This window comes from Musca vetustissima, unplaced genomic scaffold (genome assembly GCF_032173495.1).
Source record: "Musca vetustissima isolate MV318-11 ecotype Yass unplaced genomic scaffold, APGP_CSIRO_Mvet_v1 utg17332, whole genome shotgun sequence".
Taxonomy (NCBI): domain Eukaryota; kingdom Metazoa; phylum Arthropoda; class Insecta; order Diptera; family Muscidae; genus Musca; species Musca vetustissima.
In genome coordinates, this window is record NW_026878628.1 from 46,473 (window position 1) to 190,651 (window position 144,179).

Here is a 144,179-nt window from a genome sequence, read left to right on the forward strand (position 1 = left end):
TCTTCATTTTAAGATTTTTGAGAATCTTAGCTCAAAGCTTCAAAAATAATATATGATAGATTTCCAGAAGAATAGAACGAGTTCTGAATGAAGAAACTCAGACCCTATTTTTTATAGTTCTCTATAAATCCTCTATTTCAAATCACTGTGAATCCGCACACTATGCAACAAAAGCTACAACAATAACATGACCGAGCGAACTAACGAACGAATGGAAAAAAATCGCTGCATAAACCGTAAAGGAAACTTTACATATTTCCTTTGTTTTTGCAATTCAGCTGACATTTATGACTCGCGTACTTTCGTATGTGGCGCGTATGCAAAAAAACAAGACATAACAGGCACACACACACACATACAAAGTGTAACAATGTACACACACACATACAATGGATGTTCTGGTTAATGTTTGTGTGTATGTCCTTAAATGGAAAACCACGACATGTTTCTTTGGTTGTATGACATATATGCATATTAAATACACACACACACAAACTTGCATACACCACACACACACACACACACACGCAATCACTATGTCATACCGTGGCTGCTTGCAAATTTTGCATGGATTTATGAATCAATATGCAGCAACGTATCTATTTCGTTTGGTTTTGTGAATTATAGCCTATTGAAATCAAAGGATTCAAGTGGCGACATTTAAGTACTTTTACATTTCATTGAACTGATTTCATTTCATAGTTGGTGTATTTTTTTCTCTTCTTCTTGTATTTCGATTCGTTTTTGGTTTACTAGCGTATTCGTATTTGTTTTTGTTGCCTTGTGTCTGTTACAAAGTCCTTTACATGCATGTTAGAAGTTGAAGTAGGCTATGCTTTGGTTTATTTGAAAAATATAAATCAAAAATCAGCTAAAAGAAATTCTTAGGAGGGGAATCGAGATTCTAAAAAAATAATATCATATTGAAATATTCAAACATGTTTTAGTTTATTAAAATATGGAAATGTTATTGAAATCCATATCTGGTCATAGTATAACTGGAATTTCAAATATTGTAATGCATTTGTATTTGTTTAAATCAAACAATATTTTTTTAAGAAATTAGTGATTCACTCGAATTCATTTTTCGATTTTTCCTAAATCTCTTATGAAATTTATATAAATTTGCAGACACTGATATTGGACCACTAGGCTAGGATCTTGCACACACAAAAATTAAAAGCGAGCAGAATGCCACCTTCAACATATTAAACATTTGGCGAAAAGGACAATTTTATGTCTAAATGTTCTTTCACTCTACAAGAACACGGAATGCGATTTCGGCAGATGCTCGTTCTCTAAGAAGTACACCCGAATTTAAGTGTATCTAAAAGGAAGTTCCCAACCACTCCTTGAGCTATCAATGTCACATTTTTGTGGATAATATTGAAAAGAGTTATTGTTACATAGGAGATTTACCAAATAAGTGGACCTACACAAAAACACATCATTTTTTTGTACATGGAAGTGACACCTAAATGATACCTATTATATACCAATGGGAGTTGAAAATATCGATGTAAGGATACACATTATTTTTTGGAGATATTGAGTTGTGAGTTGAACATATTAAAAATCCTTAAGTGATTATTTATACTGTGTTGATGGCTCAGAACGTTAAGTGGTCTGGCAACATTTGTGTTGCTCCGAGGACCTAAGTTCGAGCCCTAGCCGTGCTCAGCTGAATATTGAAAATTGGCTGATTTAAAATAGTGTTATGAATTCATCCAAGGAGAATCCAAAAGTTAATTTTTATACCCTTCACCACACTGTGGACAGGGTATTATGTCTTTGTGCATATGTTTATATCAGGCAAAAGGAAACGAGATAGACACATGGCTCCTTTTAGAATATGCATAGAATCACATTCTAAATCGAATTATGTGTGTCCTTCCGTCTGTCCATATTAAATTGTAAAAAAGTACAAGTCGAATTTATGATCCGAATTTGATGGAATTTGGCGCTGCTCATTTATTTGGCCCAAGGACAAACCCTATTGAAATTGGGAAATATCGGTTCAGATTTAGATTTATATATTTTCGTCAGATTTAAATTAAGTGGTGCACCAAAGTCCCTATATATCTTTTGATTTGCACGAAATTTGGAATAGAGCACTGACTCAGGTCTGGAATGATGTGTGCAAAGTTTCGTGGAAATCGGTCCAGATTTATATATAGCTCCCACATATATATTCGCCCGATTGATATTTGCTTTAAGGGGACCCCCCATTCTCGGGGTCAAAGATTTTCTTGACATAATTCGAATCTACACTAATTAATGAATGCCCCTACAAAATTTCAAGTGAAAATCTCAAGAACTCTTGAAGATATAGCCGATTTATTGTGTCAGCATCAAGTGACGGCTGAAGGGCTTCTCAAACTTAAAACGCGTTTTTCTCTAAACATTTTTTTGTGAATGGCGGGCACGATAACTCGAAAACTAATAACCCAATCGATTTCAAATTTTTACACGTTTCTCTGCGAGTGTATAGCTATCGTATGAACTATGATAAAGCCAATCGGTGAAGATCTTCCTTATTTTTTACCTTGGTTTTTGCTAAAAAATCGGCGATTTTCCAAAAATATTGTTTCAAAGGTCCACCATTTTGTTAATTTTAGAGCGAAGTCAAAAATCTTAGTTCATACGAGAGCCAGATATGTACTCTTTCTAACACCGTTGGAATTTTCGGATTCCGATGTTCCAGTGAGGAGTTATCATGCCCGCCATCAAAAATAAGGACTTTTCTTTAATTACAAAGGAGGTGAGGAGTTATCATGCCCGCCATCAAAAATAAGGACTTTTCTTTAATTACAAAAAAAAACAACAACAAAACAATAACAATTTTTTTTGTAAAGTATTTTTATTCTCTTTTAAATCTTCAATTATATATGTGCAAAGTTACAAACCTTAACAAGCATTGGTATTGATTTACCAGCCCATTGAAAATCTTGAAAAATTAAATTCAAGAATGGGGGGGTTCCCTTAAATCGATTTACATAATTTTTTCCCATTGTAACAAATGAATGTCATTTTTATGGATTGGTCTAAGTCGGTTCACATTTAGATATATGGCATATTAATGGCCCTTCTGTTAGTATGCATCTGTTTAGTATAACCATAGTGGTGAAGGGTATTATATAGTCGGCCCAGACCGACTTTACTACTTTCCCTACTGTTTTTTTTTTTAATATTTAAAGTCTTATGATCATGATCTGTGAAATATATTTTTATTGACCTCAGGATGGTCTGTCGATTTTTTTTATTAAACCCATTCAGATTTAGTTATATCTCTCATAAACAGTTTCGAGTTTTTTCGATGCACCCAAAGCTTGTCCGATTGTGAATATCTTTGCTTTGCAACTTTAAAGTTCATTAAGAAAAAGTTGTTTATCTTTTCATGCGGCTATTGCTGGTTATCTTTGAGATATCTCATATCTTCAGTCAAACCGAATGAGGAATATTTTTGTATAGCATACCTTCCTTCTATATCGACTCTATATGCGTTTATTTTTTTCTTGAACCGTAAATTAACTACCACAAGTAGATAGGACCCACAAAGACAAGAAATTAATGTTCGTTTGTTTTCATTATGCCTCTCAACTTTTTGCATTTATATCTACATACAAACACTAGAAAATTTCAATTATATTGTACATCATTAGCCCTACGACCAAAAACCGGTTTAAAGGAATTACAGCGCTATATTTGGATGGGTAGAAATTTAACTCGGTTATTGGTACATTTGGTTATTCACCGTAGAGTTAAAATATATCTCATTGTGCTTAACACCGTACCATAATTTATGCTTGGGAGTCAGATCCGGATTGCTAAATCCTTATATACGGATTTTCATAGTATAAACCCAATTTTTGAACCGGTATTAATCATGCGTTAAAAATTATATGATTTCTTTTGATATCTAACAACATTGTCATTAAGATTATGGTTCCACCTAATAATTAATGACACATTTAATAATTATTTTTTCCTTGCTTTAATATTTTCAATTAATTTAATTATATCATAATTATGATATTTCACTTAATATCTAATTACCATAACAAGTGTTGCCTTCTCCTTCTTCTTTCTGACATTCAACAAATGTTACCTCATTTCATATGTGAAATGAACAACACACATCAATACATAAATATAAATACAATGTCAAGTATGAATTTTTATATTAAATCGGTATACACGAAAAAATTATACAATGAACAACAACAACAACAGCAGCAAAACAAAATTACCACACTTTCTTTTCCTGCCCTTTTAATTATTAATTACAACGGTAGACATGTGTCTTCGACATGAATATATATGTACATATGTATTAAAGTCTATATGTATGTATATAGCTGATAATCGTAGTACTTCAATTTTTTTGGGTTCTTCTCCTATATTCGTATACTTTTATTATAATTACATGAGCCATGAGTTCATATGAGTGGTTGGTTGGTTGGTTATATTCATTAATGCATATTCATTTGTTTGCATGTTGTTGTTGTTGCTCTTGTAGTTATGTGGAGAAGGAAAATAAATATATATGTTAATGGGTGTGTGTGTGTGCGTGTATGTTGTTTGCCAACCATTCAATTTACATTTATTAACACTAGAACGCCGAAGGCTGTCATTTTGACCGCTTTCCAATTTCAAGTACAAAATCAACTGTGCATTTAATGACACTTTTTTTTAAATATGGTGACTTTTTGTACCTCATAGAATTACGTTTATTATAAAAAATTCACTAAATTTAAAAAAAGTGTCATTAAATGCACAGTTGCTTTTGTACTTGAAATTGGAAAGCGGTCAAAATGACTGCCTTCGGCGTTCTAGTGTTAAGCTACGTCTATGTCTATATTTAAGTCGCGACGAAGACGACAACAACAAGGAAAATGAAGACGACGACGATGTTGTCGATATATTAATTCCTGTTTGTTTTTACAAATTTCTTATAATTCGTATTCGTTCAAATGTACACACATATATACATCCATAAAATTACCCATGGCACATACATAAGCATGAAAATGGAGAAATTTTATTTCTTTTTTTGCTGAAGAAAAGAAACGAAAAGAAAACAACACCATTATTATTGATGCTGATGCTGCTCAAATCCTTAGCCTTAAATAATTAGCACTATTCTGTACAAGAGCTATTTTTGTTCTCATACTCCCACCATCACCCCACCATCACCCCCCAAACACCGCCACAACATCAAGAAGAAACTTTAATCTTCACGTACAGGGTGTCAGTTAAGGGTTGATTATATTTTCAATTATTTTCTATGACATAAATGTAATTTTCATTAGGCATTACATTAAGAGGGCTTGTCTTTTTCGGTATACATACATGCATATGTAATTAGGTAAATAATTATCATAATTAACGGTGGGCGAGGTACTCTTCGAGGGTGCCTTAAATTTTTTTTTTTTAAATTATTGAGAGATTAGGGCTGGTAGGAGGGGGAAGAAGTACTTCTGAATTAATTAATACATTATCAAGTGGAATTTTTATTATCAGAATTTTTAGTGATATTTTTTATTCTTTGGTGGATTTTCATACAACCCAACATCTTCTGAATTCTTTGGTTTTTAAACAAAAAATCGATAAAAATGTATCCATGTTTCAGACAAAAGCTTTTATTGATATTTAAAAGCTTTTGACTGAATTTTCTTTTCTTACATCGAAATTGGGTTCATATATTTGTAGATTGGTTCCACCGATAAAAAAATCCCAGTAGGTTTTAGATATTCTAAAGGGCTTATCTACATTTATGTCTTATTAGAGTTAAAGGAGGGTGTAGAGCCAGAAGGTTGAATTTTATAAAAAATATTTTTTGTCAATATTCAACAGAGATGGAAGGGTGAATGTTAAAAAAATAGTTTTAATTATACAACATCGCTAAAAGTGCGGATTTTTAATGGATATGTTTTAGTACCTGGAGAGCCCGAAGCACGGATTTTTATTGAATATTGTTTTAATATCTATCAGATCCAGAAACGTGAATTAGTTTAAAAATTACTAGCCAGAAGCATCAATTATTCAAAGAAAATATTTTAAAGAATACCTAGTTAGAAGCATGATTGATTTTATAGACTACCTTGCGAGAAGCATGGATCGTGTAAGAATCGTGAATTTGTTGATGTTGATGTTATAAAATTCGCATATATATTTTCCAAATTATTTTGATATATACTGCAAATGCAATATATCAATATGATATGACAAATGAACAAATATGTTAAGCAAAAAGACGAATATTTAATGAAAATTGTTTAAAAAAATTGCTTAGAATTTTAAAAAATATATTTAGAAGAACTGTTATTGCCATAAAGGTGGATTTTTTACCGAAAACGTTGGATAGGCTATAAACGAGGATTTTTAAGAATACCGTTTGAAGTAGTGAGAAGATTGAAGTTAATGAGCTCTCGATAATTTATTTCAATAAAATGATTTTTATACCCTTCACCACACTGTGGTACAGGGTATTATGTATTTGTGCATATGTTTGTAACAGGCAAAAATAATCGAGATAGACCCATGGTCCCTTTTGAGAATATGCATAGAATCACTTTCTAAGTCGATGTCCGTCCGTCCGTCCGTCTGTCTGTCCATGTTAAATTGTAAACAAAGTACAGGTCGCATTTATGATCCGAATTGGATGAAATTTGGCATAGGTCACTTATTCGGCCCAAGGACGAACCCTATTGAAATTGGGAAAAATCGGTTCAGATTTAGATATAGCTCCCATATATATATTTAACCGATTTAATGTAAACGGTCCCTATATATCTTTCGATTTGGACGAAATTTGGTACAGCCTAATCATTTAGGTCTAGAATGATGTCTGCCAAGTTTCGTGAACATCGGTCCAGATTTAGATATAGCTCCCATATATAGTTTCGTCCGATTTCATGTAAATGGTGCCCCAAAGTCCCTATATATCTTTCGATTTGCACGAAATTTGGCATAACGTACTGAATTGAGCCTAGAATGATGTCTGCCAACTTTCGAGAAAATCGGTCCAAATTTAGATATAGCTCCCATATATAGTTTCGTCCGATTTCATGTAAATGGTGCCCCAAAGTCCCTACATATCCTTGATTTGCACGAAATTCGGCATAACGTACTGAATTGAGCCTAGAATGATGTCTGCCAACTTTCGAGAAAATCGGTCCAACTTTAGATATAGCTCCCATATATAGTTTAGTCCGATTTCAAGTAAATGGTGCCCCAAAGTCCCTACATATCTTTCGATTTGCACGAAATTTGGCATAACGTACTGAATTGAGCCTAGAATGATGTCTGCCAAGTTTCGTGAAAATCGGTCCAGATTTAGATATAGCTCCCATATATAGTATCGTCCGATTTCATGTAAATGGTGCACCAAAGTCCCTGAATATCCTTCGATTTGCACGAAATTTGGCATAACGTATTGAATTAAGTCTAGAATGATGTCTGCCAACTTTCGAGAAAATCGGTCGAAATTTAGATATAGCTCCCATATATAGTTTCGTCCGATTTCATGTAAATGGTGCACCAAAGTCTCTATATATCTTTCGATTTGCACGAAATTTGGCATAACGTACTTAATTTAGCCTAGAATGATGTCTGCCAAGTTTCATGAAAATCGGTCCTGATGTAGATATATCTCTCATATATAGTTTCGTCCGATTTTATGTAAATGGTGCCCAAAGTCCCTATATATCTTCCTATTTGCACGAAATTTGGTACAGCCTAATTATTTAGGTCTAGAATGATGTCTGCCAAGTTTCGTGAGAATCGGTACAGATTTAGATATAGCTCCCATATATAGTATCGTCCGATTTCATGTAAATGGTGCACCAAAGTCCCTGAATATCCTTCGATTTGCACGAAATTTGGCATAACGTATTGAATTAAGTCTAGAATGATGTCTGCCAACTTTCGAGAAAATCGGTCGAAATTTAGATATAGCTCTCATATATAGTTTCGTCCGATTTATTGTAAATGGTGCACCAAAGTGCCTATATGTCCTTCGATTTGCACGAAATTTCGCATAACGTACTGACTTGAGCCTAGAGTGATGTCTGCCTTGTTTTGTGAAAATCGGTCCAGATTTAGATATAGCTCCCTTTTATTATAGATTGATTTTAAGTAATTGACGCACCAAAGAACCAATAGGAACAAAACGTTCTGAAATTAGTATAACCTAACCTGTGACAAGTTTGTTTGAAATCGCTTAATATTTGGTTAGAGCTTCCAAATATATATTTCCGCCCGATTTCTAGTAAATTGGACATCAAACTCCTCATGTTAGTCAGATTGACATCAAATTTTGCACATCGTACAAAATTGAGCATAGAATAACGTAGTTGCGTTTTCTAGAAGTACAGACATAGTCCAACGGATGACCTATTTATATTTGTTTGAAGTCGATTTACACACTTTATGGACAAATCTAGGTAGATTCACATTTAGATAAATACCACATATTTTATTTCATCTAATTTCATGCTAATAGTCCTGTTTAATATACCCATAGTGGTGAAGGGTATCATATAGTCGGCCCCGTCCGGCTTTACTACTTTCCTTACTGGTTGATTTTGCATATAATTCGAAAATATTTTCGAAAATAAATTTTGGAATATATCATTGATTTCCAGGACTTAAAATTAAAAAAGTCATCACGATGCTGTAATGCTCCCTTACTAGGTTAATATCGGAAAAATGTGCGAATTCAATTCTTTATCGTTGACCAACAATTTTTCATTTTAGGTAACATGTCAGGAATGTACGGCGGATCAACTATAAATTCCTCATTTTGACATGTATATTAGCCGATGGTTTAAGATGCTATATGAGAGCTCGCTTTGGTGATTCGTTTTCTATTGCTTTGGTTTTTGAATTTCTCCGATGTCTTCAGGCCAACAAACTGCGGTGAACCACTTAGAACTGACCGCCCACTGTTCCTTAAGCGGACCGTCATTTGGTTCGCATTTCTTGTTCCACGAACAGCTATTTTTGGCTCGTCTTCAAATACCCATAAAAAATGTCAAACTTTCCTTTGAAGTGTCTCATGGAACCAGGCAGCATATATTGGGGCCTACGTTAAAGCTTGCTGATATATCATCAAAGCGTAAGGAGTGTTTCTAGGCTAACAAAAGAATGTCAAACATTCCTTAGAAGTGTCTCATGGAACCAGGCATGCCTACGCTTGATGTATATGATTGTTTTGATATTCGTTTAAGGGGACCCCCCCATTCTCGGGGTCAAAATTTTTGTTGATATAATTCGAATCTACACTGATTAAAAAATGTCTCTACAAAATTTCAAGTGAAAATCTCAATAACTCTTGAAGATATAGCCGATTTATTGTGTCAGCGTCAAGTGACGGCTGAAGGGCTTCTCAAACTTTAAACGCGTTTTTCTCTAAATATTTTTTTGCGAATGGCGGGCACGATAACTCAAAAACTAATAATCCAATCGGTTCCAAATTTTGCAACGTTTCTCTGGGAGTGTATAGCTCTCGTATGAACTAGGATAAAGCCAATCGGTGAAGATCTTCCTTATTTTTTAACTTGGGTTTTGGTAAAAAATCGGCGATTTTCCAAAATTATTTTTTCAAAGGTCCGCAATTTTGTTAATTTTAGAGCAAAGTCAATAATCCTAGTTCATACGAGAGCCAGACATGTACTCTTTCTAACACCGTTGGAATTTTCGGATTCCGATGTTCCAGTGAGGAGTTATCATGCCCGCCATCAAAAATAAGGACTTTTCTTTAATTACAAAAAACAACAACAAAATTTTTTTGTAAATTATTTTTCTTCTCTTTTAAATCTTCAAATATATATGTGCAAAGTTACAAACCTTAACAAGCATTGGTATTGATTTACCAGCCCATTGAAAATCTTGAAAAATTAAAATCGAGAATGGGTGGGGTTCCCTTAAATAGGAACCACCTTAATATCCTAATATGCTTCTTAATTATATGTCTACTGCAGCAAATCTCAAATTCCCAATTGAAAACTACTAGAAACCACATTCATTCAATTCAACATTATTTCCGTTGGCCATGAGATTCCTTTCACATAAGTCATATTATTAATATTCGTTTTATCTTCATATAAATATTATGTTACTATTTGCTATATTATTTATTCTAGAATAGAATAAATTTGTATTGGGCCAACTACAAACAAACAGGCAATAGAGCAAATTATTATGAAAGTTTTCCTAATGAGAAAAATGTGCAAATGTTTATGTGTGTATGTATATACATATATTTCTGTATTTGTTTGTGATGCTAAAAATACTAATTCTATTTCAGTTCATTTCTATGTATTGTTTATGTCTTTAATAAAATTCCTTTTTTCTTGTTTTCTTTGCAGAACAATTTCATATTTTTGTCGGTGATCTAAGTTCAGAAATCGAAACTCAACAGCTGCGTGAAGCATTTACACCATTTGGAGAAATATCGTAAGTATTCAATTTGTAATTAATTCCATGTGATTCTGATGATGATGATTGGATTTGATGTGAAATTAAAGATTTGGGGGGATTACAGACATGGAAAATTGAATAGATGTTTAAGAGAAGGAACAGTTATAGAGAAATAAACATTTTTTCAATCCAGAAATTTATACATTTATTTATCTCCCCTTTATCAATAGTCCTTTTCTTAATTATGAAATATTTCCTTTTTGTATTTCATAAATTTCCGTTTTGTTACACCTAACCTGTCTAACCTGTAACGGTAATATCTAACACAAACATTCATCCTTCCGGTAGTACTTGTATTTGAGGGCAACGATAGCAAGGATAGGTTTTTGTCCCTAATAGACCTAAGGGAAAATTTGTTTCACAACTTTTCTGCAAAAAAGCAAAGGAAATTGAATCTGTGTAAAACCCTTTCAACAAATTAAAGTTCTTTACACAACAACATAACGATAAACACACATATATACCCATTTCGACAAATATCTAAGGAAACCTCTATGGCCAACACACGCACACACATTCATGTTAATAAATTCTTCACCACAGCATCCTGTAAAAACAACCTTTTCATGTATTTAATTCAAATGTTGAAAATAAATAAAGCGTGAATAGAGACACCATTGATGGCAGGCAGGCTCGTTGCCTGTAAGGCAGGGAGGCTTTCAGGATGGTAGACAGTTAGACAATTCAGTTGCCGGCATTATCATAATCAACACCTTCGTTAACACCACCATCCTCGCCACAATGCCATCAACCGAAATGATGAAAACTTTGAAGACGTTGTAAAATTATACAACAAATCCTTATAAAGAGATAACCAGAGAAATGCTAAGACAAAAACACACATACATACGTATTCACATATAAGCACACATTTTGATTAACATATCCATGGCCTGGATGGAAATCGAGGAGGATTTGTAAAAAAAAGAATGGCAATATCTAAGGGCCTTCTGAAGGCATTAGAAAGAAAGTCAATATAGAAATGATAGGGAAAGGACCAAAGACGGACAGGACCGACTATATGATACACTAGTTCGGGCATATTCCAGAGATGATCTGGATGAGAGCTATCGAAATCTGAATCGATTTTAAATAAACTTCATAAATGTTATTATAGGTCCAATTTGGTACGCTATGCTAAATTTCATTTCAATCGAACAGGCATTGGGCTTATGGTGCTCCATTTACATAAAATCGGGTGCAGCATTTACATATTTACAAAAAATATGGTAACTATTCCAAATTAGAATAGAACTTAACACACATAATTCTAGGCTCGACTCGGCTCGCTGTGCAAAATTTCATTGAAAAGGAGCGAACGTAGGGTATTTGGGGTATTATGGATATAAAATCGGAAGGTATTATATATGGGAACTGTATTTGATCCTATTTCAAAATCTTGCTGAACTAAATGTCATATCGATAAGCTTCCTTTGAATAACAGCACCCCTAATATGGCCCCATCTGTAACCTTTAAACAAACTTTTATAAAAAAGTGTAGATGTGTGTGTGTGTTTATGAATATAAAATATCATAACATTCCATTTGAATATTGTTTTGTTGATTAGAAAAAAATCTATTCACATGTAAAATTGTTACACATTTTTATCGTTTCCTTTCCCCTCCCCTCTTGCTCACAAAACGATGAAGTCGTTATCACAGCATCAGCAATAGTAGTAATTTTAAAGAATATTTTGAAGGCACTTTTTGGGTCTATAAAAATGGATTTTTAAAAAAATATTTTGAAGCCAGTATCTAGGCACATAAGCTTAAATTTTTAAATAATTTTTTTAAGTCTATATCCAGACCCATAAGTGTAAATTCTTAAAGACTATTTTAAAGCCTCTATCTAGGTCTATAAGCATGGATTTTTAAAAAATATTTCGAACCCTGTATCTAGGCCCATAAGAGTGATTTTTTTAAGATTTTTTTGAAGCCGATATCAAAACCCTTTAAAGAACATTTTGAAATTCCCTAAGTGTGGATTTTGAAACAAATTTTTTAAGCCTATGTTCAGACCAATGAAAGTGAATTTTCAAGAACGTTTTGAAACCTGTATCTAGACCAGTGTTGCCAAAACTTCGTTGAGGAAAAATGCTAAGTTTTGTTGAAAAAAATGCTAGAAAGTGCTAAAAAATGTAAAAAAGTGCCAGAAAAAAGTGCTAAAAATTTCTAGAACAATATTGTTAAAATTTAATAATGAAATATTAATCAGAAACCCCATTTATTCTTAACGGTTATTCGTTGTCGATTTAATTATGTCCGTCCGATTGAGGTCGCAATATTTAAGACAGAACTTTGGAATTTTGCACATACGTTCGTACTACTCCTATGAGATTTGATATTGGAAGTGGAATATATCGGTCGTTTTTGGGTACACCATACCATAATATTAGTTTTTTTAAGCTTTTAGGCGCATTTTTCAACCTAAATTGCTGTATATTTGTATATTGTGTTCTACCTGGATATATAGTCTTCTTACTAGAACTTATCAATATTGATCCACTCTTAAGGGTAGCCCCCATCAATTGCATTGGTTTTAATTTGATTGTTTAAATTTTATTGAGTAAAAAATCTCCTTATCAAAAATTATTAATATGGGTCCATATTTAGGGGTAGCCCCCAGAAAGCGGCACCTTCCCCATTATTCGACATTTTGGGGACGTCGGACACGCAACCGAATTTACAAAATGTTTTCTAGTTTTTGTTTTGATGGGGTTTGAAGTCTTCCTACTAAAATATAAATACTAATAATCGTCATTTTTTGAGATTAATATGGCAATTCAACTGTATGGCAACTCAACCACCATATGATCAAAATAAAAATAGAAAATATAGAACACGGAAGAATCAACAAATATGAGGAATATCTGAGCAAAATGTATAACTCCTGGAAATCCGAAATGTTCAAAAAAATGCAATTTGAATAACCTCATTTCATCTTCACTGAAATTAATGTTTATCCACGCTGCACACACTTTGTCTTCCAGGACTTTCATTACTCTCCACAATATGTTACACATTGATGTGCGACCAACACTTATATTTAAATTATTTGCCACTACCCCTTGAAACCCACCAACAGCTAGAAATCTTAAGGTAGCTGCTAACTGTAGTCTTTCGGGAATGTTGCCCTTGCGTATGAAAGGACCAACTTTTCTCAAAATATCCATTAATGCTTCTTTATTTATCCTAAAAAAGAATACGAAACTATAAACATTATTTGTAGCTTTAGAGCCATGGAGTAATGATCACAAATACTTACGCAGATTCGGGCATATCCGTTGGGTCCGATGCGTCCCTAAGGCGACGTCATTCCAGTACCATTAGTCTTTTTCTGGTAAAAACCAGACAATTAATAAGCCAGCTGGCATTTTTTCCTTATTTTGTTGTTAAACTAATAGCAAATTCCAATGAAACATATTTTTTTTATTGAACACAGTTTGTAACATATTGAACAAAGCTATGCTTTCGAGCCGCACTTTTGCTCGAAATTGAGCACTCCATTTTGCACAACATGGGAATGTAAAAGATATTGGAATTCAAAAACTCTCGGAACGTCTCACATGGGCGTTTATTTGGTTTTTCATTTTCCCAAATAAACAATCTACCAAGTACCCGACCATTTTTTAAGAAATTTGGAATGCACGGCGCATGCTGGATAGCATTGGAAAATTAAATTCATCGCGTAAAACATAGCGAAAATTCAATGCGTCAATATTAAATCGAAAAACGGGATTTTTTGGATTGAAACCAAAATTTTGTAAAAAAAATCCTAAGAAATTAAAAAATGCTAAAAAAAGTGCTAGGTGCTAGATCAATTTTTTTGGTGCTAAACGAGTTCAAAAAGTGCTAAATCTAGCACTAAAAGTGCTAAATTGGCAACACTGATCTAGACCCACAAGCTATGATTTTTAATGAATATTTTGAGACATGTATCTAGGCCCATAAGCATGGATTTATAAATAAAAATTTGAGCAGAAAACTATGTTCATAAGCAATGAACTTTTAATATACACACCAATATCTAGGGCCATAGGCGTGAATTTCTAAAGTAATAATTTCACACCAATAACTAGTCCCATAAAAGAATATTTCCAAGCCTATGTTATGGGTCTATAACTATGCTTAGGATTTTTTGAGAATATTTTGATGCCCTTAATGGAGATGTTTAAAGAATATTTTCAAGCCTCTAACTAGGCTTATAAGGGTGGATTCTTAAAGAATATTTTCAAGCCACTAATTAGGCCTATAAGCGTGACTTTTTAAAGAAAGTTTTCAAGCTTCTAACTAGGCTTATAAGCGTCGATTTTTAAAGAATATTTTCAAGCCTCTAACTAGGCTTAAAAGCGGGGATTTTAAAAGAATATTTTCAAGCCTCTAACTAGGCTTATAAGCGTTGATTTTTAAAGAATATATTCAAGCCTCTAACTAGGCTTATAAGCGTAGATTTTATAAGAATATTTTGAAGTCTACATATAGACCCATAACTAGGCTTATAAGCGTGGATTTTTAAAGAATATATTCAAGCCTCTAACTAGGCTTATAAGTGTGGATTTTTAAAGAATATTTTCAAGCCTCTAACTAGGCTTATAAGCGTGAATTTTTAAAGAACATTTTCAAACCTTATAATAATTGTCACTATAATTCTCCCACAAATAAACGTAAACTCTCCTTAAATCTTTACAATAATGTAAATAATTACATCCTTACATTTTTTCCATCTCCCTCAATTATTTACCCGGATTTTGTTCTCATCTTTAACAAAATATCCTCTGTGTTTATTTGTTCTGGCCATGTTAATATCCTCCGCCCTAAGTCTCTGTAATACATTACTAACGACAACTTAATTCCAGTGCTAAAACTAGAAAATGTTACTGTGAAAAATCTCATTGAAAATCGTCTTAACATTTTCCGGGCTGTCTGAATGTATAATTTAGCGCATTTCCGCCTCATGACACTCGAATGACAAACACACAAAGTCTTTTAGATAACAATCTACGTAATAGGCGCAGTATAAACATAGCGAATGAGATAGTTGTATATATGTCATCAATGTCATATATATCATCATCTTCGTCATCATCGATTAAAACCACCAAGATGTGAAAATACAGCATGAAGAAGATGAAGTCGTAGTGGAAACAGATGTAATGTTCTTATGAATATTTCATAACAAATGTGACACATTAAGCCTATTTGTGTGGTTTTGTTATTGTTGTTGTTGCCGTTATGTGGTTAAATACTATTTTGTGGAATTTTAAATGTTATGACATTTGAAAAATATATAAAAAAATTATTTATAGAAAGAGGAAAAAAACGTGGATGTAATTTTGATTAAAAATAATATAGAAAGAAAAAAAAAATTACATGAAATTCTGCAAGGACAGTTATTGCGGGAGCCAATTCACAGAATATTTTCTAGCCTATTTTAGGCCATAAGCGAAAGTTTCAGCTCACAATAAATCAAAACTCGTGGATACTGAAATATATATTTTTTTAATTCGACTTTCATTCATCAATTCTGATTTCTTATAGAGCTTTTCCAAGCCAGGCCAAATTCTGGGCATATGTGCATATTACGGAATTTTAGAGGCATATTTCTGCATCTTAGCCCAAATTTTTGGATTTAAAAGCTCGTTTATTTTTATGGAATATTTAACAACCTATTTTGGGCTTTTATACGGGGGCAAATATACTTGAATATTTATGCATATAAGCGTGGATTTTAAAGAATATGTTCAAGCCTCTAGCTAGGCTTGTAAGCTTGGATTTTAAAAGAATATTTTCAAGCCTCTAACTAGGCTTATAAACGTGGATTTTTAAAGAATATTTTCAAGGACTATCAGAGCAAAATGCGTGGATTTTTTGAAGGATATTTTTCTAGCACTACCACAGCTATAAGCGTGGATTTTTAAAGAATATTTTCAAGCCTCTAACTAGGTTTATAAGCGTGGATTTTTAAAGAATATTTTAAAGCTTCTAACTAGTTATATAATCGTCGATTTTTTAAACAATATATATAAAGAATAATAAAGAATATATAAACGAATACATTCAAGCCCATAACTAGGCTCATAAGCTTGGATCTTTAAAGAATATTTCGAAGCCTATTGATAGGCTCATTAGCGTGGATTTTTAAAGAATATTTCGAAGCCTATTGATAGGCTCATAAGCGTGGATTTTTAAAGAATATTTCGAAGTCTATTGATAGGCTCATAAGCGTGGATTTTTAAAGAATATTTCGAAGCCTATTGATAGCGTGGATTTTTAAAGAATATTTCGAAGCCTATTGATAGCGTGGATTTTTAAAGAATATTTCGAAGCCTATTGATAGCGTGGATTTTTAAAGAATATTTCGAAGCCTATTGATAGGCTGATTAGCGTGGATTTTTAAAGAATATTTCGAAGCCTAATGATAGGCTCATTAGCGTGGATTTTTAAAGAATATTTCGAAGCCTATTGATAGACTCTTTAGTGTGGATTTTTAACGAATATTTCGAAGCCTATGTGTGGATATTTAAATAATATTTTGCAGCCTATAGAAGAATTTAGCGTGAATATTAAAATAATATGTGCATTATTCAAGCCTCTATTAAAGTCCATAAGTGTTTTATTCTTTCAAAGAAAATCCAGGCCCAATTAAAGTTAAGTGAACAAATTTATATAAATAAATTCAAATCCTTTATAAAAGAAACCTATCCTTACTTTATTTGATATCTTTTCCTACTTTGTGCATTTATTCGCATTGAAAAATAACATTCCAATTTAATATGTACTTTTGAGGATTCATTTAGGCACCTAGAATACCCAGGCATTTGGCATTTGTATTCTAATCAGGTTTATCTGTTTTTTGTCTTCAATCTGTGACGTTGATGAAGATGTTATTTTGCTTCATTTTGGCGGCTTTGAAGATTCTTTTTTTCATCATTTGTACATTTTCACTGAGATGATTGAATGAAACGATGGCAGGAATATTTTAAGAATTATTTTTTGCAGGCTCCATTATTTAGACTTCGTTACATAGACATTTGCGAATGTTGGTTAAATTAATTTATTTTGGTGGTTTTGGAAAAATGCTTTGTATATCAAATGCTCTCGATGTTTATTTTCGAGCAGGAGGGTTCAACTATATTGGAAAAAGAAAAAAGAAGCCTACATCAACTCCCCTACTTTTTACGTTTTATTCAAAATTTGCTGAAAAATAGATTTAAGAAAAAAATACCTAGACTATACCATCATAGTATTCTTATTCTTGAACTTAGTATTCTAATTAATAATATTTTTTTCGTTGTTCAGGAAATGTAAACTCGACAGCTTTGATTTATATTTTGAAATGATTCTAAAACCCCCAACCTCTCCGAATATAAAGGCGCGTGTGAATATTTTATTTTTATAGAAAATAGAAAGAAAAGTACATGGCGAACAAAATCTGCGACCAAAATCTACATTCCAATTCTTGGCTTTCGTCATAGCAATAAGCCCTTCCTAAAGAAGAAAAAACGAACACAAATTCGAAACCCAGCAGATGAAAAACAAATTCATACCATAGAAATTCAGCAGCAAATCTTTCTGCTTAAAGTATACTTGTGGTTAATGTTCTTTTTGGGTTTTTATTTTGAAACTCTTACCCCTCCATTCACCATCATTTGAAAGCGTCTTCTTTCTTCATGATTTGTTGTTAAGCATTTGTAAGATTTGAGTGTAAATTGAAACTGAAGTGAAAATAAGCTCGAAAATTACGAGGCCAAACAAAATGGATAAATCTATGAGATGACGGCACAGTGGGATTTTTTTTTTTTTTTTTTTTTTGAAGAATTTTTTTTAAGAAAATGTAACCTTTAGATTAGAGCGTAGATGTTTTGGATGGATTTTTAAAAAGTATTTCGAATCCTATATGGAGAACTCTAAGCGTCGATTTTTAAAGAATATTTCGTGAACCATAAGAGTAGATTTTTGAAGAGTATTTTTAAATAATATGGAGCCTATATGGAGAACCATAAGCGTGGATTTTTAAAGAATGATTTTTTCAAGGACTACGGGAACCATAAGCGTGGATTTTAAAGAATATGTTAAAGCGTATATGGAGAACCATAAGCCTGGATTTTTAAAGAATATTTTAAAGCCTATATGGAGAACCATAAGCGTGGAATTTTTAAAGAATATTTTAACGCCTATATGGAGAACCATAAGCGTGGATTCTTAAAGAATATTTTAAAGCCTATATGGAGAACCATAAGCGTTGATTTTTAACATATATTTCAAAGCCTATATGGTGAACCATAAGAGAGGATTTTTAAAGAATATTTTAACGCCTATATGGAGAACCATAAAAGTGTATTCTTAAGGAATATTTTAAAGTCTATATGGAGAGCCATAAGCATGGATTTTTAAAGAATATTTTAAAGCCTATATGGAGAACCATAAACGTGGATTTTTAAAGAATATTTTAAAGCCTATATGGAGAACAATAAGCGTGGATTTTTAAAGAATATTTTAAAGCCTATATGGAGAACCATAAGCGTGGATTTTTAAAGAATATTTTAAAGCCTATATGAAGCACCATAAGCGTGGATTTTTAAAGAATATTTTAAAGCCTATATGGAGAACCATAAGCGTGGATTTTTAAAGAAAATGTTAAAGCCTACATGGATAACCATAAGCGTGGATTTTTAAAGAATATTTTAAAACCTATATGTAGAACAATAAGCGTGGAATTTTAAAAAATATTTTAAAGCATATATGGAGAACCATAAGCGTGGATTTTTAAAAAAAAATATTTTAAAGCATATATGGAGAACCATAAGCGTGGATTTTTAAAAAATATTTTAAAGCCTGTAAGGAGAACCATAAGCATGGATTTTTAAAGAATATTTTAGGGCCTAATGAATTTCCAATATAGGTACACCACATTTTTGGTACCTTGAAAGTCTTAACCGAATTTTCTAACCAAGAAGTCTGAAATTTTACGTTTCGGGTTTATGTATGGCGACCGACATCTGTGAAAACCACTAGAAACACATTTCCAAGTTTCGACACATAAAGTTACCACACCATTTTTGTATTTGGAACATCTTAACCGCATTTTCCTACAGAAATGGCTGCAATTAGGCATTGCGGGTTTTTGCAGGACAAAAACTTCCTCGCGGAATTCTTTCGGTTTGAGATCGTATGGCTGGACTTTAAACGGCTGCCATATAAATGACCAGACTTTATTTCGGTATTTTGAAAATTGTAAACCCATGGCCTTCCCGAATTAGCTGAAATTTGGATTTATGATGCCCGAAGAAAGAATAACTTCTACCTAGAAATTCTTCATTTTTATATACTTCACCACACTGTGGTACAGGGTATTATGTCTTTGTGCATATGTTTGTAACAGGCAAAAGGAATCGAGATAGACCCATGGTTCTTTTTGAGAATATGCATAGAATCACTTTCTGAGTCGATTTATGCATGTCCGTCCGTCTGTTGATGTTAAATTGTAAACAAAGTACACGTCATTTATAATCCGATTTGGATGAAATTTGGCACAGCTCACTTATTTGGTCCAAGGACGAACCCTATTGAAATTGGGAAAAATCGGTTCAGATTTAGATATAGCTCCCATATATATTTTCGTCCGATTTAAGGTAAATGGTGCACCAAAGTCTCTATATATCATTTTCGATTTGCACGAAATTTGGTATAGCCTACTGAATTATGGTCAAAGTAATGAATAGAATGATGTATGCCAAGTTTCGTGAAAATCGGTTCAGATTTAAATATAGCTCCCATATATATTTTCGTCCAATTTAAGGTAAATTGTGTACCAAATTCCTTAATATCTTTCGGTTTGCACGAAATTTTGCACAGCGTAATGAATTAGGTCCAGAATGACGTGTGTTAAGTTTTCTGAAATCGGTTCAGATTTAGATATAGATTCTATATCTGACCAAATGAAAAAATTAGTATAGGTTGCGAATGACATGTTTATGGATCCAATTTCATTTTGATGATCCTTTTAAAATGCGACGTCTGTTAGGATTCATCTGTTGTATATACCCAAAGTGGTGAAGGGTATCATATAGTCGGCCCCGTCCGACTTTACTATTTTCCTTACTGGTTTCTAACTGAGTGTCTAAGCGAATATTTTTCAGATTTATGCAAATATTCCAACCAGCCTATATATGCGTAAATTTCTAAAGAATATTCCGAATTGTTTTTGAATTTACCCTCTCCCAATCCCTTGTGCACTTAGCAAGAAAAAAAAAACTTTTCAAATAAAATGTTCAACAAGGTCAGATTTCTAATTTTAAAATTTATTTACATTTTTGTTGTCGTTGTTGATGTTGTTGTTGTTTTTTGTTTGATGCAGTCAGTCAGTCCGTCAGTTAGTTCAGTAGCAGTGTCGAATTTACCATCGTGACAGTGCCTGTGTCGTTATACCTTGGTAAATATGTAAATCTTTTTGTTTTTTTTTTGCGTACTACCGTTTCTTGTCCTCTCGTTACGTCCTGCCCTGCCGCCATGATGGCATGGCATTTTGGTTCTATTCACTGGCCTGTTTGAGGTTAGTAAAAATGTAAAAAATTCCTTTTGACAGCAGCCCATGAGTAAAGTAGAACATGAATTTTAAATTAGAACAGGTGGCATAAAGACTTTACGATTTGTGTGAGTGTGTAGGTTTGTATTTTATATTATTTTCCAGTTTTGTTCTGGGATGTTTTCATTTCATTCATTGTGCGGTGGTGGGCTATGGTTTTTATTTTTCTTTCTTTTGGCTAAGGTTTTATTTTGCTCGTCTTGTGTTTTTACAATCTCAACCCCAATCTGATGGCTAGAGATTGAGGGGTGTACATTTTTTTCTCGATTTTTTTTTCTTCTGCTGCTGCTGCTTAGTTTTGTGTTGGGAATCAGACTTGTTCGTTCGTTTGTTTTTTATTTTTTTTTATTTCTAACTTGGGACAATGTATAACAAGCCACAAGGTTTCACACGACTGCAAATGCAATGGGCGTATTTGAAGTTTAGTTAAGACATTTTACTGTTGATTTCCATTGGAAATTCAACTCCTCCCATTCATTACCTTACCTTGCCTTGCCGCTAACAAACATTTACAGGGTAACGTACCAAAAAAAATATTAAAAATTTACATAAATATTTTAAAGAATTTTTGTTGTTGTTGTTGCTTCTTCATAATATTTACATTTCAGTGGTTCGGTGGCTCGAGCAGAAAAAATCCACATAATAAAGATATTTTGTTTTTAGAATTATAATCTACAGCTTAATTTAAATAAATTATGATAGCACAATACAATAAGACGGACCCCAGAAGGGACAACAAAAGAACAGCTGCGTCTATAAGGGAAAAATAGACAATACAAACCAATGAAAAAAAAAATCCAAAGAAAAATATTTTTAAAGTTTATTTAGAAGAAAAGCATATCATTTTGGAGAATTGTGTTATTTTGTGAAATGTATATTTGTAGAGATATGAATATTTGTGTTTCTTTTTAAATGAAGGATGGGGGGTATATTTTGTAATAAACAATAGCTTTATGTAATGTCCATAACTGTCATAGTATGGCATATTTATAAACATTCTCCTTGGTGTATATTTTCCAATGTAAAGCTGTTCAAACAACAAGTAAATTGATATGATATGACCACCACCATTGGCCCTCTGACGAGGCAAATATTTGAAAAATGAAAAAAGTAAATAAAAATATTAACTTATGTTTGTTTGAGTTTAAAAAATCCGTAGAGAATCTGCTGCATTATCGGACATCAATCTTCATTCCTAGGGATTTTTAATCACAGATATCACAATTTTAATGAGCTTTAAATAAATTGTTGAATTTTATATAATTTACAATAATTTACAAATACATGAAAGTAAAACCTGAAAAAAATATCTTAGTTTGGGGAAAAAGAAATCCATTAGGCCGGTCGATAAAATCGGAGATTTGATCGAAGTTTACCTGTTAGCTGTCATAACATCGCCCAGGAGCTAAAAATCGGCAATTAAACTGTTTTAAACCAGTTTCACAAAGCAGGATTCGAAAAGAAGCACGATGTATGGGCGCCACACAAATTAACAGAAAAAACCAGTAAGGAAAGTAGTAAAGTCGGACTGGGCCGACTATATGATACCCTTCACCACTTTGGGTATATTCTACATGTGTATTCTAACATATGTAGAATATATCTGAACCCATTTCAGGGAAACTTGCCAGAGACTAATTTATATTACATCAGTAGGTTGTGTAAATCGGCCTAGCTATGGATCTTTTCACGAAGCTTAGCAACATCATTCTAGACTTAATTCAGTACGCTATGCCAAATTTCGTGCAAATCGAAAGATATATAGGGTCTTTGGTGCACCAATTACTTAAATCGGAAATGAAAATATATATGAGAGCTATATCTAAATCTGAACCGATTGTCACGAAATATTGCACACATCATTCTAGTATCAATTCAGTACGCTATGTCAAATTTCGTGCAAATCGAATGATATATAGAGACTTTGGTGCACCATTTACATAAAATCGGACGAAAATATATATGGGAGCTATATTAAAATCTGGACCGATTTTTCCCAATAAGTGACCTATACCAAATTTCACAAAAATCGGATCATAAATGCGACTTGTACTTTGTTCACAAAAATACATGGAAAGACAGACAGACGGACGGACGGGCGGGCATGCATAAATCGACTTAAAAAGTGATTCTATGCATATTCTAAAAAGGAACCATGTGTCTATCTCGTTTTTGCCAGTTACTAACATATGCACAAAGACATAATACCCTGTTCCTCAGTGTGGTGAAGGGTATAAAAATAGGATGGATCGAATATGCATCTGCGATGCCTTGGCCAAATGGACTGAGATAGACCCATTTCATAAATGGATGGTGACGGGAGATGAGAAATGGGTCACATCAAAGAGCGGTGAAGCATCTCAAACGGTGGCCAAACCAGGACTAACGGCCAGGAAGACAAACGCTAAATTCTGATCTCTACTATTCAACAACTGGACCGTTTGAAGATATCAATTGACCAGAAATGACCAACAGGAGAGGTGCCGTGTTCCACCAGGACAACACTTGATTGAGAAGTTTTAATGCATCCGCCATACATTCCGGACTTGGGACTAAGCGATTATCATATTTTTCTTGCATTGCAAAATATCTTTAGCGATAAAAACTTGCTTTTTAGGGAGGATTGTGAAAATCTACTACTAGAGTTTTTTTCCAAATAGAGAGCAGGACTTATATAAGAGAGGTATTATGAAATTACCTTTAAAATGGCAACAAATCAGCGATGCATATTCAGGCATTCCGAACCATGTTAAATTAAGTCGTGTTATAAAAATAATGCATTTCTTTTCCCCAACCTAATAATTTGAATCCCATCCACATCTGTCTCGACAACTTCTAAAGCAAATTTCAAGTATATTCAATAGTCAAAAGGTCAATTCTATAATTTTATGATTCTATAATTATATGTTAGAGAATATTTGTATGCGAAGTTTTCTTGGAATCAGTTCAGATTTAGATATAGCTACTATATATAGTTTCGTCCAATTTTATGTGAATGATACACCAAACTCCCAATATTTGTCCGATTGGGACAAAATTGTGCACAGAGTACTGTATTAGATCCAGACTGATGTCAGTGAAGTTTTGTTAAAATCGGTTCAGGTTTGAATATAGCTCCCATATATAGTTTCGTCCGATTTTTTTTTTTTTTTGGAACAATGCAACAAACACCCAATATTTGTCCGATTGATACAAAATTGTGCACAGAGTACTAAATTAGGTCCAAACTGATGTCTGCGAAGTTTTGTTAAAAACGGTTCAGATTTAAAGATAGGTCCCATATATAGTTTCGATTTTTATGAATGATTTTTTATGAATGATACACCAACCTCCCAATATTTGTCCGATTTGGAAAAAATTTAGCACAGAGTACTAAATTAGTTCCAAACTGATGTTTGTTTTGCTAAAATCGGTTCAGATTTAAATATAGGTCCCATATATAGTTACGTGCGATTTCCATACAAATTGTACACCAACGAATCCAAGTCTGCCCGTTTGACATGCAATTTTTCATGGATTTCAGAATGGTATGTGTATGGGGTTTTTCAATTGGTTCAAATATCTGTCTAGGTAGCACATTTAATTTCGGTCAATTTCATCACAACGGTCCTCCAAAGATTCAGTGTTTGTTCTATCTACAGGATATTGTAGATATTAACATATCTTGTGTGTACCCAAAGTTGTGAAGGGCATCTTATAGTAAGGAAAGATGAAAGGTCAGACGGGCCGACCTTTCATCTTTCCTTACTGGTATATAATTTCGAATTTTTATAGAAAATTTAAAGATTTATATTGAGCTTAATATGCGTCGATTTTTGGAGTCAATTTTTAAAGAATGTTTAAAGACACATTCTGTATCCCTTAAATGCGGATCTTTTTTTCTTAAATTTAGAGGTTTATTCTTTGGACGTTAAGCTTTATTATTCTAAGAGAAAATGTTCAGCCCCATTTTTTGTATATACAGCATAGTTCGGACCCATTGTATGTATATAGTACGTTCCAAGCGTTTTTTAATCGAATGAGTCGTTATTTGGCATTCCGTAAATAGAGATTTAAAAACTTCCAACAACAACTTTTAATACGGGTCCATGTTTAGACATGCAACCCCACTTAATGGTCCCGCCTGCTTTAAGGCGGTTGTAGCTGCATTTTCACGCGGAAGCGGTCTTCTTCAGTTTTTGGTATTCTGAAGTTATGAAACGCTTTTCCCACCGAGGCGACTGTATTCTGGCATACCAGGTTTCAGAAAATTTGTTTTTGTTTTCTTTTTCGCATAAAATGTGCTATAACGGTCCATATTTTAATAAGATCTGCCTAATCGAACTTAGAGGCGATGAATTTATATATTCACTCCTGGTATACATGGTAGTATATGAAGGAGTTATGAGTGATCTTTAATCTGATATAATTTATATTTATGTAAGAGGACAGGTGTGGTTTTATACTACAATTTGTAAAGGATTTAAATATTATAATATGATTTAATATTGCCTTTACACATGAAAAGACGCATAAAGTTGAATCCAGTGGTAGTTGTGTAGTGTCTAATCGACCCATTCTACTATTCTGAAAAAAGTGTCGTAAAGAATAGGGAAACATTTTCTATTCGCCAATTATTTTCCAGTACTATTTTGTCAGGATCGAAATCTGAGAAATTTATCTAGAAAATAATTTACCTCTAGTGTCTAAGTTTCTATTTCCGCACACGACGTTTATGTTATTTTACACAATCTTCCAAAACAAAAAATGATCTGAATGACATTCCTATTCGGTAAGAGAAAAATATTTGTGTTTATTAACATTGACACATTATCTCGCACCAGAATATTTAATATCTCAATACACATTTTTCTCAAGTATATTAAAACTTTTCCCTAAAGAAAAAATACCAAGTTGACAATAAAATAAAAATCCCCCCCCCCTCTCTGCATATACAAATATCATAATATTTACCTCTGCCCCACCCCACCCCACCGCTCCAATGATGAATCTCTGAAGAAGAAATCTTTAAAAAAAACGTCCCCTTTTGACATTGGTAGGCATAATAACAAAATTTTGTCACAACTATTTCATACCGAATAAACAAAAAAATGTCACAGTTCTCAGATTACATGCTTTGATTTTCCTGGCTGGCTGGCGTTCCTTCCGAATTTTTATTACAATAAATTAAGGAATCACTTAACTTGCCAAAACAATGGCTTTGATGTTACGCACTTTCAAAAAAGTTTTTTTATTCATTTTTTTTTTTTTTGCTTCTCGTGCCACTAAGTGATTGTTGTGGATAGGGGTTGGGGGGTGGTTTGCACCACGATATGACAGTTACAAGTGCAGGGCGTAGAGTATGATATCATTTTAATGAAATTCTTTGAAATTCTAATTAAAATATTTACAAACTTGTTCAAAGTTATCCGGCAGTTGGCTTTTTATAACATAATATCATAATAAAAGTATTTTGTTGTTGTTCCTGGTCGTTAGGTTGTTCATTCAATGTTTTAGTGGTTTAGTATACCAAAAAAAAAAAACATATTTACATGTATGTACGTGTGTGTATAATGTATATGACACACTTGAAATATTTGTATATATATTTTTCGAGCCAAAAATGAAAGGAAAATTTATATAATTATTGTTGTTTTTGTTTTATTTCATTACAGCGATTGTCGTGTGGTACGCGATCCCCAGACATTGAAATCAAAGGGTTATGGCTTTGTGTCCTTTGTTAAAAAATCGGTATGTATTATTTTATTTTTCTTTTCAAATTTTTATATGACTTGGCATTTAAAAAAAATTCTGGCCTCCCCTTCCCCTCCCCATATTTTTTCACATTTTCTTTATCTTTTCACTTTTTTTATTTTACAGGAAGCCGAAAGTGCCATAACGGCCATGAATGGCCAATGGTTGGGATCTCGTTCAATTAGAACCAATTGGGCTACCAGAAAACCCCCGGCAAGTAAAGGTAAGTAATAGAAGGTCATCATTATTAGTATATAAATGGACATAGGGGCCCAAAGTTTTTTTGTGAGTGCATTGTTGTGCAAATGGCGTGTATGGGAAAATTTTTCATTTTTCCATTTTCTGTTGTGATTTATTGCCCTCCTGCCATAACACTGGCAACGCCCATAATACTTCATTAATATGTAATTATCTCAAATATTTTTATGATATTTACAAAAAAAAATTGTATATTATATATGAGTTGTATATTATCATAAAAATCCTATATATTTTATTTTGTCTCTGTCTGTGTGTGTGAGTTGAACGTCTGTTCGTTCGTACACACATTCAAGTCAATTGCCCTTTTTGTCTACATTAATAATAGAACATTTATGTTTACATGCCTTACCGGTGATTGAAAGAAGTATAGATGTAATAAATAACATTTATACATTTGGGATATATGTACATACATATTATATTGTCGTTAAATATTGTCGTTAGTTAATTTATTGAGCCAATTCAAACCTGGCAGATACACAAGACTACAAAATTTCACTCAAAAACCAGATATAAAAGTTCAAAAGTCGGACGGGGCCGACTATATGATACCCTTCACCACTATAGGTATATACAACACGAATATATACATTGTCCTGTAGATAGAACAAACATATCAACTTTATAGAACCTTTGAGATATAATCAACCCAAATTATATATCTAAATCTGAACCGATTTTCACGAAACTTAACACACGTCATTCTAGAATCAATTCTGTACACCATTCCAAATTTCGTGCAAATCAAAAGATATATAGGGACTTTTGTTCACCATTTACCTTAAATCGGACGAAAATATATACGGGAGCTATATCTAAATTCTCGACTCAAATCAGTCCTCTATGCAAAATTTTGTGCAAATCGAAAGATATATAGGGACTTTTGTGTACCATTTACTTTAAATCGAACTAAACTATATATGGGAGCTATATCTGTAACTGAACCAATTTTCACGAAACTTAGCGAACATCATTCTGAACCTATTTATGCCAAATTTCGTGCAAATAGAAAGATATATAGGGGCTTTGGTGCAACGTTTACATAAAATCGGACGAAACTATATACGGCAGTTATATATACATCCGATTTTCTTCAATTTCAATAGGGTTCGTTCTCGGGCCAAATGATTGACTAGTGCCAAATTCCATCCAAATGGGATTATAAATGCGTCCTGTACTTTGTTTACAATTTAACATCTACAGACGGACAGACGTTATTATGTATTTGTGCTGATGTTTGTAACAGCCAAAAGGAATTTATGTAGACCCATGGTTTATTTTTAGAATATGCATATAATCACATTCTGAGTCGTTTTATGCAAGTTCGTTTGTGCGTCCACGTATTTTTGTGAGCAAAGTACAGGTCGCACTTATGTTTCGATATAGATGAAATTTGACTCAGGTCACTTATTTGGGCCAAGAACGAACTTTATTAAGATTGGAGAAATTCAGTTCAGATTTGGATATAGCTCTCATCAAATATTGGGAGCATTTCTCTCATTTATATAAATGGTGCATCAAGCTCCCAATATTTGATGTTGTTTGATGCTGACACAATTTTGTATTTGCACAGGGTACTGCATTAGGTCCTGATTGATGTATGCGAAGTTTTTCTTTTTTTGAAAAAGGTTTTAATATATAGTTTCGTCCGAATTTATGTATAGGTTCAGATTTACATACAGCTCCCATATATATATTTTTGTCCGATTTTATGTAAATGGTGCAGCGGGTATGACATTTAGTCCACAATGCTTTTTTTAAGCTCACATAAATACTTCAGTCCCATTTTATGTAAATAGATCCGGTTCTATTTGCACGATATTTTGCTGTTGAAAACGCTTCTGGTGTAGATATAGCTCTCACATATATGTTTGTTCAATTTTATGGAAATGGTGCAAATGGTGGAGCCACATATATATTTGTTCGCTTTGCATGAAATATTGCATATCGTGTTGTATTGAAAAATCGTTACAGGTTTTAGATATATATATATATATATATATACATATCGGCAATATTGCCAATTTTTTAATATTCCATTTTCAAAAAATCAGCTTTTTTGTTTTTGTTCCACATCAATGATTTTTGGTACACATACAGAGAAAAATCTTCTGACTCCGAAACCGTTCGCGATCAAATTTTTGGTTGATGCGCTCAAAAGTTATCGAGGTTTTAATTTTGGGCCAAAAACGTTGATATATATCTTCCTCCGTAAAATAAGAATATGAATATATTATAATAATCACGATAAAGTTGCACATATTCGAAAAATATGAGAAAAATAAAAAATATAGCAGATTACATCAATAATTTCATTGTATTAATGACATACACACACCTAAAAATTAATTTAAAAATATCTACACAATCTAAACACGATGGTGAATCAAATGATATCAAAATCACACAAGTCCGTGTAGCGGTTTCTAAATCAAATCGACAACAAAACAAGATATTGAGGAAAAATATTTGTTTTTGGTTCGAAAAAATAATGTCATCATATTTATTTTTTTAATTGTATTTTACCCGAATTTCACCGAAAAGTTGACATATATAATAATAATCCCTTTCAGTGTACAAGTATACGCCTTGCGGATTATATCAAAACCCTTCCGATAAATCTTAGAATTCTATAAATAGGAATAAATCTTAAAATAAAATAATATTATGAAATATACATTTTAAATTGCGTGTAAATCGCGTAATTCTCAAAATCATTTGATGCGCATGCGGTTCCCAGGAAGTACTGAAGTTTATCTTCCAATCCATATATATTTTGCGAAATTTCATTTGACGGCTAAGATGTGCCGCACGTTACATTTAAGTACCCAAATGTCATTAACGCGCATCCGATTTCGGTGTGCACCCTAAAAAAATACATCGATCTATACCATTTCAATGTGGTCCATTAAGAACCATGGATGTGCCAGCACAATCTATTTTTGAGATAAATTGCGTACATCTCTCTTTCGGCTGAAGTTTTTAAAGTTCTCTTTTCGAAAAAGATCAAAATCCGTATGAGGTCATTCATTGAAGCGGAAATGATCCACCGAAAACGCAAATAAATCCGCGATATTTTCAAAAACATTTTTTGGTAAATTTCGTGTTTTTGAAAGGCCAGTTCTAGTAGATGGATTTTCACGAAGAAGATTTTATATCATCCGAAACGAAAAAAACCTTATTGATCGCGGGTACCCATATCTTAGTCACAAATCGATAGAGAACATAAAAAAACTGGTTCGCCTCAACCTGTTTTTACACATTTTTTACATTAAAGTAGACACAGCTTCCACCAAAATAAAGTTTGGAGGTCAATATCATGAACAGTTTGCAACGACAGATCAATTAACCTAAAACTATTCACTTTTTTCATATACTTAAGTAGTTCCCGAGTTAAAAAATTGGCAATATTGCTCATATATATATTTTCATCCGATCCAAATAATAAGTTTGCTGATTAAGACGAATTAGAGTACAACGTTCCGAATTGAAGAACGTGTATTGGATTTTGTGGCGAGATACATTTTAGATAGTGCACTGTGCTACAGCATACCAAATGGTCGCTTGAATACGTCCAGATTTACATATAGCTCCCATACATAATTTTGCTTGACTTCATCCAAACGATTGATATTAAATTTTCTTAGAATTCAGAATGGTATGTGCATGGGTTGTTTGAATTTAGTTCAAATATCTATGCAGTTCACACAGATCATTTCATGCCATTCCATTTCAATGGTCCTCCAAAGGTGCTATGTATTAGGTTAGTGCGTATGAAATGTCGGATTCTCTTTACAGGCGGACGTTTGTCTCCCTGTTTTCGTTATACTTTTGTCTTTGGCATAACCTCATTCATAGTTGTATTGTTCATTGCCAGAGACTCTTTTCAGCAAAACAGGTTTTCTCGAAGGTTTTGCATTTTGTTATTACTTTAGAGTTTATTTGCCGATATGAATTCTGCCGACATTCGCATTATTTTCTTATATGAGTGCAAATTTGGTAATAGTGCTGCAAAAGCTGCACCAATCGTTTGAGGAGAATACGGTTAACGATCGGAAATTGCAGCGTTGGTTCGAAAATTTTCGGACTGGCGATTTTTCACTGCAAAATTAGCCGGGCGGTAAATCCAAAACATCTGTGAAGAATGATGACCTGAAGCCATATCCACGAGGGAACTTGCTATCACGATGAAAGTTGACCATACAACGATATTGAGATACCTTTCTGAGATTGGCAATGTTAAGAAGATGGACAAGTGGGTACCGCACGCACTGACATATATATGCACTAACCTAATATATTCTATCTACAGGATATTGTACATATTATCATCTCTTGTATTTACCCAAAGTAATCGGCCCGTCCGACTTTTGAACTTTTCTCATTGGGTAGAAAACGGACTGGAGCTATATCTAAATTTCATACTGGAGCTACATCTAAATTTGATACGATATGATACATTTAGATTTATACACAGTATTCTTAGCTCAAGGCACTATAAACAACACAAGATAGTACCCTCATAATCTTCTCTTTGTGTATATTTGCCTGGGACCATCGGCGGGAATTTGTAGAATATCGACCTTCACTTGTATGAAGTGTCATGTTTTTCATTAATTTCCTATTAATTTGGACATTCGTGACTACCTCGCAACAGTCCCGACAAAATATATAATATTTTATGCTGCAGCTTTATGTATATTCCTTGGCCCTTTACCATATTTATAAATAAACTTCCTGTCCACTTTAGGTATGCATTCCTGGAATTTGATTTGATTTTTTATACCCTACACAACTATGTTGTCAGGGTATTATAGCTTTGTGCAGCCCCAAGAGTTTGTAACGCCGCGAAATATTGGTCCTAGACCCACCTTTAAGTATACCGATCGTCATATCTCGACTAGCTGAATCGATCTAGACATGTGTGTCCGTCCGTCGTTCTGTCCGTCCGTCTGTGCATTATAATTTGTAAACACGATACAGGTCACAGTTATGGATCAATCTTCAAGAAATTTTGCATGTATGTTGAGTTCTGGCCAATGAAGACCCCTATTGTTTTTGGAAAAAATTGGTTGATATTTAGGGGATGAAATGGACCAAAAACTTTATTATTGTCTGATTTTCTGGTCGCTCCAGAGGCCGAAATTATGGCCCAAACATTGCGAATTTTTGCATGGAGAAGGAGATCGGGCCAAAGAATAAACACGCCTGTTTTGATAAGGATCGGTCACCTGACCCTGACTTGTGTGTGACACATTACAAAATTTGTATTCTATGGCATATATATTTACTCCTTTCCTCTTATCGGGAAAGAGGGTGCAGCTATCTCGAAATATTGCCCAGGCTTGGAATAAAACTTCTCAGAAAGTTAGAGTTCCGTGGTAGTTGTATATACTGCTCCGCTCACTGGTTTTTTAATTAATTTGTTTTTATTATCATATGGGTACAACATTCAATGTAGAATACAACTTAAACCCCTTATACTTCAATCAACCATTTGTTTAGTAGCATTAATTTAAACTTTAAGTGATATTACCAAATCAATACTTTTATTCGATATATTCGCTACACAAAAAAATAAAAACTAACAACAACAGCAATATTTAAATTACTAACTATCAATAACAACAAAGAGTCCTTCCCCCATCAAACCAAACATTCTACTTACCAAACCAAACATTCTATAACCTTGAATATGTGTTGCAGACATTTTGAATCGTGTGAGAAAGATGATTATTTCAGCCTGTCGCCAAAAAAATACTAAAATAATAATCCAACAACCCGTCCACCCACCCATCGTTAACACAAACAATAAAAAAACAAAGCATTCCCATAAAAGTTATACGGAGCCATAACTATGGCAAAAGGATAACTATGGTTCGAGGAGTAGTTTTTTTTTTTTTTTTTTTTTTTTTTGCCGAAAACAAATAAAATATAATAACACAATTTCCAAATTATGATAAAACATGCAAATATGTGTTAAGTTTTGATTTATAACTAACTATTGTGTCGTCGTATATGATTTCGATTTGATTTCTATTACTAACGGCACACCAGTCGTCAATTCATTCGGCACTTATAACAACTGCTTGGTATTTTATTTTAATTTGTTATAAATACGATGACAGCTATTAACTACAATAAATGTGGGAGTGAGCGGGGATCGGAGGATATGAATATATAGCATTGTTAACAGTTTAAATGAATAATTGGGTGAATATTAGGATATAATTAAATAAATTGGGATGGGTGTGTCTTTTATCTATATTGAATATAAGGGACATGAATTCTATACATTGTCAAGCTGATCGGATAGGGAATCAACAACAGAGAAGCTGAATGGCAAGACGAGGTGAGGGGCCAGAGATTTTATGTAGATGTTAATGCCACAGGGAGTTGATTGGCCTGGCATCTCTGGTCCTCTCTAATGGACCAGATACTCTATATATAGATAATTCAATGGGTCAGGAAGTATGTCAATACGATCTAAAATGCATACGAACCTATATAAAAAACAAGTGAAAAGCGTTAAGTTCGGCCGGGCCGAACTTTGGATACCCTCCACCATATCTATACTAACAGATACATGCAATGAAAATATAGGGAACATACCAAATGCAGTAGATATTGGATATAAGAAACTCAAAAAATCCGGAGATTTCTTTCTTATATGCGTTTTTTTCTTATAAGGAATTATAAAATATAATAAAGTATAAGCTCGGTGTTTTCGATAATCTTTCTTATATGCGATTCTTTCTTATATGAGATGTTCTTATATCCGATATCTACTGTACCGATAATTCTACAAGTGGGCATGTACCGATATATAAACCATTATGTACACCAAATACAAACTTCAGCAATTTTTAATGGGTATTTTTCCTAAAATATGTAAGATCCAAAAAGTGGACTGACACTAATTAATGACCGGTATATGCCAATTTTGAACCCAATATTTTAATTGTTTATTTCAATTCTTTCCGTCAGGAGGCATCACTATATTGAGGAGATGGCTAAATGTCTGCCGATATATTTCATTATAGTCATGTTTGAGTTTTTTTTTATCACAATATCTTTAAAAGGCAGAATGCTTACAACAGATGGCTAAATAGTCTTTGTAGGGTAAAAAATTGACTATTCCCCGCAACGACTACCCAACCGCAACACACGGAACAAATCAAATAACTGTTTTAATATTAAAAAGGGGGTTATATGGGGACTACCCCTAAAAAGGGATGAATATTAATAATCTTTGGTGGGGGGATTTGCTACTATATACGACTACAAAAGACCAAATTTCAGCGAATTCGGTTGAAAAACGCGCTCAAGAACCTCAAAATATCGAAAATTGGGGGTACCCTTATATGGGGGCTACCCGAAAAAATTGACCTATATTTATAATTTTTTGTGAAGAGATTTGCTACCCAATAAGAACACAGATTACTAAATTACAGTCAATTAGGTGAAAAAATTCGGTCAAAACCCCCCAAAAACTGGAAATTGGGAGGTACCCTTATATGGGGGCTACCAGAAAAAGTGGACCTATATTTATAATTTTTAGAGGGGAAATTTGGTACCCAATAAGAACCCCATGTACCAAATTTCAGCGAAATCGGTTGAATATTTATAATTTTTGGTATAGAGATTTGCTACCCAATAAGAACTCAATGCACCAAATTTCATCGAATTCGGTCGAAAAATTCGATCCAAACCCTCAAAATACCGCAAAGTTGGTGGTGCCTTTATATGGGGGCTATCCGAAAAAATGGACCCATATTTATAATTTTTAGTGGAGAGATTTGCTACCCAATATGAACTCAATGTACAAAATTTCAGCGAATTCAGTTGAAAAATGCTCTCAAGAACCACAAAATACCGAAAATTTGGGGGTACCCTTATATGGGAGCTATGCCTAAACGTGGACCGATAAAGCCCATCTTCGAACTTGACCTGCCTGCAGACAAAAGATGACTATATGCAAAATTTTAGCAATCTATCTCATTTCGTTTAGACGCTAGAGTGATTACAACAGACAGACGGACATGGCTGTATCGTCATAGAATTTTACGCTGATCCAGAAATGATTATTTCAATGAGTTACAAACGGAAAAACGAAATTAATATACCCTCCATACTACGGTAGAGGGTATAATAATATTTCTGAAGGACTATAGTATCTATATATATAGAGCAGAAACATAGCGTATTTAAATGTCGTCTCCACTTAGCCTTTCAACAATTTATATGCCAGGCTGTGTATAGATATATACGTATGAGTGTGTGTGTGTTTGTTTTATAAGACTTTCAACACGAAACTATTATCAGAAAACAAATAAGTAACAAAACACCAGCAGTAACAACAACAAGAATAAATGTCATATACCATAAAAAATAAACTCTACCTCAAGAGTTTAGTCTCTCATATTCGTGTTTATATTTATTTTTTTATTTTCATTTCATAAACGTTTCTTTGACAGCAAGGTAATGAAAGGGGAAGCCTAAATTTAAATAAAACCAAATAAAATGCAAATGAAATACGGGTAATATTATTTACGTTAGCAAAAATACCCTTACATTTGGTAATAAAGTTAAATTACAAAAACAACAGCCCCAAATTCCAAACAAAAGATCGAAACCCTTTTTTTATTAATCGCCATAAACCACCAACCACACGTTGAAAACTAAAACAGCATAAAAGAACAAACATTTTAATCTATGCAAATGGTTATAAAACGTTTAGGCATCATATAAAAACTCTTCAATTTTTATAGATTTCGTATGCAATATGCAATAAACTCTAAGCTCAAAAACGATAAGATAATTTTCTTTCACATCATACCCATCTCCTTGGATATACACACATTTTTTATGATCTTCCCCCTGTCGCCACATTAACCCAGTGATGTTATTTATTATTCAACTGTATTTTGATGAAAATCCACTTACGAAACATAAAATATGTTAAAACCTTATGTTATTGCTTGGCTATATCCTATCCTCCCTCAGATAAACCATTAAATAACGATTATTTTCATTTTATGATATTTACTGTAAAGTAATTTGTATTCAAAAAAATCTTTTGAAAAATTGCCAGCCTTTGAATTCTTATTGTTTAGGTACTAATATCTACATATTGGAATTGGTATGGATTTTATATTGGAAAATTTGCATGAAATCATAGAATGAAGTTTATGTTTTCTTATCCACTCTAGGCTATTAATATTAAATTTATTATTAGTTATAGCACATGTTGTAGAATTTTTAATCGATAATTTATATAGCCATAACATTTTTTGTGGAAATTACGCAAATTTGTGAAAACTCGAGTAGGGAAATTTTGATTATGATAATAACCCCCAATATTTGAAATAAATAGTGTACTAAAGATGTGTACGAAGGGAGAAGTTCAGATCGACTGTACATAGCCGAGTTGAACGACCACAGAGTCTACATATTTACGACCTTAATCTTCACAGGTATAGGTGATATGATATATTTCTGACCTAAACATGGACGAGATTGAAACCCGGAGATGTTATATATGAAGGAGCTGATTTTTCAAGCTATTCCTCTTGGGAGCATATATCTTCCACTTCCAGCCAAGGTTTTTGACTGCCCTCTATTGGTGCGTAGAAATAGCTAATCCTTCAATTTTGTGCAGCGGGTGACGCTATTTATTTCCCCTCCTAAACATAGACGAGATTCAAACCCGGAAAGGCTACAATGAAGGAGTTGAATTCTTCAGCTATTCCTCTTGGGAGCATATAACTTCCACATTACGTTAGCATAGTTTTTTATTACAGCCAAGGTTTTGGGGGCTGTCATATGTCTAGAAATAGCGCATTCTTGAATTTTGTGCAGTGGTTGGGTTCCCTGCTATTTACTACTATTCCTACTGGCATCTATTGGTGTCTAGAAATAACACATCCTTGAATTTTTTTCATGCTTATTAACCGTTACCATTTTCCTAGGGGTGACGCTATCTCCTGCCTTTCCTATTTTGTATTACCCTCGAGTTTTAATGTTAACGCCGAGGTTGGTATTAGTTTATGAGACTGTCATCTATTGGTGTCTAAAAATAGCCCATCCTTGAATTTTGTGCAGTGGTTGGGGTCCCTGCTTATTTATTGTTACCATTTTCCTGCCTTTCCTATTTTGTTAATGCCGAAATTGTCTATTTGAATCACTTAGGGCTTCTTATTTTTTAAAATATTCGGCTATCAATTTTCAAACAGATAGACAAAATATCCACTGAATTAAGCCAAACCCAACGACGTGTGTATACAGGAACCAATGAACCAAGTAGTTTATAAGAACGTACCGAAGCGAATGTTACCTGATGCTATCTGGCATATTCATTGGAATTTTTAGTGTAAAGATACTGGGTACATGTTGGCGTTCAAACATGTGTTGTGTTGTCGATAGTGACTTAAAAAATCAATTTCCGAACAAAATAGAATTAACTGATATATATATATATATATATATACAGTGGCTCCATCGAATAATCGGACAAGTGGTTGTCAGATATAATAATGCTATACATTTCAAAAAAATTTTCTAAATGTGTAGTTTTTTTCGCTTTTATTTACACATTACTTACTTATATTTCTGAACAATACAAAAAACAACAACTTTTCTAGTGATAACAGTAAATTTCGTCAGAAAAACAAAATTAACTCAATTTATTGTGTTCAACGCAAAATCGGACAAAGCAAAATATCAATGTTAAAAAATTAAAAAATCGAGAAATTAATATTTTGTTGCATATCCTTTGTTGTCCAGAACGGCCTGTAAACGCCTCGGTATTGATTTGACCAAATTCTGGCATACCTCCGGCTCTATGGAGTTCCACGATTCCAGTAAAGCCACCTTAAGCTGTACTAAGGAGTTAAATTTTTTTCCATACACTCTCCTAGCTAATTCTTCCCAAAGATTCTCAATTACGTTAAGGTCTGGGGTCTGTGCTGGTGTTTGTATAAGTTTTGGGCAGTTATGGATCAACCAAAGCTTTGCAACACCTGATGTGTGCTTGGGATCGTTGTCTTGATAAAAGGCAAAGTTGTTCGCGATACCCAATTTGTCTGCACTTTGCTTTACATTTTGTTTTAAAATGTTGAGGTAGACAAAATTGTCCATTTTACCATCAATAAAATGCAAATTGTCTACTCCCGCACTCGACATGCAGCCCCAAACCATAACAGAACCTCCTCTGTGCTTAATATTCTTATGATTAAATTCAGCATTTGGCTTACGCCACACATACATCTTTCCATCTGACCCGTTCAAGTTAAATTTGCTTTCGTCAGTAAACAGAACCATAATATAATGAAAACTATCAATAGAAATGTATTTTAAGATGATCTATCATCAAATTACCTGCTTCCAAAAATCTTCTGGTTTTAGTAAATACGCCTTTTGTCCGATTATGCGATGGAGCCACTGTATATATGACAATGCATGATGAATTCAAATAGCGGCCAAAGCATGCTCCAACTCGAAGATCAAAAAAATGTTTTGTTCTACAGAACATTGATGTCGTGGGGGAACAATTTCGTCATAATATACCGTGAGATGTGGATTTTAATGTGGAATCGGGTATACTGGCTTCAAAATTGGTTCACTCTTTGGATTCTCCACATTTTGACAAATCCTTAATAAAGGCTTAAGTCAATTGATGAAAATGGATATTGAAAAATGCGATCGTGCTGCTATAAAGTCATCACAGGTAAAATCACAATAAATCACTTTATGGATCTTCGAAGACGTTCCAAACCTGACGAAATTTTCTGGTCGTCCAATTCTACGCAATACTGGTGAGGTGGTCCGTTCATTTTCCTCATCGTATGTCGGTCAGATCTGAGTTGTACGCCACAATTTGTTTCCCTGATGTTTTTGGAGTAATTCGGAACTGCCAAAGAATTTATAGTTCAGCCGTATCAGAAAAAATATGTGGCAAATAATTTTCCTGTCCAAAATATTTTGCTGAAGCTTTTAAAAAAGAGGAAGAAGTCCTTCGTTTCATAATGCCAAAAAAATAATTAAAACTAGGCAGGATCTTCAAAATGTGGAAAATTTGATATTGTTATACCCTTCAGCACTCTGTGGTAGCACGCAAAAGGAATCCATAAAGAAACATGGCTCCTTGTGAGAATATGCATACAATCAGTTTCTAAGTCGATTTATGCATGTCCGAACGTCTTGGTGTTTTGGAGAGGAAAGTATAGGTCGCATTTATGATGCGTTGAACGCCCACGAACGAACCCTAATTAAACTGGAGAAATTTGGTTCAGAGTAAATATAACTCCCACACATAGTTTCGTCCGATTTTATTTAAATTGTTCACCAAACTGCCAAATTTCGTCCGATTGAGACCATATTTTGCACAGCGTACTAAACTAGGTCCAGATTAAGGTATGTGAAGTTCCGCTGAAGTCGGTTCAGATTTATATATAGCTCTCATATATAGCTTCGTCCGATTTTATATAAATGGTGCACCAAACTCCCACTATTTGTCCGATGGAGACCAAATTGTGCACAGTGTAGTGAATCAAGCCCAGATTGATGTATGCGAAGTTTTGTTAGAATCGGTTCCGATTTAGATATAACTCCCATATGTAGTTTCGTCCGATGTTATGTTAATGGTGCACCAAAATGCGATTGACACAATATTTTACACAGCGTATTAGAATTGGAGCAGATTGGCGCACGTGAAGTTCTGTTGAAATCGGTTCAGATTTAGATATAGCTCCCATATATATTTTCGTCCGATTTTCTGAAAATGATGCACCAGAATTGGAGAAGATTGTCGCACGTGAAGTTTTGTTGAAATCGGTTCCGATTTAAATATAGCTCCCATATATAATTTCTTCCGATTTTATGTAAATGGTGCACCAAACTCCCAATATTTGTCCGATTAAGACCGTCCGTGAAGATTTGTTAAACTCAGATCAAATTTAGATATAGCACCCATATATTTTTCCGTCCGAAGTTACTCAAATGGTGCACCGAGTAGCCTATGTTTCTTCGCCTAATAAAAAATATTGAACTCAGTTCAGGTTAGATATATATATATATATATATATATTTATTTATTTATGCGATTTCATCTAAATGGTGTACCAGGAAACTAAAGTTGTTCCGATTGGTACGAATTTGTGCACAACGTATCAAATTGAACCTTGAATAACGGATATTGGATTTAGTTTAATTTGTTCATATTTTTATATTATTGGTTGTTTTAAATTATTTCAAATATCTCTGCAGATCACACATCTAATTTCACCCGATTCCATTTTAATGATCCTCCAATGATGATATGCATGTTCTATCTACAGGATATTGTACATATGATCCTCTCTTGTATATACAGGGTACCTATGGTGTAGTCGGTTCCGTCCGATATTTGAACATTCATTATTTGTTTTTAGTTGTATTTAGACATTGGTTTTTAGTTTAAATCCCGATAAAAATAGTCTATGTGAGGAATATTGATATTTTCCTCTTAAAAGACAAATATTTCTACATAAGGATCTTTGGAATAATTACCAACCTTACCATGTAACCGTACACAATTTGATCATCCTTGTACAATGTTTAGAGCCTTAAAATACCCTGCAGATTTTGATTCCGATTGAAGAAATAATACTTCTAAGCTTTCATTGTTTTTGTTTCCTATTTCCGAGCCCATAAATTACAATAATGCCAGACATCAAACTCATCATGACCAATATATAACTTTTGTATTTCTTCCATTTTTCTCATTTACAACATAAATAATTGTAAAGCATATTAAATAAATATTAGACCCATATTATTATTATTTTTTTTTTTTTTTTGTTTCTTCATCATGAGGCCGAAAAAACAAAGTATTTATTATTCTCGTTGTTGTCCATTTCTTCTGGCTATATTTTAATTACAAAACATCATTGCTAGACTTTGTGAATTCGTTAAAATTTGATTTTACTGTTCAGATGTTGGGACCTGAGGCTTTACAAGGGTTTATTTTCTGTTTTTGTATTTTTTGAGCTGTTTGTTTGCAGTCGCAATGGTTGGAGTTGATTTCAGGGTGGGTGCGTGTGTGTGTGAGTATATGTTGGTGGCTTGACATCTTTTGTCCTCAGCAAGTTATTTTTTTTCTGTGTGTTTGTTCGACATGTAAAAGAATTTTGATGTTAAACAATTTTCATGGTTTATGATACATTGTTTCGTTGTTGTTGGTGTTCTTTTTTTTCATACATTTATATTGTTGTCATAAAAGACGCCTTCTTGTACAGAGAGAGCGACACACACAGCAAAACTTTTACATGTACTGTGGACGATGATGATGACTACGCCTGGTTCTACCCCCTGGCTGGTATCTTCACTGTTGCTGCTTCAACATCAACCTCATCATCTTCATCATCAACAACATTTCGTTTTTTATAAATATAAAAAAATATATATTTTTTTATTTGGATTTTTATGGTTGTTGTTTTGTAGGCATTCAGCTGAAATGATTGAAGGCTATATCGGTATAATTTCGTATTTACATGTATATTTGTTTTTGTTTTTTTTTTCATCATTCTACACTTTCTGTTGGCATTTTTGCTTGCCATTGCTTGATGTTGTTGCTGCTGCTGTTGTATTGCTCTTGTTTTATGTTAACGCTTTGGGGGGTTTTTCTTCATCTTTGTGTGTTTGTGTGTGTATTTTTGTGCCAATGGGACATGAACATAAACATGGTAGCTGTGGTTTCTTTTTTTTTGTTTCTGCTGATGTTATAGTATCCCCGAAATCAAACTGTGTGTTGTGAAAAATGTTAATGGTTATTTGTTGTTGTTCCATTTCCCCAAAACAGTTTTTCTCCTTTCCTGCCTTCGACTTTATCGCAAATGTTTATTAAATATGTTGCCAATTAAATGGCATTATATGGATTTAACATGTCTTATTTTTCTACTACTGCCACCACCAATCTTTTTATTTCGAACAACAGAGAATAATGTTTTAAGATAAAAGAAATTATCAGCTGGGGTCATACACATACATATGGGGTACTTATTTTGTGTGTGTGGGTGTGTTTTTATGTAGGTGTGCTAACATCATAAACACATGTTCTAATAATCAATACACAAAATCCCCAAATGTGAACAGGGATTTTAATTTACTTTTATATTTATTAAACAGAAAAATATTATTTGTGTTTTGTTTTTAATATGGAAAGATATAAGCCGCAAAGGATTTCAATTTATGTATTAGATTGTATTGGGAAACAAAGCATTGAGTTTTTAGTTATAAATTGTTGAAGGAAAAAAATCAAAATCCTGGCTTAAAGAATGTATAAAAAATAGAATCAAGATCAAATGGAATCAAGATCAAATGGCTTATGTTCAAAATAAAACAAGTAAAAAACTCCATTATGTTTGTATATCATGAGGTGGACATCTAAGGTACCAGTTTTCGTTCGGGATAGATATAGCATTTTTTGAGGACCATTGAAATGGAATCGGTTGAAATTAAATTTGTGATCTACTTAGATATTTGATTAGATACCAATTTTTTATCATTGAAGAAATTTTTCAATGTAAGGAAAATAAGAGAACCGCTTGGTGCCAAGCCGGACTGTATGGCGGATGCATTAAAACTTCCCAACCAAGCTCCCGAAGTTTCTGGCGAGTCACTGTAAATGTGTGTGGCCTAGCGTTGTCCTGGTGGAACACGACACCTCTCCTGTTGGCCAATTCTGGCCGCTTCTGGTCAATTGTAAATGGTTTAAAACAATTTTATAGTCGATTTTTAGCTCTTGGGCGGTGTTACGACTGCTAACATTCCGGTTAACTTCGATCATTTCTCCGATTTTATCGACATATTCGATGACGACGGCATCTTTAACATCAAAAATTTCTGAACGGAATCTACGAAACCAAAATTGCACATATTTGGCTATTACAGTATCGGAACCATAAACACCATTAACAATTTTAGCAGCTTGGCTTACATTTTCGCCTTTGACAAAGAAAAACTGTAAAATGTACCGAATTTTCTCTTCACACACTTCCCTGTTTAACACCCTTTAACTCACAGCTGAATGTACCAATTAAAAAACAGCAAAATATATTGTTACTGTGAAATGTCACGCTTCGCTTCAACGAGCGTAAATCTAAAATTTTTCGATCGATACTTTACATACTGCTGAATATATTTTACAAACTCCAATATACAGTATTCAAGCTCCAATTCGGTACCTAGTACACAATCGGTAAAATCTTAAGATATTTAGTACACCATTTAGATGAAATCGGATGGAAATATATATGGAAGCTATATCTAAACCTAAACCGATTTCAATCCAATACTCCCTGCAATATACTTTGCATAAAATCGGACGAAAATATATATAAGAGCTATATCTAAATCTGATCCGATTAAAAAAACGCCTATATGGACCTAACTCCGTACACTGCGCAATATTTTGTGTCAATCGGATAGTATATCGGAGCTATATCTACATCTGAACCGATTTCAACAAAACTTCACAGACATTAAACTGGACCTTTTGTCTCGATCAGAAAAATATTGTTAGTTTGGTGCACCATTTAAAAAAATCGTACGAAACTAGATATGGGAGCTATATCTGAAAAGATTTCAACGAAACTTCGCATACATCAATCTGGACATAATTGAGGACGCTGAGTTAAATATTGTCTCAATCGGACAGATATTGACAGTATGGTGCTCCATTTACATGAAATCGAACGAAACTATATATGGGAGCTATATCTAAATCTGAATCGATTTACAAAACTTCGTATACATCAAGACGAACCTATTGCAATAGGCTGTGCAAAATGTTGTATTAATCAGATAATTCTTGAGAGTTTGGTGCAAAAATTACCACAAATCGAACGAAACTATGTATGAGAGCTATATCTGGCCCTGAACCGATTTCAACTAAACTTCATAGAAATCGAACTGTACTTAATTAAGCACTCTGTTCAAAATTTTGCCTCAATCGGACAAATATTGCGAATTTGATTTACGTAAAATCTGACGAAGCTATATATGGGAGCTATATGTAAATCAGAACCGATTTCAATAAAACTTCACAAGCATTAAATTGGACCTAATACATTATGATGTGCAAGATTTTAACTCTATCAGATAAATTAGTAGTTTGGTGCACCATTTAGGTAAAATCGGACGAAACTATATAGGGGAGCTATATATAAATCGGAACCGATTTTCTCCAATTTCAATAGGGCTCGTCCTTGACTCAAACAATTAACTTGTACCAAATTTCATCTAATCGGATTGTCAATGCGACATGTACTTAGTTCACAAGAATTCGTGGACAGACGGACATGCATAAATCATCTCAGAAAGTGATTCTATGCAAATTCTCAAAAGGAACCATGTATATATACCGTTTCCTTTTGTCAGTTACAAACATATGTACAAATACATAATACCCTGTTCCACAGAATAGTGAGTGGTATAAAGAGTTATGTTCGATCGGCCGAACTTTGTATACCCTCCACCATGGCTAAAAACTCCGACGTAATTAAAAATTCGTGGGGACCAGGAATACCAAAAATGGAGAGGTGTCATTATATGGAGGGTTAAATCTAAATGTGAATCCATATAACTCATTTTCGAACCGATCTTTTTATTTATTTGTATCTCGATACCATCCTTTTAAAATACCGAAAATTGGTATGAAACATTTTGTGCGTGTCGATAATTTTTTATGGGGAGATTTATTACGAAATTACGAATCCAGAATTCCAAATTAAAGCGAAAAAGGTACTCAAAAATACCAAAATTCCGAAAATTTTGAAGCACCGTTATATGGGGGCTTGTAAATTTGGCACCCAATTAGAAATCAACATACGAAAATACAGACAATTGGATCGAAAAACTTTTCTCAATATCCGCATATTTTTTGTGGGGTACCATTATATAGGGACTAACCCAAAAATTGGACCGGTATTGATAATTTTTAGTAGAGAAGTTTCCTATCAAATGATAGTCCAAAATACCAAAGTACAAACATTTCGGATGAAAAAAAAAAACGTGCCCACTATACTGAATTTTTGGGGTATCGTTACATAGAGGCTACCCGAAAAAAATAACCGATGTTGATAACTTTTACCCAAAAAGAACACAAAGTGCCGAATTACAGCGAATTAGGTAAAAACAACGAATGTCCAAAATAAGGAAAATTGGGGGTACTGTTATAAACGTGGATCGATAGTCCGTTATCGAACTTGACCTACCTGCAGACATATAACAAATTTAAGCTAAATTTTAATTTTGGGCCGGTTTTGATAATTTTTAGTAGAAAAGTTTCTTATCAAATGATAGTCCAAAATACCAAACTACAAACATTTCGGTTGAAAAAACGTGTCCACTATACTGAATTTTTTGGGGTATCATTATATGGACAAATAATTCATTTAGCCTTTAAATGAGTGGTCGGAAATGATTCTTTCGATGAGTTACAAACAGAAATGATTAACCTGTCCTCAGTCACAAACTGTTGATGTCCTTTTTGATAAAAACCCGAAATTTGAGTGCGTTTTCTAGAAATATTTCGTGGTCTTATCTGCATATTGGGTAACTTATTTCTAATTATTTCCCCCCAGTTAGAAAACCAAATTCCCTATTATTATTATTTCTTGTGAAGTTTGTAAACAATTTGTATATTCATTTAGTTATTTGTACAAAACAATTCTAATTAAACGCCCCCATGAGACAGGAAAATACTAAATATTTATTTAGGCACAAAAATGGTCCCTATAGTTCAACAAGTTTGATTTTCAATTTTTCGTATTATTTAATTTGGCTGTTGTTGTTGTAATTATTTTTTGCTACAACATAAATATTTATACAATTTCCTATAAGAAGTTATTATTTTGCCTTCCTCTTCCCTTCCTCCATTTTGGGCCGTTTTGAAATGATTCCAAAAACAATGAGAAACCATAATTATGTCTCAAAACATGAAAAAGCCCAAAGTGTTTCCCAATGTTAATCATGGGGGTGGAGGCATGGTAGACTTCATTTTGTTTGTCTGTGTGTGTGTTTGGTCTCACAAAAAACTATTGTCCTGCTAATTATCTACAAAATTGATCGGAGGACATACCAACCAACTAACCTGTTACAAATAACAACAATAATAATATTTTTATCAAATCGAACAAAACGCTATTGTTGTAGGTCCTTTTGTTAGTATCTCCCTCCCCTTCCTTGCCCTACTCCCACCAAAAATGCGTAGTAATACCTAACGGTACAATGAATACTGCTGGTAGGTTAATTGTTATTATATATATATATATATAGGCTGAGTGGGCCAGGACCTAGTCGTCGTCCTCGTTGTTGTTGTGGTTGTCGCCATCCATTCACAGTGCCCTTAGTTATGATTTTTCTGCCTAATTGTGGAAAGTTTTGTGAAAAGTTTGATTTATAACTCGTAAGAGTGAAACTTAATGTAGCACAAAATGTATGTACATATTTTCATTTCAATACTTTTCGTTGTAGGCTCTGTGTGAGTGTGTTGGTGTTTTTTCCTTGTGATATTCTCTTTTGTTTTTAAGGTCGACTGGTTTAAGGCAAAAGTCAACTAAGCGAATAGTTATCGTGGAAATTTGTCATTCAACATACGAAAGGAAGGCAAGCTTTTGTAACAAAATGCGTGGATGGGGGTGTGAGCGACGGGCAGTATAGAGGTGGGGGAAGATTGGAGATTGTAGTGTAGATTGTATACTGGCGCGACATAATAACAAAAAAAAAAAAAAAAACAAATTAAGTCAAAGGAACTTAATTAAGTTCTTAACCTAATGAAATACCTTTGCTTGTAGCTGGAGTCTGTAGCTGGGTAGGGAGATAGGCAGGTAGGCAGGCAGGCTTGTTAAACTGCTCGCTTCAAAGGCTTGCAAACGTAATGAAATTCACGTTCAGGTTGCCTGGTGACTGGCATCATAATAAAATGTCATGCTAACAGGTAGCATTCAACCATTTGATATTGTACTTCCTTTGCAACACAGCTTCAAAATTGGGGTTATTGTAATTAAAAGAATTTAATTTGAATACAAATTAAGACTAATTTTGAATTTAAGATATGGTCATTAGTGTCGCTTAACTAAAGTTATCAAACCCGAAAGACAAATATAAGAGTTCATAGCTCCCTTAATTATTTCAAAAGCTTCTTTGCTATTGAAAATACCAAAAGTTCTAAAGATATTGTTTAACGCGGTTACCCATAGCAGTGCGTGACAATCGAATCCTTTCCAAGAAAATAAATTTGTTGTATTGGGTTTGTACAATTTTGAAGATGATTGCAAATAGGCTTTAAATATAAATTACGTGAAATCTTCTTTTGGTGGCTGTAATTTGTTGAGGGCCATGCTGAAACTTTTGAATTTAATGAATAATAATTATTAGTCATTAAATAATTCCGGGAATATCGATAATAGACACGTAAATAACGATACAAAGGGTCTGTACAAAAAATGACAATTTTTTAGGGGATACAAATTTGGTTTTTCATGAGAGGTCCGCTTTAGGTATAACCTTCAGGGGCGTAATCATACAAAAATTTGTTTTCTGCAATGAAAATATTCATATAGAACGATCATATTTTCCGAATATCATATTTAACAAAGATCAAATAATTTATTCTGATCTTCGGAAATGACTCTCCGGAGCAGATAATTTATTAATATATAAGACTATTTCAAGAGAATCAGATATTGACAGATCGGATATTGAAATTATTGATTAATAAAACCAGTAAGAAAAGTAGTAAAGTCGAACTGGGTCGACTTCCGACTTTGGGTATATTGTACATATGTATATTAACAATTTCATGTAAATGTTGCCTTGATGGAACATACGCAGGCCTTTCTGTAACCTATGCTAATTTGAATTTTTATTCGCGCAGATTTAGAGTCCTTTCCGTACAATGAGACAAATTTATGGAAATCGATTTATATACACCATTTACCTAAAATCGGAAGAAAATATATATGGGAGCTTTATCTAAATCTGAACAGAATCCCACATCATTCTAGACTCAATTCAGTACGTCATACCAATTTGCGTGGAAATCGAAAAATATACAGTGTCTGTGGTGCACCATTTACATAAAATCGGACGAAAATATATATGGGAGATATATCTAAATCTGAACCGATTTTCCGGAAAATTAATACACATCATTCTAGGCTCAATTCAGTGCGCCATGAAAAATTTCGTGCAAATCGAAAGATATATAGTGACTTTGGTACACCATTTACATTAAATCGGACGAGAATATATATGGGAGCTATATCCAAATCTGACGAAGAATATATATTTTCCGGAAACTTAACACACATCATTCTAGGTACAATTCAGTACGGTATGCCGAATTTCGTGCAACTCCTAAAATGTATATGGTCTTTGGTGCACCATTTACATTAAATCGCACGAAAACGTATATGGAAGCTATATTCAAATCTGAACCGATTTTTCCCAATTCCAATACGGCCAAATAAATGAATTTCATTCAATACGGATTCAATAAATGCGACCTGTACCTTACTTACAATTTAACATGGTCAGACAGAAAGTGATTCTATGGTCGATTTTTAGGTCCTGGGCGATGTTACGACTGCTAACATGCCTGTCAATGCGATCTCCGATTTTATCGACATTTTCGACGACCGGCCTACCTGTGCGAGGTGCATCTTTAACATCAAAACAGCAGCGTATTTTTTTTACTGCAAAATTTCATCCTTTCAACGAGCATAAATCTGAAATTGTTTGAATCTAGTTCAATTTAATCTCAATGGTTCTTCAAAAATGTGAGGTCTGTTAGGATGCATCTCTTAAATATAGCCAAAGTGGTAAAGGGTATCATATAGTCGGGCCGGTCCGATTTTACTACTTTCCTAACTGGTTTTCATTTGATCCAATATGATTTCAATTGTCCCATAGTTTTTTTTTCATATCAATGGGGCTAACCTCTAAGAGAATAGAAAAGTCTAAGACAAGGATTGCTTAGGAAGTTGTTTTAATTACTTATGTATTACACATAATTCTCCAACCTATTAAAACTTAAAATTTCAAGTACAGAACTGAGGGTACCCATGAAATTAGAATGTGTATACTTTTCACAAACAAACAAAAATCCGATTTGGAAATTTTTATTTATCCAAAACAATGCTTAGCAGTGCCCATTTCTAAAATTTCAGAGTAAACTGAATGCATTCCACCCCTTCTCCTGGGAATTCAGCAACACAACTGTAAGGATAATTTGAAACCCCGTTGATTGTCCTACCCCTATTTTGATTGACCACAATGATTTTCTGCACTGGAATCATCCCAGCAACTATATTTAAAAGTAATAATGCTCAAGCCATTAAAAGCAAAACGTGTTGAGGTAATAAAATAGATTTGTATTCTTACCACCATCCGCCCAAAGATACATATACTGGAAAATAAAAATCATAATAAATCCTGATGATATCACACACATTCAATCAAATAGACAAAAATAAAAATGATATTCAAAATAGACATACCCTTCTTTGTGGCAATGTGCACATTGCACATGTGTACATATTTTCGGATGGTACACATTTACAAACAATAGCCTTTGGTGTTGTTACTTACCTACGCATTTACATTAAGCAAATCGAAATGAAACGAAATATTGCTGCAGATAATAAATATTTTATATGGTACCCTTTTAAATGGGATGAATACTAAAGAAGGCGTTCGGGTTGTTGACTATTTCCCCAGAGAGGTAGCAAGAGAATAAGAAGAAGAAGGAGAAGCGCAACAACAAAAATAAAATAAACAAAGTGTGTACCCAATTCTTACAATAGGGTACAATTTGTATTGTCGTATATATTTTTTTGGCTATGCGAACATTACATCCATCCCCACGCCAAGTAAGGCCATATGGGCCTTGGGCTAAAAACAATCACCGAAAAGTAAACCCCAACCACACACCAAACATAATGTTCCGCAATTTTCCCACTGCAGATGGAAAAATTCCCCAAATGAGAGTGTGTGTGAGTGTGATATATATTTACTTCTGGTTTCTTCCTAATTTTATTACATTTTCACTTATGGCCGTGTGAAGTTTGAGTTCTTGCAACTGGTAAAACGTCATCTTGCTCTTTAACCTATGTTTAGGTATTAAACGAATATCTGCTCTTCATAGAACATAGATAGCTATATGTGTATGAGTGTGTGTTTTTGCATGGTGCAACTGATGGTAAGGGGTGGATGTTGATGCTGTTATTTTTCTTCGTCGTAGTCGTCGTGGTGCTGTAAATATGGCGGGTTTATTATGGCTCCGGCTGATGTTTACGACCAATGCTCACAATTTCTTCGTTTTCTTTATTGTTTTTATTTTTATTTTCTGTTCTTTCGGTTAAAAGCAACATTTAAACCTTGAGTAGTATGTATGTTGCTAGACATATATATGCATTCATTTTACACTGCCACGGGACTTATACTTACTTCAATCTACACACACTTCTTGTATGGGGTGTTTTAATATGTTTGCCTTTTAACGAAGGCAAGCAAACAAACCAGTACAAAATGACACCGGGAGGTAGAGTGAGTGCCTTTTTTGCCACATGACCACTGTAGTAGTCGTAATAGTAGGAGTATAATTTACGATTATAGAGCGTGCTAAACGTATGTGACAAACAGAAATTTTTATAACGCTTTCACATCGTTCTTTAGAGAGATCAAACACCAAACTAACGAATGAACGACCTAACAACCGAACGCCCAACCCACATGGCCACATCAACAATGGTGACCATCTGAAGTCATAAATATTTCAGAGATGTATAAATGTGATGTGATAGTAGTAATGACCGAGTATCCGAATGTTAAAAATCGGTTCACATGGAATTTATTTGCAAAATGGAAAATTATTTGATGGAAAATAATTGTAGTTGGAAATCAATAGATAATGTAGGTGGCAGGGAAACCAATATAACTTTCGAACAAATCGATCCGCTTAATTTTAAACAACAAATCAAAAGATATTAATTATGAATCTGCAAACATTTAAACTCAATGCATTGCAATGATCCCATATGCATGTCCGGCCACTTTTTAAGATTTTTGAAGTACATAGCAGGATCTTAAACCGTATTACGTGTATTCCGGCAATTTAAGTCAGACGATAATGAGTGCAAAGAAGTTTCAGACAATAACAAATATGTCTCAATGATTTGGGGTTCGTTTAACTAAGCATATCTTAATTATGTCAATGTGTTTATATAGCCTTTATACCAAAGTCTCGCTCTTTTACATATTTTGGATACACTGGTCATATTTGTAAACTAAAGTTGGTGTAATTGGGTTAGGAACTTCACCATAGCGACAGTTACGCGGATTCTTTCTACGTGAGCTTTGTAAAAACATGATCCTGTATTGAAAAGTTTCGGGAAAAAATATTTTTTCCACAAGAATCTGAAATTCCACATGCAGCCGCTTTGGAGCTTACTTTTTCAAAATTCCGAAAATTCGACTTCTTATTTATATGCGGAAATGTTACATCACCTTGGTGGAGCGAGGAGAACTTTCATCTTGGGTATGTGCCAAAACATGTACCCATATCGAAAATCGTTTGAAGTCCTTTAAGAAAACCAAGTCTTTTTATTTGGTTGTTTTTTCAACCGTCCTTTAAAAAATTTCAGCCCTTGGCCTTAGAAGTCCTTTAAAAAAATTCAAGCCTTAGCCTAGAAGTTCTTTAAAAAATTCGGGCCTTGGCCTCAGAAGTCCTTTAAAAAGTCAGGCTTTGGCTTCAGAAGTCCTTTAAAAATTCACGAATGTTTCTTTGGTCGTCCTTTAAGAAGCCACGCCTTTTTGTTTGATCGTTCTTAAAAAATCCACGCGTTTTGATTGGTCGTCCTTTAACAATCAGAATTTCTTTAAAAATCCACTCCTTTGGAGTGGTTTCAGAAGTCCTGTTTACAATTCACGACTTTGACTTAACAAGTTCTTTAAAAATCCACTACTTTTGCTTCAGAAGTCCTTTAAAAAATCCACACCTTTGGCTTCAGAAGTGCTTTAAAAAAACCACGCCTTTGGCTTTAGAAATCCTTTAAAAATCTCAGTTTTTGTCTTTAGAAGTCCTTTAAAAATTCTCCGATTTTGGCTTTAGAAGTCCTTTAAAAAATCCACGCCTTTGGCTTTAGAAATCCTTTAAAAATATCCGTTTTGTCTTTAGAAGTCCTTTAAAAAATCTCCAATTTTAACTTTAGAAGTCTTTTTAAAAATCTCCAATTTTGGCTTTAGAAGTCCTATAAAAAATCTCCGATTTTGGCTTTAGAAGTCTTTTAAAATAATCCACGTCTTCGGCTTTAGAAATTCTTTAAAAATCCAATCCTTTTGCTTCAGAAGTCCTTCAAGAAATCTTCGTTTTTGTCTTTAGAAGTCCTTTAAAATAATCCACGCCTTTTGGCTTTAAAAATTCTTTAAAAATCTAATCCATTTGCTTCAGAAGTCCTTTAAAAAAATCTCTACCTTTGTCTTTAGAAGCCCTTTAAAAAAATCTCTGCCTTTGTCTTTAGAATTTCTTTAAAAAAATCTCTGCCTTTGTCTTTAGAAGTCCTTTAAACAATCTCTGCTTTTGTCTTTAGAAGCCCTTTAAAAAATCTCTGCCTTTGTCTTTAGAAGTCATTAAAAAAATCCGCGCTTTTGACTTTGGAAGTCCTTTATAATAATCCACGCCTTTTGTCTTTCGAAGTCCTTTATAATAATCCACGCCTTTTGTCTTTCGAAGTCCTTTATAATAATACACGCCTTTTGGCTTTGAAAGTCCTTTATAATAATCCACGCATTTTGGCTTGGAATATCCTTTATAATACTCCACGCCTTTTGTCTTTGAATGTCCTTTATAATAATCCACGCATTTTGGCTTTGAATGTCCTTTATAATACTCCACGCCTTTTGGCTTTGAAAGTCCTTTATAATAATCCACGCCTTTTGGCTTTGGAAGTACTTTATAATAATCCACGCCTTTTGTTTTTCGAAGTCCTTTATAATAATCGAGGTATTTTGGCTTTGGAAGTACTTTATAATAATCCACGCCTTTTGTCTTTCGAAGTCCTTTAATCCACGCCCTTTGGCTTTGAAAGTCCTTTATAATAATCCACGCCTTTTGTTTTTCGAAGTCCTTTATAATAATCCACGCCTTTTGTCTTTCGAAGTCCTTTAATCCACGCCCTTTGGCTTTGAAAGTCCTTTATAATAATCCACGCCTTTTGACTTTGGAAGTCCTTTATAATAATCCACGCCTTTTGCCTTTGGTTTTATCCACGTCCTGGCTTTAACAGTCAATTCAATACGCTTTAACATCCCTTTCAAAATCCCTTTCAAAAAATCCATGCCTTTAGCTTTAACAGTCCTTTTAATAGTCCTTTTAAAAATGATGCTTTTCGCCTTAAATTCGTTTAAATAAAAATCACGCATTTTGGTATAATTTTCCTTTCAAAAGCCTTTTTACAGATTTGGCTTTGGCAGTCATTTCAATAGAGCTTTCAAAATATCCACGCCTTTCAATTTAACTGTCCTTTCAAGTTTTTTTTTAATCTACCCTCTTTTGTTTAATTGTCCTTTCAAAGGTCCTTTTAAAAAATCTATGCCTTTCGCTTTAAATATACTTTCTAAAATCTTAAAAAAATCTTACCTTTTGTTTAAAAAGCTTTTGAAAAATCCTGTCCTTTGGCTTTAAATCAAATACTTTCAAAAATCCTTTTAAAATATCCAGGCCTTTGGTTTTTAAAGTACTGTCAAATGTCCTTTAAAAAACGCGCCTTTGGCATTTAAAATCCTTTTTAAAAGTCCACGCTGTTAGCATTGACAATCCTTCCAAAATTTTTTAAACAACTTTAATAGTCCTTTAAGAATACCTTCTAAAAACCCACGCATATTCTTTACGATGTCCTTTTAAAAATCCAATTCATTAACTTTAAATTCTTTTCAAAAATTATTTTCAGTTCTTAAATATATTAAAAGATAACTAGGATTTCCTGCGATCTTTATGAAATTTTGGAAATATTCATAACTGATATCCACTTTATCCCTTTAAAGTTTCCATCTGTATATGTCCTGATATCTCAAACACGATTTTTAATAAAAAATATCCGTTTATACAGTTTTCTCCAGATATTCATCACTATCACACATTTTTTCTCATTCTCCTTTAATATATTATATGTTTCTTTGTTATTATTATAAATTATATAACTTTAAGAAATATATATCTGTGGGTGAATGTATGTATGTGTGTGAAAACTAATAACATCCATAGCCGTTGTAGGTTAATGGATGCCCACAGTTTGCACTTGATGGAAATAAATGTGAAAGTCAACTGAAGACAAAAGACCTGCAAAAAGGAGAAAGAGAAAAAACAAGAATAACCAAGAGAAAATAAAATTTTATAAAATATACTACAGATAGATTTAATTGGGTTGTCAAATTGAGGCCAATATATAAATGGGTGGACATTTTTCTAGGCATTTAAACAGTTGTTATTTATGTATATGTGTCGGAGTATATGTGTGGGAGCGTGTGCTGGGGTCGTCTATAAATTGGTTTTTTTTTTTTTAAAGAAAAACAACTTTGTGGCAATTTAAGCCATTGTGAGAGGAAAATATTATTATGTCTTGGCGATGTTTTTTGGCGTACATTTTTTTTTTTTTTTAACTGTTTGAATTTGAGACACAGACTTCTGCAAAATATTTCAAGACCTCTATTTGTTTAGATACAAATTTATATCTCCTAAACAATATTCCAATTATCCTCACTATTTTGTATGAAATCGGCACAAACTCTTAACAATAACCTTTGTTTCTTTAACAAAGGGATCTCCATAGGTAATGTTACGATTACCTAAAATATTTTTTTAGGGAAATCGACACAATTCTCTTACAAAATTTTCATAGCCTTTCCAACATTTTCTATGAAATCGATTCAGTAACAGCTACACCATTAAATTTACTCCTACATAGACCACAACTATTGTCAGCTCATTGTAAAATAATAACTTTCCCTCCCCGCCTCTGTGACTTTAATACAACCATAAATAATAGGGGATTTTTAACCAGTAGCTGTTATTTGCAAATTATATTTATGTTGACACACACACACACACAAAATGAATAAAAAGTCAACCACGAAAAGACAAACACCACAATATTGCAACAACACAAAAGACCACAGGAACAACAACAGCGTCAGCAGCAGCAACAACAAATGGCAACATATTCCGGATAAGTACAGTCACAGTTTATAAACATTTAAATGTCATTATTGAAAGGAAGTCGCTTTGAATTTCCGTTTAAATTTTCTACCGGAAGTCAACAAAAAGGAATAGCATAGTTTGTGTGTGAGTGTGTGTGTTACTTTGTATGGAAGTTTTTTTCTTTCTCTCACTCTTTTTCGTTACTGTTGTTGTTTCCATTTGAAGAAAATTTATATTTTTCTACAATATGCGTAGTGTGAATGTGTATGATTGTGTGTGTGTGTGTCTTTTATTGTTGTCCTTGTGTCGTTGCAATGTACCAGCACAAGAAAAAATGGCAGAAAAGTAATGTACAACGTTTACCATACAATTATGATGAGGTTACGGCACCATGGTGCATAATGTTAGCAGGTGGCATAATAAAACACAAATAGGGGGAAATGGGGTTCAGTGGAGTAAGGTAAATGGTAGCATTTATTGCAAACACTATTAATGGAAGACGGAGCATAACTTTGAAGATATTTCAAGTTCATAAACCGTTTATATTTAGCAAGGTTGTTATTATTACTGTTAGATATAAATGGAAAATGTTATTTGTGGAATAAATTATTCGAAGACCTTTGAATTTTCAAAAGAAAAAAGAAAAGCAGTCGATCTTGCCGACAGATATAAGCCTTTGACATATGACCCCTGATTTTTGCTTCTATTTCGATAGCGGAGGTCTGCGAAATCCCGGTCAAGGTTCGGCCTACTTCGAATACATTTATAATCGTTTCATATTGTAACGCTTCCTTGGGGAAGTACGAGAAATAATGGACCCGATATTTACACTAAAGATAGGGATTTAAATTTAGATTTCTGTAATATTTGTGGATTGATAGTTCCTATTTTCTGATCTGATATATGTTTAAAAAAATATTACGATGTGCGAAGTCGGGATGGGCTTTAGGTTTGGGTGTATATACGAGTGTATAAACGATATTTGAACGGTGAAGTGCTCTAAAGTACTATCCTAGAAGACTGGGCATTTTTAAAGAGTATTGAATGAAATTTGGAACAAAGGATAAACCCTATTGAAATTGGAAAAATCGGTTCAGATTTAGGTATAGCTACCTACATATCTTTCGATTTGCACGAAATTTGGCACAGCCTAATGATTTAGGTCTAGAATGATGAGTGTTAAGTTTAGTGACAATCGGTTCAGATTTAGATATAGCTTCCATATATATTTTCGTCCGATTTAAGGTAAATGGTACACCAGAGTCCCTAAATATGTTTCGAATTGCACGAAATTTGTGACAGCATACTGACTTGAGTCCAGAATGATGTGTGCTAAGTTTCGTGAAAATCGGTTCAAATTTAAATATAGCTCCCATATATATATTGGTCCGATTTTATGAAAATAGTGCACCAAAGTCTCTTTTTATCCATCGATTTGCACGAAATTTCGCATAGTGTACGCAATTAAGTCTGGAAAGAGTTGTGTTAAATTTCGTGAAAATCGGTTCAGATTTCGATATAGCTTCCATATATTTTCGTCCGATTTAAGGAAAATGGTGCACCAAAGTACCTATATATCTTTCGATTTGCACGAAATTTGGCAAATCGTTCTAAATCAAGTCTATAGTGATGTGTATTAAGTTTCGTTAAAATCGGTTCAGATTTAGATATAGCTCCCATATATATTTTCGTCCGATTTTATGTAAATGGTTAACCAAAGTCCCTATATATCCATCGATTTACACGAAATTTGGCATAGTGTATTGAATTAAGTCTGGAAAGATTTGTGTTAAATTTCGTGAAAATCGGTTCAGATTTAGATATAGCTCCCATATATATGTTCGTCTGATTTTATAGATTTACACGAAATTTGGCATAGTTCACTGAATGAAGTCTGGAAAATGTATGTTAAATTCCGTGAAAATCGGTTCAGATTTAGATATAGCTCCCATATTTATTTTCGCCCGATTTTATGTAAATAATGCACCAAAATTCCTATATATCCATCGATTTACACGAAATTTCGCATAGTTCACTGAATTAAGTCTGGAAAGATTTTCACGAAATTTAACACAATTTCGTGAAAATCGGTTCAGATACTATTAGATCCTTAATACTATTAGATTCTTAAATTATATTTTCCTTATTTATATACCCATGTATGCTGTTGAGGAATGTGTTTGCCTGGGCATGAAATATATATTTTCCACAACATAGTAAATATTATGTTTTTCACCTCCCCCCTTACTTACCACAACAACAGATAGTTAATATTGTTTTCATTATTAATGAAATTTCCCTCAAACAACCCTAATATGAAAATTTCCCTACATACATATTATGTACACAAACGCAATTTTTCATATTTACATAAAATCAACATGAGAGTGTGTTTGTGTGTGTGAGTTTTGCAAATGGAAATATATGCAATGTTGTCGAATAAATTTACAAAAAAAATGTAACTTCATAAATTTAACAGGTAAAGAATAAACGGTTGTATCAAAAAACAATGCGCAGACACACACGCACACATAGTCATGTAGTAGTTGTCATATGTACGTGTTTTTGTTGCTATTGTTGTTGTTTGTTGCATTTATTTGTCCCAGCCATATTATTATATTGTGAATGGAAAGTTATTATTTATTTAATTGCACTTAACTTCTGGTTAATGTTCCGCTTGTTATTCAGAAAAAAAACGAACCCATGTTAAATAGTCATTGTACGTGGCCAGTTCACAGAAGCGTTATTCGATGCAGTGATCCGATTTAAAGTGAATTCAGAGGAAATCATTTGAATGATTTGTTTCAATGTAGGAGTAAATTGTGTATATAATATTGGGAATTTGATGACAATATTTTCATGGGATATATAATTTTTGTTATAAATATATTTTTGTAACTCTTTATAATCACGGGCATTTTTGAGGGATCCTCGAGTGTAAATATTTTCTTAAGAATTATTTATAAACGTGTATTTAAAAAAAAACAAAACTTTTTTATAGGTTCTCCCATAGAATGATATTTGAAATAATGTTTTTAAAGGACTCTCCATAACAGTGGATTTCAGAGGTATATGTTTCAAAATATTACCCAAAAGCCTGAATTTGTTAAAATTATTTTTTAATGGATCCTCTTTAGGAGGATATTCGAAAATTTTGTTTAAAGGACCCTCTATAAAATGTAGCTGTCCTTTTGTCAAGGAAAATTCCAAAATGATATTTTTTTCTTTCTAAAAAAAATACTTCATATTATTTACTCATTTAAGGGGAACCCCCATTCTCGGGGTCATGTTTTTTTTTGATTTAATTCGATTCTACACTAATTCAATAATGTCTCTACAAAATTTCAAGTGAAAATCTTAAGAACTCTTGAAGATATGGCCGATTTATTGTGTCAGCATCAAGTGACAAACTTTAAACGCGTTGTTCTCTTTTGCGAATGGCGGCCACGATAACTCAAAAACTAATTACCCAATCGATTTCAAATTTTTACACGTTTCTCTGTGAGTGTATAGCTATCGTATGAACGAGGATAAAGTCAATCGGTGAAGATCTTCCTTATTTTTTAACTTGGTTTTAGGTCAAAAATCAGAGATTTTCCCAAAAATATTGTTTCAAAGGTCCGCCATTTTGTTAATTTTAGAGCGAAGTCAATAATCCTAGTTCATACGAGAGCCAGCCATGTACTCTTTCTAACACCGTTTGAATTTTCGGATTCCGATGCTCCAGTGAGGAGTTATCATGCCCGCCATCAAAAATAAGGACTTTTCTTTAATTACAAAAAACAACATCAAAGCAATAACAAATTTTTTGTAAATTATTTTCTTCTCTTTTAAATCTTCAAATATATATGTGCAAAGTAACAAACCTTAACAAGCATTGGTATTGATTTACCAGCCCATTGAAAATCTTGAAAAATTAAAATCGAGAATGGGTGGGGTTCCCTTAAAAGAAATTTAATACTACTGTTGCACATACATAATTTGTCTGTCGCCATTGAGGTTATTATTTTCAGATTTTTTGTTTCCCGACATTTAATTTTCCATTTTAATTTTCCTTAAAAAAATCGAAATAAAATATTTAAATGCAACCTTTTGCATATTATGCAAAAAAAAAAAAAACACACACACAACAAAATCGAAAATAATGAATGAATGCCACTCGAAAGGGTGCGCACAAGTACTTTTATCAAGCACTGTCTGTGTATTGTTTGTACGCTGTATGATAGTCCCTATAATATGGCCACGGCATATTTCAGAAACAGTTTTGTTTAAATATTCATATTTATGCATATTAATCATAACGATTTATGTGATATAATATCATGCGAACGAAAAACAAAGCTAGCAACGAATGAACAACGTGGTAGACGAACAGTGCAACAAACGAACGATACGCCATTGGCTTTCTTTTCTGGTCAGATTCTTGAATGTCTGCATTGTTGTCGGGTAGGAATCCGTTAAGTAAACATAGTAGTCAATAACTTACTACCTTCCCCTTTTTTACATTAATCGGTGAGGAAGAGTCCAAATGCAGAGCGTGGTACAGTGCCGACCACTGTATATGTCGCGCTAGTAACTATCATGGTATTTGCACCATTTTTACCGCTTGTAATATTTTAATTATTGTAGATAGCAAAGACATGAAATACGTTTTAATTTAAATGCAACACACCAAACAACTACACCATTATGAAGTTAAACATGAACATGAAGTTAAACACACGACAGACTGTTTCAGGATAATAGTCGTACTTTTGACGAAACGGGAGGGACAATATTTTTAAGTGTTTTACTAAGTGTAGAATATATTTGGTTGGGGGAAAGTCCATTATTATTATATGACCTATAGGACTTTATTTAACATGCTTCGGAATGTTCGATTTGGTCCAACTATGCAACGTTTTGTTGTATGATTTGTTGCCATTTTAAAGATAACTTCATAATGCCTCTCTCATAGAAGTTCTTCTCTCTCTAGATACAAAAGTTTTATCATTTAAGACATTTTGCAATGCAAGAAAAATATGATAATCGCTTGGTGCCAATTCCGGACTGTTTGGCGGATACATTAAAACTTTCAAACCAAGCTCCCGAAGTTTGGCCGCATCTGGTCAATTGTAAACTGTTTTAGTTTTATGGTCAATTTTTAGCTCCTGATTGATGTTACTACTGTCAACATGCCGGTCAACTTCGATCATTTATCCGATTTTATCGACGTTCTACGACCGATCTACCTGTTCGAGGTGCATCTTTAACATCAAAAATTCCCGAACGGAATCTACGAAACCAGAATTGCACATAATTGGCAGTTATAGTAACGGAACCATAAACACTATTCACAATTTTAGCCACTTGGCTTGCTTTTTCGCTTTTGTCAGAGAAAGACGAGTTTTCTCTTTGGTCACTTCTTTTTTTAACAACCTGTAACTCACAACTGAATGCAAAAAAAAAACAGCTAAATATTTTTTTACTGCGAAATGTCACCCTTCCACCGAGCATAAATGTGAAATTGTTTGATCGATACTTTACGAGAAATCTATCAAAACAGCCATGTGACGGAAAAATAATGGATTTCTTTTCCCCAACCAATATTATCTAAAAGTGTGTTTTACCTTCAGTTAGATTATGTTCGATTTATTCGTCCATGAGTAGCTGGGTGTAACATACATATAACTTCCAATTTCCAGTAAACGTTCTGCACAACCTATCATGTCTATGACTAGCTTTGGGTATGATTTTCACCATTCTGAAAATATTGGGTATGGTATTTAATGGAATCGATACAACCTAATAATCATTTTCGATCCTATAAAGTCACCAATCGCATTAGCCTCTAAACGTTTTGCAAAGAGTTGTCTTTTATCTGCAGGCAGGTCAAGTTCGAAAATATTTGAATATTTAACAGATTTGTTCCTCGTTTTGGGGTTGTCCCCATATAGCCATATTCCACCATAGTATGGGGAATATTCTTTAACCGAAATTGTCACTTTATACCCTACAAAGTATGGAATTCTAAGACGAAATAAATCGGCTGTTTCGGCCATCTGTCATCTTCGGAAGACATCGAGATAAAAAAAACTATAACGTCAGGTTCGAGAATGAAAATTTAGGTTTAGCCCATATTTAATGATACCTACAGAGCTTCGCTATTTTTTATATTTAGCATCAAGGAAGGTATTGTAAAACAAAAGGAAAATGTTAGGTTCGAAATTGAGTTATATCGGACCTTAATTAAGCTTAGCCCCCTCATACACGATGTATTCAATATTGCTCGCCCTTAAGGTAGAATCCCTCATATAACTTTTCGTCTAATTATACCCTACACAACTAGGTTGTCAGGGTATTATAGCTTTGTGCAGCCCCAAAAGTTTGTAACGCCGCGAAATATTGGTCCTAGACCCACCTTTAAGTATACCGATCGTCATACCTCGACTAGCTGAGTCGATCTAGACATGTGTGTCCGTCCGTCCGTCTGTCCATTATAATTTGTAAACACGATACAGGCCACAGTTATGGACCAATCTTCACGAAATTTTGCATGTAGAATGGGTTCTGCCCAATGAAGACCCCTCTTGTTTTTGGAAAAGATCGGTTAATATTTAGGGAAATGGACCAAAAACTTTATTTTTGTCTGATTTTCTGGTCGCTCCAGAGGCCGCAATTATGGCTCAAACACCGTGAATTTTTGCATGGAGAAGGGGATAGGGCCAAAGAATAAGCATGCCTGTTTTGATAAAGATCGGTCAATATTTAACGGGTCAAATGGACCCTGACTTTTGTGTGAAAAATGACAAAAATTATATTCTATTTGACCCTGAAGGACCTAGACCCAAAAAGTTGATAGTATGTTCAAGAGGAGTGGTTGACCTTTAAATTGATACCAATTATATGGTCGTATGTACTCAGATGTGGGAGCTACACTTAAATATGTACAGGTGCTTACGTATTCAGACATTATTTAGTAACCCAAAACCACACTAGAGTGCGGAAATATAGCGCTGATCGCTTTGAAAATTTCCATGAGATTCCAGTTATGGTCAAGGACAACGCCTATAACTTTCGGTGAAGATCAGATAGTAATTTTGGGATGAAGTGGACCGAAAAATTAACATTTTGTCTTTTTTTAGTCGATCTATAGGCCACAATTGAAAGCCCAATATCACAACATAACCCACGGTAAAGAGAATCTGGACAAGTACAGCCCTCGTCTACTGAACATTAGTAATAAATGTTGACCTTTAGTCAGGTTTCAAGAGGGTGCAAATAACGCAAAGTTAGATTTTCGTGGAAGTTGTATAGGGTATTATATGGTCGGCCCCGTCCGACTATACTGCTCCGCTCACTGGTTTTATTCACATGTTTTCAACTTCGCTCCACTATTTGGGGGTTTGAGATTTTAGGAACAATCCCAATTAAAATTTCTGAAATTTATATATTTCGTGTTCATTATGGTTTACAACAATCGTTTGGTAGAATTGTCGGTATAGGCTCACTCTTTGGTATATTCCATATATCCCATCATTATTCCTTACATCAGATGTCTCGAGAGTATAACATAGTTACTCGTAGAGTGGTGGACGTCACTGCTAATAAATGTCAATACTCTATGGTGAGAATTATAGATGAATTTCAATACAAGAATTGTTTCAAAATTTTAGGTTTCCTAATTCGGCTAGGGCATTTATCATACGGAAAATGGGACAGAAAGTTTGGGTGGATTAAAAACAAATTCTGTAAAGTGGTCTCTTAGCCATAGCCTTTGGAAAAATGAGACTAGAGTTATCAGCAACCTGATAAGGCCCGGGATCACTATATGTAACCTATTCATCTGTATATAATAATTTCTGCCTAGAGGTAATTTCTCCATTGAAAATAAAAGTTCCTTGTATTACAAAAAATACTTAATATGGGGTGGTGGCTTGATATGCGGATTATCCCAACAAATTGACCTGTATTATTTTATTACCATGAGGTATATTGTGCCCTGAAAACATGAAATGCCTATTTGTAGGCATATCGATTGGAATAACATGGCTAGAGCTATCAACATTCTTAATATGGGCAGGACCGTTATCTGGTGTTTATAAAATACTTGTAAGCTGGATCTATTGTAATTTTCTGCAGCAACTATTCTTAGTAAGTCGAATGCCAAATGTCAGCCATTTCGGTTGGAAAATATATTTTGGGAGTATGAAAATACCTTGCAATTTCTGCAAAGACATTTTACATCACTCAAGAATCCTGAATTGTCTTCGGTAAAATATTCATATTATTGATATATTTGGTTCATGGGAAAAAGGTGAGATTAAATGAGATTTATGTATAGCTCCAATATATTTTTGTCCGATTTCATATAAATTGTACACTATATACCCAAAGTATTTTTGTCAGGTCATGGAAATACTAAGTAACCAAGAACAGACTAGAATGACGTATTTTAAGCCTTGTTGAAATCTGAAAATGGTTTCGTCAGATTTCATGCTAATTGCGAACAAAAACCCAAGGTTTGTGCGATTTGGACAAAATTTTGCAAAGATCCGTCATGTCAACTCGATTTATATGGGTTTAAATATTATTGGAGGTCATTATAATCATCCTAGGATGACATCTTGTATATACCCAAAGTGGTATAGGTTGTCATATAGTCATGTCTGTCGACTTTATACCTTTCCTTAGTGTATATTTTATTCCAACTTCCAAACTCTTATGCGTATTTGTGTGTGCTGCTGCTCGTCGTTTTTTATAACTTCATAACAAACTCTTAACTATCATCAAAAATATTTTCATAGTTTAAAGTCATGTATTGCAGGCGGAAGTATGGTAATGACTTTTTAAAACGTGTACTCTTGAAATTACTGAATTTCGTTGCTAACTGACTTTCAGGATACCGGTAGTGCTAGGCAAGTAGGTAAAACGACAACATCAAAAAATATTTTTCCACAAAAAAAAGTTTGCAAAACTATGAATATCTTGTGGGCCTTCAACCAATCAAAGCACCCTGTAATTTGTATAATGTCCATGCAAAACTTTAAAATACATTTAGTTCGTTTGTGTCGTACGTTCGTTCGTTCATTGTACCCTCAACGTCTTTCATGCACGACTACACAGCACAGAAAAGTTGCCCATACCAACAGACTCAGTTCGACTCAACTTCACTCTCGAACACACAGATAGAATGGCAAATTTGCATATCTGCCATATTATGTCATACCACACTACATCCGTTTCATTTGCACCAAACATGAAACCAATTTAACTACACTTTTCCTAACCGTAGGCCCTCTCACGGTTTTTTTAATGGTATGATCTGCAAAATGAAGAATGAAGGGAGGATGGGTGGTGATTTGCCGGCGACTGAGTTCTGTGGGCTGACAGAAACGTAACACAAAAAGGAAGGCGTTCAACCGGTGTGTTGTGTCGTGTAAAGCAACCATCCAATAAATCTATACAGCCTGTAAGCCGAAAGACAATCAGCAAACGAGAAACGAACGTTAAACATTCAGGCAAATATCCCGTTGGCGTTCAACATTTGCAAAGTGTTGCTGTAAGCGAAGCACGTACCCATACGGCAAAGGCAGTCGTCATGAGAGTACAACGTTAACGCTTGTAATACAGCGCGCAACTAAACGAACTCATGCTACTCATAGTTTTGTGGGAAAAAATCTCTCCAAGCGTCAGTCATAGAGTCAGGCAGGCAGCCACAGTGAAAAGCTCTACTAAAAATTGTGTAGATATGTCGTTGTTGTTATTGGTGTTATATTCTGTGGTATGAAATATTGGGTCTCCACGTTTTTTTGCCTCAAGTATAGTAGACGAGACCAAAAAAAAAACTCCATCATATTTGTGGAGCCTTAAGCCCCTACCTACCTAACTCCCTGCCCCCAATCATCGCCATCAGTCTTAAACCAAAATCGTTCATATTGCCAACCAACAAAAAGGGGGACATTACTTGTCATTATTGTGATTACAATATATATAGTTTTTTTGTGTGTTCTGTTTTAAATTTAATTACATGCATTTGTGAACAAATTCACACATGCACACACACACACACACACACAACTAGTCATATACACTCATATATGGTGTGCATATTTACGTAGTGTTTTGCTGGTGTATATATATGTATATACACAAAGGACTTCGTTTTTGCCAGATTATAATTATAAATGGCGGCGTCGATGATGGTGATGTTGTTGTTATTGTTGTCGTTGTTGCTGTTGTTGTTGTTTTTGATGGTGGCACAATCTGTGATGTTAGTGTCATTGGTCATGATAACGGTTGTGAGGGGGCAACAATTGGTTAGAGGTGCTGGTGTGTTGCTATCCGCACGAACAAACAAATTAGAACACTGTGCTAAATACATTGTCACACACACGCAAACACACATTCGTACAAGGAAAAAGATAAACTAAAACTATCAATAGAGCTACAGCCTCTGGGATTTGAATTGGTTTTTTTAATGCCCTACACCAGAAGGTGAGAATACGTTTCGGATTTTTAATCTTTTGAAATTAGTATTTAAAATAGGGATTTAAAATTTTTGGTCACACCTCGATATATTTACCGGATATTCTTGATCAGAATGAAGTTCTTTGTCAATTTATACATATCCCTCTGTTTGTTGAAAACACTATAGAGCTTCGAAATGTTGCACATACATTGCTATTACATCTTGGGTGTTTAGTATAGAAAATGCTCCGCGTTTTGGTATAGCCCCCATATAATAGTACCCACAATTATTCATTATTTTTTGGGATTTTTGACTGCACCATTTACATTAAATCGGACGAAAATATATATGGGAGCTATATATAAATCTGAACCGATTTTCAGGAAACTAAACACACATCATTTTAGACCTAATTTGTTACGCTGTGCCAAATTTCTCAAAAAGTGATTCTATGCATATTCTCAAAAGGAACCATGTGTCTATCTCGTTTCCTTTTGCCTGTTACAAACATATGCACAAAGACATAATACCCTGTACCACAGTGTGGTGAAGGGTATAAAAAGAATTTGGATCAAGAACCTCAAAATACCGAAAATGACCAATATTTATAATTTATAGTGGAGAGATTTGCTACCTAATAAGAACTCGACGTACTAAATTACAGTCAATTCGGTCGAAAAATACGATCAGAACCCCCAAAATACCAAAAATTTGGGGTTACCGTTATATGGGGACTACCAGAAAAACTGGACCTATATTTATAATTTTTAGTGGAGCAATTTAATACCCAATAAGAACCCAATGTACAAAATTTCAGAGAATTCAGTTATAAAACGAGCCCAAGAACCCGAAAATACCGAAAATTGGGGGTACCCTTATATGGGGAGCTCTCCGAAAAAATTGACCTTTATTTATCATTTTTGGTAGAGAGATTTGCTACCCTATAAGAACTCAAAGTACCAAATTTCAGCGAATTCGGTCGAAAAATGCGATCAAAACCCCCAAAATACCGAAAATTGGGGGGTACCCTTATATGGGAGCTATGCCTAAACGTGGACCGATTTTCTCCAATTTCAATAGGGTTCGTCCTTGGGCCAATTAAGTGACCTGTGCCAAATTTCATCCAATTCGGATCATAAATGCGACCTGTACTTTGTTTACAATTTAACATGGACAGACGGACGGACGGACAGACGGACATGCGTAAATCGACTCAGAAAGTGATTCTATGCATATTCTCAAAAGGAACCATGAGTCTATCTCGATTATTTTTGCCTGTTACAAACATATGCACAAAGACATAATACCTTGTACCACAGTGTGGTGAAGGGTATAATTATAAATACTGGCTTATGTTACGGGATAGTTGCAATATTCGGAGTTTTGAAGATTCTGGGCAAATGTTTCTACTAAATTGATGGTACAGTTGAAATCGTTTATAACTACATCGTTTATGGCGACATATCGGTTAAAATGACTTTATCAAAAAGTCCCGAGAAAACGTCTGTCCTTTATTTGATATCGTTTATAACGACATATCGCTTATAGCGATTAATTATGCTTGTCCCTTGGCCGTCTTTATAACCGATTTCGACTGTAATTTGTTATCTGGGTTGTGGTATGGTAGTAAATCTCCTTACTAAAAATTATCAATATTGGTCCAACTATTGGGGTATCGGAGTTTTGGGATGCTTAAGAACGTGTTCCAACACATTTGGAGAAAATTTAATACTCTCGATTATCATTGGGTAGAATCTGTCCCTCACAAAAATGATTAACATTGGTGCATGTTTCCGGAGAGCCCACATATAATGGTAACCCATTACCAGAATTTGCAGAGATACTTTAAACATGATCAATATTGCTTCACAATTTTTCGTACTTTGGGGAGTAGCTACCAGCTGTAATTTTATATTTTTGACTCACCTAGAGTAAAAAATCTCCCTACCAACAGAGATACTTTTGTCTCAATTTTTCGGGTAGCTACCATATAATGGTACACCCATTAGTCGGTATTCTGGGGAGATCTTTCAAATTCTTGTGGGTTGTCAAATCTTCATACCAAAAATTTCCAATGTCCGTTTACGGTTTAGTATAGCTTCCATAGAATGATACCATTTCTTATATTTTTAAGATATTAGCCGCATTTTCCAATCGATGGGGTATAAAGAGTTCTGGAAGGCTGGCGTATATACACATTTTTCTGGTGTATATATACATTTTTATATTCATAATAACATAGTACCCATATGAATGTCCCAAGAAAAGTTCGGCCCGGCCGAAATTAACGACATTTTTACTTGTAGGAATTATACCTGTTTCATCACGTAAAAAAATTAAAGGGTCAAATGGCATATGACCGATCATTCCACATCAGTATGACTGTATAAGAGCTGGAATCGTTGGAATCAATGGAATATTATTAATTTTTTCGTGTGCGTTTCTCGAATACTTCAGGCAATCAAGTTTAGGTGTATAACTCGCCACAGTCGTCAGTTTGGTGAAAAGGCAGGCAATCATTGCCACTAATAGTGTCTTTCATGAATATCTTTTGTCGGCTTCGGCTCGTTTTCTATTACACACTCACTTTATTTATGTTCAGGATCATACGCATAGGAAGAATCGCGATAACCGATTTTCGTCATCGAGCGAGTGTCAGTTATAAAATTTTCGAAAAGTTATAAACTGGTGCTTCATCATTGATTCGAATGTAAGCTGTAATCCTCGCTTCCCAATTAATAGCCTCCCAAAACATTGACCAGATTCTGTAAATTTTGTTTACAAAACCATATCACCTAAAAAAAATTCCAACACATATGCCTGCCATCTAGTACATATATGTGTCTGTATTAGTAAACGAATACTAAACAAGACACATAGTGCACAAAAGCCACTTTGAAAACCTTTGTACTATATAACCCCCCCTGAGACAGGGTATGGAATTGAATACAAAATAATGTGTAAATTAGGGCGTCATAGTGTTTTCTGCAGATATTTACCAACGACAACAACAGCAGCAACAAAAACACCAAACCCGTCACGATTCGTTTCGTCTATCATTGCCACTCAGCTGAGTTTTAGATACGCGAATTTATTCCGCATATATGTATGCATGCCAGTATGGATGTGTAAAAAAATATATAATTTGTATTTGTGTGATGCATATGTTGCCATATTGCGGTAAAGAGATTTACAGCAGTACCAACAATGGTAGAATTTTTGAATGTCTGTGTGTGTCTGCGTGTGTTGATTATGGCCTTTTCTTCTCAATAGCGGAAAAAACAAAAAGGAAAACAGCAGCATAACAACTGATTGTTTAGCTCAATGGTTTTCCTGTAAGTGATGTCCTTAGGAGTGTGTGTGTCTGAGTGCTCTACTGGTTTTCCTTCCAAAAAATAAATAAATAAACCAACCAACAGATCACATGTGTACAAGCAACATTGTACATCTCTATCGACTACTTTGCTTGCTATGCTGCTACTCTTTGGCATTTAGCGCGTGTTTTGTTACCATAAGATATAACAATATTTACATAGATTCATGTTTACCTGTGTTAGTATAACATCAATTGCTTATAAGGTATGGATAGGATACAGAATTGTACCATACCTTGTTTGTATGTGTGTATGCACGGTTAAATACACATACATAAATGACGATTGACATATACGTACTATGACGACAACGTCATTTACATGAAATGATTTCTTCTTGTTTTGGTTTTTCTTCATTGGATGTGTGTGAGTGCCTTTGCATTCCTCAGCTTGTTTGAAAGGTATTCGCTGTGCCAATATGCGTGCCTATTGCTTATCATCGTTTACTTACACGTGTGTGTGTGTGTCATGACATATATGTCAAAGCGTGTGTGTGTTTGACATATATGTAGACATCTCTGTGTGTTCCAGGAAACTCTCAATAGAATCCTATTGAAATCTCATTTGAATTACTGTATTAACATGTTTAATTGAATTTTTTTTATAATTACTCATAATCGTATATTTTTCTTGGAACTATATAATTATTTTGTAATGGAAGAAAATATCTCTGGGGATTGAGGGGATACTAAGAGGCTGCATAAGACTGAAGATATGCCTAAAAGTATTCCAGGGTTTTGGCTTTTTGTGGGCCTGTGTAGAGAGTACGAGGGCTACTGTATATATTTCTGAAGTACGAACATTTGTTGTAGTGCTTACAGTCAGGTGAAACAAAACAAATCGACAAAAAGTATAATCAACACATAAGATGACACTCGAGTGGATTAACCTATTTGGTGCAAACTATGTCCAACGTAATATTCTTAACATATAGTCTGAAAACGGGATCCATCGGCTTATTCTTTTGGTAGCTTCCCATCGCTACACCCCTTTTAGTTACTTCCCCACAATGTTTGGAAAATACTTCATCCAATCTTTGCATATCATAATATTTTATCAAAACCTAATCCGAATATGGGATCTATGGGGCAGTTTCTATTAAAAAAAAATCTCCAAAAATATTCACCGAGATCCCATAGTCTGAAAACGGGATCCATCGGCTTATTCTTTTGGTAGCTTCCCATCGCTACACCCCTTTTGGTTACTTCCCCACAATGTTTGGAAAATACTTCTACAATCTTTGCATATCATAATATTTTATCAAAACCTAATCCGAATATGGGATCTATGGGCCAGTTTCTATTAAAAAAAAAATCTCCAAATATGTTCACCGAGATCCCATAGTCTGAAAACGGGATCTATCGGCTTATTTTTTTGGTAGCTTCCCATCGCTACACCCCTTTTGGTTACTTCCCAACAATGTTTCGAAAATACTTCATCCAATCTTTTTGTCAAAACCTAATCCGAATACGGGATCTATGTGGCAGTTTCTATTAAAAAAAATCTCCAAAAATGTTCACCGAGATCCCATAAAGTATATATATTCTTGATTAGAATAAAATTCTATGTCAATTTATGCATGCCTGTCTGTCAGTCTGTTGAAATTACGATATAGATCGCAATATTTGAAATAGAGAAATTTTGCACTGGCATTGCTATTACTCCTACGATGGTTGGCATTGCAAATGGGGCATATCGGTCCACGTTTTGGTATAGCCCTAATATAACAGTACCCGCAAATAATCAGTATTATTTCGACTTTTACGTTTTTTAACAGCTGTAAATGTGTATTTTCGATTCACTTTGGCTATCAGATCTGCATATGAAAAATTATCAATAGAGGCTATAATTGGAAAAAATCTGTCCAGTTTTAGATATAGCTCCCATATATTTTTTCGTCCGATTTTAGGTAAATATTGCATCAAAGTCCCTGTATATCCATCGATTTTCACGAAATTTGGCATAACGTACTGAATTAAGTCTAGAACGATGTGTGTTAAATTTCTTGAAAAATCGGTCCAGATTTAGATATAGCACCCATATATATTTTAATCCGATTTTATGTAAATGATGCACAAAAGTCCATATATATTCTTCCATTTGCACGAAATTTGGCATAGCGTACTGAAGTACGTATAGAACGATGTGCGTTAAAGTTCGTGAAAATAAGTTCAGATTTAGATATAGCACCCATATATATGTTCGTTCGATTTTATGTAAATGGTGTACCAATGTCCCTATATATCCTTCGATTTGCACGCAATTTGGCATAACGTATTAAATTAAGTCTAGAACGATGTGTGTTAAATTTCTTGAAATTCGGTTCAGATTTAGATATAGCTCCCATATATCGATTTGCACGAAATTTGGCTTAGCGTACTGAATTGAGTCATGAATGATCCCATATATACTTTCCTCCGATTTTATGTAAATGGTACGGGAAATTTCTTATATATTCTTTGATTTGCATGAAATTTGGCATAGAAAAAAATCGATTCAAATTTCAATTGAGAGGTGAATGACAGTATTGGTACTAAGAGGTCTGGAAGGATGAGATATAAACAAATTTTGTGCGGATGAATTATAGATATAACTACAGGTAAAAATCTGCTTTTTCATTCTCCATCGAATTTTCTCAAAGAAGGCTATAATTTGACATATGACGACGGATTCCTGTTGCATAAAAAATAAATTTACAAAGTCCCGTTCAAGTTATCCAAATAGATTGTCTGTAATTTGGAACAGGAGCTGTAGCAAGTTGTCCATGTTCTTAACAGACAGATTGACGTACCGACGGACATGTACAAACCGACTCTCTACGAGATTCTATAGATATATTAAGTAGGAACTATGTGTTTATCTCGTTTCACTTTACATTTTATTATTTAGTTTCTCCTCGAACAAATCCTAAATAAATATTTTGGTTCTTTTTTATAATTGAAATCTCTTGAACTTCGCCGTAAAATGGACCATATGTGTAACATCAATAACAAAGAGGCCTTCAACTATTATTTGACAACCAAAAACCTGGCTATACTTTTACGTAGAAATATACATGTATGGATATCATATATGTATGTATATATATAGTAATTGTATACCCACTAAACAAACATGTCATCGTTAATTGTTTGTATATTTAATATTGTGTTCCCTTTATTTTTGGTTAATAATTGCGTAGCGTTCCTTTTATTATTGCTTTTGTTTTCGTTTCGTCTTTATTTTATTATTTACCTTTAACAATTGCGGTGAAATTATTATTATTATTTTATTTTTATTTTTCTCACTCACGATATTGTTTTTAACAATGAACATGAAACAGCAACAACAACAATAACATCTCTTTGGGCACGTAGTAGTGGGTTTTTTTTCGAAAAACTCAGTTTTGGGGCGACGGTACATGGAGCGAACGAAAACGATGTATGTATATATAGGTAAAAATAAATTAAAATTGCTACTATTTAATTATTCAAGAGTTTATCCAGATATTTTAATGTTGATAAACAATAACAACAAGGTTTTTTTTTTGAGTCCGAAAAGCAGGCCATATTTAACATGTAATCTGAACGTGTAATGTGCACCATGCATATGTTGTTCTTCGTTTTTGCGAATATCGAATGGTAGGGTTAGCTAGAAGGCTACCTTGCTAGCTAGTTGCCAACGTTTAACAAAAAATATTCATCCATAGTTACATGTCGTATAGGTATGCAGTATATAATTGTGTGGAAATTTGTTGTAAGTTTTGCTGAATATTGGGGTGTTTCTGATTTATATTTTGAAAATTATTTAATAGGTCTTATAATAATATGAAAAAAATTGGTAATGACTCAAAATATAAGTTTTTCCAATTATTAAAATAATTGGCAGGTCATTGTACTCCACGGCCAAATGACGTTCAATATTGTGACTCATGCTACAACTGTAAATAAAATACACAAATAAACCAGATCAAGCAATTGTCGGCTCAGGGAAATTTATGGGAATCAGTTGTAAATTCCGCGTAAGTAGTGTACCAAAGACCATATGTCTCTCTGATTTATATGGTATTATCGAAACAATACATTATTTAAATGACTTCGAAGCGATATCTTGAATATTCGTTTCGAAATGCTCAGGAATTGAAGGTATTATTTTCGAAGGCCCAGTCATAAAAAAAATTAATGTGCCCGATCGTATTACATTGGTGGCCAGTTGATATCGATGAGACATTATGCGGCCAGGAAATGTGGCATTTGGCGACGTCTTTCTCCAAGTCTTATTCCAGAAGTCGGTTATTATATGACCATAATGGTCCGAATTGTCGGTTACAATCGTTCCATTGTCGTTTTCGATGAAGTAAGGTGTAATCACATCTTCGACCAAAGGGCTCACCAAGCAATGGCTTCTTCTGGATGTAATGGTCTCTTCAATTATTAAGGTTTGTCAGAACCCCAAATACGACAAATTTGTGCTTCATCGCTGAAGAAAAATGTGTTCGAAAAATTCCCGTCCACTGTCTGTTTTCAAACAACCATTACACTTTTTATACCCTTCCCCACACTGTGGTCCGTCCGTCTGTTGATGTTAAATTCCAAACAAGAGTACAGGTCGGCTTTATGATCCAATATGGATGAAATTTGGCACACCTCACTTATTTGGTCCAAGGACGAACCCTATTGAAATTACAGAAAATCGGTTCAGATTTATATATATATATTTTCGTCCTATTATATGTAAATGGTGCGCCAAACTCCCAACATTTGTTCGATTTAGACAAATTATTCACAGCGTCTACTTTGATGTCTGTTTATTGAAATCGATTCAGATTTAGCTATAGCTCCCATTTTATTGTGGTCGGATTTTGTTTAAATGATGCACCATACACCCAATATGTGTCCGATTAAAACAACATTTCGCAATAGTCTGTGAATTTTTGTTGAAATCGGTTCAGATTTACATATAGCTCCCATATAAATTTTTTTCTCGATTTCATACAAATGGTACACCAAAAACTCTATGTTTGCCCGATTGACATGCAATTTTTCATAGATTTCAGAATGGTATTTGTATGGTTTTTATTGGTTCAAATATCTATTATTAGTTCACAATATTTTTCGCCTGATTCCATTTCAATGGTTTTCCAAAGAAATTACACTTTATCATATCTTTTATGTACCCAACGAGGTGAAGAGTATCATATAGTCGACTCCGTCCGACTTTTGATCTTTCCTTACTGGTTTATTTGTATTTTATTAAAATTCCGTTGTCCCTCAGCCTCTTTATTTCCGGGATTCAAATTATAAGTTTTCTCATTCCACCCCATTATCTAAAATGTATGATATACGAACATATAACTACTATATAAATATATGTATGTACTTACTCACAATGCATTTAACATACATAATATACCCCACCATCATCATCACCACCGCTACTTTCGAAGAAGAAGTGGGGAAACGTTTATAAAACTTCAACATGGTATAAACGGATAAATTAAACAACAGCAGGGCAAACGACCAGCAGTACACTCATACAAAAACAAAGACATAAACACGCAATGCTGACATTATTTTTTAAAAGTTGCAAATTTTATTTTAACCTGAATTAACAAAACAATAACAGCAACAACAACAACAACACAATATACTCTACAGAGGGAAAACAAAATGCAAACAGGACAACAGCATACAAACAACAACAACAGCAGCAGCAACAATACAAAAAAAAAGAAAATTGTAATTAGCAGAACACAGAACACAATGAATGTGCCAAGCTACTAGTCGTGTTGCTGGTGCAACAACAGTAGTGGCTACAACCCCAAATAGAAACGAAAACAAGGCCCTCTCTCTAAAACACACACGCTCTCATACTCACTCACCTGTAATAAACAAAAGAAAAGGGGGATGGGGGAAAAGTTTATATATTTTTATAATGAAATTGATGTGGAAACATGTGGTAATACAATAAAAACAATTGTTCTACTATTCTACACTAGCTATATATAAATGGCATGCATTGTTGCTGTTGCAGAATAGGGACGAACCCAAGCAACCAGTCAGCCAAACAACCAACCAACCAACCAACAAAAACCTAATAAATAGCCAAATAACCAAGCTTATGAAAGAAGACAGTTCATTAGGGCCTTAGAATGTACCAAACAACGGCCCACCCTTCTCCTCCTTCTCTTGCTCTGCAACACATAACCATGTATGTGTGTGTTGTTGCTAAAATTATTTAAGAAATATATTATATTAATTTTCTCCTTTTTTGCAAATATTAAGGCAATTTCCAAGAATTTATATTATGAACACAGCGATTTTTTTGGGGAACATGAAAAAAGAGCAACAACAATTTTGTTGTATTTAATTTTATTACCTAATTATAGCCTTAGGGGGGGAAATAAATATGTATGCCTTTTTTTATTGAATTTTATTTACTTTCACATATTAAAGGATAGGTATACTTTTAATACAAAAAAGTAATCAATATTAATTTGAAAATATTCCAAATATTTCTTGGTACCCTGACATATTAAACATTTGACAATATTGACTTAATTATTGTATCAAATAATTATAATATTTATTTGATAAGACTCATAATAAGATTATCAGTACTTAATAATATTTATTGAATTAAATTAAAGTAGATAACTACAAAAATCCGCAACTGAGACATTTTAAAAGAGATTATTAAAAAAATCGATAAAATTCGCGATAATTGTAAGAATACGCAATTTATATAATAGGGCGTTAAGTTATGTGGACGAAAATATATGTAGACTGTAGAATGTTACGGTCATGTACTAATGTGCCCCCATCGAGTAGCTAATCACTGTTAAAAGTCTGTACAGTTTGTTCAAATCAGTGCAGATATATATATATATATATAACAACCTCATATATTTATGTCTAGTATCACGTACTTGGTGCCCCACGTTTTTTAATTTGCGTTAAATCGTTTCAGATGTCATCGAAATGGCGCACAGATATCTGTCCGATTATCACAAAATGCAGTGTAACGTACTTAACTGAGTCTAGAATGTTAGCGCCAGTTTTTGTCTTTTAGAATCGGTTCAGATTATAATATATCTCCCACATATAATTACTTTCGATTTCACGTAAATGGCGCCCAACGTAAATGGCCCACTGAGTGGAAATAAATTTTCTTAGAAAATCCAAGATTGTTGGTCGATCATGAGAAAATTTTCTTTTAAAATATTTTGTCCTTGATAAAATATCCATTAACCAGTAAGGAAAGTAGTAAAGTCGGACTGGGCCGACTATATGATACCCTTCACCACTTTGAATATATTGTACATATGTGTTCTAACAGACGTCGCCTTTTCGAAAATGAACGGACTTAAATATGTGATCTTTATCTATAAGTAAACCGACTAACATCAATCCCAACACATGCCATTCTGCAACCTTTTATAAATTTTGTAAATAGATTCTACGCAAACTGTACACACGCTATTTGTTATGATTCACTGTCATTCTAGACTCAATTCAGTACACTCTGCAAAATTTCATGCAAATCGAAAGATATATAGGGACTTTGGTGCACTATTTACCTAAAATCGGACGAAAATATATATGGGATCTAATTCAGTACCATGCCAAATTTCGTGCAAATCGAACGATATATAGGGACTTTGGTGCCCCGTTATACATAAAATATATATTGAAGCTATATCTGAATTTAACCCGATTTTCACGAAACTTAACATACATCATTCGGGACCTAATTCCGTACTCTAAACCAAATTTTGCGCAAATCGAAAGATATATAGGGACTTTGATGTCCCATTTACCTTAAATCGGAGGAAAATATATATGGGAGATATATCTAAATCTGACCCGATTTTCTCGAAATTGGACACACGTTATTTTAGACTCATTTCAGTACACTGTGTCAAATTTCGTGCAAATCGAAAGATATATAGGGACTTTTCTGCCCCATTTACCTTAAATGGAATGAAAATATATATGGGAGCTATATCTTAATCTGACCCGATTTTCTGACTAATTTCAATAGGGCTCGTCCTTGGGTCAAACAAGTAACTTGTGCCAAATTTCATCCAAATCGGATCATACATGCGACCTGTACTTTGTTTACACCTGTACTATTTAACATCTACAGACGGACATGAATAAATCGACTCAGAAAGTGATTCTATGCTTATTCTCAAAAGGAACCATGTGTCTTTCTCATTTCCTTAATCATACACGCTTTTTGGGTCCTTTGAAAAACATCGTTTTAAAATCCTCGCCTTTTGGGTCTTTGAAAATCATTGTTTGAACATCCATGCCTCCCATATCCTTTGAAAAACATCGTTTAATATTCCCCACTTTTGGGTCTTTGAAAATCATTGATTGAACACCCACGCCTCCTATATCCTTTAAAAAAACATCGTTTAATAATCCCCGCCTTTTTGGGAGAATCGAAAAGCATCCAAGCCTTTTGAATCCACGCCTTGTGGGTCCTTTGAAAAATTCTGTTTTACAAAATCCAAGCCTTTGGGATCCACGCCTTGTGGGTCCTTTGAAAAATTCTGTTTTACAAAATCCAAGCCTTATGGATCCACGCCTTGTGGGTCCTTTGAAAAATTATGCTTTACAAAATCCAAGCCTTTTGGATCCACGCCTTGTGGGTCCTTTGGAAGATTTTGTTTTACAAAATCCACTCCTTGTGGGTCCTTTGAAAAATTCTGTTTTACAAAATCCAAGCCTTTTGGATCCACGCCTTGTGGATCCTTTGAAAAATTTTGTTTTACAAAATCCAAGCCTTTTGGATTCACGCCTTGTGGGTCCTTTGAAAAATTTTGTTTTACAAAATCCAAGCCTTTTGGATCCACGCCTTGTGGGTCCTTTGAAAAATTTTGTTTTACAAAATCCACGCCTTGTGGGTCCTTTGAAAAATTTTGTTTTACAAAATCCACGCCTTGTGGGTCCTTTGAAAAATTTTGTTTTACAAAATCCACGCCTTGTGGGTCCTTTGAAAAATTCTGTTTGACAAAATCCACGCCTTGTGGGTCCTTTGAAAATTTCTGGTTTACAAAATCCAAAATGTGGGTCCTTTTGAAAAATTCTGTTTTACAAAATCCACGCCTTGTGGGTCCTTTGAAAAATTCTGTTCTACAAATTCCACGACTTGTGGGTCCTTTGAAAAATTCTGTTCTACAAAATCCACGCCTTGTGGGTCCTTTGAAAAATTCTGTTTTACAAAATCCACACCTTGTGAGTCCTTTGAAAATTTCTGGTTTACAAAATCCAAAATGTGGGTCCTTTTGAAAAATTCTGTTTTACAAAAAAAATTCTGTTATCAAAATCCACGCCTTGTGGGTCCTTTGAAAAATTCTGTTCTACAAAATCCACGACTTGTGGGTCCTTTGAAAAATTCTGTTCTACAAAATCCACGCCTTGTGGGTCCTTTGAAAAATTATGTTTTACAAAATCCACACCTTGTGAGTCCTTTGAAAATTTCTGGTTTACAAAATCCAAAATGTGGGTCCTTTTGAAAAATTCTGTTTTACAAAATCCACGCCTTGTGGGTCCTTTGAAAAATTCTGTTTTACAAAATCCACGCCTTGTCCTTTGAAAAATTACTCTTTACAAATCCACACCTTGTCCTTTGAAAATTTATTCTTTACAAAATCCACGCCTTGTGGGTCCTTTAAAAAATTATTCTTTGCAAAATCCACGCTTTGTGTGAGGTCCAAAAATGTCGTTTAAAAGAAATGCAGGAACTTTGAAAAATCCAGTCTTTGTTGATACTTTACGAATTATTTTCTACCAAATCTTCGCTGTTTTGGCCCTTAGATAATTATATTTTGCAAAAGCCAAGTCTTTAATTTTGCCAGTCTCTGAAAACTTTATTTCAAATATCTTGTTATATATTCGGTGTGATTAAGTTATATTATAACCACATTATTTTTTCTCTTTCTCTTCATTTCAGAAAATGTAAAACCCCTGACATTCGATGAAGTTTACAATCAAAGCAGCCCCTCAAACTGTACCGTATATGTTGGTGGTGTCAACAGTTCTCTCACTTCGTTGAGCGAAGAAGTATTGCAGAAAACATTTTCACCCTACGGTTCAATACAGGAGATACGTGTATTCAAGGATAAGGGTTATGCATTTGTAAGGTAAGTCATAAAAAATCTCTACACATATATACAGACCTGGAAAACCGAATATAAATATTCATTTTTGTTACTTACAGATTCTCCACAAAAGAGGCTGCCACCCATGCAATTGTTGGCGTACACAACACGGAAATCAATGCCCAACCTGTGAAATGTTCATGGGGCAAGGAAAGCGGTGATCCCAATAATGCCCAATCGTTGGCCAGTCAGGCCTTAAATCCAGCTGCTGCCGGTTTTCCATATGGCGTTGGTGCAGCTGCTGCCGCTGCAGCTGCTTATGGTCAACAGTTGGCAGCCACCGGTTGCTGGTATTCACCAACACCCACGTATCCTGCATCATCGGCCACAGCTGCTGTAACGCCTGCTGCCTCTGCTGCGGTACAAAATCAATTTCTGCAAGGTATTCAGGGCTATCATTTCGGGCAGTATGGTGGCTATCAGCAAGGCTATATGGGGTAAGTTTGAATATAATGTAATTTATTTATTATTTACACAAATTAAAGGGAATGTTTATAAAATGCATTTTGTATACAAATTAAAAGGGAATATATAAAACGAAAAAAATCGTATAAATGAACCTGTCATTTTGCCCTCAAAATCAATGTTATTTTCCAATTTAAAAGTTTCCTATCGAAATCATTAATTCAATAGCTATAGAGAATTTTGTGTTGTCATATCTATATTCTATCAAAGACAGCCTAGACCAAACCCTAGCAATTTAAACGAATCCATTTTGTCGGACATTGAAAACAATTTTAAAAATTTACAAATAATTGATTATAACAATGTAAACAAAAGTGTTTTAAAACAAATATTGAAAATAATCCTTTAACTGAAAATGTCACATTATATTTTTGTGAAAAAAGAAGAAGAAGAGAAAACATCAATGACGAGAACGGAGGTTATATACAGTAAATGACAGGTTCATATTGTTTACACACACAAATACATACATACAAATGAATGGGTATATATGTAAATTACAGATATGTATTTATGTACACTATATGCCATCTTTGTGAATATATACTGATGTGTGTGTGTATGTGTGTCAATATATATTTGTTGAGTGCTGTTAATGTAAACACAATTTAAACACAAATTGAGGTTACACACTTTAAACACTTACATGGGCGTGAATGTAATTGTACGAGGTTGGCAAAGGATGTGGGGGAAATTAATACAAAAACACTCAATAAAATTCTTAAAATCTCTAATTTTTTGCATCTCACATTACCCTTAATAATACCCCCTAAAAACCAGATTTAATGCTCTGATTGATCTTTAAATATATTCTTTTAAAATACAGGCCGATAATCCTTTACCTAATTTGTTCTTAATACCTAATTTTACCTCTGTCTCCTTTTCCTACATTTCGCTCTGCTAGTTTTTAGAAATATGCAGCAGAAATGGCTTATGGTGGTCCTGGAAATATACTTTTTGGAAAATATTTTTTGCGTAAATATTTTTAAATTTAAATAATCCGTGTTGCTTCTTAAAAAAAAAAATCCGCCAGAAGTCTAATTTTGTTGATCCTGTAAAGACGATGTTGGAAAAAATACAGGATCATTTTATCATTGCATAAATATTTTTAAAATGATAAGTCTTAAATAATATTCTTCACATCGAGAGTCCTTGGAAAAATATTTTTAAAAATCTTTGCTTCTAAAGCTTTTAAAAAATTATTCTTTAAAAAATGCACACATGCAATAAAACTTATAAAATATTATTTAGAAATTCCACACATGTTGAGTCCTTTGAAAATGTATTCTTAAGAAAATATTATTTAACATAGTCAAACCTTTTGTGGCCTCTGAAATGCTCACATTTTGCGGGTCCTTTGAAATGTCCACACTTTGTAAGTCCTTGAAAAACGTTTCTTTAAAAATCCACGTCCTTATCAGTCCTTTGAAATGTCCACATTTGTTGGTCCTCTGAAATGTCCACACTTTGTGAGTCCTTTGAAAAACGATTATTTAAAAATCCACGTCCTTGTCAGTCCCGGAAAAAATGTCCTTTAAAATCCTCGCATTTTTCAATTTTAGAAAAGTATATTCTCTAAAAAATCCACGACTCGCATACTTTGAAAAAAATATTCTTTGAAAATATATGCATCGTTCAGTACCTTTGAAAAATATCTTTAAATTGTATGCTTTATTTAGTCCATGAAAAACAGTCTTTAAAAATCTTCGCCTTGTGAATCCTTTCAATAAACATTCTTAAAAAAATCCATGCCATGTGAATCCTTTAAAAATGTATTCTTAAAAAAAAAATACACCTTGTGAATCCTTTGAAAAATCATTCATTTATTCCGGAAAAAATTACACATTGTGGGTCATTTAAAAAAAAATCTTCCTTTAAATAATCCAAGCCTTGTGAGTCCTTTAAAAAAACATATGTTGGAGCCATGTCTAAATCTGAACCGAAACTTAGCACAAATCATTCTAGACTTAATTTAGTACGCTATGCCAAATTTCGTGCAAATCTAAAGATATATGTGGACTTTGGTGCATCACTTACATTAAATCGGACGAAAATATATATGGGAGCTATATCTAAATCTGAAGCGATTTTCACGAAACTTAACGCACATCATTTTAGACCTAAATCACTAGACTGTGCAAAATTTCGCACAAATCGGAAGATATATAGGGACTTTGGTACACCATTTACCTTAAATCGGACGAAAATATATATGGGAGCTATATCTAAATCTGACCCGATTTTCACGAAACTTAGCACACATCAATCTAGACCTAATTCAGTACGCCGTGCCAAATTTCGTGCAAATCGAAAGATATATAGGGGCGAAAATATATATGAGAGCTATATCTAAATCTGGGCCGATTTCCAGGAAACTTATCACACATCATTCCTTACCTAATTCATTACGCTGTGCCAAATTTCGTGCAAATCGAAATATATATAGGTAATTTAGTGCTCCATTTACCTTAAATCGGACGAAAATATATATGGGAGCTATATCTAAATCTGAACCGATTTTTCCAATTTCAATAGGGTTCGTCCTTGGGCCAATTAAGTGAACTGTGCCAAATTACATCCAAATCGGATCATAAATGCGACCTGTACTTTGTTCACAAAAATACATGGACGGATGGACATGCGTAAATCGACTCTCTAAAGGATCCATGGGTCTATCTCGATTCCTTTTGTCGGTTACAAAAATATGCTCAAGGACATACTACCCTGTACCACAGAATGGTGAAGGTTAAAAAATTAAATCTTGCGAATCCTTTGAAAAATTAAGGAATTGCGGACCCTTTATAAAAAATTCTTAAAAAGTCCTTTGAACATATATTCTTTAAAAATGTATTCTTTAAAATAGCCAAATCTATGAAAAGTCTACACATTGCGGGTCCTTTGAGCAAATAGTCCATGAAATCCACGAGTTGCGTTCCTTTTGAAAAAGTCTTCTTAAAAAAATAAAAATCGTAAATCCTTTGAAAAAATGTTCAGAAAAAAATCTACAGCTTTAGGTCATTTCAGAAAAAAAATCAGAGCTCTGTCGATCCTTTAAATTAAAAAAGAAAACTCTTTTAAATTCTCATTTCATCCTTAGAAAAATATTTATTAGAAAATATGCCCCCTTTTGGCCAAAGATAAAATATTTTTTTTTAGAATTCCAGACTTTTCATGCTGTAGTGCTTAAAAAAAAATTTATAAAATAACCTTGGAGTGGTCCTTCAAAAAATATGCTTTAAAAATTCATATCTCACCTCGTTTTTGTTCTGACATCACCATTACTATGTATATATATATATATATATGTATTTTCTCATATATACCTCGACACATATATAAAAACTCTTACATATTTTAATGATTGAAATGCCTTTGGGTATAATGAATGATAAAATGACGAATGTCTAAATTCATTTACTAATTGTCAGGCAGGCAACTTGCTTGGCTGGCTGGCAGTCAGTCAGTCCGACATGTTCATTAAATGTTTACACTATACTAAATTCAACATTCTACATATATATGAATAATTTGTTGTTTTTCGAGTAGAATTTCATCATTTTTTATTTGTGTTTTTTAATTTTCTAAATGACGACTTATAACAAACTATATGTGTATGTATGTATATGAGGATGGTAGCACACAATTTGTAACGCCCACTTGTTAAATTCAACAACTGTTTCCTTACCCGCTAAGATCGTTGAAGAAGATACGCATACATATATGTGATATTTTTGACATGTCCTATAATTATTATGGTTGCATATATATAGGTGTTACCATTTTTGCTGTAATGTTAATTAAGTATCTATTAAATAAATTAGTTTTATTTATTTATTTATTTTTTTTTTTGTTTGTTATAATATATATTTTTTTATTTTTTTTTCACACCAAGGCCGTTGTTTTTTAACTAATGCATAATTCTTCTTCATATTTTTTTCCTTGCAGTATGGGTGTCCAAATACCCACAACCTGGCAAGGCGTTGCCACACAAGCCCAAATATCTCCTGCTCAACAGTTGGCGACGGCGGGTGTTGCCGGTGCTGCCATACCTCAGGCTGCCGGTGTTGTAGCCTACCCCATACAGCAATTCCAAGTTAGCCCCCAGGTAGGTAACCAAACCATAAAAAAAAAATAATTTACAAACAAGAACAAAGTGAAAGGCAACATGAAAGCTTTTGACATAAATAAATATTATTGCACTTTACATAGGCAATATGTACATAATAAGTAGTTCGTTCTGTTTGGTTACGTTTTATTTTGTGTTACTCTCAGTCTTTTTTATTCCTTTTAGTTCGCTTTGCTTTTTTTCTGCATGTTTATTATGCTTGCAGTTGTTGTTATTGAGTTTAAAGTTACGGATTTCTTTTTTTCGTTGCTTTGTTGTGTAAATCTTAAATTCTTAATTTTCATGTTGAAGTGTTATATTTTTACCTAATTGGATTCTAATTAGAAAATGTGAATAGTGTTTGTGTAACAAAGTAGGAAAAAAACTAATTAAGGCCAACGTTATGTAATAGAAATTTTAAGTAAATAAATTAAGGAACTATTTCCAAGTATCACGGTGAGTGTTTGGTTTCACATCAACTCAGGCATTAAAATTCAATACAGACCAGGAAACGTCTCTTGCAATAAAACCATATTCCATGGGGATGTGATGCATGTGGCAATGTCTTATTGAAACCACATCTTATCCAAGTCGTATTCTTCAATAGGAAGAAAATAGTGGGCGACCATAACACTTCGAAGTGATAGTCGGACCAAACAGTGGCCTTTTCTAAATCTAATGGGCTCTCTTCAATTTCTTGAGGTTTCTGTCTGGACTTCTGATGTAAGAAATAATTAAGGTATATGTATGGTTATAAGGCATAATTCACATGAAATGCGAATTTTAGTAATTTTTAATTGGAATTTCCCTAAAAAATTAAATCCCAAATAGTGGTCCAATATTGTAAAACGTGGTACAATGCAACATGTGTATAAAACCTTCTAAGCACTACATCGTGTAGGAATTACCGAACATTTGTTGATATCATTATAGGAAGGTTTATGTCTAATTGAGGATCGATATAGATCATTTTCGAACCTTCTTTCACCCTAAATGTTAAATCGGTAGGTATTTATACCCCTCACCACACTGTGGTACAAGATATTATGTCTTTGTGCATATGTTTGTATCAGGCAAAAGGAAGCGGGATAGACACATGGTTCCTTTTGAGAATATGCATAGAATCACTTCCGAAGTCTGTCCATGTTAAATTGTAAACAAAGTACAGGTCGAATTTATGATTCGAATTGGATGCATTTTGGCATACGTCACTTATTTGGCCCAAGGATGAACCCTATTGAAATTGGAAAAAAGCGGTTCAGATTTAGATATAGCTCCCATATATATTTTCGTCCGATTTAAGGTAAATGGTGATCCAAAGTCGCAACGTATCTTTCGATTTGCACGAAATTTGGCACAACGTACTGAATTCAGCCTGGAATGATGTGTGCTAAGTTTCGTGTATCAAGTCTGCTATGAATCGATTTACATAAATTTGTCATATTGTACGCAAATGACTCTAAATCTGCCCGAATGAAACTTAGCATAGGTTTCAGAATATATGTAGGTATTCATGTTAGTGGGTATCACATATTTAAGTTCGTTCAATTTCATGTCAATATGCCTTCGAATGGCGACGTATATTAGGATATATATGTAGAATATACCAAAGTGATGTAGGGTATCATAAAGTCAGCCCAGTCCGACTTTACAACTTCCTTTACTGGTTTATATAGATTCCTAAAAACGGACCGAATAAATGCATCCTCGAACCTGAAGTTTTAGTTTTTATATCGATATCCTCCGAAGGTTGATGATTACAACAGATATCTAAATCGACTAAAAAGTGTGCTTAATAACCCCAAAATGCCGACAATTGAGGCGTACCGTTATATGGGACATACAGAAAAAATGAAGCGATATTCATCATTTTAGTAGAGAAATTTGGTACTCAATAAGAAGAAAAGTGCCCTAAAGAACGCCAAAATATCGAAACTTAAATGGGTGCCTTATATGCGGGCTATGCCTAAATGTGGACCTATATCGAACTACAACAGGCAGCCGGACTTGCTTAAATCGTCATAGAATTTTACGCTGATCAGGACGGACTTGCTTAAATCGTCATAGAATTTTACGCTGATCAGGAATATATAAGCGTTATAGGATCGGAATTGATTATTTCGATGAGTAACAATCGGAAAAACCAAAATAAATATATCCTCCATAGTATGGTGGAGGGTATAAAAATACCTAAAATGATGTTGGGCATTAATATATAAGGGTTATACGTGTTCGAATTCTTAAAATTATCGTTATATGCGGTATCGATACTGATATTTGTTGGTAGGGATAGTTTCCATCATATTAGAATGCAAATTAAAAAATTAGATGTTCTGTTATATGGACACCACCCTATAAAGTGTTCAACTTTTAATACAAGGAGTCAAATTACAATCAAATTACAAAGTGCCTTAACCTCCTAAATATTGAATATTTTTGGCTCTCATATAATGTCAAACTGAATTGGAAAGTTCAGTTATATAGGCGCTACTCTAGAAAGTCGACCATTTGTGGTACAAGGCTTTCTGCCCAAGGAGGACTCAAACTAAGTCAATTCGGTTTAAGAACGTGCCTATGCTTTCATTTTTATTGGGTCCGACACGAAACTTGGATCAGTACTGATAATTTTTGTTGTAAAAACTTTTGATGATTGACCCAAAATAGCAACATTGAAAATGTTATGAAAATCCCTAAAAATGTTATGGAAATCCAATTAAAAATGCTATGAAAATCCCTAAAAGGATGTGCGTATAAAAAACAGGTTGATAGGCATGATATACCTTCAAAAATTTTCTGATTATTACAATAATATTTGAAAATATAAAAAAAAAACTTTCTAATTAGTTCGAAAACACTCATTAGAAAGCTGAGCGTGTCGCTCAAAAATCCAAGCCTATAGGTTAGAGTGTCTTTTAAATTTTTAGTGAACCATAAAACAAATATTTAAATACGCCTCTCAAAGTTGTTTTAAAAATTACCAAAAACAAATTAAAATTTTAGATGATGACTGTCAAACAATATATATATATATATATATATATATATATATATATATATGAAAGTAATATACAAATATTTCAAATTTTATATATGCATGTATTTTCTATATTTTCAATTTTATTACTCATATAGTTTTATTTATTTTTAATACATTACATTTTCTTAATATATATTTTCCATTTGCTTATAGTATTGTAATCTTATTCATTGTTTACCATATTGCTCTTATCACGTGCACCCCAGCAAGAAATTTTTTTAATAAAAAATTTTGTTATAAAAAAAAATATCTCAAGGCCAAATATGTTTCCTCTTATACATTGTTCTATTTTATATGTCCTTTTTTGATACTCTCTTTTTCGATTTTTACTAACACCCATATTATTTTTTAAGGTTTATCCTTTACTTTTGCAGGCACAGTAAATCCTCACAACCAAAAAAAACCAAAACAAAAAATTTAAAGTATAAATTATAAATATATATAAAAAAATATTATATTTTAGCCAAAAAAAAAAAAACTAAGAAAAAAACAAAATATACTAAATTAAGAATTTGACATAAATGTGAGTTGTAAATAAAATATACAAAAAAAATATACAATTATATATATAAAAATATCTAACACATGAAAATATGCTGCAAATCCATTAATGTTGAAAACTAAATGATGAAATGATGGAGATGAAAAACAAACAAAAACTGAAGGAATTAAAACCGAGCACAGAAAATATGGCATAATAACAACTAAAAATATAAATAAATAAAATCAAAAACCAATTAACATATATAAATATATTATTACATAGAATTAGTTGTAAATTGACATAAATTGATTTGTCAGTATAACATATTTACACATACAATCATACATATACTTCTATACATATATATAGATATGACAAAAACACCCACAAATCATAAATGTAATGCACTTGAAAGAATGATAGATCTCTAGTAAATCCAATAAAAACAAAACCCAAATACATGTATGTGTGCGTGAAATAATCGTGGTATTAGTATTACACAAACACCTTTATATATACTCAAAATCAAAGGATTTTGTGGACATACGCACACACACATAATACAATACTACACACATTCTCACCAATGATCATATATCGATAGACATATGTATATGTAGCGGGGGAAAAAATAAATAAGCCAATTATTTTAATACACCTGAAGCCAAATTTTTAATTTGTGAATTTTCATCGTCTTGAAGATATTTCTTATACATTCCTAAGTTATGTAAAAACCAGGACCTAATTTTCTAAAAAAAAACATATAAATCAGTGAGCGGAGCAGTATAATCGGAAGGGGCCGACCATACGATACCCTACACAACTACCACGGAACTCTAACATTCTGCGGATATTTATTCCTAGGCTGGGCAATGCCCGATTGGAGATCAACAGCACATCTTCCTTACACTTACATATATTCCGAATATTACTAATATTCAGTACAGTTCTTCTAATTAAAATGATTATCTGATCATGAATGAAAATTATAGGCATTGTCGTTGCCACTACCGAAATCTCATGCAAAATTTCAAAGCGATTATTATGTCTTTCAAGGGTATATATATATATATATATATATCAGCTGTAGAATACAAATTTTGTATTTTTTACACAAAAGTCAGGGTCCATTTGACCCGCTAAATCTTGACCGATCTTTATCAAAACAGGCATGCTTATTCTTTGGCCCGATCCCCTTCTCCGTGTGAAATTTCGGGATGTTCGGGCCATAATTGCGGGGTCTAGAGCGACCAGAAAAGCGGACAAGAATTAAGCATTTGGTCCATTTTATCCCCTAATTATTGACCGATCTTTACCAAAAACAATAGGGGTCTTCATTGGCCAGAAGCCATCCTACATGCGAAATTTCGTAAAGATTGGTCCATAACTGTGGCCTGTATGTATACACGATACAGGCCACAAATTATAATGGACAGACGGACGGACACACATGTCTAGATCTTTTGGGGCAGAAAGCTATAGGGTATAAAAAGGGTACATTTTCAACCACTCGAAATGTCAAATTTTATCCGGAATGCCAATAAATGGGACGGAAACTTTTTATGTGGATCTAAAAAAATGTCTTGAACCTATGTATCCCATTTGCGATACCAAACATGCTAGGAGTGGTAGCAATGTCTGTGCATAATTTCAAAGCTGTGTCTTAAATTTTTTGACTACGATTTAAAAGGTTATACGAATCCGATTATGACACCATTAAAACCAGCTTTCTCAGCATCTTCTGGCGACAAAATCGTAGACCATACATTGGTACTTGATGTCTGTATGGTAGAGGACCTATTAATTGTACGTTTTGGCCTACCAAACTGGCACTGATTACAACGTTGTATGCGAGTCTCATTTTCAGGATTCATATTTTTTTTTAATTTTTCTAAAGAAGAAAGGAAGATACTTTGAGGTATACCGGACACTATTAAACTCCTATTTATGCGGGATAGTATAAATGTCAGATGACCCAAAGTACTCTCAATGTTACCTACCAATTATTTTTCAGCCAATATTTGTTTCCATAATATTTCTACACAATTTCCAAATGGCTATAGAACTCACAACATTCAGCCGCTCTTTATTTATAGGGCAATTATTTATAGGGAAAGCCACTAAACTTGTCCATGATTTGTAGCGTTAGTTAAGTTAAGTGTACATTAGACACATATAGAAAAAAAAGCAAATAATCAACACTGCACTTCAAATTGATGTCTTCTGGAAAAAAATCCCTAAAACTCTGATGGAAAAAGGAAGAGCAACAAGAATTAAAAAAACAAGAAAACTCATACTTTTGCCTTTACCCGAGGTAATGGTAACCCTATATATAACTACAAAACATTAAAAATACAAGTTTTTTGATATAAACATACATTACTGAAAACAAAAACCAAAAAATATACTTTTTGAGAAGAAATAAAAAATAGCACTAGTGCCTAAACAACTGTTTGAAAAATAAAAAAAAAAAACACTTTTTCAGTAACATGAAAAAATAATCAAATAATTACCGAAAAAATCCCAAAAATAAAAAATTTGGAAAATAAACTAAAGAACCATGGTAACCCTAAAAACACAAAAAAGGACAACTTAACTCTAAAATCCATTTTAAAAGAAATTTGCGCACATAAATAACCCTTAAACTGATTATTAAAGTGGTCTATATTTATAATAATATATATTGAAAAAAAGATACAATTGTTTTATTATTTTTGGGTTTTTTTCGAAATGAAAAAACTAAAATAAACTATATATAAACTATATTCAGTTAACAATTACGGTCGGACAAATCGTGCAATACAAAAGAAATAACATTTTGGAAAACGAACAAAAAAACCTAGTGATTTAAACAAAAAATATATACTATATTATATAAAACACACACATAAACCACACATGTTCCAACTCACACACACACACGAACTCACATACACAACGTCACTGTTTAACTGTATTAACAAACAAATAATTCCTAAAAGTATTAGTGCAAAGCAATTTTAAAACAAGATCCTGTAGTTTCTAAAGAAAACAAAACACTCATTCATTCACTCAATCACTCACTTTTTACACTCAATCAATCACTCAAATATCTACATATAATAATTATCTCCATAGGTCATTATAGTTGATATGTATTAGCAAACAAAAATAAATGAATAAAGAAAAAGAACCACAATTAAATAACCAATGAAAATATAGATTACTAATTTATTCATGCAAATAGTTCCTAGACCAAAAACAACAGCAACATCATTTAGAGACACAAAGTAAAATTCAAAAAAATTAAATAATTTTATATTGCACTCAATGGAGTTAAAAGTAAATGCAAAAGGACAGAACAAGAATTATAATTTGCTTAATTTCTTTTTTTATTTTTCTCAATCTTTCGAAAAAATTATAAATATTATTTGGAAATGAAAATAGTCTCATATTTTTAACAATTCGAACCGATCTATTTGAGGAAAGAGAAATTATAAGAATTCAACGAGCGCATACATTTTTTTAGGAAATATTAAAAAAAAAAACGATTTATGTGTCGATAATATTTGCGGTCGTTTTACAGAAAAATATTTAGCACCAAAAATGTAGCTTCAGAACATTTAATAAAAAGCAAGCACGAAATTCATTAAATTCAGCGGGGTCTTACTTTTTGAACCCTCCATCATGAGGACATTCAAAAATCCTAAGATTGATAGAGACATTTTATGATGGCTATGCCAGAATAAAAGTCTACCAGGAGGTTTTCGGACCTCTGAATATCCCACTTGAACTTTGAAATGTGGTTTTTGTATAAGGGGTATGTATAAATACCGCAATGCCAAAATAGCAGCAACTTGTTATGGTGTTATGTGGTAGTAGGTTGTTCAGGCTCCGAAATATAGCGTTCCTAATAACGTACATCATAGTGGGAAATGTTAAATGGTACTTTTTTAATTTATTTTTTATTCACCTGTAATCCGATATATCAAATTATTGCCACTTGTCACAAATTCCGTTAAAAATTGCTTAATACCGAAAAAGAAGCGAAACTTTTATGTGGGGTTATATCAAAATTTGGACCTATATATACACCACACACATTTGTATATAAGTCAGTCTTTCAAAACTTGTTATGCCTAATTACAGCCCCATCGGTTGGAAAATGTGGTTTAAGTCTTGAAGATGCAGAAAATGGGATGGTACTGGTTTTGGATGGTTCTATGGGTGCTATACCAAACCGTAAACTGAAACTGATAGTTTTTGGTAAGAATATTTGACCCTCCATAAGAATTTGGTAAATCAAATTATTGCGAATTCGGTTAAAAAATATGCCAAACCCTCCAAAATACCATTTGTGGGAGCTATCTGGAAGCTTAGGCCAATATTAATCCTTTTTGGTAGGGAGATTTTCTACTTAAAGACAATCCTAAATATAATATTCTACCGAATTTGGTAGAAGTACATGTCCAAGTTTCCAAAATACAGAAATATGGTATGTAGCATAATTTGCCTAAAAAGAGAAATAATAATAGAAAAATTTGACACCCCATGAGAACCTGAAAAATCAAACTAGAACGAATTCGGCTGTAAAACATGCCCAACACCTGCAAATTACCGAATAATGGGTGATACCATTTACCAAAGTTGACAATTTTTGGTATGGACTTATTCTACCCCATTAGTATCCAAGCTCCCCAAAATAGGGATATTTGGGATGTAGCGTTATATGTTGGCTTCTCTAAAAGGTGAACCAATGTTAAGCAGTGAGCGGAGTAGTATAGTCGGACGAGCCGACCACACAACTTTCACGAACATCTAACTTTGTGTGATTCTATATTCTGAGCTTGGGCAATATTGAACTATATTTGCACCCTCTTGGCCGACTAGAGGTCAAAAAATATAACTAATATTCAGTACAGCTCTTCTAATTACTTGTCCAGATTGCCTTTACCGTGAGTTGTGTTGTAATATTCGCCTTTCAATTGTGGTCTATTGATCGACTCAAAAAAAAAAAAAAAAAAAAAAAAAACCTACTTCATCCTTGACCATACCTGGATCCTCATGGAGAAAATCAAAGCGAACAGCTCTATGTTTTCGCCTTCTAGTGTGGTAATGGGTTACTAAATACTATATGAATACGTAAGCACCTGGAAACATCAGAGTACGTACGACAATTTAATTGGTATCAATTTAAAGGTCAATCACTCCTCTTGGATATGCAATCAACTTCTCAGGTCTTTGTCCTTCAGGGGTAAATATATAGGCTATAGAATAAAAATTTTGTAATTTTTCACATAAAAGTCAGGGTCTATTTGACCCGCTAAATATTGACCGATCTTTATCAAAAGAGGCATGCTTATTCTTTGGCCCAATTCCGTTCTCCATGTAAAAATTGCGGCCTCGTCGCCTAAATAAAATTTCAAACCTCTTCCTCAAATATTGCGTACTCTATCTTGATTTCTACTGACAGACAATCGGACGAATTTCTTGATTCTGATCAAGAATATATATAATTTATGGAGTCTCAAGCGAACAAATCGATGTGTTGCAAACGGAATGACAAATTCACCTTATGGTGAAGGGTATAAAAATATTTGAAGTTCTTCCTAAAAAAGCATTTCCAAAAACATTTTTGAAGATCTATACAATTTATTATTCAATCATTCAAACTAATTGTCAAAGCATTTTTGTCCAATTTTTTAATGTTCTGGAATAAAAAGAATTCGTTGGTACTAAGTCAGGAGTGCACAGTGAATAAGCCAACAATCCCAAGTTTTTTTCTAATTTTCGAAATTATGTTTCTTTCTTTTTTTCGAAATTCTCCAAAGACTTCAGGCAAACAAATTGAGGTGTTGCACTCAGAACTTGGAAACCATGTAGAATTTCTCCAATAACTTCTCTGTTTACTTTGAAGAGACACTTTAAGATTTTCGAAATGTACTAGGACATGTGTGTTTTAAAAAAAAATATATATATTGACAAATTTCCTATAAATTTCATTAATTTTATAAATTAAGAAAACGTCCTGAAGGAAACGCGTATGTAGGATGTACGTCTAATGGCCCTTGAGGCTTGGATCCAAATGTAATAAAACTTTATATTCCCTCTTTTGGTGTCTGATAAAACCTCCATCATTTGTCTGCTAAGGAATCGAAATCCTTTGTTCAGTTTTTAACATAATCATACATTATTTGCAGTCAGGCCAAGGTCGATGATGGGTAATATCGGTCCACTATTTGGCATATTCCTCATATATCGATTTTCCCTATTTTCTGGATTTTATGGAATATGGGGGTGCTATTCAAATGAATTTGATGCAATTTAATATTCCAAGTTCATTTATGTTAGCATATATACATTTGAAGGAAATATCAATACGCGTTTCAATACGTCGTCCTCACTGGGTCGACCTTGAGAACCTCTTCAAAACAACCATTGTAATTTCATTTTTTGGGAAGCTAATTCCTGCGTCTGTACATATTTTTACGATATCTTTGCCCTCATATGGTAATATTAAATAATATTGTTACAGACACTCCTGTAGTTATTTTAGTATAAAACCCATATTCAAGTGCAAAATTATTTATATCAATCTAAAGGTCATCCTTTAGGATGCACTGCCTATTTCTCTGGACTATGTCTTTCTGGAGCAAACATATACCCCATATTTCTGAATCCTTTCCCCTTTTAAACTGGCATAATTCGGCCATAAACGACTAAAGAACGAAAATAGTCTATTACATGCCCTGAATATTTAAGATCTTTGGCCCAAACCGAGTCTTTGGCCCAAGGTCGATTCAGTTAATCGAAATATGATAATTGTTGTACTGAAAGCTAATAAAAATACACATTTTTATATGAAAGATTGAGATGGTAGTTAAAAATTTTAACTATTATTAATTTATATTTTTTTAATTTTATTTAAAGATTATATGATTTAATGTTGAACATATTTCAAAAAATCTAAAAAAAACCTCTGAATGTGTTCTCCTCATGTCCATTGTCCTTGAAACAGTAACACCAACATCAACAATAGTAGCAGCAAACCTATGATTGATTAACAAAAATTCTCCTAATGCCAAGAATGTGAATTCCTATGAAACGAATCTTGCCTATAATTAACACATAAAAACGTATATAAATTCTTGTTTTATGTAGATATCACTAATAAAAACACACACATGCTCACACACACACCCACACAAAGAAATAGTTTTTAACACCACTCCACAGCAGCAACTTGAATTGTAAAATAATTATAAATTCTGCTTTATATTATTGATAATGATAATAATTTTTATCTCTCCTATATTATTTCTTCTTCACTCTTTCTCTATATAATAAAATGCTTAAATATACCACTACCACAACCACCATCACGATTTTGGTTAGTTTTTATTTGTTTCCTTAGTTTATTTTTTGCAATAACAATAAAAATGAAGGAATTTTAAAAACTGTTTTTTTTTTGGCATCACAGTAATCTTATTGCCGCCCTTTAAACTTAAATAAAAATCCGTTTTGTAATGTTAAGCTAACAGAAAATAATAATCAAAATACCAGCAGCCATTTTAGAATCACCAAATTTAGCTCTTTTTTTATTATTCATTGTTTTTTTTTTTCTTCTTCTTATTTTCGATTTTATTTCAAATAAAGAATTTTTTTTAAGAAAAACCAAATAGTGATGAAAACGATGTTTATGAATTTCTTTCTTTCTTTTCTTCTTAATTTCAGTTACCAGAAGATGAATGGTTAGCAGCAAATTTATTATGTTAGTTTTACACAGTCGGTTAAGGCAGCGAAAAGAGCAAAGAAGAAGAAGAAATTAAATGCAGTTATTTAAGAAAACGAAAAAAAATGACAAAAGAAAAGTAAAACAAAAAATAAATAAATGAAATACACACACACAAAGATACCAACAACCAAAAAAATAAATGCATAGACAAAAGAATAAATAAATATATTAGAGCAAAACAAAATTGTTAAACAAAACCCACATACACACTCACACAAACATACATACATAGACAAAAAGTAATGGAGATGAAAATAACAGAAAAAATAAATCATCATAAAGCAGAAATTATATTAAACTAAAAAAGAATTAACAAAAGAAATAGTTTAGCAAAGAAAACAAACAGAAATAGAAGATATATTGAAATAACTATTATACAATACAATGACATACACACACACATACAACCAAACAAACATGTAGCTAATATAACTAAAAAATAAAATGGAGAAATATAAATGAAATCTTACCAACAAAAAATCATAAATAGGGAAATACAAAATTTAAATTATGTTTTAAATGGAATCAAAATAACCAAATCATAACACACACATACACACCAAAACCTAATGGCATACACACACACAATCATACATACGTATACAACCATAAAACAAAAACTAGCAAAAATGAATATACAAAATATATACATACATAGATATAAAACCAAAAAAGATAAATAACTACAGATGTAGTTGACACACACACAATTATAATAATATAAATATAAAAGGCAGTGGTAATTAACACAAACACCCACACAGTCATACCCAAAAAGAAACACATACAATTATACAAATATAAAAATAAATATATATATATATATATATTTATAAATATTTATATAAGTAATTTAGGTATTAAAGTATGATGACAAAAACATAAATAAATATATGAATAAAATAATTTATATATAGGGTGTCTCAAAAATTAACTTACCAAATAAATGTAATTTAAAACTATTAATAATATAAAACAAAAACTAGTATTATAATTGTTATTCGAGTTATAGTCCAGTTACTATTATTATAATATTTAAATCACCACCACATGTATGCGGCACTGCTACAAATACGATACCCGGAACACTGAGGAAACGTAACAGACAATTGGATACATAACTTATACTACCAAGTAAATTCTGAGGGAGATTTGGATGATATATTCATTGAATCTGCAGAAAAAGAAATCTCAGAGTTAAAATGGTAAGCGATTTATAAAATCCTCGGTATATGTGTGATTTAACGACGGTCCTATCCCCGAAAAAAAAATATTGTTCAGCAAAAGAATATAACCTAATGGAATTTCTATTGGTGATAATTTTATTAAAATTTTAAAAAATATATTACTTAAAGAAAGTACTTCATATTACAAAGCTACTAAAATATTTTCTAGAACTTCAGGCATAAATGGCCTAGGATCTACAAAATATTCGCCAATTGTAAACACACTCTTATAATATTGAAGAATATTCCCACTACGGGCTTATTATTTGTGTATGAAATTAGTCAGATAAAAACTATTTCTAAAAACTGATTAGGTTCTGATAATCAGATTACAATAAATTCATATTTTTTTACAACAGAAAATCGTCATGAGGAATGAACAGAAAAAACATTTGGTGAAAAATGTCAACTTCAGATTTAGTTATATGTTCGCCCGATTTCACCTAAAAGTCCAATGTTTGACTGAGTCTGGTTTTTGGTGTCATTGAGTTAAGGAACTATTAGATTAACTTATCAATCTTATCCTGAGAGCGAAATAATTTTCAAACAGATTAAAGTTGCGATGCGCCTGAAAATATGCTTTGAAATACAATATTTCCATTTGATCAATGCATAGCCACAACTCTGGTAAGTGCATGTGAATAGCGCCATCTATTGCCAAGTCCCGAACTTCTCATATCATAAAATAATAAAAATCGATATTTTCATACAATTTGTGGTCGATTTCTTTCGGGTTTGGAAGTAATCGTTTGAAGCACGTCTGAAGCCATGGTGTTGATAAATTTTTATTCATTTGGATCTGGAACACAAAAAATTATTTTTTTTTGAGCCTTAATCGTGTTAACAAACCCAATTAAAATTAGAGAAAATTTGTTCAGACTTAGATATAGGTCCATTTATATGCATAGTCGTTTTATTTCATGCAAATTGTACAACAATTACCCAACGTTTGTTTTTCGATCAAGACGAAATTTTGCCAAGCGTACCAAATTAAACATAGATTGGCGTGTATTTGATTTTGTCGAAATCGTTGAAGATTTAGATGTAGCGGTCATATATAGATATTAGCAAAATGGTGCTGTTGCTACAACATTTTGGTGTGTGGTTGCTACAACATTTTGCAAATCGTACCAAATTAGCATATGCCAGTCGGTGTCGCAGATAAAAACTATAAAAGGTATATGAGTTGACCATCTGTGGGAGTAACTAGAACACATCAGATTCTAGAAGTAGTTGACTTATGGGTCCCGTCATCGGACTTAACCTAGGTTCGGTTTAAAATAATACGGTTTGTAAAGTTTAAATCAAATTTTTTTAAAATGTTGACTCTTTGTGGGAGAAGTACCAGAAGGAGCACACTTACGTTCGTATGATAGTATAATATTAGTTATCAGTAGAATGTTGACCTTCTTGTGGCTAGAAAGAGTGAGCCTTTATTACCCATCTTCAAGTTAAGTTAGGCAGAAATATTACAATGCGCAAAGTCTAGATGAAATCGGTTTCTGCCTCTGAGAGTTCTCGTGTGAGCAGACAGACATTAGTAAATCGATTCCAAATTGTCTGAAATGGTATTGGTTTACAGACACCAATATTTCGAAGAGGCACAAAAGGTTTACACCCTCATTTGCCAGGATATAGAAATTCTAATATATTGATGCAGAAAGCATTTCCCATAGCCTCCAGATTGTGACACTCTACACTCTCGTGTGACCAGCCAGACGGACATTACTAAAGCGACTCCAAATTGTTTGAAATGGTATTGGTTCACAGAAATCAATATTTCAAAGAGGCACAAAAGGTATATACTCTCATTAGCCACGGTATAGAAATTCTAATACCTTGATTTTCGGAATTTCCCACAGACTCCAGATCATGACACTCTACTATTTTTAACGAAAAACGTTTATAAATTCCACCAAAATCTCGATTTACGACATGGCATTTCCGAGACTTTTCAGTGCAACAAATTTGTATGTGCGATTTTCAATCATATCATTCAATAGATGGCGTTAACCGCATAAGCATTGCCAGGGTTGCCCTGTACATTGTAAATTAAGTTTTCATTAATGAAAATTATAATTCAAAGCATACTTTTAGGCGCATGTAGGTTGTTATCTTATTTGAATTCAAAACGATATTAACTCGATAGTGCTGTAATTATTTTTTTCGAATTTTGGGACGAAACTTTCAGCGTCAATATATTGTGTGTCACTGAATCTGAAAATTTGATATCTATCATTTATTCTTTTCAGGATAACCAACAGGATAATTTTTTGGGCTGTGACTATATGGTCATACTTGCGCTGCTCGGGTAAAGGTGTTTTTAGATGTTTTATTGATCGTCTTATGATATTTTGACACTTCTACAACTAGAAATATTGTAAAGAAATAAAAAATTGTATAGAATATTTCAGTAAAACTAATTTTAAGTGATGATAATCTCATTGAAACTATTTTTGATGATGAAAATGATGTACAAGGCGTATCATGTATTAGAAGGAATATAAGAGATAAATCCAATCCATTAGAACTACCATCCGCACTGTGAGTATATGCTGATGTTTAGAGAAATGTTCAATCTACTGCTAATTTTAGCTTGAAGGCGTATTTTCGGCTACCAAGAGATGCCGTTGTGTACTTAGTTGAAGCCTTAAACCCTGTTTTCCGAAAAGCCCGGCGGTCAACAGCATTTCCTCTGAGGTTTTTTCGGAGGGAAGTTTTCAAAGTCCAATGGCAATGACTTCAACCTTGGCATGGCTCAAACCACAATGTCGGTGGTTTTGGCCGAAGTTGTCCTGCTAATAGAGGAAAAACTGTGTAAAATTTGAATTGTTTTCCTATTAACAGAGGAGGAAAAAAGGAAGAATAAAAATTTGTTTTCATTCGAAAACAAAGTTCCCGGGTGTTTTTTTTTTGATGTATTGATGACACAGGCGTACATATCATGGAAGAAGATGTTCGCCACTCTCTACCATTCATTTGGAATGCGTGTTGGTGGGCCATAGCAGCTAAGGTCTTCTAGAATGGCCTTCCACACATAATCGATAGTGGGTTTTGTTTGACCAAAAGTCCGCACGCCAAGTGCTACATTTGGGTGAGATTCCATGCGGCCAATTAAGTCCTAAACTTGTTCTTTGTTTAGTAATATTAGCCTTTATCGGAAGCCTACAAATTTCAGTAAAACGAAACAGCAACCAGAAATAAATGGTTGCCGAAAAATTCTATTTGAAGCAACTGAAGTTGACAACTGGCAACACCACTAAACTGTGGTTGCTATCCGTAATCGACCCATAAATTATAACTCGAATATCATTATAAATTAATGTTTTTAAAATCATTATTTGTCATTATAATATTTAGTATCAATTTCATTTGTTCGTACATTAATTTTTGACACACCCTATATGCAAATGAAGAAAAAAAACAATCCAAAAAAATAAATGTATTTATTTATATAAATATATAAACAGTTTCAAAAGAAACAAAAATAATAATCAACAAAACAAAACAACAACTATGAAAAATTAATTAAAAAACAATCAACATTCCATCGAATGATATTAAAAATAAATATATTAATGATTATTATAACATAATGGCGATAATGATGACGATGCTAATGACGATGATAGCAAATGATGGCCGAGACAATGCTGCTTATTTATTTCAAAAACAAACCAAAAGTCATCGTCATATATATAATGATCATGTATCGAATGAAGTTGGCAAATGCATTTTAAATGGTATTAGATATACAAGCACAACAACAACAGCAAGAACAAAAAAGAGCAAGAAGAATGACGAGAACAACAACAACAGCAAGAAAAAGCAACCACACAAAGTCCCCATAATTATTTAAGTTTAGGCATAAATACATACAAAAAAAAGCATATATGTTTTATAGACATACACACACATAAATATAAATATGAATGAAATGAAAAACAAAAAAATGAAAAAAATGCAAATACGAATAGCAAGGCAAAACCAAATATAGGCAAATGAAGATTAGATGATTTGTACGTTTGGTTTAGTTGGATAAGATAAAAAACAACAAAACAAAACAAACAAAAAACATTAGTAAATAATTAATAGTAATAATAATAGTGGTAATGATACTACAATAGTATAATATACAAAAAATAAAAAATAAATAAAGAAACAAATATGAAAAAAACAAATACAAAATAAAATTATATTATATAATAGCAAATACATATATTTATAGACATATACATATATATATATATAATATATATAAAAATAATGTTAAACTTAAGTAAATTAAAATGTAATAATAACGAAGAAAAAAAAACAACAAAAACACACACTTACAATATAGATATTATATATGTAAAATAAAATACAATTATATGAAATAGATGAAAAATTAGTATGAAATAATTATAACCAAACATAAAAAAAAATATATATACAAATGGTTTAAAATATATCTATATAAAAAATAAAAAAACAGACATAATACATAGGCACCTATTATAATAAATGTTTGTACAGAAAATATTGAATAACTGATATGAAAAAAAAATAAAAACAAATAAAATATAAAACAATCACATGAAAAAACCCCCCAACTATCCATGTTTATTACCAATACCAGAACTGTAATGCAATGTGCGTTGGTATGTTTCAATTTAAAGCTGGGTAAATATATATTTTTTTGTTATGGTTATTTTGTTTAGGTGTCATGGGTCTAAAAATAAAAAGAAGAGACATTTGATCTGTTATGATGAGTCTGATATTTATTCCAGTACAGAAATATATATATATATATATATAGAATTATGAAGATATATAGCTTCTATAGTATTTAAGTACGGGCGAGATAGGGACAAAGACACCTTCCGAAAAGATTTTTTTTGTAGAAATAAATTTATTTTTTAAGTGGTTATTTATACTCCTTCGAGTCGAGCTTTATGATCTAAGTTTTGCAATGAAAAGGAAAGCCAGGAGAAGAACATACGTACCCGTTGGTTTCGTTTCGCATCGCATAATGGTGGGTACGTAGGTTCTTCTCCTGGCTTTCCTTTTCATTGCAAAACTTAGATTATCAAGCTCGACTCGAAAGAGTGTAAATAACCACTTAAAATTACTTTCAAATGATCACTGCCCTTACAAGGCAAAATTCAAATAACAAAAAAAAAATAAATTTATTTTTGCAACAGAGAGAGAACGTCATTTCGCAGCAACGATACCTTCTCTCTCTCCGAAATTCTGCGTACATCCCTGTTTACCAATGTATACAAATAAAAACGTGGTTTTTATGCTGGCAATTTTTCATATTTGAATTAGGGTAACAACTTGTTTCTAATCATAAATAACCCTGATATGAAAATGCCTCAAGTATGGTGTGCAAAAATATATTATTGGAAGATGAGCAAGAAACTTAGAGTTAAAATGCGATGTAAAGTTTCGGAATCCATTAAAAATACTTCACATAGTTTACATCACTGATCTAACTAAGCAGTACACGAATAAGCCACCAATTGCCAAATATTGTGAGTCCATGTTGAGTGTTGCTTGGCAAATTAGCCCATAAGCGAACTTAGATACAAATTAATATATATTTGGGCTGTAATAGGACATTTTTGAACGCAAAACAATCAGCGCCCTCTATAGCGATTATGATACTACATAGCCCATAAGCGAACTTAAGTACAAATTAATATATATTTGGCTGTAATTGGGCATTTTTGGACACAAAGGACGATTGTGTTACTACTAAACCATGTCAGAATATGTAGGACACTGTAAATATTTTAGTATTTTAAAGAATCCATAGAACAAGTTTCTAAGGTATGGCGTTATGAGTTATTCCCTATTGACCCAACTCATCGACATTCTTTCACGAGTTCTTGTGTAATAAATATCACAAGACGAGATTTACTGGCATTGAGATTTTGTATTTTAGTACAAAATCGCACATAAAATTTCAAATATGTGCGATATTTTCTTACAATAGACCGGGCAAAGGCGGTAGATAGTTAGCCCATAAGCGAGCTTAGATACAAATTGATATATTATGGCTGTAATAATGCATAAGACAAGTTTCTGAGCGTAACAAGTGGCCCAAGTCATCAACTTTTTATCGCGAGTCCTTGTGAAGTAAATACCACAAGACGAGATTTTCTGGCATTGGGTTTTTTTTTACTGAAATCTCGCACATAAGATTTCAGATCCTCAATGACAGGAAATTTTGTGCATACATTATATCGATAAATAATAATATAGTTCAGGAACAGTCGCATTGGCCAAACATATTAATCCACGTATATAACATGTTGTACCGGTTTTAATAATTACAATTTTCGATACAGAGGTAATTTAATCAGACTATGTCTTTGCGGAGTAAACATATACCACATAAAATTAATATTTTCGAAACATTTCAGCAAAAGTTTGAGTAAAGTCGATCCGCTTAATGTTGATGGATTATTATTGAAGTTGGTGTGCATATTATTTGACCATATCCGATTCCTATTGCAGAATTTTCTAATGTTCAGATTATAAATGTGTCCACTAGAAAAGCATAGAAAAACATTCGTGGCGATTGGTCTATGACTGCGGCGAATACAACATATAATGTTCAGACCGATGCACAGTGGTCGAAATCATTGATTTAGCAGCGGGAAAGTCAAAAATCAAAGTACAAAATTCCGATTATCTTCATTGCATCGATTACAACCACTTTTTTGACACATATTTTTATTTCAGTTTTACTATATAGCCAATAGTTATTCCTATACTCCCTTTCGAATTCAAAAATTTTTGACGCGATAGAATTGCTGCGGTACTGAATTTTATTTCAAATATAATTCGGAATCATATAGAATTGTAGTTAAACTCGAATACTTCGTCGAAAATCAATATTTTGGGGTCTTCTGTGCTGCATGGAGTGTAACATAAAATGTTCTCAAATGTTAATTCCTATTTAATATGGATTATCTAGAAACCAACGAACCAAAATTGTGGCTGCAATGCTTGCCAATCTGGCTGATAAGCATCTTTAAAATGGTTCTAAAATCCTTAAAATATAAAAATTTGAGGGGTAAAAAAATTGACCAATATTTATACATTTCAGCAGGACAATTTGGTACTCAATAAAAACCAAACATACCCAATTTCCGACAATTCAATCAAAAAACTTGTTAACAATCTTCAAGATACCGAAATTGGGTTGAACCCATATATGGGGGCTACCCTAAAAAACACAACCAATATTAATATTTTTTTGCAGCGAGATTTGATAGTCAGTGAGTATAACAAAAAATATCAAAGTACAGCAAAGGTGATCAAAATCTACAAAATTCTGACAGTCGAGGGTATAAGCTTTTTTTACAATACATGATCCGATTTGGTTCATATTCGGTTTTGACACAAACAATTTATAAGTTGTAAATACAGCGCCGCTGGATCAGTGATTGGAACGTGCCCTGGAAGCAATATTGCATGATATTAAAAACTCTTGGGGTCACACAAATTATTAAAACCGTCACAACACAGTTGGATAAGTTATCAATGTATTGAACACCACCACGCAAAAATGTTCATTTAGAAATTCCATTTTACACACCGCACCGATTGTGGGTGCTTTGAATGCCTTCGGTTGGGAATTGAGGATATTTTCTTTTTAGGAAATTGATGTTTCATATGGATAAAGTATTCGTCACATTTATATTGGGCCCCAACCGAACAAATATTAAAGCTTTTAGGCAATTTACTATACTATACGATTTTGATTGTAGCTGATTTCGGGGTTTGAAGAGTAAATTTATTACGATATATTAGAGTAGATTTTCACTAGTCGGTCGCGTCTTTAATTTACATATAAGTCCAGTTCGAAGAAGGGCCGATGTAAGTACCAACGTTTTGATGTGTTAGTATACGCTTTCAACCCAATTGGCTGTAATAAAATATGTTCGTATTTCAATTGGTTTCCAAGTCAACATCTATAAAGTGTTAAGCATAACCACAATTTAACGGCAATTGCAATTTTTTAAATTATGAGGATTTAGTTTTCCTTTTTTCAACAGTTTTGGGTAGCAAATTTTCTTACCAAAATGACCAATATTGGATAACGTTTACATATTAGTCTAGAATAGTTTCCGTTTGTTGTAATCACTTTAACTTTCAGAAGAATCAATCTACAATTTTATACAAACACGTCCCTATTAAAAAACTGCGGGGTTAAATCATACATTTCTGTCCAACGGTTAACGGTTTTTTGGGCTTTGTGATTTTGGAATAAATTCCCAAGGAAATAATAAATTCTCAAGGAAAAATTTCAAGGTATAGATCCACTTTTTTGTATAACGACCCCGCCATACAGTTCACCGTTAGGAAGTTATAAATTTGATCTTACGAAAATCTGTCATTAAAAGTTGTTATTCAGATTTCCTAGTGCCATTGTTTGCAGTGAATCATAATATTTGTTATGTGCCGATATATAAAGATCCCGCTCATTTTTAATTACATCGTAAGTTTTAACGAAACTTTCCAGATTTATTTCCCACCATATGGCTCCATGTGGAAATAGGTTGGAAACATCACCTTAAATAGCACTCAGTAAAACTATGGTGTTGTGTATAAGAAGTATGGCCCGCCCAAATTCACTGTATAATTTATAAAATTCTGTGTGATGGTGTCTTCATTAGCCCACGTATATTCAAACAGCATGTACTCTGAACTTTTAGTAATTTTTAAATTTATATCGAAGGTTGCTCACAAATCTTTTACAAATCCGGTGGCGTATGATCAACAAATAGTTTTTACATGTTAAACATACGCACCAATATCCCCAGTAAACATTTTATAGTTTACCCAGCTTTAAAAAATTTAATAAATAACAAAATGAACAAACAACACAAAAGAAAATCAATTTCCTCCATATTAAACATTCATTTTGTTGGTTGTCATATTTTTCTATTTTCAATAAAACGTTGTTTATTTTCATTTCTTTAGTTCACTGCCACTATAGAAACTTTTTTATTTTTATAAGAATTTTTATATAAAAAAAAATAAAACAAAATAAATATATATATAAATCAATAAAAAATATAAAACAAAACACTCAACTTTTATATGCGAAATGAAAAAAAGAAAACAAAAAGAAAAAAAAACTGAATCAAAAATAACAAATTGATTAATTTGCTTCCTTAAATTTTCATACATACATATATATTTTGTTACAAATGTTTAGGCCAAAAGGAAAGAACATGAGAGAAAAAAAGAAATCATATAACAAAAAACTATATATTCTGTTGAAAACATTTATTATTTATGAAAGCAAAAAAGAAAGAAAGAGTGCTACATAAATGTGTTAAAATTAAAAAATAAACAAAAATATATAAATATGAAAAAATAAAAAAAAAACAATATAGTTTTAGTGGAAAATTAAATATACGAAAGTAAAAACAATATAGATATATGATATAAAAATATATATAAATAAATAACTTAAAGAGATTTGTGCAATACAAAAAAGAAAAACCAAATTAAAACAATTAAATAATAACGCATTAAATGAAAAAAATTATATATATATATATATATGATTGTAAAAAAATAAACATTTATGCATAGATTGTTATCACAAAAATATAACAAATGCAGTAAAATAAAATAAAACCACAACAACAACAACTACACTTAACCACTTGTGTGTGTATGTTACCAAAACAATTACAAGCAAATAAAACTCCCTCCCATAGAGAGGAATACAACAACAACAAAAACATAAAACTTATAGAAATATACCAAATACTTAGCCTAAACTAGTATTAGTACAACAATGAAAAAAATATATATACAATAAAGAGAAAATTATATATAAATAATCTAAAAACCAACTACAACCAAAAAAAATGGTATAAATTTATAATAAATATAAATGTGTTTTAAAAGAGAAATGCAAAAACCCAAATCATATTATATGTATATCAAACTTACATTTTGTGTAATGTTAATTTACAACAAATGGAGAAAAACAAAAACCAAACTACTAATATTTTTGTTAAATACCAAAAATGGAAAAAAACTTTATACTTTTTGTTACAAGGGAAATTCTAAAAAAACACACACAAAATATACTAAACAAAAAAACATATTGGTAAAACAAACTATTATAGGCTATAATTGTAAAGAAAGCATGTTAAATATTAACACAAAATAAAAAAAATAATAAAAAAAACAAGCGGAGCTAAATTGAAAAAAAAAAACAAAACAAAAAACTCTACAGTAAGCTGAAATAAATTAGTGGCTAATAAAATATTACTAATGATTTTCCATTGCAAAAATATATATAGTGGATTAAAAATTGAAAAACAAAAAACAATCAATATGTTTTTTTTATTAGTTGTAACGAAATTGCCCAGAATTTAAATTGCATTCTTATAAAAACCTTAATTAATTCCTAATAACGTAATTGTATTTTTTCATTTAATCCAGATGTTGGAATGTATCAAGGTTGTAGAAAATATTAATAACTTACCTGGTTTTGTAGGTATCGATTAGAGGATATCCTTATATGCAAAGGAAAAATAATTTTATTAACTTTTCCTGATATTCTACAAATGTAGAAAAATTTCCAAATTGAAGTTATTTAAGGTATTTTTTTCCCTTCGAAAGCAATAAAATTGATGTACTTTGGTACGTATGTGTAACATTGCTTATGCATGCGTTAATCATACGCACCGACACCCAGCAGTAAATTTAATGTATTTAATAGGTGGTATTAAGAAAATAAATAGATTTTACTTAAAAATTCCGATACAGTAATATACCGTCATACCGTGTTATATGTAGCATGCAATAATTATGTTAAAAATATGTAACATTTAGGAAAATACAATTTTTGTGGTAGCTTCTAGAAAATGTACGTTAATGCACTTCAACTTCGGACTTAAAACAGAATTAAAAATGTTATAAAATTTTTATTCAAAATACTTAAAATCGATCGGGAATTTTACTTACGGACGCTGTCATTCTAAAAAATTGGTAAAACAATTTGACACCCAATGAAAATCTAAAAAATCAAATATAGCCCAAAAGGCAGAAAACGTCCCCTAAACAATACAGTTATATGGGACCTACCACGAAATATTGATATAATTTTGGTAGGGCGAATTTCTATACAAATATATTAAGCCACACTCTCCAAAAAGTCAAAACTTGGAAGGTACCGTTATTATATACATAATCATATTATACATTATTATTATATATATTAATATCTGTAAAAAGTGGACCGATATTAAACTTCCTGGGAGTAGAAGCAATGTACGTGATTTCAGCAGAAGATCATGATTAACTGATTTTTTTTATGGTCAAGAAGATAAAAATTTTATGGAATATAAAAAGTGTACATTTTCTTATTTGACGAAGATAACATGAAAGCTATTGTTATTGTAGAACAATTTAAATTTTGCTCGACAAATTAAAGATTAGCTTGAAACTGGACAAGCATCAACAAATCTGGACAATTCTGCCAAGAGCTTTGTGATTGAGGTGCCAGTGGGCCAAACAATGTGCTCCATATTCAGGCGTTATATTAGGTTGCTTGATATTTGACTTACCCAATTTTCACAATTTTTTGTAGTAAATCAATAAAAAAATCATCCTTCACGATATAGCCTAATATAGGTTAGTTATAATCAGAAGTCCTGCAAAGTATGTGTCAAAAATTACCTTATTATTGTCAATTTTGAGATAGGGGAAAATACCGGAAAACGCTTAGCGATAAATTCTGTATTCGAACTTGACTTAAGTCTGTAAAAACAAAAACTACAATGTGCAGGAATATCCCTTATTCCCGAGAATTTTCGAGCACAACAGCAAGACAGACGGACGATATTTGATATCCTTTACCACAATGTGGTACAGGGTATTATGTCTTTCTGCATATGTTTGTAACAGGCAAAAGGAAACGAGATGGATCCATGGTTCCTTTTAAGAATGAGCATAGAATCACTTTTTGAGTCGATTTATGCATGTCCGTCTGTCTGTCCATGTTGTAAACAAAGTTCAGGTCGCAATTATTATCCGAATTGGATGAAATTTGGCACAGCTCATTTATTTGGGAAAAATCGGTTCAGATTTTGATATATATATATATATATATATATTCGTCCGATTTTCTGTAAATGGTGCACCAAAGCCACAAAATATGGCGGATTGACACACAATTTTGCACAACATCCCGGAATTAAATCTGTTTAGATTTAGATATTGCTCCCATATATATTTTCGTCCGATTTTTAGCAAATGGTGCAAAAAGACTCATATTTGGTCCAATTAGCACACAATTTTGTACAATGTACCGACTTTAGAATAGCCTAAAGTGTGACAAGTTTTATTGAAATCGGTTCAGATTTAAATATAGCTCCCATATATATCTCGTCTGAATATGAGCAAATGGTGTACCAAAGAGTCAAATTTAGGCCGATTGGCACGAAATTTTGCACAACGTACTGAATTTAGGATAGCCTAACTTGCGTCAAGTTTTATTGAAATCGGTTCAGATTTAGATATAGCTCCCATATATATTTTCGTCCGATTTTTAGCAAATTTATTTAAGATTAACCTATAACTTCTCAAAAAAGTCTCATTGCATTTTCAAGTGAAAATCTCTTTATATCTTTTTAAGCCGATTTATGTTATCGCCATAATGCGATGGCAAGAGTGCTTCTCAAAATTTATAGGCATTTTTCTCGAAACGGTCTTTATGCATTTACCTCTTTATTTATTTTCGGCTTCTTAAAGTCTTTAAATGCATGTAATGTATGCTAATTTGGCAGCCGGTTGAAAGTCGTCGACATTTGATATTGACAATCTGTATGAAAATCAAAGAAAATAATTTGGGTATTTACATTTCATTTTTTGATGTTTTCGTAAATCGTCCCAAAATACCTCCCAAATTTAGATATTTAAAATACCAACATTCTGGTGAAAGTTATAAAAACTTCGTCCTTGTCAAACGTAATAAGTATAATTTGATTTGTTTAACCATGAATTTATGGGACCAAACGGTCGTTATTATTTTATGTAAATATGGTCACAGCGAATCTTGAGACTTCTGGGTTATTGAGGACATAAAATGTGTAAAAGTTTCGACTAAAGAAACATACGTATATCATAAACGGGGTTTAAAATCCGAGGCGACCAATTTTACTACAAACTAAACAAGAAAAAAACCTAGACTAAGATTTCCAATGAATTAATGACAAAAAATCCAGAAGCGAATTCTATCATAAAAAAATGGTTCCAATGGGTAAACATGTCTCAGTTTAGTTCTTATTTAACATTAAAAAAATTTGTCTAGATATGAAGATTTTAAACGTTACACATGATTATCTAGTATTTAAATATGACCTGACGTTCTTCTAATACACCTTAAACAATTAAAACCAGTGAGCGGAGCAGTATAGTCGGACGGGGCCGACCATACGATACCCTACACAACTACCACGGAACTCAAATTTTCTGCGGATGTTTATTCCGAGACTGGGCAATATTTCGTGATATTTGCACCCTCTTGCCCGATTAGAGGTAAACAGCACATCTTCCTCACACTGACATATTTTCCGAATATTACGAGTATTCAGTACAACTATTATCCAGATTCCCAAAATTAAGTTTTCGGCCCACTTCATTCCAAAATTATTATGTGATCATCACCGAAAATTATAGGCGTTTCTTGACCATAACTGGAACCTCATGGAACATTTCAAAGCGATCAATAAAGAGTGATAATGGGTTACTAAATAATATACGAATACGGAGATACCTGTAAATATTTAGGTGCAACTCCCACATCCGAGCACATACAACAATATAGGTCTTAATTTAAAGGTCAACCACTCCTCTTGGATATAATATCAACTTCTCGGGCATATGTCCTTCAGGGGTGAACATATACGCCATAGAATACAAATTTTGTCATTTTTCACACAAAAGTCAGGGTCCGTGCTTATTCTTTGGCCCGATCTGCTTCTCCATGCAAAATTTCACGATGTTCGGACCATTGTTGCGGCCTCTGGAGCGACCAGAAAACCCGACAAAAATTTAGTATTTGGTCCATTTCATCCCCTAAATATTAACCGATCTTTCCCAAAAACAATAGGGGTCTTCATTGGCCGAACCCATCCTACATGCAAAATATCGTGAAGATTGGTCCATAACTGTGGCCTGTATCGTGTTTACAAAGTATAATATAATTATAGTCGAGATAACGGTATACTTAAAGGTGGGTCTAGGACCAATATTTGTGGCGTTACAAACTTTTGGGATGTATCAAAAATTTATTATATAAGTAATTTCTATTTTGGGTTATTGATTTTCATATATTTAAATTAAAGATTAATATAATTATAATCTATTGTGTTCATGTATAAATTATGATCCACTAGGGCACATATAAGCGACCTCCTATTTGTTATCTTTATTGTTTTGTTATTTTTAATCCGATAAAAAAATACAAATTTTTATAATAATTTATATTTGCAGCCGCACAAGTTAAACCAAGAAAACCACAATACAAAAATAATTTTACCGGAAAATCATTAAGTTATATAATGGCCACTAATGATATACATTAAAAATATTTATATACACACATACACACCTATATAATATAAATAAAAAATTGTTGACCAAAAACACAAACTAAATAACTAAAAAAACAAAATACCCAAACCTTAATTTGTCATTTGCAAAAGCAAGAACAAAGTGGAAGGTTATAAATATAAATACCACATAAGATACTAAGTATTTAGCTATAAACGCATAAAAATATAACTAATAAGAAATTAAGAAAGAAAAAAACCTAGTTGATTTGTTTGTTGATGTTTGAGCTACATATCAGTAAAGTATGACAAAAAAATAAAAACAAAAAATAATAATTAAAATGCAAAAGCAAAAAAAAAAAATATTTAGAAAATAAAGAAAGAAAAAAAAAATAAAAATAAATATAAGGAAACTAATTTAATAAACAAAGATAAAGTATATTTTAAGATGTCATATTTATATATGGTGTATTGAAAAGCAAAATTATGAGATATATACTTAAACTACTAAAGATGATGGCGATGCAGTAAATGAAATAAAAATAAAATAGAAAATACAAAAAGAAAACGAATTATTATTATAAGATATTGCTAAAAAAAAGAGGAAACAAAATTAAAATAACTACAAACCAAAAGTGGAAAATACACATAAGATACTCTGTTGAACCAGTTTTTTATGATTTATAAATTATTTTATATATGTGGCATCTACAGATATGTTAAATAAAAAACAACAACAGCAACTGCAACAAGAAATACAACCAATAAAGATATTCATCCGATTGAAGATGATAACATAAATATACAAAAATAATACCCACACACCTACCCAAAAACACACACTCACACACATGAACATCAATAAGCCCCCTAAAAAACTAAACAACAAGAATAACAATTGTATGCTGTAGTACTATTACAATTATTTAGCAAAATATATATACATAACTATATACTATATATTATACATATTATATATATTTTATCATATACAACAATAAAAATAAAAAAAAAAAATAAAGTATAAATATTTGAATAAAAACCAAAAGAAAAATTGGATGGATTTTTTATACACAATTTAATCAAAAAAAAAAACAATGAGGAAAACATTTTTTAAGTGAAGTTTTAATTTAAAACAATTTAAATTAAATGCTTAAATTAAATCGAAAGTTTTCCAAATATTTTATATTGTTTTCAGATATTTAATTTTGGAGACAGGAAGGTAAATTAGTTTTAAATTCAAAATTTCACCTTCAATCTGGCAATTAGGTAATTAAAAAAAAATTAAAATAATTAAGTAAGCTGAGGAACTTGTATGAAAAGCAGAACAGAACGTTACAGATACAACACGATAAAACTCTGTAAGATGTCGGAAATTGATAAATGAAGGCTTAAAATTTATTTATTTTATTTAATATTTTCGAATGGAGTAATGAAGATTTGGAATTAATCAGTAAAATTGTAGGAAAAAAGTAAATTAATTTTATAGGGAATTGTACAATCTTCGTTTCTTAATGTACTGGAATCAGAGTCTAACCAAAACTAGCTCGAATTTCCTACATTACACTATGGGCCAGGAATTCAATTTTTTTTTTTTTTTTTTTTTTTTTTTGGAAAAACCCATTTCAAGTTGAGAGGAAAAACGGTATATATTTCAAAACTGCGGACTTTAAGTTTTACAGCAGTAAAATTATATATTTGTGAGTCACAGTTTACGTATGACATGATATCAAAATCAAATATTATTTATATTTGAAAAATTTCACAATATTCACATAAAATTACGGCCAATTAAATATAATATTAGGTTAGGGAAAGATAAATCCATTATTTTTTCGGAAGATGGCTGTACTGATAGCTTTCTCGTAGAGTATCGATCAAACAATCTCATATTTATGCTCGTTGGAAGTGAGACATTTCACAATAATTTTTTTTTTTTTGCTGTTTATACCCTTCACCACACTGGGATACAGGGTATTATGTCTTTGTGCATATGTTTGTAACAGGCAAAAGGAATCGGGATAGACCCATGGTTCCTTTTGAGAATATGCAAACAATCATTTTCCTAATCGATTTACGTATATCAGTTTGGCCGACCGTCCATGTACGGGTTGCATTTATGATCCGATTTGGACGAAATTTGGCACGGTTCACTTATTCGGTCCAAGGACGAACCCCATTGAAATATTAGAGAAAATCGGTCCAGATTTAGATATAGCACCCATATATAGTTTCGTCCGATTTTATGTAAATGATGCACTAAACTCCCAATATTCATCTGATTGGGACAAAATTCTGCACATAGTACTGAATTAGGTTCAGATTGATGTATGCGAAGTTTTATTGGAATCGATTCAGATTTAGATATAGCTCCCATGTATAGTTTCGTCCGATTTTTTATGAATGATACACCAAACTCCTAATATTGGTCCGAATGGGACAAAATTTTGCACAGAGTACCGAATTAGATCCAGACTGACGTCTGCGAAGTTTTGTTAAAATCGGTTCAGATTTAGATATAGTTCCCTTTTATAGTTTCGTCCGATTTTATTGTGAATGACACATCAAACTTCCAATATTTTTCCGATTGCGACAAAATTTTGTACAGAGTACTGAATTAGGTCCAGACTAATTTCTGCGATGTTTTGTTAAAAACGTGTCAGATTTAGATATAGCTTCCATATATAGTTTCGTCCGATCTTTTGTAAATGATACACCAAACTCTCAATATTTGTACGATTGATCAAAATGTTGCATAACGATTGCAATTGGGGGAAAAAATGTTGTGTGATACGGTTAATAGTGCACCGAAGGGCTTATGTTTGTTCGATTCACACGAAATTTGACAGAGGGTATTAAATTGAATATTGAGTGATAACAAAAAACAAATGGTGCATGCTCAATTAGGTACATGTGTTTATATATAGCTCCCATACATAATCATACAAATGGTACACCAATTCAATTCAATTGGTTCATATCTCTCTAAATAGCACATTTAATTTCACCCGATTTCATCTCAATGGTCCTTCAAAGATTCTATGTCTTTTCTATCTACAGGAAATTGTAGATATTAAAATCTCTTGTATATACCCAAAGTGGTGAAGGGTAGCATATAGTCGGTCCCGTCCGACTTTTGAATTTTACTTACTGGTTTTCATTTGGTGCATTCCATTGTGAGTTACAGTTAAAAATGGAAGTTAACAAAGAGAATATTCGGTACATTTACAGTTTTTCTTTGATAAAGGCGAAAATGCAAGCCAAGCGGCTAAAATTGTGAAGGGTGTTTATGGTTCCGATACTGTAACAGCCAATTATTTGCAATTTTGTTTTCGTAGATTCCGTTCAGGAATTTTTTATGTTGAAGATGCACCTCGCACAGGTAGGCCGGTAATGTCAATAAAATCGGAGAAGCGTTGCATTTAGAACGGCAACAAATCATACAACAAAACGGTGCATTTTTGGCCTAGGTTGGACATTCTGATCTGAAAATAATAGATTTCTTTTCCCCAACTTAATAATGAAAATAAAATTTTTTAGTAAATTTAAGAAAATCATCAAAAATTTTGTATTTAAAATTATTAAACATGATTTTTCCGAAAATAGATAAATGATTTTAAGAATCTAGTGCCAAGCAGAACCAAAGAATATTTAAATGAATATAACATGAATCGTCGCCTAGATATGTTCTCTGACCAGAATTTTGCGACCGTTCTTAAACTTAAGAGCTGTTGCCGATAGTATAAAAATAGTCTTTGAAAACTGAATGTAAGAATTAAAAGAACATTCATGGATTTAGGAGATATTGGTAATTTTTTCGAAAATAAATAATCGTAAATAAAACACGTATAAATATTTTTTCATGATATAGTTTGAATGAGCTCCACACAGACTGTTGTTTCAAAGTAATTTTGATATTGGGTGATATCTAAGCCATAGCTTGACAAATGTTGGTCTATAAGTGATAAAGAGTTAAATGTTTATCTGGTGTCACCACGACTAGAAATTACGCTGACAGGAAATTACTCTTGTAGTAAAACCATATTCGCTCGAGTTGCGTGCCATGTGGCACCGTCTTATTGAAACCACCTGTTCTCCAAGTGCTGTACGGCAGTGGTAATTTCTGAAAACATCGAGCAATCCTCACAATCGGGTCTTCGGCAATACTTTCACTTACAGCAGCGATATTTTCGGCGAAACGATGATGCACAGGTTTCAATAGATTTGATGGGCCTTGCTTTTTCCGGATCATGACTTCTTTTTCACCCATTGATTCCCCCAAATGTTTATCGTTGGCGGGACAAAACTATAGTCTCAGAGCGAATATAAAAATACTTTAAAATGTAGTTGTTTGGTTTCTTCTTCCCCTAATTATTAATTGATAATATTAGGTTGGGGGAAAAGAAATCCATTATTTTTCGGCAGATGACTGTACTGATCGATTTCTCGTAAAGTATCGATCAAACAATTTCAAACTTATGCTCGTTGGAAGGGTGACATTTAGCACTAAAAAAATATTTTGCGAAAAATGCAAGCCAAACGTCTAAAATTGTGAATGGTATTCATTGCGCCGATTCTGTAACAGCCAATCATCTGTAATTTTGGTTTTGTAATTTTTGATGTTAAAGATGCATCTCGCACAGGTAAGCTGGTCGTCGAAAATGTCGATAAAACAGGAGAAACGGTCGATATTGACTGGGGTGTTAGCATTGTAACATCGCCCAGGAGCTAAAAATGGACCATAAAACTGATAAAAAAAATTATAGCAATTGACCAGAAATGTCCAGAATTGACCTACTGGGGAGTTGCCGTATTCCATCAGGGCAACTCTAGTCCAACGATGGTTAAGAAGTTTTAATGAATCGGACATACAGTGCGGACTTGGTACCAACCCAATAATCATCATTTTCTTCCATTGCAAAATGTGAAAATCGACGACAAGAGTTGTTTGCAAATATATAGCAAGACTACTATGAGGGAGGCATTATGAAGTTATTTTTACATTGACAACAAAATATTTAGCCCAAATCGGACATTCCAAAGCATGTTAAATAAATTCTTATATTACATATAAAAATAATGGATTTCTTTTTTCCCAACCTAATATTTGGATGATGGAACATTATGGCGTACTTTGAATTTAGATCAACGACTACCTCCATATAATGACCATTCACAATGTCTCAGGTTCGGGGAATGGGTGCATAAACGGCAAGCGATGGACAACAATTTTTCAAACAAAATTGTCTTCCTCGATGAAGCACATTTTGCACTCGGCGGGTATTTTAATAAAAAAAATTGTCGTATTTTGAGTTCTGACAATAGTCAAGTGACTGAAGAGTGGGCATTACTTCCAGCGAAAATCACTGTTTGCTGTGCTCATTGGTCTGAAGCAGGTACCCCATTTCTTCGAGTGTTACATTCATTTCAGAGCGTTATGTTCATATGAAAACCGACTATTTTGAATGCAACTGAAGAATATGAGTTAGAGAATAGTAGAACAAGAGACATTTCATTGCTGTGTAATTTATCATCGTGGCGATATCAACTGGACACCATTGAACTTCTTTAAAACTTGAACACTGAAACGCCAATATTTGTCAAGTTTTGGCGGAGATACCGTCAAATATATGTCTAAAAATGATCTCAAAACACTACATTTTTAAGGCTCTATTTAATTATGTTTAATATTAACTCTTTTCCCATAATTCCCAAACCCGTACAAACAATCTAAAGTGTGAGTTAGATGACTTCTCAAATAATTGAAAATTTAATTATTTAAGATCTCTAAATGTGTAACATATTTTTATGCTCTACATATGAAACCTCAAATATGAAACCTCCGAAATATGTGAATTTTTGCTAAGTGTTTTTCATAGACAATTTTAGAAATATTTTACTGATAAAAACAATGTTGTATCTTCGGATAAAAGATATAAAAATTACTTTGAAGTACCATAACCCCAAAACCCAAAAATTAACAATCTTATGGCAAAAATATAACAGCCTGGGGAAAACAGGGACTTTATTTAACATTGGAAATTTGTAGTTCTGCGGAGTCAGAATCGTCCAGTCTATATGGATGAAATCGGATACTACATTTCTTATGATATAAAATGTTGATAATTTTTCCTCTTTAGTAAAATATCTAAATTTGGGAGGGATATTGATATGAAATTGCTTTGTTTCAAAGATGATATGGGTCGAAAATATGATTTTTTTATACCTCACATCACACAGTAAGGCCCATGAACGAGAACTGATTCAGATTATGATATAGCTCCTATAGATGTTAACGACCGATTTCCAGTAAATGGTGCTCCAAACACATGCCAGATTAATATGATAAAATGGTATGTAATAAAGCATGTATTTCCAATAAGTCTAATTCAAATACAATATCTATATTTAAAAAAATTTGGTTTTTGAGGAATGTTTAGAATCTGACAGTTTGTTTATATATTTATCAGTTCCACAGAAATAATTTAAATTCATATTATTCCTCAAAATGTGGCTGTAAATCAAATAAAATGCAGCAACGCATTTCATATATTAAAGAAAACCTTGGGACTTCAAACGTTATTGATATTACATTTTGCATTAAAAATCCAATATCACAACAATAAGTCATTTAATGCATACAGAGGTTTGTTTAGAATATGATTTCAGCATTTTATAATTTTCAAAGAATTTAAAAAATTCCCGATAAATACCAAATCTTCATTAATGAAAAATCGCATGTTAAGAATTATATTTAACCTTTATAAAATAATTTAAAATTTTCTGTAACAATAGGTTGTGTAATATTCATTATTATTTTTTAATTAAATACTAATTTATATATTTTATTAAAAATTTCAAAATCAAAAGATTAACAAAAAAAAAAAAAACTAACAAAAAAAAATTAAAAAAGCATTAGTCAATTTTAAAGAGAAAAAAGAAAACAACAAACAAAACAAAAATCTATGAAACCAAAAGATGTTTAAAATACAAATATGACACATACATTAACAAAAACACAAACAAAATGCAAACAACAACAACAATGAATCCAAAAAATGTCAAATCAAATTTATACAAATACTGAAACCAAAACCAATCAAATGAAAGTATTACTTTTAAGTTAAAACAAAAACTAGTTTTTAAATAAATAATAAATAAAAACCAAAAATTACATACATACATACATACAAACAAACAAGCAAAACTATACAAACGGAAAGGCATAACATTTATACAAATCGAAATCCGACAAATATTATATTTTAAACCACTCAAATGAGAACAGCTACAAGAAGAAAATTGAATAAATGCTGAAAGAAAGAGTGGCAGTAAAACAGAAATAAATAAATATACAAAGAACAAAAATTCGCAACAATGATACATAAATGACACACATACATATAGAATATAATAATGATATAGCATAATTATTGTAATGATGATTATGGAAGAATAACAATGCTAATTATAACGATAAATGTATGTACACGTGTATCTGTAATAGATTAATATATTATCCATTCGAAAAAAAAAACAGCAGTAACAACAACAAAATACACCTGAGATGCGGGTAATGTATGCAAAAGTATCAAATATTCATTCTGTCAGACATTCAGTCAGTCAGTAATTTTTGGAAGTCACCCATAAAATAATACCCCACTCTATGCCAATTAAGCCAAATTATAAATTCAAAATGCAATACGAAAATATTTAAAAATCAATAAAAACGAAAATAATTGAAAATACATATGAGTCATTTCATTTTAAATGCGGGTAAATATGGTACACTATGTGTTAAGCTCTCGAAGTTTTAAATTTTGATATGAAAGAAAATTTAGCAGAAAATAGGGTTTAAAATTATTTTACAAACATTTTAATTATTAAACAATGATTTCATTAAATATAGATTTTTCAAATTGGGAATAATATTAATAATATAATATTTATATTATAATTAATTCTGTCTTGCGGATACACCGTGAAATTAGGACCAGAGCCGTAACTGATATATAAATATAGAATTATCAGTAACCAAAAAACATTCATCCACTTCTATCCAATTTATCATGAAATAATTCATATGTATATAATAATTTGCTAGATAAACAAATATACATTCCGAAAAATATGTATATACCCAAACAACATCATTCATAAATACATATGTGACATTTCAGCATAAGCAACCATCGACCCCCACACTCCCTACCCACTCAACAGCTGTCAAAATGTAACAACAAACGAAACAGCAAGCAACAGCATTATATTATGCATACATATATAAATTTAAATAATAAAACAAATACATTAAACCAACAAAAATAAATTTAAAACATTTTTGAAAATGCAACAACAACAAGAGCAACATCAATAGAATACTTTAATGCGACAGCAATTTTTTGCGATACAAATCATTTACAGATTCACCAGCGAACAAAAAATGTGAAAGTCAATGGCAGAAATATTATATTAAATAAATAAATAAAATAAATTAAAACGAAAAATTGAAAAAAAATGAACTTCAGCAATCACCACACAGCAATAATAAATAATACCCGTTTTGTATAATCTACCAATGGCATTGAGGTACATCTGAGAGAACAATGTTATAATTTTTTACGGGATTTTAATCGAAAGTGTTTTCAAATAAGAAGCAAAAACATTTTTTAAAATTTTTGTAAAAAATTTTTAAATATTATTTAAATTCGTAACACAATTATTCAATAAGGTCAATGGAAGTAATTTAAACAATGAAATGTCAGCGAAATTTTTAATTTTTAAACTACGATTTCAGAATTTTGCATAGTAATGCCATTAAATTATAACTTGTGTTTTCATAACATTTAAAGACCCATGGCGATAGGAAATTTTCGTAAATTAGAAATTTTCCGACCATTGACCTAAAAACCTTCAACACAATTAAATTGGGAAGGGGCGGCTTATAGGGAGAAGGCATTTTAAGGTGTGAAAACTTGATATATAAAACTAACAAAATAGGACCTTATTGTGGAGGCTATTTCAAAAAATGCTCCCAAAAAGAAAATATGTTGCCAAAAGTATTTGATTCTTTGAAAAGTCTTTTAACCAATTACAGTACTTTAGATTGAAAAACGCGACTAGGACCTTCAATTATAGGTTAAGTGATATGGACTTTGTCAAAACATATACATATTAATTCCAAAAATAAATTTTCCTCCGAAACCCCTAAATATTTAATTAAAGCCTCATAGAATGAAAAGTGCGTCTGGGACCCTCAATATTCTTGTAACTTAAGGGTAGTTACAAAAACCAATCAGGAGCATTATAAATTGGATACAAAAAAATGGCCAAGAGGTTTTCATCCTATTGAGAAACCAGAATTTCAAATTTCAGAATCCTATCCGGTGATACCTTTAAATTATAACTTCAGTAGTGTTGGCGGGTTATTTGGGATACCATTTGTATTTTGTTTTTGAAAAATAGTCAGGCTGAATCCCAGGAACGGTCAAACTTTTTGGTTTATTGCTTTAACTAGCAATACCAACAACAACGCTGTGTGAATTCGCCACAACGACACATAGCTGTGGGAAATGTATTATAGTTGTTTGCAAATGCCTTGTTGACCACGAAGTCAAGCACCAACGGAACGAACTACTCATTGAGGTCGTATCGCTGGTAACGTAAGAACTTCGCTTTGTCAAAAGAGACATTTGGGTATGAAAAGTTTCTTGTAACGAAGCAATAAATAGCTTCTGGGGAGAATATCCCAACAAAAAACTAAGAGAACTGATGAGGATTAGTGGCGATATCCGAAACTGTAGTCTTCCATGCCTTACCCCTCGGCGGACAATGCTATGTATACCCCACTAATAAATAGTTGTTTTTTATAAAAACAACAAACATGGATTCAGCCTGACTATTTTACAAATACAAAATTTAAAATATAACTATACAAGAGGTCTTCTAACTTCCGAAAGCTCAAAGTACCAAATTATGGCCATGCTTGTTTGTATCTCTCATAAGACTTCCAAAAAAACATAAAATTGGGCTGGGTCTTCATATTCGACTCCGTACTCGAACTTTATTAAGGATTGGAAGTTATATTAATATTAAACTGCGTTCGGGGAAAAGAAATCCATCATTTTAATATGAACTATATCATCATTTCTATATGAACTTCGGAATGTCCGATTTGGGCCAAAGATTGTACCATTTTGTTGTATGATTTGTTGTCATTTTAAGGGTATCTTCATAATGCCTCTCTCACAGAAGGCCTTCTCTATATTTGCAAAAAATCTCTAGTAGTCGATTTTTACAATCCTCCCTAGATACAATTTTTTTATCATTAAAGAAATTTCGCAAAGATTATAATCGCTTGGTGCCAAGTCCGGACTATATGGAGGATGCGTTAAAACTTCCCAACCAAACTCCCGAAGTTTCTGGCTAGTCAATGTAGATGTGTGTGGCCTGGCGTTATCCATGTGGAACACAACACCTCTCCTTTTGACCAAATCTGGCCATTTCTGGTCAATTGCTATGTTCAAACGGTCCAGTTGTTGACAGTAGAGATCGGAATTTAGTAGAGATCGGAATGGAAGCAACTCATAATAAAAAATCCCCTTCCAGTCCCACCAAATGCATAGCAGAACTTTATTGAACGTTAATTCTGGTTTGGCCACCGTTTGAGGTGCTTCAACGCTCTTTGGCCACGATCGTTTTCGCACAGGATTATCGTATGTGATCCATTTCACATCTCCAGTCACGTTCATTTCTCTGATTTCTTTTAAAAAATTGATCTGTCCCATTCCGTTTGGCCAAGGCTTCGCAGATGGAAATTCGATCCATCCTATTTTTGTCTGGTTATTTGTGTGGCACCCAAACATCGAGCTTCTTTTTGAATCCAGCTTTGTGTAAATGGTTTAAAATAGCTTTATTGTCGATTTTTAGCTTCTGGGCGATGTTACGACTGCTAACATGCCAGTCAACTTCGTTCATTTCTCTGATTTCTTTTTCCCCAATCTAATATATTGAGTTTTCAAAATTTCAAATGCACTATGTCTGCCTGAATTATCCGAAATGTTGAATAGACTAAGAAATTCAGACTACTTTCGGGAGAGTGTGGAAATTTAATTTTAGGCTAGATCTACATGTTCAACTAGCACTCAGGCTCGATGATGAAGCTTCTACCAGTTCGATTCCAAGTCCGGGTTTTATCTCTAGTGAACTGATCAGTATAGTCGGATGTGGTAGACCATATGATACCCTATGCAACTACAATAGAGTTCTAAGTTTCTCCAGATCTACATTCAGAGATCCTGGGTAATATTTCACGGTATTTACACTCTTTTAGCCGATTTCGATAAATATTTGGTTATTTTATACAATACAGTTTGTTTCAATTGAGCCGCTAAATACTGACTGTTCATTATCATGACAGCCATTCAAATTAGTTGGTCAGATCGTCTTCCCATGGCAAATTTTTAATGTTCGGCTTATAATTGTGGCATATTGTACGACCTGAAAACTAGACAAAAATCAAATTTTAGGCCTATTTCATCCATCTGTCTGAATTTCATCTGATTATCATCGAAAATTATAGGCGTCGTCTTTGACCTTGCAAAATGTCCTTGCTATCAGCACTACATATTCGCTCTCTAGAGTGTAATGTAATACTAAATAATTTAAAAATAAGTAGACACCTGAAAATATATAACTCCCCTATCCGAGTGCATACATCAATATAATTTGTATCAATTTGAAGGTCAAACACTCCTCTTGGATATTGAATTAAAATTTTGCAAATTTGAAGGTCAAACACCCTCTTGGATATTGAATTAAAACTTTGCAAATTTTCACACAAAAGTTGGGTTTATTTGACTCGTAAAAATAAAGTTTTCGCTCCATTTCATCCTCTAAATTTTAACAGATATTATATAAGAAAAATCAAAAAAGGTCTTTTTAAGAAAGAACCCGTCCTACAAGAAAAATGTTGGACAATTGGTCCATAACTGTGGACAGACGGACGGATACACATGACTAGATCGGCTTAGCTAGTCGAGATATGACGATCGGTATATCAAAAGGAAGGAAAATATCTACGCGAAGCATAAATAATTCACATAATGCTCTCATGGACTGAACAATGGGCACACAGGGGCCACGACAACTGGTCAACAGAATATTAGCATAGCGATGCATCTGTGAGACAACAAGTAATGTCAGCCAAAAATGTTTTCCTATTAAGTGGCTATGTATGGAGACAACCTCCGTTAAGAAAAGTATTTATCTTCAACAAGTAAGGAGCAAATCTATTTAGAAGTCCAATATAAATTATTAATATATATTCTGAAACCAGCAGGGTTGCTCCTTTAAAGGTTTATATAAATATTTCGAAAATATTGTTAATTGGTATTTTTTTCTTTTACTACACCTTCTAACAATTCTATGAAATACACAGAACTAATTTTGTATTAAGTTTTAAATTCCGTTTTTATGTCTAGCAATTCCTCAGAATATCACTCATTATTTTGGATTTACATGGTATCATCATTTTTACATGATATCAATTTGGCATCGAAAATATTTGTAGTATTATTATTTCTTGCCATCGCCAGCTTTTCTGGTAATTGAATTAAATTTTAAAATTCATAATAATTTCAAATATTGCACCAGCAGAATATTTATGCCCATTAGTCATTTTGTGACCATGAAAGATTAGCATAGATTCTTGGAAACTCTTGATTTATAGTCCTGTTCTAATTGGTATTAAATTCTTATTTGAGTTTATTGATATTTGTTTAATTTTCTTGATCTCCAAAAGTCTTATATGGGAGATTTAAAAGAAAAACGAAAAAACATATTTCCATTTATGCAAACATATTATTTTAAAGAAATTCTTTTGAATTCAATTAAAACGAATATCTATACGAAATCCAAATTTAATGATGTGTATGAAATTCATGATTTTTTTATACTATCCATTATACGACAACATGTTCTCATGTTCATCAATCAATCTTTTGCCATGTATGGTGATGCATTATACAAAATTGGTAATATATAAAAAAATACAAAAACAAAAAATATATATAGGAAGAAAAAACGAAGAAAAAAACTATTTTAATTGAGAGGTGAAGAAACAAAAAAAAAAAGCACAGATATATATATTAAGAAAATTGACTGCAGTATTGCAAATATTTTGTAGAAATTTAAGTATGTTTGAGTATATGAAACACACAAACAACAAAACAAAAACGAATATATATATACATACAAAATATATACAAACATTAAATATAAATATATATAAATGAGAGTTCTATACAAACATATACACTTACACACAATTATTATTATTAAATTATTTTGAAAGAAAAAAAATAAATAAATTATACCAACAACAAAAATGAGGAAAATAACAACAACAAGAAAAATATTTAAATAAAGTGAGGAATGCAAACAAAAAATAACAAACAACAAAATTTAGTTATGTGAACAACTACAACAACAATGTGTCTATATACAAAAATACTCTACAAAAGGAAAACAAGAAAACAAAAAAAACCTAAAATAATAAATAACAAATATTATAAAATTATCTAAATAACTGAACAATTTTTAAAAATCCATATAAGTATGCCGACATATACACGAACATACAAATATTTGTGCATGGAAAATAATAAATAATGTTATGTATGGATTTACAGTAAAAAAAGCTACAATAACAAATGCAGTGGCTTTTGTCAGAATAATTTACACACAGAACATTTTTTAAAACAACAACAACAACAGCCATGCATACATACAAACATTCATACAATAGACAAATATATTTTAGTGACTGGTAGTAGCAGTAAAAATGAACTAAAAATGAACATAGCCAGAAAACGACAACAGCAGAAGCAACAACAAACAAATAAATACTTAACTATTTATGTAATTGTATAAACAAAAACAACAACAAAAAACAACAACAAATTAAACAAACAAAAAATATAATAAATATTTGTATGCAAAAATGTTACCAAAAATAAGATGAATACACCACATCACATACCCCTTCAAAATGAAATTCACACAAACACACATACACACCCACACTCTAAAGCCATGCCACTCAAACAAAAACACTCCAACAAATAATTATGAATGTCAAATAAACAAAATATGAAAAAAAATACTAAAAAAAAATTAGCAGAAAAATTACAAAAAAAAAAAAACAAAATCATATATAAAGTTTATTCCCCTAAGACAAGATAAACAACCAAACCAAGAACAACGTCAAAAATTGTTTAAAAAAATGATGAGATCAAATTCAAAAAAAAGACAAAATACTAAACAAAAATTAAAAGCAAGTAATTTAAAACCAAAAAAATAAAACAAAATAAATAATAATAATGATAAATATATATATGAATTAATATGTAAGATCGAAAACAGCAAACAACAAAGAATATATTATATTATATACATAAATGAAATATTGAAAATGAAAAGAAAACACAAATAAAAATTTTTTTAAAAATAAAAAAATAGAAGTTTTTTTCCTTATGAAATTTAAAAGTGGTAAGTATTAAAAAAACGTGTAAATGACTTAAATTGGCACCCACTAATAGTACTAGAAGTCTAAGTGGGAGAAAGTAAACGATTGTAATGTACTACAGTCCATTAAACCCGCTAGGGTACCCGCTGTAGGGATCTGATATGTAAACCGACGTATGAAGTATACGTCAGAAATTAATTTAATTAACAGCACTATTCTGACGAACCCACTCTGGTAAGTATGAAGTTGGAGGGTGGTTTCGGAAATGAGTACGATAGTTGTAAAAAGGTATTAAATTTAGCACAAAGGGTTGTGGGTGATAGAGCTAAAAATGTGAAATTAGGTATGGATACGGTTTTGAGGACCATCATATAAATTTATGGTCTATTCGACACTAAGTTTTGCCAGCAGAAAACTTGCATTTCGATTGCAATTTCAGAAACCTTTTAGCATACGCGTACTGAGTACGATTTGACATACGACCATGCTTTGCGTTCTTTACAGTAACTTAAAAGATCTATTTGTTATAACTTTCGTCGTGGATAATCACAACAAGGGTGCGATGCATTATCATATAGAAATTCACAAAATGGTTTAATGAACTCAATCCATTACGACGCACGCAAATGTTTCAACAAAATTCGTTGTGCCACAAACATTGCTGCCGTGCCTGATTTGATAATACTAGATCGTCATGTGCTATATAGTGGTATTGTGGTATCCTACTGTATTTTTTTCACCATGTTTTATGAAAATCAGGCAGCAAACCAAATTGTTCTCTCGTCGAATGACGCACGCTCAAAAGAGGGTTAGTAGAGTCCATTGGTGCAAACAAATATTGCACCCACTTTGGGTGCATGAAACAGATGTAACCTTGGCAGACACACTATGGGACAGAGATCCCATTTTTTGCCATAATTAGAAATAACCAAATCACATCGTATCACATATAAGGGTTTTGGGGACGTTGATTACGATTCTGCAGAAAAATTTAAAAATTAATTAGGTAAGCCACATTTTAAAAGCAAATTAAATTAATCGAAAATGGCGGATCAAACTGAAGAAAAAACTAAATATTTTATTTTCTAGCTAAGGGCTTAGCAATATAGAACACCTTAGTTAAATTTGAAATGCCAACGATTAAGTTGAAAAAAAAAATCCCAAAACGCAGAATTAGGCGCATACGTCAATATTGATAATTTTTGGTACGAAGATTTCGCACCCAATGAGAATTAAAACCAGTAAGGAAAGTAGTAAAGTCGGACGGGGCCGACTATATGATACCCTTCACCACTATGGGTATATTAAACAGGACTATTAGCATGAAATTGGATGAAATAAAATATGTGATATTTATCTAAATGTTAATCTACGTAGATCTATCCATAAAGTATGTAAATCGACTTCAAACAAATATAAATGGGTCATCCGTTGGGCTATGTCTGTACTTCTAGAAAACGCAACTACATAATTCTATGCTCAATTTTGTACGTTGTGCAAAATTTGATGTCAAACTGACTAACATGAGGAGTTTGATGCCCAATTTACTTGAAATCGGGCGAAAATATATATGGAAGCTCTATCCAAATATTAAGCGATTTCAAACAAACTAGTGACAGGATAGGTTATACTAATTTCAGAACGTTTTGTTCCTATTGGTTCTTGGTGCGTCAATTACTTAAAATCAATCTATAATAAAAGGGAGCTATATCTAAATCTGGACCGATTTTCACGAAACAACGCAGACATCACTCTAGGCTCAATTCAGTACGTTATGCCAAATTTTGTGCAAAACGAAAGATATATAGGGACTTTGGTGCAACATTTACATGAAATCGGACGAAACTATATGTGGGAGCTATATAGAAATCTGGACTGATTTTCTCGAAACTTGGCAGACATCATTCTAGACTCAATTCAGTACGTTATGCCAAATTTCGTGCAAATCGAAGGATATATAGGGACTTTGGTGCACCATTTACATGAAATCGGACGAAACTATATATGGGAGCTATATGTAAATCTTGACCTATTTTCACGAAACTTGGCAGACATCATTCTAGGCCTAAATGATTAGGCTGTACCAAATTTCGTGCAAATCAAAAGATATATAGGGACTTTGGGGCACCATTTACATGAAATCGGACGAAACTATATATGGAAGATATATCTAAATCAGGACCGATTTTCATGAAACTTGGCAGACATCATTCTGGGCTCAATTAAGTACGTTATGCCACATTTCGTGCAACTCGAAGGATATATAGGGACTTTGGTGCACCATTTACATGTAATCGGACGAAACTATATATGGGAGCTATATCTAAATCTGGACCGATTTTCTCGAAACTTGGCAGACATCATTCTGGGCTCAATTAAGTACGTTATGCCAAATTTCGTGCAAATCGAAGGATATATAGGGACTTTGGTGCACCATTTACATGTAATCGGACGAAGCTATATATGGGAGCTATATCTAAATCTGGACCGATTTTGTCGAAACTTGGCAGACATCATTCTAGCCTCAGTTCAGTACGTTATACCAAATTTCGTGGAAATCGAAAGATATATAAGAACATTAGGGCACCATTTACATGAAATCAGACGAAACTATATATGGGAGCTATATCTAAATCTGGACCGATTTTCTCGAAACTTGGCAGACATCATTCTGGGCTCAATTAAGTACGTTATGCCAAATTTCGTGCAAATCGAAGGATATATAGGGGCTTTGGTGCACCATTTACATGTAATCGGACGAAGCTATATATGGGAGCTATATCTAAATCTGGACCGATTTTCACGAAACTTGGCAGACGTCATACTAGGCTCAATTCAGTACGTTATACCAAATTTCGTGCAAATCGAAAGATATATAAGAACATTAGGGCACCATTTACATGAAATCGGACGAAACTATATATGGGAGCTATATCTAAATCTGGACCGATTTTCACGAAAATTGGCAGATATCACTCTAGGCTTAATTCAGTACGTTATGCCAAATTTCGTGCAAATCAAAAGATATATAGGGACTTTGGGGCACCATTTATATGAAATCGGACGAAACTATATATGGGAGCTATATCTAAATCTGGACCGATTTTCACGAAACTTGGCAGACAACACTCAGTAGACAACACTCTAGGCTTAATTCAGTACGTTATGCCAAATTTCGTGCAAATAAAAAGATATATAGGGACTTTGGGGCACCATTTACATGAAATCGGACGAAACTATATATGGGAGCTATATCTAAATCTGGACCGATTTTCACGAAAATTGGCAGACATCATTATAGGCCTAAATGATTAGCCTGTACCAAATTTCGTGTAAATCGAAAGATATATAGGGACCGTTTACATTAAATCGGTTAAATATATATATGGGAGCTATATCTAAATCTGAACCGATTTTTCCCAATTTCAATAGGGTTCGTCCTTGGGCCGAATAAGTGACCTATGCCAAATTTCATCCAATTCGGATCATAAATGCGACCTGTACTTTGTTTACAATTTAACATGGACAGACAGACAGACGGACGGACGGACGGACGGACATGCATAAATCGACTTAGAAAGTGATTCTATGCATATTCTCAAAAGGAACCATGGGTCTATCTCAATTATTTAATTTTTCAATTTTAAATTTTTATTTATTTTTTTTTACAAACATATGCACAAAGACATAATACCCTGTACCACAGCGTGGTGAAGGTTATTCAAAATAATATGTAATTTTGACTTTGACCTCATGCCATTTGTAAACCGCGACTTACAATGATAAAAAAAAATTACTGATGTAAAGCCTACATTTGAAATATATAACGGTACCTGAAATGGACTTTATATATATAGGGAGCTATATCTAAATTGACATGAATTTGAACGAACTTAAATGTGTGATTTTCACGAAATCGAGATAGACCAATGGTTCCTTTTGAGAATATGCATAGAATCACTTTCTGAGTCGTCCGTCCGGTTTGGATGAAATTTGGCACAGTTCACTAATGTGGCTCAAGGACGAACCTTATTCAAATTGGGGAAAATATAGCTCCAATATATATTTTTGCCCGACTTTATTTCAATGGAGCACCAAAGCCTCTATATTGTTTCCAATTTGCACGAAATTTGGCACAGCGTACTGAATTGTGTTTAGAATGAAGTGTGCAAAATATATATCGGGATTTATAAATGGTTCACCAAAGTCCCTATATATCATTCGATTTGCACGAAATTTTTCTAGAATGATGTGTGTTAAGTTTCGTAAAATCGGACGAAACTATATATGGGAGCTATATCTAAATCTGGACCGATTTTCACGAAAATTGGCAGATATCACTCTAGGCTTAATTCAGTACGTTATGCCAAATTTCGTGCAAATCAAAAGATATATAGGGACTTTGGGGCACCATTTATATGAAATCGGACGAAACTATATATGGGAGCTATATCTAAATCTGGACCGATTTTCACGAAACTTGGCAGACAACACTCTAGGCTTAATTCAGTACGTTATGCCAAATTTCGTGCAAATAAAAAGATATATAGGGACTTTGGGGCACCATTTACATGAAATCGGACGAAACTATATATGGGAGCTATATCTATATCTGGACCGATTTTCACGAAAATTGGCAGACATCATTATAGGCCTAAATGATTAGCCTGTACCAAATTTCGTGTAAATCGAAAGATATATAGGGACCGTTTACATTAAATCGGTTAAATATATATATGGGAGCTATATCTAAATCTGAACCGATTTTTCCCAATTTCAATAGGGTTCGTCCTTGGGCCGAATAAGTGACCTATGCCAAATTTCATCCAATTCGGATCATAAATGCGACCTGTACTTTGTTTACAATTTAACATGGACAGGACAGACAGACAGACGGACGGACGGACGGACGGACATGCATAAATCGACTTAGAAAGTGATTCTATGCATATTCTCAAAAGGAACCATGGGTCTATCTCAATTATTTTTGCCTGTTACAAACATATGCACAAAGACATAATACCCTGTACCACAGCGTGGTGAAGGGTATAAAAATACTGAATTACAACCAATTTGGTTGGAGAACGCGCAAATAATCACAAAAAATCCAAAATGGGGTACTAATTTTTCAATTTTAAATTTTTATTTATTTTTTAAATTTCCACTTTCAACGACTATTTTTAAAATATTGGCAATAACTCTTAAGTTTATTAACGGTCGCAAAATTCTGAAGAGGGAACATTAAAGTATCCTCTGCCACTCCTGGGCACTGGATTCTGGAACTGTTATTTTATGGAAAACATCATATCTATGAATTTAATATAGGATTTTTTTTTAATAATTTTCACTTTCATTACAAGTACCGATTCCATCACTTTAATGAACCATGATTTCATGTAAATATTTTGACACATGTCAATGTAATGTAACATTTTTGAAATATAAATGTTATTCAAAATAATATGTAATTTTGACTTTGACCTCATGCCATTTGTAAACCGCGACTTACAATGATAAAAAAAAATTACTGATGTAAAGCCTAAAGTCCCCAAATTTGAAATATATAACGTTTTTTCCTCTGTACCTGAAATGGACTTTATCCCAAAAAAAAAAAACTTCGATTCCTCGCCCATAGTGAGACTTCGCCTTTTATTCCTCCGTTCAAATTGACATGAATTTTAACGAACTTAAATGTGTGATCATTATACCTGTGGTACAGGGTATTATGTTTATAACATGCAAAAGGAATCGAGATAGACCAATGGTTCCTTTTGAGAATATGCATAGAATCACTTTCTGAGTCGTCCGTCCGGTTTGGATGAAATTTGGCACAGTTCACTAATGTGGCTCAAGGACGAACCTTATTCAAATTGGGGAAAATCGGTTCAGATTTACATATAGCTCCAATATATATTTTCGTCCGATTTAATGTAAATGGTGTACCAAAGTCCCTATATATATTCCAATTTGCACGAAATTTGGCACAGCGTACTGAATTGTGTTTAGAATGAAGTGTGCAAAATATATATGTTCGGCCGATTTAATGTAAATGGTTCACCAAAGTCCCTATATATCATTCGATTTGCACGAAATTTGGCATATCGTACTGAATTAAATCTAGAATGATGTGTGTTAAGTTTCGTAAAAATCGGTTTAGATTTAGATATAGATCCCATATACTTTCGTCCGATTTAATTTTTGTGTTAATTGGGCTGCAAATATTCTACCGGTGCCCGATTTATATTTGCTTTAAATCGATTTACATAATTTTGCCCCATTGTAACATACGAATGATATGTTTAAAGATCACATATTTAATTTCATCCAATTCCATGTTATTGGCCCTTCTGTTAGGATGCATCTTTATACCCTTCACCACACTGTGGTACACGGTATTATGTCTTTGTGCATATGTTTGTAACAGGCAAAATAAATCGAGATAGACCCATGGTTCATTTTGAGAACATGCATAGAATTACTTTCTGAGTCGGTTTACGCATGTCCATCCGTCTGTCCGTCCATGTTTTTTTTGTGAACAAAGTACAGGTCGCTTTTTTGGCCCAAGGCTCACTCACTTTTTTGGCCCAAGGAAGATCCATATTTAAATTGGAGAATATCGGTTCAGATATAGATATAGCTTCTATATATAGTTTCGTCCGATTTTTTATGAATAATACCCCAAACTCCCAATATTTGTCCGATTGGGACAAAATTTTGCACAGAGTACAGAATTAGGGCCTATGTTTGTTCGATTTACACGACATTTGGCAGATTGTATTGAAATTAGAGTGATAACAAAAAACAAATGGTGTACGCAACGGTCGCTCAATTAGGTCCATGTGTTTATAAATAGCTCCCATACATAGTTTTACTTGATTTCATACAAATGGTGCATCAAAAAATCCAAGCCTATCCATTTGACATGCAATTTGTCATTGATTTCAGAATGGTATGTGTATGAGGTTTTTCCAATTGGTTCAAATATGTATCTAGATAGCACATTTAATTTCGCCCGATTCCATCTCAATGATCCTCCAAAGATTCTATGTCTGTTCTATCTACAGGATATTGCAGATATTAACATCTGTTGTATTTACCCAAAGTTGTGAAGGGTATCATATAGTCGGCCCCGTCTGACTTTTGAACTTTCCTCACTGGTTTTAATATACTCATAGTGGTGAAGGGTATCATAGAGTCGGCCCCGTCCGACCTTACTACTTCCATACTGGTTTTAAATATTACATTTGGGAGCTATATCCAAATCTAATTTTCATCCAATTCGGATCATAAATGCCACCTGTACTTTGTTCACATAAATATCTATCGTTTTCTTTTACCTGTTACCTATACCACATCGTGGCGTAGGGCGCTCGAAAGAAAACAGCAATCGATCGTGTGGTTCTTCGAAGACGAACTCAATGCAACGAAAGTTTTAGGAGGAAAAGCTCTTGCAGATGCCCTTTGTCGTCCATTTTCACAGCAAAATTGGTCATGTGACACTTGAGTAGCACATGACGTTGAATTCGCATAAGAAAATCATTATTTACTTCCTTAGCTGGCTTGTGGAAGATCTGAAAGTTGAAGTGGACATTGAAGACATCGCCTTGAGTGGGAAATAAAGCCTTAAAAAATGTTCGGATAGAACACCCTAAAATGTAACATACATGAGTCCCAGCATACAGAACGAGTTAATAGAACTAATTGGAGAATACATCCAGATGTCTATTGTTGAAGAAGGGAAAAGTGCTGTACTCTTTTCGGTTTTTGGCGGATGAAACTATATATTTATACGATTTTTGACAAATTATCTGAAAAAGTCAAAAAATGTTTCCTTTGCTAAAGGAGGAAGGAAAGCTTTCGTTACCGATTTTCAAGATCTGAATAAATTTATTAGGTATTGTACTATTGAGAAGTTCAAATAAATAATATCGTAATACCGAATTGCTTGTCAAGGAAAATTGTCTATTTAAAAATAAAAATTTTATAATTTCTACTAATTCAAATCACTCCTTCATCCATCATACCGATCTTACACATCAATTGTTGAAAGTCATCAATCAACTAATATGTGTTATCGAAGTTACAACACTTTTTGTTTGTAAAATCCTAATTGAATTATTTTACCATCGAAATCAATCATTTTACCATCATGATAGCCATTTTTCTCACAGAAACTAGAAATGATACCTCCCAATTCATTTTGTAAATGGAACTAAGCCGGGCGTAATCTAAATTTACGAAGTTTGTACAGTAAAGGCTTCTATCGTATACTATTTGCCATTAATTCTGCTAATTACATGCCTCTAGCTTCCAATTTGTATGGTTTGTTTTCGTCGGCATCTCCTTAATAGACGCCAAATTTGAAATTCGGTGCAAAATACAACGAAAAGAAACAAAAGCAAAAAAAATCAAGAGGCTAGCTGTATCATTAACTGATTCTACTTAAATTAGCATTTTTCGTGGGGCGTGTTGATGGTGCTGGAGCTGGTCCCATCGGCAGCGGTGCGGTGCAGTGCGGCATGCCTTCGTACAAAATGAGCTTGAATGCAACTGGAGACCACAAAACGGCATGGCAAGGCCTACTTGCTCCACATTCATTTATCCATTTTCCGCTTGAATTACCAAATTCACGTCATGGATGGTTAAGTAGATTTGTGCATCAGATTGCAAGGAAAGAAAAAATCCAATGAGCAGCGATGGAGGGCAAAGAAACTAGGCTCCGTGATTTGTTTTCCTTCACTTCGGTTTTGTGTAGTTGTAGTTGTTGCTGTTGTTTGGTTTTTGCATTTCAAGTTAAATTAATTAAGGTTCTCATCTTGTTATTCATCGAATTATAAAGCAGAGGGTGCACCATCAAAAGCTAATACCATAATTAAATGTTAATATTAAAGAAACGAAAAAACAAAAACAAATCGGAAATGGAAGGCAAGTGGTTTGCTGGCTGGCTTAGTTAGAAACAAGCTCAAATTGTTTACATACATATTAACCATATTAAATTGGAATGATTTGATGTGGGTCAGCAGCTGGAAGGCAAATACACATTTTTTTTCATTTATATTAAATTTGTATACATTGCATTAATTGCAAAATTTTGGGTGCACACTGACGAATTGAAATAATTACTTAATAAATATACATTATTTTTACAATAACAATTGTATTTATTAGTAGTACTTTATTTTGACCTTCGAAATTTTATATCCTACACTAAACAGAGTGTTATTTTGTTGCCCATTCCCTATTCATATGTTTGTGACAGCAAAAGAAATCGAGATATACCCATGGTTCCTTTTGAGAATATGCCTAGAACAATAGTCGACGATTTTGCGCACATGCGCACACACAGAAAGCGCGAGCGTAACAAATCACCAATCAGCCTCGTTTGAGCTGTTGATTAAGGCGGTGGTGCTGTCGCTTCTTTGTATGATTTTGATCGTAGCAATGTATTACTGCAGACTAAGTTTCTCGAGAGAGCGAGAGTTACTCTCACACGCTTTGTGTCTGTGTGACCAAACAAATGCATATGTATATGTTGTCGACCGCTGGCCTAGAATAGAGGTGTCCAACGAAAAAATTCTCAGAGAACAAATGAGAAACCGCCATATGAAATGACTTACTAAAAGAGAACGCAGAGAACGAACTTTTTATACCCTGCACAACTATGTTGTCAGGGTATTATAGCTTTGTGCAACCCCAAGAGTTTGTAACGCCGCAAAATATTGGTCCTAGACCATAGGTGCCCAAAATTGAAATGCGTTAGTATGTGTGAGAGAAAACAGAACAGTACTAAACAAAATTGTGTGTACATTTTTGTGGTCGGAAAAAATTATCGATGAATTTAATTTTTGTTATTATATAGATTAAAAGCATTATTAAAAATATTTTTATATGAATTACAAATTGTATATGTTACAAAAATCAAATAAAGTTTATAAAGTAGCATATACTGAGATAATAGTAATATTATCAAATATTTAATTATTGAAATAATTAAATATTTGATAATGTGATGTTCTGTTGTTTTTAAAAGTTTTAAAACATACAAACCATTGCGCCTTCCAAACGCATTTTTAATAATAAAATAAAAATATACTGAAATACTTTTATCCCTAAGTGTGATTTCGTTAATTTTCTAGTTGTGTGGACATGACGTCGTGCGCGCACCCCAGCATGTGTTCATTCGTTGGCTGTCAAACAACGACTGAATGAAAGAGCATAACAATGCGTGTGAGTAGGCAGCTACTTTAAAGTATACTGATGGGCTTCATTGTCCTAAACCCACCTTTAAGTATACCGATCGTCATATCTCGACTAGCTGAGTCGACCTAGACATCTGTGTCCGTCCGTCCGTCTGTCCATTATAATTTGTAAACACGATACAAGCCGCAGTTATGGACCAAAAAAAATGCTATAGGTGCTAAAATCTATTCTATATCGTCTCTTACTATCCAAAATAGCAATTTATTTTCAAATAGCTTCAAATATGAAAAATTTTGGTTAAATATCAAAATATGAACACATATTGAAAAATATCTGCAGGGAGGATGGTAGGACGCTGAAATAAAGCTATGTCATGCTATTTATATTGCGAATATTGTATCTATGGGGACATATACTAGAAACTGGTGCAAGAATTGAAACAAAACGACCTGCCGCATACAATAATATGGACCCTACTATCGAAATAATGACTACAAGAGTTTTTCTGAACTTTATGTGTGTGTTTATATCTCGACTAGCTGAGTCGACCTAGACATCTGTGTCCGTCCGTCCGTCTGTCCATTATAATTTGTAAACACGATACAAACCGCAGTTATGGACCAATCTTCACAAAATTTTGAATGTAGGATGGGTTCTGGCCATTGATGACCCCTATTGTTTTTGGTAAAGATCGTTTAATATTTAGGGGATGAAATGGACCAAATACTTAATTTTTGTCGGTTTTTCTGGTCGCTCCAGAGGCCGCAATTATGATCCGAATATTGCGAATTTTACGTGGAGAAGGGGGCTGGGCCAAAGAATAAGCATGTCTGCTTTGATAAAGATCGGTCATTATTTAGAGGGTCAATTGAACTCTGACTTCTGTGTGAAAATTACAAAATTTAAATTCTTTGGCTTATATATTTACTCCTGAAGGATGTAGACCTGAAAAATTGTTGGTATATCCAAGAGGAGTGGTTGACCTTTAAATTGATATCAATAGTATTGTCGTATGTACTCGGATGTGGGAGTTACATTTAAATACCCATTACCACATTAGAGGGCGGAAATATAGCGCTGATCGCTTTGAAATTTTTAATGAAGTTCCAATTATGGTCAAGGACATCGCCTTTTTTTCGATGATGATCAGAATAAAATTTTGGGATGAAGTGGACCGAAAACTTATTTATTTATTATTTATTTATTTTTTCTACAATTATAAGCCGAACATCACAACCACGGTGAAGGGAATCTGGATAAGTAATTAGAAATGTTGTACTGAACATTAGTAATATTCGGAAAATATGTTTTTGTATGGAAGAGGTGCTATTGACCTCTAATCGGGCAAGATGGTGCAACTATCACGAAATATTACCCGGGCTCGGAATAAAAATCTGCAGAAAATAGAGTTCTTTGGTTGTTGTGTAGGGTATCGTATGTTCGGCCCCGTCCGACTATACTGCTCCGCTCACTGGTTTATACATGTTTTATATATGTAAACAAGGGCACCAGTTACCATGGTTGAACAGGGCTAGCCTAGAATCATTTTCAGAGTCGATTTATTCATGTCCGTCTGTCCGTCCGTTCATGTATTTTTATGAACAAAGTACAAGTCGCGTTTATGATCCCATTTGGATGAAATTTGGCACACATCACTTATTTGGCCCAAGGACGAACCCTATTTTTTATAAGTGGTGCACCAAACTCCCAATATTGGTCCAATTGAGACAAAATTATGCACCGAGTACTGAATTATGTCTAGATTGATATACATCAAGTTTTGTTGAAATCGGTTAAGATTTAGATATAGCTCACATATATAGTTTCGTCTGATTTTATGTAAATGGATCACCATACTCCCAATAATGGTCCAATTGAGACGAAATTTTGCACAAAGTACTGAATTAAGTGCAGATTGATGTACGCGAAGTTTTATGGAATCGGTTCAGATTTAGATATAGCTCCAATATATAGTTTCGTCCGATTTTATGTAAATGAAGCAGCAAAGAGTCAAATTTAGACTGATTGGCACAACATTTTGCACAGATTACTGAAGTAGCTCCTGATTGATGCATGCGAAGTTATGTTGAATGCGTTTCAGATTTAGATATAACTCCTATTTAGTTTCTTCCGATTTTTTGAAAATCGTGCACCAAAGTCCCAATTTTATCACGATTGGGACAAAATTTTGCAAAGAGTACTGAATAAGGTCTAGATTGCTATATGCCAAGTTTTATTAAAATCGGTTCAGATTTAGATATAGCTTCCATATATATTTTCTTCCGATTTTATCTAAATGGAGCACCACACTGCCAATATTTGTGCGATTGAGACAGAATTTTGCACAACGTACTGAGTTAGGTCTGGATTGATGTATGCGAAGTTTTGTTGGAATCAGTTCAGATTTAGATATAGCTTCCATATATAGATTCGTCCGATCTTATGTAAATGGAGCACCAAATAGTCAATGTATTCAATGTATAAAATTTTGTATATTCTTTCTTTTTTATTTTTGTATATTCTTTGTTTCTATATTCACGAAATTTAGCAGCGGGTTTGGAATTTAGTCAAGAATGCTTTGGTTACGTTTGAAATCGGTTCAGATTTAAATATAGCTCACATATATACTTTAGTCCCATTTTATGTAAATGGTGCACCATAGATCCTGTACTATTTGCACGATTTTGGTGTTGAAATTGGTTCAGATGTAGATATAGCTGCCACATACAAATGGTGCCAATGTTAGAGCCTATGTCTGTTCGCTTTATATGAAATAGTGTATAGCGTTTCAGGTTTAGATACAGCTCCCATATATATTTTCATTCTATTTCATCAAAATTATGTACCAAATAAATAAAGTTTGTTGGCTTATAACGAATTAGTGCACAACGTACCAAACCGAGCCTTGACTAACGGTTTGGTATAAATTTTAGATTCGTATGTGTATGGGCTGTTTTAATTGAGTTCAAATATATATGTACATCATACAGTTAATTTCATCCGATTCCATTTCAATGGCCATCCAAAGATGCTATGTCTATTCTATTTAAATGATATTGTACATATGAGCATCTCCCGTCCGACTTCTGAACTTTCCTTTTTTGTTTTTTTTTCAAACGAAACTATTTTCCATTACCGAAGAAATCTTCCCGGTCACAATGGAATTTTCCTTAATCAACTAATTTCAATATAAATATCTCCAACGGTATTTGTCGCCTTTATATATTTGACAATTTTTATTCAATTACGTTAATATTTGATTCATTTTAATTAGGCATAGCTGAAAATGTCCTTAACAAATTATTTATTCTATACGTGACATGGAAATCACAATTGATTCAGCATGATGGCAAAATGCAATAATACAAAATAAATACGATTCATAATTATGCACGTTCAAGGCATCGAGAATCGCGGCAGCATCCTCCGTTATTACGGGATATATACATACGTACATAGAGTTTCTCTCATAAGAAACACTTGTCCAATTGTTTATTGTTTCAAATAGCTGAGCTATGAAAATTAAATTAGCTTTGCACAAGAAATGCATTTAATTCAATATTCAACAAAGAGGCAAATGGAAAAATAGCTGCTAATTAGATTTTCGTTTTGTAGCCACTCGTCGACGTCGTCGTCTTCATCTTCTTCGGCAGTTGCAACCCTCTGCTGTTTGATGAAGGTGAAAAACGTTTGTTCAAATGATTATTTCAAAATTCTGCAAAAATAATTTGTATTAAGATATCATATCGTTTTGATTTGAGCACCATGTTGGAATTATATACGAATACCAATGGCATATTGTTTTTTTTTCAGGCAACTTGATGACAAAGTATCCATAAAAAAAATCTGAAAAATTCTATATCGTCTCTTAGTATTTTCACTTAAGTCAAAAGTAAAGCAAATAGCTTCAAATATGAACAATTTTGGTTAAATATCAACAAATGAACACATATTGAACCAGTGAGCGGAGCAGAATAGTCGGACGGGGCCGACCATATGGTACCCTACATAACTTCCACGAAAATCTAACTTTGTGTGGTTCTATATTCTGATCTTTGGCAATATTTGCACTCTCCTGATTTCCACAGTGGGCTGTGTTGTTATGTTCGGATTTCAATTGTGGCGTATAGATCGGCTCGAAAAAAAATTAAGCTTTCGGTCCACTTCATCCCAATATTATTATCTGATCATCGTCGAAAATTACAGGCGTTGTCCTTGACCATACCTGGACCCTCATGGAAAATTTCAAAGCGATCAGCGCTATATTTTTGCCTTCTAGGGTGGTAATGGGTTACTAAATAATATTTGAATACGTAAGCACCTGTAAATATTTACGTGTAACTCCCACATTCGAGTACATACGACAATGTAATTGGTATCAATTTGAAGGCCAACCACTCAACTTCTTTGGTCTATGTCATTCAGGGGTAAATATATACGCTATGGAATACAAATTTTGTAATTTTTCACCTTGAGAAACTCATTTACAAAAACTTAGTTTGGCAAATGCGGGTATGGCCAGCAAAATACGTAAAGAGAGTAGGACGCTGAAATGAAGCTATGTCATGCTATTTATATGGCGAATATTGTATCTATGGGGACATATATTAGAAACTGGTGCAAGAATTGAAACAAAACGACCTGCCGCATACAATTATATGGACCCTACTATCGAAATAATGATTACATGAGTTTTTCTGAACTTTATGTGTGTGTTTATACCCTTCACCACACTGTGGTACAGGGTATTATTTCTTTGTGCATATCTTTGTAACAGGTAAAACTGATCGACATAGACCCATGGTTCCTTTTGAGAATATGCATAGAATCACTTTCTGAGTCGATTTATGTATGTATGTATGTCTGTCCGTCCGTCCATGTCCGTCGCAATTACGATCTGAATTGGATGAAATTTGTCACAGCCCATTTGTTTGGTCCAAGGATGAACCCTATTGAATTTGGAGAAATTCGGTTCAGATTTAGATATGGCTCCCATATATATTTTCATCCAATTTTAGGTGCACCAAAGTCTTGAAAATCATTCGATTTGTACGAATTTTGGCATAGCGTACTGAACTATGTCTACAATGACGTGTGCTAAGTTTCGTGAAAATCGGTTCAGATTTAGATATAGGTCCCATATATAGTATCGCCCGATTTTAAGTAAATGGTGCACCAATGTCCCTGAAAACCATTAGATTTGCATGAATTTTGGCATAGCGTACTAAATTAAGTCTAGAATGACGAGTGCTAAGTTTCGTAAAAATCGGTTCAGATTTAGATATAGCTCCCATATATAGTTTCGTCCGATTTTAAGTAAATGGTAAACCAAAGTCCCTGAAAATCATTATATTTGCACTAATTTTCGCATAGCGTACTGAACTAAGTCTAGAATGATGTCTGCTCTGCTTCATGAAAATCGGCGTAGATTTAGATATAGCTCTCATATATAGTTTCGCCCGATTTTAGGTAAATAGTGCACCAAAGTTCCCGAAAATCCTTCAATTTGCACTAAATTCAGCATAGCGTACTCAATTAAGTCTAGAATGACGTGTGCTAAGTTTCGTTAAATTCGGTTCAGATTTAGATATAGCTCTCATATATAGTTTCGCCCGATTTTAGGTAAATAGTGCACCAAAGTCCCTGCAAATTCTTCAATTTGCACGAATTTTGGCATAGGGTACAAATTTAAGTCTAAAATAATGTGTGCTAAATTTCGTGAAATTCGGTTCAGATTTAGATATAGCACCCATATATATAATTTCGTCCCATTTTATGTAAATGCCGCACCAAAGCCCCCTTTATCTTTTGATTTTTGTATAGCGTACTGAATTAAGTATAGAATGAAATGTGCAAAGTTTCGTGAAAATCGGTTCAGATTTACATACACCTCCTATATGAAGATCCATAGTTAAGCCGATTTACACAACATACTGAAGTTAATATAAATTAATCTCTGGCAAGTTTCCTCGAAATGATCACAATGTTCCTTCGAAAAGGCGACGTCTTTTAGGATACATATGTAGAATATGCCGAAAGTGGTGAAGGGTATCATATAGTCGGCCCAGTCCGACTTTACAACTTTGTGAGTCGATTTATGCATATCCGTCTGTCAATGAATTATTATGAGTCTATAATGTGGCAACGGCATCGGTATGAATGCTATTCAGAACTTCTTGATAGTCAACTTGAGGCTCCCTTTTATAACGTTGGACCTAACTCTTTAGATCGTTATACACCATATGATAATTAGTATGATTGCACATTAAGCTTCCACTCATGTACTGCAACGAAAGCATATTGCTATGCTGACATAAGGGAATGATCTTCGTCTCTTCATAGCAGATCTAATGGCGGCGTTCTGACAGGTCTGAATACTTCTCCATTGCGTTACACTAGTATTCACAGACCATAATAGTACTACATAGCTTGCCACAGACCGAACTATCGCTTTGTAAGAGGTCAACAAGGTTTCCTTATCTGCGCCCCAAGTGCTGCCTGCAAGCGACATAAGGACCTTGATCCAACTTTTCAACTTACTGCAGATAACAGTGGTTTGTGCGGACCATTTGAACATGCTATCGAATGTAACCCCCAGAATTTTGTTGTAATTGGAGGTCGGAATTGTGTGCTCATCGACCTGCACATTCAATGGCAACTTTTTATTCCGGAACTCCACATACGACATATCCAAACATATAGTTAATTATCCAATATTTCAAACTTTGCCGGAAGGAAGTTCTTTCGATGTCCTCAAACAGTGTGGCATGATTAAACATATCAAAGGCTTTTGATAGGTCAAGCGCAACACTATTGAAAGTCGCCCTGTCGCTCTCGGGATACTCGACAAACTGTCGGTTAAAATAACTGGGGCATCACTTCGGATCAGTCACAGGATCGTCATTAAATGTGACTGAGATTCTATCATTTTTCTTACCAGGGTTCGAGAGCGACTTAACCATTGTCAATAGTTTACTTACGCCGTTACCAATGTCTCAACTCTTCAGGTACTCCACCCATTTATTCCTCGTATGCTCTGCTTACCAACAGATCCCAGGTCATGGGATCTGTTGGGTTAAATCGACGGATCTCATCACGCTCATTTGCTAATCGGAACACTTTAGACTTACTGTCTAGTAAAGTCATTGATTAAAATTTGCTCACATACATATTTTTATTTTTTCATATTTTTATACCCTTTACCACACTGTGGTACAGGGTATTATGTCTTTGTGCATATGTTTGTAACAGGCAAAAGGAAACGAGATAGACCCATAGTTCCTTTTGAGAATATGCATAGAATCACTTTCTGAGTCGATTTATGCATGTCCGTCCGTCTGTTGGTGTTACATTGTAAACAAAGTACAGGTCGCATTTATAATCCGATTTGGATGAAATTTGGCACAGCTCACTTGTTTGGCTAAGGACGAAACCTATTGAAATTGGGAAAAATCGGTTCAGATTTAGATATAGCTCCCATATATATTTTCGTCCGATTTAAGGTAAATGGTCCACCAAAGACCCTATATATCTGTCGATTTGCATATATAGTTTCGTCCGATTTCATGTAAATGGTGTACCAAAGTTCCTATATATTTATCGATTTGCACGAAATTTGGCATAACGTACAGAATTGAGCCTAGAGTTATGTCTGGAAAAATCGGTCAAGATTAAGATATAGCTCCCTTATTTTATAGATTGATTTTAAGTAATTGACGCACCAAGGAACCAATATTTGGCTGATAGGAACAAAACGTACTGAAATTAGAATAACTAAACCTGTGACAAGTTTCGTTGAAATCGGTTCATATTTGGATATAGCTTCCATATATATTTTCGCCTGATTTTAAGTAAATTGGGCATCAACCTCCTCATGTTAATCAGATTGACATCAAATTTTGCACAACGTACAAAATTGAGCATCAAACATCAAATACAGACATAGCCCAAAGGATGACCTATTGAAATTGGTTTGAAGTCGATTTACCCAATAAGAAACCATTGTACCAAATTTCAGCAAATGCAGGTTAAAAACGCGCCTAAAACCCCCAAAAAACCGTAAATTGGGGGGCACTGTTATATGGGGGCTACCAGAAAAATTTGACCGAGTCCAATTTCATGTTAATAGTCCTGTTTAATATACCCATAGTGGTGAAGGGTATCATATAGTCGGCCCCTTCCGACTTTACTACTTTCCTTACTGGTTTAAAGCTATTGAAGTGCAGGGAATGCTAAGGATAAAGTATGGCGTAACATTGTAATCTAAAAACAATAACAAGACATAACATATATACCAAACTATTTGATATGTTCTTCACAAGAAACAAACTTAGTTTTGCATTTTCCTTTTACAAAGAAAAGCAATAATAATAGTGCATTACATGTGTACATTTATATTTTATGTAAAGATATCATATGCAGATGCACAATAGCTTACAAAATACTTACACACACACACATATAGAAATATATATACACTCTATCTGTCTTTAACATTAAGGTTT

At 33.0% G+C, this 144,179-nt stretch overlaps 1 protein-coding gene across 1 annotated transcript; it reads left to right on the forward strand.

Annotated features, from left to right (window-relative positions):
• Positions 1 to 10,373: 10,373 nt before the first annotated feature.
• Positions 10,374 to 87,285, forward strand: LOC133323418 (cytotoxic granule associated RNA binding protein TIA1; the record flags this gene model as incomplete). The annotated part of the gene is made up of 7 exons (XM_061532346.1): positions 10,374 to 10,461; positions 26,725 to 26,800; positions 26,930 to 27,026; positions 79,068 to 79,257; positions 79,335 to 79,712; positions 83,686 to 83,845; positions 87,257 to 87,285. Coding segments are annotated over 7 exons (998 nt in total), but the record flags the coding sequence as incomplete, so codon positions are not given.
• Positions 87,286 to 144,179: the final 56,894 nt, after the last annotated feature.